We start from the raw sequence: 144,179 nt of genomic DNA on the forward strand, positions 1-144,179 counted from the left end.
ATTAACCACTACTGCAGCACAATGTTATTGGAACTGATACCTGACAGTCTGCTTCTCTGAAAGTTATAGTCTCAAACTGGAATGTTGACAGAAAGAGTTTATAACCATTGAGGCCAGCACAACCAAGCCATATTACTTCGATATGACAGCTTGGAGCTTGGAGAGCCAGATGGTATGGAGATGGCTTGGTTGTAGCCTGAGATTGCACCCCATGAAGCTGAATGCTCCCTAGCAGGTTAGCAATTAAATAGCAAGTGAGGCATAAGTAGAGCAGGACTAATTTGAATCCATTTAATTTCATTTGTTAAATATTATTTCCCTGCCAGCACTTAGCTTACAATGGTATCTGAGGGACTGCCTCATCCCATATATCCTTGCCCAGCAACTAGGGTTGGGATCTGCTAGCTGGCCCAATCTGCTCATATTCCATTGAGCCAGAATGCAGTTCCATCCCAACTTCTTTCCCCCCTGCAAACTTTGTTCCGGTTTGATATGAAGGAGCTCTAACAGGAACAAGGAACCAGAAGTATGTGTTGTGGAGATCTCCACATCTCTTTGGGGACTTCGATTTTGCTGGGGGAGGGGAAGGAGTCTTTGTATTTTTTTATTTTTTTGTGGAAGGGGAGGCCTGTTGCTCCCCTTGCCTCAACTTAGCAAGAGGAGTTCCTGTTATGGATGGTCCCATGTGGCCTGAACCACTTTGATGTGGAAATTAGATTGAATGGAGGGTAAAGCAGGGCTGCCGGTGAACATTGAAGGGAAAGTTAAAATAGAAGTTAAAATTTAGAGGCTGTGAACCTTGCATGGTGACCATGAAAGAACTGGCCTGACTGTTACTGGGGAGGGTCCTGCCCAAGCCTGTTGAAGTCAGAGACACAGACATGAAGGTGTGCTTTTCTTTAGTAAGTTTAAAGGAAAATGGCAGTTCAGAGCGCTTCATGAACAGTTTACAAATCACACAGGATTCAGCATGGCTACACCACATAACTAGGCATGACTACATAGAACTAAGATGTTGTAACAGCAATTAGACATGCCCCCTTGGAAATCTTAAGTAAGTGTGGGCAGGCTCATTCTACGTGTGGGAGAAAAGTGTCACGGATGGGACTGCGCATGCAAGCACTCCTCAGTGGGACAATGGGAACTCTTTGAGCCTACTGGCACAGTAGCCGATGTGTCTGAGGTGAGGGCAGTGGAGAAACTTCAGTGAGGTCTTCCTGCTGCCCGGCTGCGACAGCAGGGTGAGCGAGGAAGGGGGGTGAAGGTGAAGAGGCAGCCTCCTGATTGGGCAGTGCCTCATCAGTTGTAATTGGAGCTACAGGGGCAAAGCTGTCGCTGTCAGTGGCACTGAAGCCATCGGCCTTAACTCCCTCTGATTGTAAGCCACTGGGGTCCTCACCCGAGTCCCATTCCATCTCTTCCTCTTCTTCCGCATTGCTCCAAGACCATTCCATGGATCTCATGACAGAGAGGTTCTAAGCCCAGGCTCAGGAGAAGGAGACAGCTGTAGCATGGTTACTGCCTGAAGTGGCAGTGATGAGGGCCCCAGCAATGCTGCTGGGTTTTGTGGCTGAACACAAAAGAAAAAATGGAGGCCCTGCTATGTGGCGGCTGCTGCACAAGGGGAATGAGGGCTGATACCATGGCTGGTGGTGACATGAGAAAGAGGCTTGAGGTCTGTCCGTGGATACTTGGGATGTGCACAGATTCAGCGGAATCCTGAACTGAATTGGGCTGGTTTGGGGAGATCTGGTTTGGGTGAATCAAGTTGAGACAGCCCTGGATTGTCCTAGTCAGCTTGGGACACCTGAAGTGATCTGGGGCTGTCTGGGTGGAGTGTCGGAGGGGAAGGCTGCAGAGATCTGCTTGCTAGCATATTTCATACAGGGAATGTCCTGGGGAAGCAGACTCCAGCAGGATTGAATCCTCCACTCACCAGTAGTGGTGGAGGATTCAGTCCTGCTGACTGCAGGGTGCTCCTTTCTTCTCATCCATGTGGGAACGAATGATATTGCCAAGTGAAGCTATGAAGAAATCATGTCAGACTTTGAAGGTCTGGGAAAGAAACTCAAGGACTTTGGGGCCTAGATAATTTTCTCATCCATCCTTCCAGTAGTAATGGAAAGAAAAATACTCCAGGTGAATGAGTGGCTATGAAGGTGGTGCCAACGCAAGAGATTTGGAGTGGGAGCATGGGCTACACTTCCTGGAAGGATGGACTGCTGGCAAGTGATGGGTTGCACCTCACAAGGACTGGGAAGAATGTGTTCGGCCACAGCATGAAGAACTTCATCAGGAGGGCTTTAAACGGATTCCTACAGGGGAGAGAGATGTAAACTTGGATACGATTGCAAATGATCGATGACAGCTTATGCATAAGGACTGTCTGAGAGAATGATTCTACTGGGGCCCATTAATCATAAAAATGTAGAAGTGAAGCCATAAATCACATGGCCTTTGATGTCTGTATACCAATGCCCAGAATATGGGAAAGAAACAGGACAAACCTGAACTCTTAATACAGGAGAGTAAATACCATGTGATAGGTATAACTGAAACTTGGTGGGATGACTCCCATGACTGGAATACAGCAATTGAAGGGTATAACATGTTCAAAGAGAACAGAAGGAATAGAAAAGGAGGTGGAGTTACACTATATGTTAAAAAGATATATCCCTGTACAGAAATACAGGAAAATGAGCTTGGTAGCTCCACCGAGAGCATCTGGATTAAAATACATGGGGCAAGGAATAAAAGGAACATGGTTGTTGCAGTCTATTACCAACCACCCAGTCAAGGAGAAGACTAGGATGAAACCTTTGAAAACAAATGTAGTAGTAATGGGGGACTTCAATTACCCCAATATCCATTGGGAGACAATTTCTGACTTGTGTTGGAGATAACTTTCTCCAACAGAAAGTGGCACAAGGAACTAGAGGATCAGCTATCCTTGATGTCCTAGTGGATGTAATGGCAGTTACGGGAACTCTGGGGGAAAGTGAACACGTTATACGAGAGTAGCCATACACATAGTCTGGACTTCAAGAAAAGCAATTTTAATAAACTCAGAACAATGATAAGTAGTGTTGCTTGCTATGCAAACGTAATGAGAAAAGGAGTCCAAGATTGGTGGGATATTCAAAAAATAATTTTTTAACCTTTATTAAGGAAAAAATAAAGAAATATATTTTAGAAAAAAGGAAAAAAGAAAAAAGGTTTTTTTTTACAAAGATCCTTTTCTTACAGCTTATATATATGTGTAACCAAAAAGCATTACTACTAATATATATCTATATCAGAGCTTGGAAGTAACTAGTTGCAAAAAACAAATTATTTGTAATTTATTACTTTTTTGAGGAACGAATGGGCAATTTCTTTACATTTTGATTATAACAGAACAAGGAGTAATTGTATTACTTTTGAGGAGTAATTGTAATGTTTCCAGCATTACTTTTGGGCATTACTGGGGGGGGGAGCAGGGGAAGTCTTCTCCTCCTCTGATTTGTGGGTGAAAATAATGTGCCTCAAACTGGGCTTCTGCACAGTGTTGCTCTTTCCTTGTGCTCTGTGGGTGTTTATGAGGCACCGAGGGGGGAGGTGGAGAGTGAGACAGGGGTGGAGTGGAGAAAAGAATTGTTTAAAAAATGGACAGTGGTGAGAAGAGTGGAGTGGAGGGAGAAAGGCGCCGGAGGGCAAGGATGTGGATGGAGGAGAAGGAGGCAGTAGTGGAATAGAGATAAAGAACTGTGGAGGTGAGAGACGACGACATGTGTGTGTGTGTTAATACTCTGTTTGCACTTGGCACACGAAGCGGTGTCTGCTGCCCTCCCTGGCTACTTGCTGCATTTGCAGTGTTTTAATTTTTTTGCACCCTAGGGGAAAATGTTTCCTTGGGTGGGTGCGTCTTATTGGCAGGGCAGGGTCCAGGAGGTGGTTGAGTGAGAGAGATGATGCTTGCTGGCTAAGGGTATGTGTATGTGTGTGTGGGGGTTACACTTGGTTTGATGCTCAAAGATCTGAGTGGTGGCCTCCTCCTGCCTCCTCGCTTCCCCTACCAGCAGAAAGACCACCACGGCTATCTTATGGATTAGGGTTGCCAGGCTCAGGGCCTGAGACTGATCCTGTATCTTTGGGAGAAGAGAAAGTCAGCCAAGTGCAGGTGTTCTTGCAACACTGAAATCGGAAAAACCACAAGGTAGAATTCTCCCTTCCCCCTGCACAACTTTTAAAGATACAGAAGATCGCTTGGAGGCCGGGCCTGGCAACCAAGTGTTCATAGTCTGGCAGTGTTCATAGTCTGGGGGTGCTCTTGGATCCATCTTTGTTGTTAGAGGCCCAGGTGACCTCCGTGGCTAGGAGTGCCTTTTACCAGCTTCAGCTGATAAGACAGCTGCAGCCATTTTTGGACCAGGATAGCCTGACCACTGTTGTCCATGCACTGGTAACCTCCAGGTTGGATTACTGTAATGCACTCTATGTGGGACTGCCCTTGAGGTTGGTCCAGAAATTGCAGCTCATGCAAAATGTGGCAGCGAGACTACTCACTGGGGTAGGGTATCGCCAACATGTCACCCCACTGCTGAAAGAATTGCACTGGCTGTCCATTTGCTACAGGGCGAAGTTCAAGGTTCTAGTTTTGACGTACAAAGCCATATACAGCTCAGGACCAGGATACCTGAAAGACCTTCTTATTCCTTATATACCCAGTTGATCACTGTGCTCTGCAGGTGAGGGCCTCCTGCAGATACCATCTTATCAGGAGGTCGGTTCTGCACAATATAGGAAATGGACCTTTAGTGTGGCAGCACCTACCCTGTGGAATTTCCTCCCCTTAAATATTAGGCAGGCACCATCTCTGTTATCTTTTTGGTGCCTATTGAAGACTTTCCTCTTTCAACAAGCCTTTTAATTTGAGACCTATCCCAGTCTGCATCTGGGTTGGAATTGCTTTCTAATATGTTTTTTTTAAAAACCTTTCCCCCCCTAAACAATATGTTTTTTTAAACTTTTTATTTAAGACGTTTTTAAAGCTTTTTTTAAAAAAATGTTTTTTAAGTTTTGTTTTAATGTATTTTAAGGTCTGGTTTTATGATGTTTTAAAGTGTTTTTAGTGCTTTTGTTTGCCGTCCTCCTGGACGGAAGGGTTGGATATAAATCAAATAATAAATAAATAAATAAATTTCATTTAAGCTTTAATGTTTATGATAATAAATCTTGTATTGTATTCAGATTTGAAGAACGCCATTGGATTAAATCACCAAGCATACTTTGCATATGAGATATGAACTCATTATAGAAAGGTGATGTAAATGGTGACAACCCAGGTGAAAATGTATTTCTATATTTATATCAAACAGACAGTGTTGTATAAATTGATGGGATTTTCTCTATTTTTTCAAACCATTGTTGTTCTTTGTACCATAACATTTCTTCCACATATCTTAATTGTGTGAAACTTTCAAATTCTACAATAAAGTCATAATTCATCCATTCTTTGATTGAGGGCAGTTTGGCTGCATAGTACGGTAATAATTTATTATGTTAGGTAATCCTACCCTCCTTGTTCAGTTGGTTTATACAGGACATCAGCTGCTATTCTCGGGGGGGGGTGTTGTTCCACACAAAATCCATTATTATTTTACTCCATATTTTTAAAATGTTTATTGGTATTTGTAGTGGTATATTGATAAATAAAAACAGCAATTTTGGCAGTATACTCATCTTTGCAACTGCTATTCTTCCTGTCCAGGAAAGCAGCAGTTTAGACCAGGATCTTATTTCAGTCTCGACTTCTCAAAGGGGGTTATCAGAGTTTATTTTAACTAAATGTGATAAGTCTTGAGTAATTCTGATTCCTAGATATTTCACCAGTTTAACTAACCATGGTACATTCATTTGTAAAGCTGCATCTCTTTTTTCTTGTTCTTCTAGACCAAGTCCTATCCATTCAGATTTGTTTGTGTTGTCTTTATAACCTGAAATTTGTCCATATTCTCTTGGTATTATTTTTAAACTCTTACCGAATAGTGAAAGGTTTGTTAATGTTAAGGCTATTCATCTGCATATAGTAAGATTTTTATCTGATTTAATCCATATTTGATTCCCCAGATTCCTGAATTTTCTCTGATTGAGATGGCTAGCAGTTCTATAGTGACAAATTGGCTGATAAAATCGAACACCTGAGGAGCTCGATTCCGTGCGCCGTGGATACAGTGAGTGAGCTAGAGTTAACCAGTTGCAAACCGGGCAAATGGGATCGATTTCAGCCTCTTCCTGCTGAGGATGTGGACAAGGTGCTCTCATCTGTAAGGCCTACCACCTGTCTAAATGACCCTTGCCCATCGTGGCTCCTTATGCGCGGCTTTTGATACCGTTAACCACGGTATCCTTTTAGATCGCCTGGAGAGTTTGGGATTGGGAGGCACGGTTTTACGGTGGTTCCAATCCTTTCTCTCTGATAGGCGCCAACAGGTAGCATTGGGTGATGAGGTTTCAGACACTTGGCCTCTCAATTGTGGTGTGCCACAGGGTTCTATCCTCTCTCCCATGCTATTTAACATCTATGTAAAGCCGCTGGGAGAGATCATCAGGAGATTTGGGCTGCAGTGTCACCAATATGCGGATGACACTCAGCTCTATCTCTCATTTAAATCTTCACCGGAGAGGGCTGTGGAGACCATGTCCAAGTGCCTGGAATCCGTGAGTGGATGGATGGGCAGGAACAGGTTGAAGTTGAACCCTGATAAGACCGAGGTACTACTTGTGGGAGACAAGGGAGGGTTAGGAGAAGTTGACCTGGTGTTTGGTGGGGTGAAGTTGCCCCTACAGGACCAGGTCCGCAGCCTCGGGGTTGTTCTTGATTCCAAGCTGTCCATGGAGGCTCAGATTTCGGCTGTGAGCCGGGCAGCTTGGTATCAATTACACCTTATACATAGGCTGCAACCCTACCTCCCTGTTCAACAGCTCCCGCTCGTGGTGCATGCCCTGGTCACCTCTCGATTGGACTACTGTAATGCGCTCTACGTGGGGTTACCCTTGAAAACGACCCAGAAATTACAACTTATACAGAATGCAGCGGCGCGCTTGCTTACTAACAGCCGACGACGAGACCACATCACGCCAGTGTTATTTGATCTACACTGGCTGCCGGTTGTTTTCCGGGCCCGATTCAAGGTGTTGGTTTTAACCTTTAAAACCCTGTACAGTTTTGGCCCAGCTTACCTGAAAGAGCGCCTCCACCGCCACCAATTATGCCGCCCAACTAGATCAGCCACACAAGGCCTTCTCTCAATCCCGCCAACCAAAACAGCTAGGTTGGTGAGTACTAGGGAGAGAGCCTTTTCTGTGGTGGCCCCCACTCTCTGGAACTCCCTCCCATGTGATCTTCGACATGCCCCTTCCCTAGATGTATTCCGCAAGGCCCTAAAGACGTGGCTATTTCAACAAGCCTTCGAGGTCCTTGGGATGGGTAAATCGTCATGAGTCTGTCATCTATCGTATGTTGTTAATATAATTGCTTTTATATGTATTGATGACTGTCCAGTATTTCTATCTATTGTTATTAATGTGATTGCATCTGATATTATTGTATTTTATCTTTTTTAATGTACGTCACCTAGAGTGGCTAATTGCCAGATAGGCGACAAACAAATTAAATATTATTATTTTATTATTATTATAGCATGGGCAAATAATAAGGGGGACAATGGGCAACCTTGCCTTGTTCTTCATTGTAATTTAAATTGATTTGACAGTGTACCATTGACTGACACTTGTGCTGTGGGTCAATCATATATTAGTTTAATCCAGTTCCAAAAATTCTATCCTGTATTAAAATGTTCATGATTTCAAAATGTTCATGACTTCCACCCTACTGAAGGCTTTTTCAGAGTCTAAGAACAATAATGCTGCCTTTATATTTTCATCCTTCATTTAATCATTCATGATTAAATTGACCAGTCTTTATATTTTATATTTTCATCCTTCATTTAATCATTCATGACGTCTTATGATATTTATGGGATAATTTTTCTATTTTTGATAAAACCAGTTCGATCTATATGAATATAAGTTACCAAACTTTGTTTTAGTCTTTCTGCTATAACTTCTGTTCAGAGTTTTGAATCTTGATTTAATAGAGAAATTGGTCTACATGACTCTTTGATTGTCGGATCTTTATTTGGTTTGAGGATTACCACAGATTTTGCCATGTTCCAAAAATCTGGGAGTTTACCCAATCTTATAGATTCATTGATTGTTTGTAATAATGGAGCTATCAATACTTCCAGAAAAGTTTTATAATATTCAGCTGGGATCCCATCTGGTCCAAGTGCCTTACCATTTTTTATGCTTCTTAATTTTATCTCTTATCTCAGTTACTATAAAGGGTGCATCTAATTTCTCAAGCTCACTTCTGATAAATTTTGGTATTTTCAACTTCCTTGGAAAATCAATTGTTTTATCTGGATCTGGTGTATATGTTTTATATAGTTTTTCATAATACTTTTAAAATTGATTTGCTATAGCTTCTGCACTTATTGCTTCTACTCTACCATATTTTATTTTTGATATAACATTTTCTTTCTGTTCTTTTGCTATCATTCTAGCTAATAACTTTGATGGTTTATTATCAAATTCATTTTTTGCTTCAAATAAATTAGGGATTCTTGAAGGTTTGGTTTATTTATAGCTTCCAATTGATTTTTCACATTTGTTAATAAATCATGAATTTGTGGCACAAGGTTAGCTTTATCCTGTTTCTAACCTTCTAACCTTTCCAATTCTTTTTCAAATGCTCTCCTTTTATGTTTTGTGATTTCTTTCATAAATATACCTATGATATAGGCTTTACTGATATCTCAAATAATGGACCATTCTGCATCTGGAGCGATATTATAACACAAATACTCTTCTACGCTCTATCTTATTACCTGAAGTATTCCCTGATTTTTTAAAAAGAAAGTATTTAACCTCCATTATTTATGTCTATTTGAATTTTTATCTATCCATGTAGAGACTATTGGTGAATGATCTGTAAAGGTCATAAATCTAATTTGTGTTGAATTAATTTGTCTTAAAAGGAATGGCGAGATTAGAAAGAAGTCTCTAGGAGAGTAAGAGTTATGGACAGGAGAGAAGAGTGTGCAGTCTTTTCCTTTGGATTTTGAAATTTCCAGGGATCTGTTAAATGGAAATTATTAATGAGCTAAAAAAAAACTTTTAGGGAGATTTCTTGAGTTGCTATTACATTTTGTCCTATCTTGTTTATAACCTATTACTCCATTGAAGTCTCCTGCCATAACTATATTTCCATTACAGAAAGTTTCCATAGAGTTGGTTAGATCTTTAAAATATTTTCCTTGTGTGACACTTGGTGCATATATACTACTTAGCTTCTGCAAATGAAGCCCCTCTGAGCATTCCATCCTCAAAGCTCTATAACTGCCACCTTGGTAACAGCATTTATATGTTGGTAGCTGATGAAGGCGGAAGCTGAAATGTTTTGTTAATATAATAAAAACCTCTGTTTGGTTAATCACAATTACGTTTATATATATATTTTAGGTGATTAATGGAATCCTTCTAGGGATCCAAAGCAAGCTTGAGTGAAGTTCTGTTTGTTGCTTTCAAAACTGTCTTATCTGTATACCAAAGCAATTCGCATCCAACGAGGATCCAGTCTTCTTCATTCAAGTTCTCCATCATGCATAACCACCACCCAAGGTACGCAATGTTTTTACAAGAGAAGATTACAAAATGCCAACTTACTATAGAGCATCTTAAAGTATATAAGTCCTTAAACATTATCCCACGAGGCCTTGAGATCTATAAACCAATTTCTATTCCAGAAAGTATCCCTTTATGTCTAAATTGGCTCATAGAGAAACATCAGCTGAGCATATTCCTTATTTCTACGATTATTAAGCAGAATCTTCTGAAAATCAAGACCTTGAAACATGCACTACAACAGGAATTAATGTTTCAAAGAAACATTCTAACACCATGCGACTATGAACACCTCCTGTATCTGCTCCATAAAACAGAACAGACAACTTTTATCAATGTCCATGCCACCAAAAAGAAAAAACTCAAAAGGGATATTCTAAGATATCATCTTCCTCTTATTCCATCCAATTTAATTATTTATTTTATTTATTTATTTCTTAAACTTATATACCGCCCGACTAGCAATAGCTCTCTGGGTGGTTAACATAAAATACAATAAAATTACAGAATCTGATACAAGCATATAAAAACTACACAATCTAAAACCAAGTTACAAACATTTAACTAAGATTAAAATGCCTCAGAGAAGAGAAAGGTTTTAACTTGGTGCCGAAAAGATGATAGTGTCGGCGCCAAGTGTACCTCCTCGGGGAGACTGTTCCACAATTTGGGGGCTGCCACTGAGAAGGCCCTAGATCTTGTCGCCACCCTCCGGGCCTCCCTATGCTTCGGGACCCGGAGGAGGGCCTTCATAGTAGACCGTAGTGTACGAGCCGGTTCGTATCGGGAGAGGCGTTCCGACAGATATCATGGTCCCGCGCCGTATAAGGTTTTATAGGTTAACACCAACACTTTGAATCTGGCCTGGAAGCGTATTGGAAGCCAGTGCAGGCGAGCCAGCACAGGTGTTATATGCTCAGACCACTTAGTTCTTGTTAGCAGTCTGGCCGCCACATTTTGCACTAGCTGTAGCTTCCGAACAGTCTTCGAAGGTAGCCCTATGTAAAGCGCGTTGCAGTAGTCCAAACGCAAGGTTACCAGAGCATGTACTACTGATGTAAGGTCCTCCTTACTCAGGTAGGGACGTAGCTGGGCTACCAACCGAAGTTGGTAGAACGCATTCCGTGCCACCGAGGCTACATGAGCCTCAAGTGAGAGGGAAGAGTCTAAAATGACTCCCAGACTATGAACCTGCTCCTTTAGGGGGAGTGTAACCCCATCCAGGACAGGGTATATATCCACCATCTGATCGGAGAAACCATCCACCAACAGCATCTGAGTCTTATCAGGATTGAGTCTCAGCTTGTTAGTTCTCATCCAGTCCATTGTCGCGTCCAGGCAACGGTTCAGCACATCGACCGCCTCACCTGAAGAAGATGAAAAGGAGAAGTAGAGCTGCGTGTCATCAGCGTACTGATGACAACGCACTCCAAAACTCCTGATGACCGCACCCAACGGCTTCATATAGATGTTAAAGAGCATGGGAGACAAGACTGAACCCTGCGGGACCCCACATTGGAGAACCCACGGTGTCGAGCAATGTTCCCCAAGCACTATCTTTTGGAGACGGCCCGCCAAGTAGGAGCGGAACCACTGCAAAGCAGTGCCTCCAACTCCCAACTCCGCAAGCCTCTCCAGAAGGATACCATGGTCGATGGTATCAAAAGCCGCTGAGAGATCAAGGAGAATCAACAGAGTTACACTCCCTCTGTCTCTCTCCCGACATAGGTCATCAAACAGGGTGACCAAGGCTGTCTCAGTGCCAAAACCAGGCCTGAAGCCCGATTGAAATGGAACTAGATAATCGGTTCCATCCAAAAGCGTCTGGAGCTGGTCGGCAACCACTCGTTCCAAGATCTTGCCCAGGAATGGAACGTTCGCTACTGGTCTGTAGCTGCTGAAATCTTCTGGGTCCAAGGAAGGTTTTTTCAGGAGTGGTCTCACAGCTACCTCTTTCAGACAGCCGGGGACCACTCCCTCTCGCAAGGAGGCATTTATCACTTCCTTGGCCCAGCCAACTGTTCCCTCCTTGCTAGTTTTTATTAGCCAAGAGGGGCAAGGATCTAGTACCGAAGTGGTTGCACGTACCTGTCCAAGCTCCTTGTCCACGTCCTCGAACTGAACCGACTGAAACTCATCCAACAAAACATGACAAGACTGTGCTCCAGACACCTCGCTAGGGTTAACTGCTATAAAATGGGAGTCTAGGTCCCGGCAAATGCATAAGATCTTATGCTGGAAGTGCTCAGCGAACTCATTACAGTGGGCCACCGATGTATCTACCGTGTCCTGTAGGCCTAGATGGAGTAGCCCTCGGACGACTCTAAAAAGCTCTGCTGGGCGGGAGAGAGATGACTTAATAGTGGCAGCGAAATGTTGTTTTTTTGCCGCTGTCACCACTCCTACATACAGCTTAGTGGAAGCACGAACCAGCGCATAATTGCATTCATCGGGAGTTTGTCTCCATCTCCGCTCAAGCCGCCTCCTATCTTGTTTCATCGCTGTCAGCTCTGGAGTATACCAAGGAGCTGAATGAGCTCTACAGAGGAGAGGGCGCGCAGGAGTGATCGTGTCCACAGCCCGGGTAATCTCCGTATTCCACAGATTAGCCAGGGCTTCAACAGGAGTGCCAGTCCTATCAGCTGGAAAATCCCCCAGAGCCCTTTGAAAACCTTCAGGATTCATTAGTCTCCGGGGGCGGACCAATTTAATAGGTCCCCCACCCTTGCAGAGGGGAAAGGCCACTGAAAGTCTAAACTTCAGCAAACAGTGATCTGTCCATGACAAAGGGAGCGATGTAAAACTCCCCACATCCAGATTACTATCCGCATGTCCAGTAGCAAAGATAAGGTCGAGAGTATGCCCCAATGTATGTGTTGGGCCACTAACATATTGGGACTGCCCCATGGTTGTCATGGCGTCCATGAAGTCCTGAGCCGCCCCGGACAAAGTAGCCTCAGCGTGGATGTTGACATCCCCCAATACTAATAGTCTGGGGGATCTCAACAATACCTCCGAGACCACTTCCATCAGCTCAGTTAGGGAAGCCATTGGGCAGCAAGGTGGGCGGTACACCAAAAGGATTCCCAGCCTGTCCCTCTGGCCCAACACAAGGTGCAAACACTCCAGACCCGTAACTGCATGGACATGGTGCTTGGTGAGTGAGATGGAACTCTTATAGACCACAGCAACCCCCCCTCCCCGACCTTCAGATCTCCCATGATGCTGAACCAAATACCCCGGTGGGCAGAGCTGTGCTTAAGCCACCTATCACCAATCCAGGGTCTCATCCTTGTCACTCCAAATGCTGTATCACCTGTGTGTACCTCAGGAAGACAGCCACTTTTACAAGCACTAGGACAGGCAGGACATATTACATCAAACAGAACATCACCTGCAGGTCCTGCAATATAATTTACATCATCGAGTGCAAAAGACCAGGATGTCATATCCAATACGTAGGAAACACCACAACTGACCTACGCACGCGCTTCAGGAACCACAAGTCAGCAATTTTGACAAAAAAAGTAGAGCAACCAGTTGCAAAGCATTTTAACATCGAGGGTCACAGCCTGTTGGACTTTTCCATTACAGCGATAGAGATGCCAGCAGATCCAGCAGCATTGACCAAAAGGGAGAACTTTTGGATTTACTCCAAAAGCTAAATGAATTCTTTGCATCTGTCTTCACAGTGGAAGATATAGGGCAGATCCCTGAACCTGAACTAACATTTGCAGGAAGGGATTCTGAGGAACTGAGACAAATAGTGGTAACGAGAGAGGAAGTTCTAAGCTTAATGGACAATATAAAAACTGACAAATCACCGGGCCCGGATGGCATCCACCCGAGAGTTCTCAAAGAACTTAAATGTGAAATTGCTGATCTGCTAACTAAAATATGTAACTTGTCCCTCGGGTCCTCCTTCGTGCCTGAGGACTGGAAAGTGGCAAATGTAACGCCAATCTTCAAAAAGGGATCCAGAGGGGATCCGGGAAATTACAGGCCAGTTAGCTTAACTTCTGTCCCTGGAAAACTGGTAGAAAGTATTATTAAAGCTAGATTAACTAAGCACATAGAAGAACAAGCCTTGCTGAAGCAGAGCCAGCATGGCTTCTGCAAGGGAAAGTCCTGTCTCAGTAACCTATTAGAATTCTTTGAGAGTGTCAACAAGCATATAGATAGAGGTGATCCAGTGGACATAGTGTACTTAGACTTTCAAAAAGCATTTGACAAGGTACCTCACCAAAGACTTCTGAGGAAGCTTAGCAGTCATGGAATAAGAGGAGAGGTCCTCTTGTGGATAAGGAATTGGTTAAGAAGCAGAAAGCAGAGAGTAGGAATCAACGGACAGTTCTCCCAATGGAGGGCTGTAGAAAGTGGAGTCCCTCAAGGATCGGTATTGGGACCTGTACTTTTCAACTTGTTCATTAATGACCTAGAATTAGGAGTGAGCAGTGAAGTGGCCAAGTTTGCTGACGACACTAAATTGTTCAGGGTTGTTAAAACAAAAAGGGATTGTGAAGAGCTCCAAAAAGATCTCTCCAAACTGAGTGAATGGGCGGAAAAATGGCAAATGCAATTCCATATAAACAAGTGTAAAATTATGCATATTGGAGCAAAAAATCTGAATTTCACATATACGCTCATGGGGTCTGAACTGGCGGTGACCGACCAGGAGAGAGACCTCGGGGTTGTAGTGGACAGCACGATGAAAATGTTGACCCAGTGTGCGGCAGCTGTGAAAAAGGCAAATTCCATGCAAGCGATAATTAGGAAAGGCATTGAAAATAAAACAGCCAATATCATAATGCTGTTGTATAAATCTATGGTGCGGCCGCATTTGGAATACTGTGTACAGTTCTGGTCGCCTCATCTCAAAAAGGATATTATAGAGTTGGAAAAGGTTCAGAAGAGGGCAACCAGAATGATCAAGGGGATGGAGCGACTCCCTTACGAGGAAAGGTTGCAGCATTTGGGGCTTTTTAGTTTAGAGAAAAGGCGGGTCAGAGGAGGCATGATAGAAGTGTATAAAATTATGCATGGCATTGAGAAAGTGGATAGAGAAAAGTTCTTCTCCCTCTCTCATAATACTAGAACTTGTGGACATTCAAAGAAGCTGAATGTTGGAAGATTCAGGACATACAAAAGGAAGTACTTCTTTACTCAGCGCATAGTTAAACTATGGAATTTGCTCCCACAAGACGCAGTAGTGGCCGCCAGCTTGGACGGCTTTAAAAGAAGATTAGACAAATTCATGGAGGACAGGGCTATCAATGGCTACTAGCCGTGATGGCTGTGCTGTGCCACCCTAGTCAGAGGCAGCATGCTTCTGAAAACCAGTTGCCGGAAGCCTCAGGAGGGGAGAGTGTTCTTGCACTCAGGTCCTGCTTGCAGGCTTCCCCCAGGCACCTGGTTGGCCACTGTGAGAACAGGATGCTGGACTAGATGGGCCACTGGCCTGATCCAGCAGGCTCTTCTTATGTTCTTATGTTCTTATGTACTCTCTGGACACATTGGCACCACATGGCCTGAACCTGAAGGACAGTACCACCACTACTTAGCTTCTGCAAATGAAGCCCCTCTGAGCACTCCATCCTCAAAGCTCTATAACTGCCACCTTGGTAACAGCATTTGTATGTTGGCAGCTGATGAAGGTGGAAGTTGAAACATTTTGTTAATACAATAAAAACCTCTGTTTGGTTAATCACAATTACGTTTATGTGATATTTCTACCTTTTAACTTAGCTTTTATCATAACAGATGGTCTCTCATGATCTCTTATCTTGATGGCAATAATCCATTTCTTTACAAATATAGCCACTCTTTTCCCCCTCTCATTTGAGGAAGCAAAAACTTGACCTAGTTTAAGATTTCAAGTAACATTCAAGACTTCTTTTTATATGTGTTTCTTGAAAAAAATATAACCTCTGCTTTTTCTATCCTTAATTGTCTAGCATACCTTTCCTGCTTGTTTGGAGAATTGTCCTTTAACATTTAAAGATCTAATTTTTTTTTTCATGCTAGTTTTATTATGTGTTATGTATGTGTATAGGATTTACCTATAACAGCTATAATAATAAAAGAAATAATAATATTAAAAAGGGGGAAGAGACAAAAAGAGAGGCAAATAAACCAAAATTAAACAATAAGAATAAGAATGAATCTTTTTTTAAAAAAAAGTACAAAAAGAAAATAAAAAGGAAAGGGGAAGGAAAAATGATCAAGGGGGAAATTTTAAAAAAAGATAAAAATTAAAATGGGGGAAAGGGAAATATATTTTAAAAAGAAAAATGAATAAATGAAAGGAAAAAAGGAAGGGAAGTGAGGAAGAAAAGAGAATAAAGAAATCAGTAACTTTTACGACTGGATATCTAAACTCTTTCCAGATTGCTGTTGTTTGATTTGTATTCCAGATCCTGATGGTATCTCGTTGCTTTGCTTTGGAGTATCTTTATCTGTTTTATCTTCTTGCTCTAATTGCTGTTTTATTTTATTTCTTCAGTGGTTTTGATAATCATCCAATCATTTTGTATTTGGACCACCAATTTAAATGGAATCACCCACTTGTATTTCATTTTTGGGGGGGTCTCAGTATTGTTGTCAATAATTTAAGTTCTTTCCTTCTGTTTAGAATATCTGGGTGAATGTCAGCTAGTACTTCAATTTGGGTGTCATTAATTGTTAGCTTTTCTCCTGCCCAGTATCTACAAGTTATGGCTTTCTTGACTAATAAAGTCGAGACTAATAAATTTCACTAAATGGGTTGTTCCTTCTTTTTGTGTTGTTGTCTCTAGCTTTAGTTTTGCTTCCAATTCTAAAAGTGGCCTCAATTCCTACTGAACAAAATTTATCTAATTTGATATATCGTGAAAGTTGTTCTTCTAAGGAAGCAACTATGCTGCCTCTTTCCAGTCCTTTAGGCACACCTCTTAGTTTCAAATTTTTCTTCGGCAGTTCTTGGGACACTTCTTCCAACCTTGTTTTGTTTGATTATAATTCAATTTCTAGGTTCCCATTTTTGCTTTTATGTCTCTCAAAACTTTTGAATTCATCTGGTATAATCTCTATTTGTTCACTTTTAGTAGTGTTGGAGTCTATGTCTTTTTCCATATCACCCAGAGCTAATTCCATGTTACTTACTTTTTCCGTAACTTCCTTTAGTTGATTCTGGATATTCAAGTTTCTTTGTTTTAGTTTTTTATCTAAATCAATTATTAAGCTTTGCATTCCCCCTCCCCCCAGTCTTTAAAACTTGTCTCCATTTTTTTGTCTTTTTCTATTTGAGCTTGTGTTATATTTTTCTTTCTTTCAATAGGGATTGTTATAATTTCTCCCATGGAACAGGAAATTCTAAAGGCACAATTACGAACAATTCCCACAAGGGAAAAAAAGGGAACGACAGCAGAAGAAGCCAATGTGGCTTCACAAAAAGCTTAGAGATGACCTGAAAACCAAAGAAGGACACATACAGGAAGTGGAAGGAAGGCCAGGCCACAAAGAGTACAGACAGCTAGCATGGAATTGCAAGCATTGTATTAATAAGGCTAAAGCTGAGAATGAGCTGTGGCTGCTGAGGGATGCCAAAAGCAACAAAAAAAGCTTTCTTCAGGTACATGCATAGCAAAAGACTGAGAAAAGAAAAGGTGGTACAGCTACTCAATGAAGATGGCAAAATTATAACAGATGACAAAGAAAAGGCAGAACTGCTCAATTCCTACTTTGGCTGAGTTTTATCCCAAAAGAGGGTTGATAACCCCCGTAGTAAAAGTGAAGTTGAAGGGGCAGGATTTGGGCTTGCTGGGGCAGGACTGACAAATGGTCAAGGAATACCTAATATGGCACCTACCTGTGGAATTCCCTCCCCTTAAATATTAGGCAGGCGTCATCTCTGTTATCTTTTCGGTGCCTTTTGAAGACTTTCCTCTTTCAGCAAGCCTTTTAAGTTGAGACCTATCCCAGTCTGCATCTGTGTTGGAATTGCTTTCTAATACGTTTTTTTTAAAAAAATATGTTTTTTAACCCTTTTTAATAGATGTTTTAAAAGCTTTTTTTAAAAAAATTAAAGTTGTTTTGTTTTGGTGTATTTTAGGGTCTGTGAAGTACTAGTTCCCCTCTATTCTGCACTGGTTAGGCCTCATCTTCACTACTGCATCCAGTTCTGGACACCACACTTTAAGAAGGATGCAGACAAACTGGAACAGGTTTAGAGGAGGGCAACAAGGATGATCAGGGGACTGGAAACAAAACTCTGTGAGGAGACACTGAAAGACCTGGGCAAGTTTTGCCTTGAGAAGAAAAGACTGAGGGGCGATATGATAGCACTCTTCAAGTACTTGAAAGGCTGCCACACAGAGGAGGGCCAGGATTTCTTCTTGATCATCCCAGGATGAAGGACATGGAATAATGGGCTCAAGTTGCAGGAAGCCAGATTTTGACCGGACATCAGGAAAAACTTCCTGTTAGAGCCATATGACAATGGAATCAATTACCTAGAGAGGTAGTGGGCTCTCCAACACTGGAGGCATTCAAGAGGCAGCTGGGCAGCCATCTGTTGGGAATGCTTTGATTTGGATTCCTGCATTGAACAGGGGGTTGGACTTGATGGCCTTATAGGCCCCTTCCAACTCTACTATTCTATGATTCTATACCACTCTACACCAAACCAGTCTAAGACTCACAGTTATAAAGGTACAGGCATACACCGCTTAAAGTCACTTCACTTAAAGTCGCCTTGCTATAACGTACATGCTCCATACTCCCCCATACCCCACTTTAACGTACGTGCTTTGCAATAACGGACACTTAATGGCATGACGCCGCTGCCATCTAGTGGCAATTGCAGTGCAGGACATGCATAGATAATTGCTTCACTTTAAGTGCATTTTCACTTTGCATACACGCTCCAGTCCCATTGCGTATGTTAAAGCCGGGTATGCCTGTATTTCAGTAAATTAGAATAATTCAAGAATGAACTGTGGCTGATAGAAAGTGGTGTAGCTGTGCACATGGCTTCCAATGAAAACTTTTTTCAAAAATCTGAACCCAAATGAAAGTGGAAATGTGTTTTTAGCACAAGGAAACACTGTGGCCATTATGGAACATAGAAAAGGTGTTCTAAACTGCAATACAGAGCTTAGAAGTCACACAACAGAAAAAAGCAATGTTATGCATATTCCAGATTTGGATGGAAATGTATTGAATGTCTCAACACTAACCAAAAAGGGCTTTAATATAAACTTTTGTGATAACTTGTGCACAATATCCAAGGAGGAATGGCTATTTGCTAGAGCCTTTGAGAAGCAGGGAGTCTGTGAATTAGACTGTGCAAAGGAACAGGCAAACATGATAAAGTGCTGTCAAATACAGATTGTCTTGAATTATGGCACAGGTGATTTGGACATTGTAATATAAATGCCATAATTGATCCGGAAAGAAAGAATTTAACACAACAATACATGTGTGTAACAGTAGCAAGGACAGATGTTAACTGCTTACAGGAGAAGATCCATACACTGTAACTGCTGAAAGAATATGTTAAGACTGTGAGCAACAAGCTTGGCCAGAAACATCTAATTCTTCTATCATATGATGGGGATGGGTGAATGTCTCCCCACATCTAAATATATCCGAGAGAGCAAGGCATTCCACGCAGACATACAACACCATAGCACAGAGGCACACAATACCATATATACCTGAGCAGAATGGTGTTGCAGAGAGAAAGAATAGCTCACTAGTGGAGATGGTGAGGTGCATTTGCAGGAATACAGTCTATCTAAGCAGTACTGAGGAGAGGCTGTGATGACAGCTACATGCTTGCAGAACAGACTGTTGATCAAGGTGACAGGCGAGACTGCATTTGAACTATGGCAAGCATGAAAACCAAGCATACAGCATGTCAGAATGTTCAGATCCAAGGCATATCCTCACGTACCAAAGGAGAAGAGGTCAAAACTGGGCAACGCAGCTGAAGATGGAATAATGATTAGCTATGCTCCAGGAAGCAAAAGCTACAGAATATTAAACCCAAGAACAGGAAAAGACACAGTGAGCAGTGATGAAGGTGAGAGAACCAGGGAGAACTTCTATCACAGAATCATCATCACCATCATAATTTTATTTGTATGTTGCCTTTCCACAAAACATTTGCTCAGAGTAGCTTACAACAAAGTAAACCAACAAAATAATAAAACAGTAACATAGCAAACAAAAAACAACTTTTCATTACTATAAATATAATAACATTACATCTCCTGGCAGGTTTTACTTTGTTCCTAGAACCCCCCCCCCAATGTTACTCAGAGTCCTACACCTACAGCAGCTTTTTACAAGGCTTCCAAAGGCAGGAGGTGGTGGGGTAGCTGGAAACCCCCCTCTCACGATATAACTATAGCTGACCAATACAGGACAACTCTAGGAAAGTTGCTGTACCTGTGTCTACAACAAAGCCAGATATATTCACAACATTAGGGATGCTGTATAGAAATACCAGCTTGCCAAGTAGGTGGACTGCTGTAAAGAGAGTGGCTGGATATTTAAAGGAGATTGCACATCTGAAGCTGACATTGCAGGCCACCAATAGTCCCAAACTGTTGGCTTACACAGATGCAGATTGGGCCTGGGCCACAGCATATCAGAAATCCACCAACAGAAACTTGTTTTATGGAGAGGGAGCATTTAGCTGGGCAAGTAAAAAGCAGGATACAGTAGCAATCTCATATACTGAAGCAGAATATGTGTTAGCTGCCCAGGTATGCCCAAAACTGAAATGGCTATGTCCGTTATTGGAGGATCTAGGAATAGATGAACCAAAATCCATACAGATCCTAGAAGTCAACCAAAGTTGCATAAAGCTCTCAAGGACCAAAAGAATCAGTGCATACACTAAAGCCTATTAATGTGAAATGTCATCTATTGAGACGCATGCACAAAAAGGGTTTATTGAGATGGAGTATTGCCCAACAGGCAGCATATTCTCACTAAGCCACTTCTGTGACAGAAGTTGAATCTTGTGGACATGAACATGCATTGTTGAGAATGCATGCATGAACATGCATTGTTGGAAATAAAACACCAGTGCTTGTAACAAGTAAACTGAACCAATGTGGGGCAATAGACAAAAGGCAAATAGACAAAACCTATTCTTCCCTTGTTGATTCCTTCTTCCCGCTCATCAGGCGCTTGTGCCCTGAGTTTTATTACATGGATGGAATTCATCTTTCCACGAAGGGGAATGATGCCTGGCTAGGCAATCTCACCAAAGGACTATGGGCTTGGTTTCAGCAAGTGAATGGGGTTGGCGGGGGGTCGGGAAGCACAGCTCACCTCCCTTGTGGCGGAAATGGCATTGGGCAGGATCAATCATAAGGGGGACTCCCATAAGGAGTCCAGTGGGGGTACACGATGGTCACGCCCCTAGCTTAGGAGGGGTGCCACCTCATCCAGCTCACAATCCCTCCCACTGGTTGGTCAGCGGGTTCACACACTACTTGGGTCTAAAGCAGGCCAACTCCCAAGGGTAGTTCCCAACTGCTTGTTGGTTGATTCAGCATTCCTCCAGCATGGGCTGCTGGAAGGAAGTGGATCCTTGCCCTACTGCCATGCCAACCCCACTTTACTTGCTCTTATCAATAAAGTTGTGGCCTTACTTCACCCATAAACCTGTGTCTGGCTGTGTTATTCCTGTTGCTAAAGGGGGTGCAACATGTTCCTACCACACAATGTAAGCCTCATGGCTCTACAATGTCCACAAGTATGCCTGTAGTCAGAATGGTTTTCTTTCCCAGTAGTAATAACCTTTACTTACTTTATTATTTCAACAAGGAGTCTTACCAGACTATTCATGTTGGCACTCTGCTGCAATATATATTCAAAACTTCAATAGGTAATGCCCCCAGTTTATTAAAGAAGCAGAAAGTTTTGAATGAAAGAATAAAAACAGCCCAGGCAGGCATTAACGGCTGTGCACTCCACTGCAATATAAATAAAACAGAGTACTAGGAACACCAGTCACTAAAAACTCAGTTCTTAGAAAGTGTGTTTTATTTACAAAATTGAACACAGTTATATGTTTGAACCTTTTCCAGTGAAAGGTTGTAGTAGAAAGAATTAACCAAATGCAGCTGGAGGATGACATCAGGAAGGGACAAATTTATTGCTGAGTTAGTTGCAATAAAGCGCTTGGAAGAGTAAGCCCTATCTCAACTCTGAATAATATAAAACCCAACCTTGGATCCAATTGCTTTCCTAACCTTTTTGGCTTTGGAGGTTGCTCTCTGTGGATGTAGACTAGCAGAATGAGCAACAGTAGGATCTTGCCAAGTGCCCTGGCAAGGCTGTCATTTTGGATATGCATCCACCTCCTTAATCACATGAGCTCCAAGAGCAGAAATTCACTAAGGGGATCATCTTATAATAAAGCATTCAGTATTGCTGAGGAACTAGATTGAAGGCAGGGGAGGGAAGCATGTCATGTGCCCAATTCTCTAAGATGATTTCAGTCAGTCACAAGCCAAAGTCTGTGCTTCAGTGTGTTCTGCCATTGTTCACATCAACACAATGGCATCCCGTTGCTGGCACAAAAACTAAGGGAAAAAAGTTATCCCCAGCAGTTATCAATTAAAACCAATGTTTGCAGGTTTATCACTTGACAATTAAATGGAGGCCTTTTCATATTAGAACTCCTTACATGCTGCCAGGGCTAGATATATTAATACTAGTGGAATGTTTTGGCAGGGACTGAGAAGTACTAAGTCAAATCTGTTTGCTTTTCCTATTAAACATTACACATTTAGCCTCATGTGTTTTTAATTTGCTGTTAAAAAGTCAATACATGTGCAACAATAGTATTATGATTTATGGAACAGATAGAGATGCAAAACTTAATTCTGATTCTTGGTATAGAAGTCCAAAATAAAAGTCCATTAAAAATTTTGTTCATTGTCTTGCAGACTTCAATGAACCAACTCCAGTGACACAATGACAAATGAGACCAGACATGGATTCTCTTACTTTCTACCATGGGGCCCTGAAGTTTTGTGTTTCTATGCTTGGGATGCTTTCATTTCTGCCACTGGGAGTAAATATTTTTGGGAGGGATCATGGATGCTGCTGTTATTATAAATCTAGCTGCCCATCTGCAAGTTGTTGTTTCTGCATCTCAGCAAAACGCACCTAGCCCTTACAATGATAAACAAGCAGATCATTATAAAATGACACAGTTGTTGGATGGTATTCAATTAACTCATCCCATCAGTGGAAGAATTACTAGCATAATGGCACTTACCCCCCCCACCCCCCAAATCTGCTCTGGAGGGTTGAAGGAGCTCCTAGAACAGAATTAAGAGAGAGAAAGGGAGAAATTCCATTGTGGTAGCAGTAATCCTTGCACTGATAGGGCCCTGATGTTAGACACAACCCATTTCTCTCTTAAGTTCTTACCTTAAAAAATGAAATCATGCTGTAAATGCTGACCTGAACTTTACCACGTTGAAAAAAGAAGCCCAACATAATATGTGGCTTAATTGTTCTTGCTTTTTTCAAACTCTTGAACAATGGTCCTGTACTAAACTAATTGAATCTTGAATAATTCAGCATGAATAAGCCCATTCAATGTATGTAAAAATATAGAAGAGCCAAAGATGAATGACAATATTGTCATATTTCCCTGGTCGGAGTGCTTAAGACAGGGGTCACCAGGCTTTTGGACTAGGGGCACAATTTGAATTTTGAGAGACAGCTGAGAGTGCCAATAACAAAATGGCTGTCATGGGGGCATGGTATAGAGAGTACAGTAATTGCTGCTACTTTCTCTTCCCTTTCCCTGCCGTCCAAAACCTCATGTTTAGCATGGTAAAGTCAGCTATATCCTGCTGGTCCTGATGGTTGAGATACAGCTGTGAAAAGGTGTAATAAGCACCTTTTTCCCAATGCCAATCCTAATTCAAAGCCTAGGCTGCCACCCTATACCCACTTACCTGGGAGCAAGCCCCATTAAACACAAAGAGACTAACTTCTGATGTAGACATGTATATCACTGTACTGTAAGTTAGCTATGCGGTGAATTCTTAATGAGTACTACACAGTGGGAGACATGCCTAAGCCTTTTTGCAAACTTTTCTCATTTTGCATTTGCCATTTGCAGAGGGGATTCTTCAACATCTATGCAGATTTATTGTGCAGTAGTATTTGCAAAAAATAACTTCTTGGAAGTACCTGATCTCAGACAAAGTCGCCACAGGAAAAATGCATCCTGGTTGTTAGGTAAAAAGGACAAACTATGGAGATTCTATTACTAGAAAATAAGCTAGAAGCAGGAAAAGTGCACTGAAGGGGAAGAGAAAGCAGAAGCTCTTTAGGACTCCAGGGTACCTGGTATACAAAAAACCTGTGTATCAATTACGGCTCTAATTTCACTCATTGGCTAAGAACATTTACAGGTGGGAGCAGCCAGATTGGCTCATTTCACAGAAATTGTTTAGAATAGTACTTGCACATTTAGCCTGATAACTTTCTTTCTAGGAGGGCTAGAGACGTGCTTAATAATAATGATGATGATGATGATGATGATGATGATGATGATGAAATCTCAGAGTCTGGAGCCTCTACCTAGGGGTGCCAATGGGTGCTGGGTTGGTGACCCCCAGGTTAGGGCTTGAAAAAGTCCTTTGTGGGGGGCCATCTGAATTAGTCAGTAGTCACACAGTACTTGTTGCTCTTGTGTAGTGCTTTTAAAGTGCTCTAGTACAAGAGCTGAAATAGCAATGGGACCATATTCAGAAGATTTCAGTTGCCTGGATTAGTCTTGGAGAAATGTGTACAGGAAAACATTGCCTTCTGATCTGAAAAATTCTAACTTCATTCTGTAAGATTGGGACAAGTTGATAGATTTTTTGCAATAATTACTTTGGTCTTCAGCTGTTTTGGTTTTCCTTTAAAAATGCAAACAAAAAGGCTTCTGAAAGCATGTTTAGCACTGGTTCATTATACATTTACTCGTTTCATAAGCTGTCATTTAAAAGAGGGGAGAGTCTTCCTTTGTCAGAGACAGCTTGTCAGAGGTTGAGGAGATTACAAGAGGCGTTGACCTCTGAGATTGCTGGATCAGGTCATTCAGAGAAATGGGTGAGCTGCCATAAATGATAGGGGGAGTAACTGGGGATAGGATTAAACAACTGTGGACATTCAGAGAGCTGGGGGAACAGGAGGAACAAGTTTCATTGCTTCCTATTTCTTGTACTTCCCCATAATGTCCTTATCGCCACCCACAGAGATATACAAGCTTACCTTTCTTTGGGGGACTTATGCACTACACCATGTCCAAAGCTACTCATTGCATTGTTTTACTGTCTTCTACCAAATGTTTTATTTAGGAGTATTATTGCACTCATTCTCATGCTCTTAGATCAGATTTTCCCCTTAGTTCTGGGATATAAAGATTTCTATCCAACCCTGCAATCCCCTACATGCATACTCAGAAATGAGTCCCATTGAGTTCAATAGGAATCACTCCCAGGGAAGTGTGTATTGGATTGCAGCCTAAAACTCTGGAGAGCCACAATTAGTACACAGTTCTAATGATCTGACTAAAGCAATTTTTTTTGTTTCTAAAATGGATATTCTGTAAGAAATGTTTGCAAAACTTGCATATGCATCAAAATAACCAAACTAGAATTTATGTTTACGCATTATATTCTGTGGGTTTATTTTGCAAATTTTTAAAGCATCCTGCTAGATTATTTCTTGTTGGATCAGTTTTCCATTTTGAAATCCTGGCACTGTCTGTTAAATGGAATATTTGTTGGGTGCCATGTAGGGATGGGCGAGTATTTTTCCTGAAGTTGGAACTGAAACAAGAGTTCCCCACAATCTCTCCAGTCTGATAATGAATGTTAAGGAGCATCCATGGCTTTTTCCAACATGTTGTTGTTGTTTTTTAAACCAGCTTTGAATATAACTGACTGACCATCCTGTCTTCTTTGATTTACTTACTGAAACTGACAAGCTTTCCTTGCAGGGTGGGGGGAGGAGGATGATCAAATATAATTAGGAATGGCGGAGAAGGATGCTGTTTTGGCAGAGAACAATGAGAATGCAGAGGAGGAAAAGGAGAGCAATTCTGATGCTGTTTGGCAAAGGGGGAAATGAGAAAGTAGCCTGATCTTGAGTCGCAGCTCTTTCAACTTGTCTTGAGCCAAAGGGGGCAGGAAATGAGAAAGAGTTGTGCGTTGCTCTTGTAAAGGCTGAATCCTCAGTCATTTCTTTCCCCCTCATCTCTCTGGCTCCATGACGCGTGTGTGTGTTTGTAAAAAATAAGAGCTCAATCAAACTGTGATCATGGTAGCTGCTTTTCTTCCAGCACAGCAGGATTTTACACCCACAGAGAGAGGGGGGGAGGGAGGGAGACACAGAGAGAAAGGGGAAGAGAGGGGCCTGGGCTTTATGGCACTGGGTTGAGTGGGCAAGTAAAGGAAGGATGCATCAATCAGAAGAGAAGGAGGACAAATTGACTAGCCTGGTCTCTGCTTTGCTAACATGAAACTGACCAGGGAGGCAGGCAGGCACATGGGCAGGCAGGTGATCTTTTGTTTTCCCTGATGATACGTTTTGGATAGCAGGAGGAGGCAACGGCAGCAGTGGTGGTGGTGGCAAAAGGGTTGCACCAGAGAGAGCACCACTTTTTTTCCTTTGTCAGAAATAACGATCTATATCAGTATTTCTCAGTAGAAAAAAAAAGGCACAGAAAAGAAATTGAAACAGAAAGGAGGCACCTGTCAGTCCGACAGAATGTAGTCAGGCCAACTGCAACAATTGGATCCCAACCTTAGTGCCATGTGACCAAATTTCTCTGGCCATGCTAAGTAAAATTTGACTGATGGTAGACAAATCACTTGCTGCTTCAAGAAGAGAGACAAAGCTTTTGAAGGATCCATCTATAAATTTCTCTCATATACTAACATTTTTCCTTTTTAATAAATAGGGCCAATGAGTTCATCTGGAACACTGATTTTTTCAACCTAAGACTTTATAAAAAGAAATTTTAATTTGTGCCATGACCACCTATTTAAAAAAATAAGAGCTTCCTTCATGTAATAGAAAATTTCCTCTGCCCATTCCCCACAAGTTAGTGCTTGAAATTCCATCCATTTGACTCACCTAGTTTTGTCTGCCCCAAATTGTCCTTGGTGGATTTTTCAAGATCACTATCACCCTTATACGTAAGTCATCCTAGAGAAAAGAACCTTCAGTGATTATGACTGTGAATATGAGAGGTAGCTTGAAGAGGTAACTTAAGGAATGGGCAGAGGTCTATGTAGCAGGCAGTGAGCCTGGCCGTAAAGCTGCACCTAAGCTTTCCCTGAAAGAGATGCCATGTGAAAGGGGAGAGAGTTCCCCCCTCCTAGTATGAGCACACAGGAAATGTAGGATTCAGGAACAAGTGTTCAGGCAGATAAGATCAGTTAAACAAGGGTCCTTTGCTTATGAAACTATTTAAACATTCCATGAGAAAGAATAAAGTGTTTTTAGTGCTTTTGTTTGCCTCCCTGGGCTCCTGCTGGGAGGAAGGGCGGGATATAAATCAAATAATAAATAAATAAATAAAATGTGCTCATAGAAAGGTCAAATGATACTTTTCACCCAATCACAGGAGGGTGGAAATGGAGTTTCTAATGGATGGAAGTCCATTTTCAGTGATGTGGTGCACTATGCCACTTGCATCCATATTGCAGCAAAACATGCAATTTCTAGAAAAAACTTTGTTTTGGTCATGTGACCAAGCACATGACATTTGTTTTGATAGCTGGTGACATATATAGTAAAATAAACTACCAGTATTATAATGCCATTAAAGAAATCTAGGGTACAACAACATTTGAAATATTGTGTACAGTTGAGGCTGAAGAAACTCCTCTATGAGGAAGTGTACATTTGGGACTTTTCAGTTTTTTTAAAAGGCAAGTAAAGGGAGGATACGATAGAAGTGTCAGAGGTGGTGCACCTCTGAATACCAGTTGCTGAGAATCACTAGCAGAGAGAGTACTATTGTGCTTACAGACTTTCCGTAGGCATTTGGTTGGCCACTGCGAGATTAGGATGCTGGACTCTGATCTTCTTCTTAAGGAATGAAAAAACAAGATGCGGTTGTCTATCTTATTCCTCAACCGGTGGGTTGGAAGATGGCTGCCGGGGTAGGCAGCTTGGTGAAAGAGCTCTGACACGATAAGTATTTTTGTGCTGTTTGTTAGTGTTTTATCTAAAACAAACTAAGCTGTTTTCTGAGAAGAGAAACTTGAAAACTTGAAGACTTGAGAGCGGAACTGATACTCTCCCACTCTGCAGGTCAGTTGCCAGGCATAATTATAGCAAAAGAGAGCTTATCTTCTGGAAGAGCTGCCGATAGCACATTCCTTAGCTCGTTATACTCTTTATTCCGCCCCCTATTCCACCGGAGAAACAGTTGATAAAAGTATAACCTGGTGTTTATATGGTGTTGACAAGGAAAGGACGGAAAACCCTGGGCATTCCATTATGTCCTGAAAGCCTCCCCGTTAGGAAATCTAAGAGAAGGAAGAAAGATTTGTCATCCACTCCTTCTTCTCAGACGTCAACCGATATGGCAAATAAGGCTTGTAAAACTCAAACGAAAATCACCTCTTTCTTCCTTACTAAATCTCAACATCAGGGGGGGGTGTAAATTACCACAAGAATCCTCTATTCTGGATTGGTCTATAAACACCAAGAGCTTCTTCCAAGATACGAAGTCGGAGCATGTTGCTTTAAGCTTAGCTGAGGAAATAGAAATGGCCGAAAGACAACTGGCAATTGATGTAATGACTCCTCCAGACAAAAGAGGAAAGGAACCTTCAACAAATGACAAACTACAATCTGAAAAAAGCCCCCTAGCAGATAAGGGTGATACATTACTGACAAGCCTGGCAGAACAGCCTGATATGCTACCAGAGGCTGCTTTAAAGGGGCATTCAACAGTTAAAGAAGGAAATAACGCTTATAATTCGGAGCCGGATTTCTACCTTAGCCAAGATTCTTCCTTGAAAGGGTGGCTTTTCATATTTGTGACAGAATTAGAAAATGTCAAGACTTTTCTAAGCGAATGTAACAAATTATTAACGATTTTAGTGGAATTACAACAAAAAACACTATCTATCCCTACCTTGTTAAAGGAAAATAACCAATCCCCTAAAGACACTACATCTATCATCATACCGGAGATTTCTCCCAGAAAGGAACAAACAAAGACGAAAATGAATAATCCCAAGTGCAGATCTAGACGGAGCATTGCAAAAGTTAAAAAAAGCAAAAATATAAAATCTCAAAAGTGTCCTAAAGGAAATAAAATGAATTTCAAGAGACTTTTTGAACTCCTAGGCAAAAAACAACCTGATCATGGAAAGAAGAAAATCACTCCTCACAAAGAAAAACCTAATAAAAATAATAAAGCTAATCAACGTGATGATGAAACATCCAATAACTCATCCCTGATCCTTTTTTCTGCAAGTAACCATTCCGTCAACCTTAGGGAGATTGAGTATATTCCTCAACAAGACCCGTGGCATGATGCCCTCGAAAAAGAGAAAGAGCAAGTGGAAACAAAGCAGGATTATAAAACAAAGAAATCTCCTGCTCAGTGGAATTTGGTTCTAAACGTCTGTAAATTGGCATTTCTGAACTACCCCAAACCCAGAGGCCTTATTCCCCTTGACAAAAGGAAACGACATCTAAACAAAATACTACAAAATGCCCTATTAATGCCATTAAAACCCTACCAAATAAAACAGGTGGAGTACCTATATTACAATGGACATTTATTTATTTATTTATTTTATTCAGCTTATATCCCGCCCGACTAGCAAACAGCTCTCTGGGCGGCAAACATAGAAACATATACAATAATAAAATTACAAGATCAATATAACAAATATAAAAGTACATCATCTAAAATACCAATTACAACATTTACATAAATAACTTAGATTAAAATGCCTCAGAGAAGAGAAAGGTTTTAACCTGGCGCCGAAAAGATAATAGTGTCGGCGCCAGGCGTACCTCCTCGGGGAGACTATTCTACAATTCGGGGGCCACCACTGAGAAGGCCCTAGATCTTGTTACTACTCTCCGGGCCTCCCTATGGGTCGGGACCCGGAGGAGGGCCTTCGTAGTAGACCGTAGTGTACGAGCCGGTTCATAACGGGAGAGGCGTTCCTGCAGGTATCGTGGTCCCACGCCGTATAAGGCTTTATAGGTTAATACCAACACTTTGAATCTGGCCCGGTAGCATATTGGAAGCCAGTGCAGGCGAGCCACAACAGGTGTTATATGCTCAGACCACTTAGTTCTTGTTAGCAGTCTGGCCGCCGTATTTTGCACTAGCTGTAGCTTCCGAACCGTCTTCAGAGGTAGCCCTACGTACAGCGCATTGCAGTAGTCCAAACGTGAGGTTACCAGAGCATGAACCACTGATGTAAGGTCCTCCTTACTCAGATAGGGACGTAGCTGGGCTACCAACCGAAGTTGGTAAAACGCATTCCGTGCCACCAAGGCTACATGGGCCTCGAGTGATAGGGAAGAGTCTAAAACGACTCCCAAACTACGAACCTGATCCTTTAGGGGGAGTGTAACCCCGTCCAGGACAGGGTATGTATCCACCATCTGACCAGAGAAACCATCCACCAGCAGCATCTCAGTCTTATCCGGATTGAGTCTCAGTTTGTTAGTTCTCATCCAGTCCATTGTCGCGTCCAGGCAACGGTTCAGCACATCGACCGCCTCACCTGAAGAAGATGAAAAGGAGAAGTAGAGCTGCGTGTCATCAGCGTACTGATGACAACGCACTCCAAAACTCCGGATGACTGCACCCAACGGCTTCATATAGATATTAAAGAGCATGGGAGACAAGACCGAACCCTGCGGGACCCCATATTGGAGAACCCACGGTGTCGAGCAATGTTCCCCAAGTATTATCTTCTGGAGACGGCCTGCCAAGTAGGAGCAGAACCACTGCCAAGCAGTGCCTCCAACACCCAACTCCGCAAGTCTCTCCAGAAGGATACCATGGTCGATGGTATCAAAAGCCGCTGAGAGATCAAGGAGAATCAACAGAGTTACACTCCCTCTGTCTCTCTCCCGATATATCACACAGGGCGACCAAGGCCATCTCAGTGCCAAAACCCGGTCTGAAACCCGACTGAAATGGATCTAGATAATCGGTTTCATCCAATAGCGCCTGGAGCTGGTCAGCAACCACTAGTTCCAAGATCTTGCCCAAGAATGGAACATTTGCCACTGGTCTATAGTTGTTAAAGTCCTCTGGGTCCAAGGAAGATTTTTTCAGGAGTGGTCTCACCGCCACTTCTTTCAGACAGCCAGGGACCACTCCCTCTCGTAAAGAGGCATTTATCACTTCCTTGGCCCAGCCAGCTGTTCCATCCTTGATAGTTTTTATAAGCCAAGAGGGGCAAGGATCAAGTACCGAAGTGGTTGCACGTACCTGTCCAAGCACCTTGTCCACGTCCTCGAACTGAACCGACTGAAACTCATCCAACAAAACATGACTAGACTGTGTTCCAGACACCTCATTAGGACTAATTGTCATAAAATGGGAATCTAGGTCCCGACAAATGCATAAGATCTTATGCTGGAAGTGCTTAGCAAACTCATTATAGCGGGCTACTGATGTATCTACCATGTCCTGTGGGCCAGGGTGGAGTAGCCCTCGGACAACTCTAAAAAGCTCCGCTGGGCGGGAGAGAGATGACTTAATAGTGGCGGCGAAATGTTGTTTCTTCGCCGCCCTCACTGTACCTACATACCGCTTGGTAGAAGCACAAACCAGCACATAATTGCATTCATCGGGAGTTCGTCTCCAACTCCGCTCAAGCCGTCTCCTATCTTGCTTCATCGCTCTTAGCTCCGGAGTATACCAAGGAGCTGTATGAGCTCTACAAAGGAGAGGGCGTGCAGGAGCGATCGTGTCCACTGCCCAGGTCATCTCTGCATTCCACAGATTAGCCAGGGCTTCGACAGGAGCGCCAGTCCTATCAGCCGGAAAATCCCCCAGAGCCCTTTGAAAAGCATCAGGATTCATTAGTCTCCAGGGGTGGACCATTTTAATAGGTCCCCCACCCTTGCAGAGGGAAAAGGCCACTGAAAGTCTAAACTTCAGCAAGCAGTGATCTGACCATGACAAAGGGAGAGATGTAAGACTCCCCACATCCAGATTACTATCCCCATGTCCAGTAGTAAAAACAAAGTCGAGAGTATGCCCCGATGTATGTGTTGGGCCACTAACACGTTGAGACAGCCCCATGGTTGTCATGGCGTCCATGAAGTCCTGAGCCGCCCCAGACAAAGAAGCCTCGGCATGGATGTTGACATCCCCCAGTACTAATAGTCTGGGGGATCTCAACAATACCTCCGAGACCATTTCCGTCAGCTCAGTTAGGGAAGCCATTGGGCAGCAAGGTGGGCGGTACACCAAAAGAATTCCCAGTCTGTCCCTCTGGCCCAACACAAGGTGCAAACACTCCAGACCCGTAACTGCATGGACATGGTGCTTGGTGAGTGAGATGGAACTCTTATAGACCACAGCAAACCCACCTCCCCGACCCTCAGATCTCCCATGATGCTGAACCAAATACCCCGGTGGGCAGAGCTGGGACAGACTAACTCCACCCTGCTCGCTTACCCAGGTCTCGGTTATGCATGCCAGATCGGCTGCCTCATCCATAATCAAATCATGGATGAGGGAGGTTTTATTTTGTACCGATCTGGCATTAAGAAGCAGCAATAAGGCACATTAAGAAGCAGGACATAAGGCACGAGCCTTGATTTTATTCAACTCGCGTAACACGGCAGAGTATATTCGTTGTAACAAGACTGAATTGGCCAAACAGGGTATAACTGTCACTAGAACTTTCGAAAACCAGGCACCCCAACTGAAGACTATGAAAGTCACTCATTTCAAACAACAACGGCCTGAGAAATGGATTGACAGTCCATTGATCAATTTAGATTCATCAGAGTCATTTAAAACTGACCCCCGAAAGTTTTCATCTACACCCCCACTGCATACTTTTCAGCAGAAAAAAAAACCATATTGAAGCTCTTTCCTATTTTAATCCTAATCTAAGCATACACATGGAAACTGAGAAAATAGAAAAATCCTTAAAAAATGACATCTCAGTTCATAAAGAAAGCTTTGCCAAACAACTTCTAAGCAGTGAGCCACTATTTACGAATGGCCTTTTAGATGAAATAGAAGAGGAAAAATCGCTGTTACTCTCTTTTAGTCACTTACCTCACGCACAAAGAGCAGAGATTTTGAAGAGATTTGAAGTCCTTGCTGCTCGTCTGGCCATATTGCACCTGCAGGAGCCTGTGAAGACGCCTTCCAACACAATGGAACGTGAAAACGCCAAACCTGCTAATAAAATAATACAAAATCATGGGCGAGACCTTGAGATAACACGACCATCTTCACCAGTCTCACAACAAACATCCCTACAACAACGACAATCTACATCTTGGATTATGTTAAAAGAAAAAGGAAAAGTTTTAAACAAAGACACATTAGGTTTAGATTTAAAAATGGATATACCACCTGACAAAAAGCATAGCATCGCAATTGACCCAGATATAGTGGTAAATAATGCGAGAGACTCACAATTGCCCGAGTCGAATAACCATAATTTTAAATTTCTGCAAAAAAAGAGACCAGTGAATTCTTCCTATGGCGAACTCTACTATGACTTCTCTACACACAGAACATCTTCTTTTAATTGGCTGGCATCACGATACTTGGAACCTCATGAATTGGACCCAACTTTGAATAAACATTTATCGACTGACTCTTCACCAAAGTTAAGTCAAAACGTAATGCTGAAGAATTGTTGCGTGGTTTCTCCCTCTTTAATAGAGGGTATCCAAGAGTTAAATTGACAGAATGATACTCGACCTTACTATTTAAAGATACTTTCTTGGAACATCGCGGGGTGGAAATCAAAACTTAAAATTCCAGGATTTCAGGATTACCTAAACAAATTTGACGTAATTCTTCTACAGGAAACCTGGAGCGAAGAAATGATCCACATTAATGGTTTTTCCACTTTTGTCACCCCGGCTTTACCTAAGGTCAGAAAAGGGAGGGCTAGGCAAGGTCTGTGTACCATGGTTTCAACCAAATTGGAAGTAAAAATCACAGAAACTTAACAATTTAGGCATCATATAATCTGGATTTATGGTAGTTGTACTACACTTAGAATTTAAATTGTCAGTAGTGCCAATCTTAATGTTTAATGTTTATTTTTCCCCTTCTTTGAACAGAGAGGATAGTATTTTAAGTTGGCTAAATTTTGAGTCGATTTATGAATTTTCCACTCAAAGTTTCCCACAAGCGTATCCAATACTTGCGGGGGATTTTAACGTGAGAACAGCCTCCAACTCAATTAATACTTTGCAATTTGGCCCACTTACAAACGTTGACAGGAAATATATTATACATAATGTTAGGCATTCGAAAGACAAAATAATGAATCAAGCTGGAATTGTCCTTCTTCAATTCCTTGCAAATCATCAATTAAATATTATAAATGGCTCACATGGAGATGATTGGGGAGAATATACTTTCCACTCCTCCCTTGGATCAAGTGTAGTGGACTATATAATCATTCCCCATAATAAGGACTGTTATGAGCATAAATTTAAGGTTGCTGACCGAATGGATAGTGATCATTTACCCCTTGAATTTTATTTTGATATAGGAGGGAATGTCCATTTATCAATTCAACCAGAGTTATACGAAAATCCTTCAGCGCCGGCTTTATACAAAAGGGCTAATTGGTCTTCTCAGTTATTTCAAAAATTTCAACTCCTCCTAAAATCTCCACAGATTATCAACCTGACTTCTCTGCTCGATTCCTTAGGATTCTCCCCAGAAGGCTTAATTATTTATGAGCAATTAGTTAGTCTGATAATATTAGAGTTATACGCGCATAGCCCACCTAGACCTTCTTCTCATTGGACTCCAAAGAATAATTGGTTTGATAAGGAATGTATATCGCAAAAAAGCTTAGACTAGTCTACCGTAATTATAGATGGAATAATGAAAGAACCTTACCATCTCATTTTTATAAATTACGAAAAGAGTATAAGAAACTTATAAATAAAAAAAAGCAGGAAGAAATAAGAAAATCTTGGCAAATGCTCGAAGTAGCACTTGTTACTCGCAATTCTAAATTATTCTGGCAGATTGTTTCTGGCAATTTTTCCAACAAAGCTGCTAGTAATACCAACTCTATTACTGCAGAAATATGGGAATCACACTACAGCAAGCTGTTTAACACTTCTGAAATGAAAAATACTCCACCTATTTTAATAGACCCTAGTGAAACACCAGATTGGGTCTTAGTTGATTCTGAAACGATTGTAGAAATAGTTGCGAAACTAAAAAATGGTAAAGCTGCTGGGCCAGACAGGATTGCCCCGGATCTACTCAAAAGCGGCATCACCTGGTGGGCAAGAGTAGGCTTGCTACTCTTTTCACTATAATTAACAGAACCGGAAGAATTCCCACCTTTTGGCTAAAGGCCTACGTAATCCCAATATATAAGAAAGGACCTAGAGACGATCCAAACAACTATCGACCCATTAGCCTATTGTCTGTGGTGGGAAAGGTATATGCCACCTATCTGAGCACAATCTTGAAAACTTGGGACAAATCTAACAATATTATAAATCAAGCACAGATAGGTTTTATATCAGGTCAGTCTGCGGTGGATCATTGTCTATTGCTGTCTCAACTAGTTGCCAAGTACATCAAACCAAACCGAGGCAAATTGTATGTCGCGTTCATAGATCTAAAAGCAGCGTTCGACTCGATTTCTCGCGAACGTCTGTGGAAGAAATTAGAATCATATCATATTGAAAAGAGATTACTTCAATTGATAGTAAAATTATATCAAAATACCACAATTCAGATTCGATGCTCCCATTTGGGACATCTCACTAGTGAAATTCCATCTACTCAGGGAGTGCGACAATAGCCCCTATGCTGTTTAACCTATATTTGGCAGACCTTCCCAACATTCTGGAAGATATTCAATTCCACGCCCCCAAAATAGGCACAGTAAAGGCCCCAATTTTATTATATGCTGATGACACAGTGCTAATATCTCAAACTCGCCTAGGACTTAACAGATTACTTGAGAGATTTAAAAACTATTGTGATGAAAATTCTCTAGAAATAAATTATGCTAAGACCAAGGTTATGATATTTTCAAGAAGGAAACTTAGACATAAATGGAAGATGGGTCAAATAAAAATCGAACAGGTAATTTCATATAATTATTTGGGAATTTGGTTCCAGGAGTCGGGTCTTTGGAACACGCATATACTTAATTTAAAAGCCAAGGCAAATAAAAAAATAGGTGCTATAGTTCATTTCTATTTCACCAATGGAGGAAATTATATCCCGGCAGCTATAAGGCTTATTAAATTTAAAATTATTCCAATGCTAGCTTATGGGGCTCCTGTCTGGTTCCCATACTATAAAGGGAAACTGGATGGAATAATACATTCCGCTCTGAGATCTTTATTTGGAGTCCCTGGCTGTGTAGCAGGAGCGTCTTTATTGTTAGACGCCGGGCTGAACTCCTTGTCTTGTATATTATGGACTCATACTATCTATTTCTGGATCCGATGTTATAAAGTACTATCTCCTGATTCCTACCTGTCTTGCCTTTTAAAAGACCCTTTATCAAAAGAAACTTGGTCAGGGAAGGTAATGGAAAAGTTATCTCAGATGGGCCTCCACCCCTCCGAACTTTTGGCAATGGATTTCAATAAGGCCAGGGCGGCGGTTAAACTTAGACTTACCGATATTGATAACCAGACTCTACTCAGTTCGTCAAAAGGCCCTTGTTGTCCGAAGGCTATGGGTATTAATATTGTTCCTAATGCAGAAGGGATGAAATACCAATTTTGGTTAACGGTCCCTAAATATAGAAGGGCTTTCACGTTAGCCCGTTTCAACGTTTTACCATCTAATTACTTAACTGGTAGATTTAAAAAAATTCCAAGTATGAATAGGTATTGTTTTTGTAGTGACTCAGAAATTGAGTCAATTTATCATGTATTATTTTCCTGTAAATTTTATAACAAAATTAGAAAAGATCTTCTCTGTCCAATTCTGTCAAAATTTCCTGGATCAAATGACACTTTATTAATAATCCTTTTACAGGGTTATAATGAAAACATCACCCTAACTGTGGCCAAATTTATAAATCTGGCCATTCAGCAAAGAAAGAAATTAGGATGTTTTAATATTAAGAATCAAATTTGAACTTGGCCCTGTAACTCTATTTGATAAACAATTCAATTTTACCTAATTTATCTATGACGCATAGATATTCTGAAGTTGGGCCTATAGCGACATATAGATGAATCAGTTCTGATTGTATTCTTATACACTATATACAAGTTTAATATCTCTTGTTATATTGTATTTTTAGATTTTAATATTTTAGATTTTATTTTGTATTCATGTATATTTGTTATTCTTTGGATAATGGTCTGTTGACTTCTGAATAAACAATCAATCAATCAATTATTCCTCAACCCCCGCAGGCTATCCACTACCCTGTTCCCAATTGGCCTGGACACTGCTCTAAAGGGCAGCAAGCCATCTCCACTTTTCCAACTGCCATTTGAAGTGTGGCTGGTATAATTGGCAGGGGAGAAATCCCAATAATAATGGCGGGGAGGAGCCAGAGGAACATATTATACATGGGGTGGGAGTTAATAAGGGGGCTAAAAAGAGGTAGGTTGCCTGACTTTTGTATTGACTAACAGTATTAGCAGGATTCTGTGTAATGGGAGCATTTACTATGTTAGCTGGAGAAGTGATTTATCACAAATCATGTCTTTATGTCATGACCCAGGTTGGGAGGGGAGGCATTGATGAGGGCAACACCGACATTGAGGACTGGGGCGATGAGCTGGGGGAAGAGACTAGCAGCGAGGAGAATACACAGCGTGCCCAGACTCCTATCACCGACAGTTCAACTCCCCAAATCCTGCCCCCCTGCTGGTGCGCAACGTGAACTGTCAGAGACTGCCCTGTTAGAGACTGCCCCATGAGACATGCCCCCTGACCAGCACTGCCTTGTCAACCTGACGTTCCCCAGCTGAGCTCCCTGCAGCTTCCCATGCTCGAGCAGGCAGGCAGTCCCCACCAGTCGGAGGGGGAAGCTGAGATCCAACCCCCGTCGCCCCATGCTCAGAGGCATCAGAGGTGGGAAATTCAACAGATGGAGTTGAGGAGGAGCCTTCGTTTCCATGCAAAAGCCAAGCCTACTTAAGTTGACTCAGGGGAGGGGCAGTTGCTGAGAGCTGCGAAGACATGCTTAGTCAGTGTTAGTCAGGGCAAAAGTTCCTAGAGAGCTTAGAAAGGTTAATGAGCCACAAACCTTTTGATGTCTCTATAACTTTAATAAAAAGAGGGGGGAAATCACAGATGCACCTGAGACTGGGTCCTTTGAATTTGGGCAGGACACTTTGACCAACAAATATAATACCAAAACTTGGATTTGTTATGGTTTTCAATTTCTTTTGTATGCCACTTTATGAACCAATGCTGAAAAGCAATGCACAAGTTTGATAAAGAAATGATTAATGAACTAACTAAGCCAATGTCAGAAGCAGAATGTCAAGACCTGAGTCTATTCTTTCTCTTCTGTGCAGACTGCAATGAGCACTCATGGACCACATAGAACGAACAGGGCTCACACCTACCCAATGCCTTCATTTTTATGGTATGAGGTGAGGGTAGCACCATGGACATCCTTCCCCTGTTCTGTACTAAAAAAATATGGCTATATGCAAATCTTCCTTATCCCTTCTTCTGTGATTATTCGCAGCTGGTGTGCCGATCAGTAAATTCAGCTTCAACTCTTCTTTGCATATGAAACAACTATGAAGAAATCCTAAGAAGAGCATCACAGAATGAAACACAACACTTTAGTCTGTTGGGAGCCTACCATGTATGTAGCTGCCAAGTTTCACAGCTGACTCAGTTCAAATGAAATTGGATCTACCCTGATTTTTTCTTATCCCTCTTCCCCACAGCATATCTTTCCAAACCAGAAGCCTATATTATCTTTGTATATTAGGCTACTTTTTCTTGTTGAGATTAATTTTCAAATCTCTACCTCATGTGATCTATGCATCACATAGGAATTTGCCTGGAACATCAACTCCAGTCCTGAAAAGATTCACGAGCAGGGATTAAACTTTTTTGGACTGAAAGCTTCATTACCTCTTGACCAGCCTTCAGAGGGCTGCAAGCCAGAGGTGGGTATGCCTAAAATAAAGTGGGCGTGACCAAAGTGGCCTTGGCCAGGAACACTTTTGCACCAACACATGCAGACCATGCATGCACACACACTCCTGCAGCACACACTTAACACACAATCTGCTCTCCTCTTCTGCCTCCCACTCTTCACTTTCTCCCCATTCTCCTACAGTTCCTTGCTCCCCTTGCCTGCCACCCACTCCCGATCATTGCCTTATTAGTCCAGAGTCTGAGTCACAGAAGCATAAATTAGTAGAGTTGGAAGGGCCCTATAAGGCCATTGAGTCCAACCGTCTACTGTCAGTTTTCAGAAGACTTCCCCCTCCCTGTCTGGAACTCTCCAGCACACCCACTCCCACCCCTGCCAGTGAAAAGAAAACCAACAGAAACTCCCCCCCATCTTGCTGAGGCACAGAATAAGTAAGCTGAGGCAGGGGGTGAAGGCAGAGAATCACTGCCAGAGTAAAGGAGGGGACAGGACTGCTGGAGAAAGGAAGCAACAGCAGAAAAATCAAACTAGACTATGCAGAGGAGGATTGCGGCGGCAGGGGGGGAAGACTCATCAGCACAGCACTGTTGATGTTGGCTGGGAACTCCTGATGGCGGCCAGAATACAGGTAGACACAATTTAAAGCAGTGTATGGCCACACCATTCATTTGTTTCACACTCTCACATGTAGCAGCAAGATGGGAAAAACATCTGGAACAGATCGGGGCATTTTTAACAGTGCAGATCGATGGAACAGGTGGGGGACAATGATGGGCACTGAGCATGGCATGTTGGGAAAGGGTCAGATGGTGGGCCAGATTGGGACTGCAGCCTGGAGGTTCCCCACCACTGCTTAAAAGGAGCAATATTCCTTTAGAATATCCTTAAGATTGTCAAAGTACTTTTGTGGGGGAGGATTAAGTGGTACATCTCAGATGAGTGAGGTTCAAAGTGCCCTTTACCTGGTTGCCTGGTATACAAAACAGTATTGACCTCAGGGTGGCAAAATTGCAGAGGACAATGGAAGCCAGGATTCCAGGGCAGATGCAGTTAGTGAGTGTTAGGGGCCCTTGGAGAAAGTCAGGATGCCAAGTTAGATAAAAGTGGAAAAATACTAATTTTTTTGCCAGAGGCCTAAAACTGTGCCTAAGCTCTTACTTTGTCACAGCTAATATTAGCAGGGCCAACCCCAGGCATGCCGGGGGCCTTGGGCACCAGCCTGCCCTGGGCCCTGGCACCCGCACGCACTTCCCACCTACCTACCTACCTACCAGGTGGGTGGAGGAACAGGAGGTTGGGCGGGTGAGTAAGCAGGTAGGGGGTGGGGCAGTGGGTGAGCAAGTGGGGGGCAGGGGGAGCAAGTGGGGAGGAATGGGGGAGGGTGAGTGAGCGGGGGAGAGGGTGTGTAATGGAGCCAGTGGGGACAGAGGGCAAGTGAGTAAGGAAGCGAGTGGGCTGGCGAGGGGAAGGGGGGGCAAGCCAGCCAGCATGGGTGGGCCAGTGAGCGGGTGGGCAGCTACCTCCCTGTGATCCGTAGCAGAGAGCCTGCCATGGAAGGGGAGCACTACTCCCTCACCGTAACAAGGGGCCCTTCAGGGGGCCCTGTGGGTCGCAGGACCCTCGGCCAGGGCCCCACCTGGCTGCCCTTTGGATCCGGCCCTGACTATTAGCAGGGGACAGGTTTACAACAGTATCTTAACTGGGATCAGGGCTGATTTGTATAGGGAAGGCAGTGGAAGCAAATAGCCAGTGTAGGGGAACTCATTGGAAGGTAGGTGGAATAAAGCAATGTGCACGATGGGTGGCCAAGGCTGCAGAGCAGAGGAGTCACATTATGCATGATGGACAGGGATACACGTAGAAATGTTGTGGTCTTAGAAAGGTAATTGTGGTAGAAATTAGGCAATTACGGGTCCAAGCTTAGAGGCTCACACAATAGTCCAAAGAGTGAAAGAACTAAGTTTATTCAGCAATGCATTGCAGGACAGAAAAATAGGCAATTCTGTATCACAGCACAGTTTGCGGAGACAATTATACCTTTAACATGTCACACTGAACAATACTCTTGGCCTATCACATCCTTCCATCTCAATACTGCAGCATTTTTCACCCAATCAGTACTTCATCTCTATTTCCACTCCTCTACATTGCATTAACCAATCATAACTCTTCCACATTCCATTACAATGGAATCATAATGTGTTTACACCATCTACACATGACTATTACAGTCTGGTCAGAACTGGTCCAAGCCAGCTTCATAACTGCTAACTTCTACAGTCCATGACCCTGAGCTCATGACAGTCATCTGACAGACATAACAGGAGAAAAGAACACAGTGACCTTTTCTACCCCATTCCCTCCTTTTGTGGCTCTCTGGCCACACTCATATCAATTTGCATAATTTCCATAATTCCTGCTTCATGTTCTCTTTTCCTTTCTGAAAATTTCACAAACATTAACTCTACATCTCTTTCACTTAGAGCTGAGGAGGCTTTCTTCACACACCTCTTAACACAGCATAAAATCAGTTGCAAGGTTACATGTAGGAGTGCCAGTAAGCATAGCCCTATAATAAGATATTTCAGCAAACTCTTCCCCAGATCCCCCAACCATCCACCAGGATTGGGCAGCTATCCCCACCAATCAAAATCACTACTCCGGTCTACGTAGGCTACCTGGGATATTTTGTTAGCATGTTGCATTATGGAATCAGCCAGGGTCCCTTTCTCCCCTTCTGAGCTGTTTATGTATGTGCAACATTCGTTTCCAATAACTGTGTAAGCACCCCCCTCCTTCGCCAATATATAGTCCAATGCCATATGATTCTGGAGGACCATTTTCTGCATCTGGTTCTGAGTTGTAGATAGGGTCCTTAGCACCTCAGAAGTTTCCTGAAACTTCCTTGGTTTCATTTGCTAGGATTTTGACTACAGACTGGAGCCTCAGCACTCCAGACCCCAGGCAAGCAGTGCTGGCCATTGGCAGAAAAGAACAACCTACTAGGATACCTACAGTTAAAGGTACCCTATTTTCTACGTCCCACTGGGCCGAAAAATGGGCTGGTGAGGCTCTAATGTTCCTAATTCTTCCAGTTGGGAGCACTTGAGTAACTCTAATGGCTGGAATGAGCCAAGCAATATAACAGGAGCCTATCCAATTGGCAGGCAGAACTTTGTTGGCCCGATCCCCACAGATCCAATATTGTCCAACCAGAGCCTCCCATGACCCCTCATAAGGGACAATAGGAGTGTTCTCATCAGAAATAGGTATTATTTTCTGGAACTTTCGATAGTATGGGCCAAGCATCCCTTCCAACCAAGGGGCATTCTTGTTTTGGATATTGTCTACATGGTGAGGATTTTTTGTTCCATTTTGGAAACATGGTCCCCATGTTTTGAGTCCACTTGCAATCCCACAAATTCCCCTTATAACTTTTCCAAGGGAAGCAAGTAAGCACCCCTGGGATGGAAAAGTTCCTGGGGGTAAAAAAGTTGTGATCACTTATACAATAAATTAGAGTACTAGTATGTTTATTTTGCCAGTCCCCTCGGGCAGTATTTGCTAAATCCAACCACCGTACCATTGGCCCCTCTTGTTCAGTTTCCCAAGAAACAAAATTGTCCCAGTTTAGGCAGTACATGCCATACTCCATCCCTTTGGGTCATAGGAATGTCTTCCCAGGTGTCGTTTGGGCCTGAGTTAAAGATGAGGGCTGAATAAGTAAGACTGGCAAGGGTTAAAGGGATTAGTACCAGTGGAACTCCCCCATGGACAGGGAGTAAAGAACACAACCAGCAGTCATTTACACTATAGACAGTAGCAATTCGCTTTGTCAGCTGAACAGATTGCTGTTATGATAGTCAGGTAAGACACATCAGGAAAAAACCCTTTCCCCCCATCTTCCCAGTATTCTTTGGCTTGCATCTGCAGGCACTCTTCAAGATTTCGTGTTTAATCTTCTCTCCGAGCTATTAGAAAAATTACAACAGTAAAAGTAATGAGGAAGGATCCAATGATGATGTTATGGTAAAGATACGTCTCAGAAAGTTCTTTCCTTTCCCACTGAACCCTGTTGAAATTTACAGGACTGAAGCATAAACAGGAAAGGAAGATCAATATTGGGCATGAGTGCAGTTCTGACTAAGGTTTAAGATACTGTACCAGTAAATAAACAAAGACAACAATAGCCAACAAAACACATATCAACAGCAAGCATCCTAATCCTCTATAAAAAATACTTTCATCAGTGTGGGAGTCCCAATATTCAGAGTCCTGAATACCAAAAGGGTGACAAGAAGAAGGCATTTGCTGACCAATGCTAGGCTTGCAGTCAGACTTGTTCAGGCGTCATTGTGGCCTGCTCTCCTTTAGTCTGCTAACCCATGCCTCAGCACTTGGTGGGGACTGTTAAGACTCAAGAGGGTCTTTTTTGGGCCTTCAGGACCTGGATCTGGGTAGCCTGCCGGGCAGGAGTCTGGTCTTTCTCTATCCTGTGGTGCCTTTTTATACCCCAACCACTGTTACAGCATTAATTCTTTTCTTCAGATATTATTTGGCTTGCCTTCTCGGGCAACTCTTCTGGCTAGCGTTGTCTGACTTTCACCTATCTTCATTGGAGCACCCTGTCAGAACCTCAGCTCAGATCTCAGGATATTTGTCCTTTTCTGGGCCTGAGGTTATATCTTGGTAGTTCAGGAGTGCCTGGAGGGTATCAGGGAACCATGGTGGGGGAAAGACAGAATCTAGATCCTCTCTGGCCTGTGTGATCAAACTGCCATTACAAATTTATTCAGTACTGTACCCTTCGGCCCATAGCTCCTCTTCTATCTCTGCATCTGTAGCATTCCTGAGTCGTTCATCTTCTTCCACCTCCTCTCCATCTTGGGGGCCTTCTTCCATAGCAGCAAGCAGTGCCTTGTCCTTGCACTCAAACTCTGTGGCCCCTGGAGATAGGGTCTTCCTGCAATGTGACACATGGATCCAAGAGGACTTGTCTGCTACCTTCACTGCAGTATGGGTTGTAAGCAGAACTTGAAATGGGTCAGACTACCTTGGGGCCAAACAGTTCTTCCATTTAAATTCTTTCACCAAGACTCAGTCTCCGGGCTTCAGATCATGGCATGGCACATCTGTAGGGACTGGAAGGGAATCTTGTACCTGCAAAGATATAGACTTTGCAATTTGAGTAAGTTTCAAACAATATTGAACTAGCTCCTTGTGTAACTCAACCAGTTCATTTGGTTTAGGTTTTTGTGGAGGGGCTGTCCCAACTTTCATTGGCCTACCAAACACAATCTCATGTTGGGTCTGCCCATGCTTCCTGTTGGACATGTTCCTAATGTGCAAAAGAACCAGTGGCAAAGCATCAGGCCATTTGAGGCCTGTGTCAGCACAAACCCTTGCCAATTTCAGTTTAATATCTTGGTTTTCTCTCTCTACGTGAGCAGAAGTCTGTGGATGATAAGGCGTATGAAATTTCAAATCAATATTCAAGGCTTTGCAAAGTGACTTTGTAACCTTACTGGTAAAATGTGAGCCCTGATCAGAATGATAGTCATTTGCAAAGGTATGCCAAACCTTGGAATCACTTCTTGTACCAATTTCTTTACCACCGTCATGGCATCTGCATGTTTACTTGGAAATGCCTCCACCCATCCACTAAAAAAGGATACCATCACGATGATATATATTGAAAGCTTTTTGCTGGAGGTAATTCTGTATAGTCAATTTGAAATGTTTGAAAGGGGCCATAGCTCCATGGATGGGAGCTCTGGGCAGGCCGGATTGGTTTCCCAATTCCAAATTGTAAACAAGCCACACAGGTCTGGCATACCCATTGTGCTTCTATGTCAATAAAAGGAGCATACCAGGACTTCAAATTTTGAGTCTCCACTCCCCCTTACAATAAATGGTAGCATTTAATTTGCATAGCAGATCTCTCCCCAGCAGATTAACAGGACATGTATCACTTAGCAGAAAAGAATGTTCATCAACAAAAGGTCCCAGTTGGACTCTGACAGGTTCAGACACTTCATGAGGTATAACTCCCCCCCACACACACACCACTTAGCATTTTCCCCGACCACTGCACTGCAGGATTAAGGGAGGAGCGCATTATGGACACTGATGCTCCTGTGTCTATTAAAAAGTCAAAATTTTGTCCATTTCAAGTTACTGGGACAGAAGTTTCAACTTGGTCAGCTTTTATAGCTAGCGCTTTCAGAGATTGCTCATTGGGTGGGGTTTACTGGAATTGTCATTTGGGAAAGTCTGGTCTTTGGTTTACAGGCCTGTAGTTACGTTGGGGCCCTTGGGGATTCTGGGGATTCACATTTTGGGGGTGAAATGGACACTCAAATTTCTAGTGGCTCCTCTCCTGACAGTAATTGCAGATGTCATAAAAATTAGATCCTGGGTGCCTTTGAGACTGTTGTAGCCTCTGACATTGTTGGGGGTACCCCTGGGTATTCTGGTTATGAAATTGTGAGTGCTGAAGTTGCGCATTAAAATCTCTCTGATTCCTGTTTCTCTGGGGCTGCTTCTTACGCTGTAAGTCTTGGATTTGGAGGGCTAGCAAGTTAGTTTTTAAATCCTTCTTCCTTTCCTTCTCTATGGCTTGTTGCTCATATATTTGAGTGGACCTCGAAGAGAGAAGATGACGTCCCGATAGGAAGCTAAGTTTGGAGCTCCGCTTCCCACTTGTTCTTACAGCTCCTATTTTAAAACTTTTTAATGAACTTTCCTGCACTAGCTGAAGATTTATACTAACTATATTTCAGCTATATCTCTTCCATGACTTAAAAGACTGTTTCCTCTGTGTTTTTCTTTCTCACTGCTAATTATTATGAGCCTTGGCAGGACGCTGATGGTCTTTCTACCGGAGCGGAGTTTATTTATGTGCTAGTATGCTATTATCTTGGGAATTTGAACTTCAAGGCCGTGTGCCTATATCATCTGCTTGAAAAGAAATTCCATATCAGTAGAGGTGAGTTGTTAAAACCGGAACTTCTTGGGCTTATCTATGCATGAAAAACCCATAACTACAAACAACAATCTATGGAAACCAAGCCTGTATTAACTGCTTAAGGGGCCTTGAGGAAGTGACACTGTCCCTTTAAGCAAGATTTTAAGAAAGACTCTGGTGACCTAACAAATTAACACAGGCCCCTGGAATCTACCTTTTGAGAGTTTAAATCTTAGATTCTCTTGATCAAGACTATAATCTCCAATATAATCAAGACTATAATTCCCAATATTTACTCTAAGAATCTCTATTACTCTTACAAAAGATGGTGCAAACTCAGAAAATGTGTTCTAACCAGGAAATGGAAAAAGATGAAGTTCTGAGAGAGGACGAGAGAGGGGGCTCTCAAACTAAAATCACCCAATTTCTCACAAGAAAAAAACACGGGCAATTTGAGGGAAAAAAGGTCAAATGAGTGATTTCTATTGGAAACATCACATTCCAATCGAGATAAGGAGAACAACCCTGATTTAGATGACCAGTTAGATACTCAAAATCAGAATTCTTCACCTATAATGAATACCTCATATACCCAAAATGGAACAATCAGTCCGATAAAGATGTCCCATGTAAATAGCTCGATGCAAAAATCGACAAAAAATCATGATTTGATAGAATATTTTTCTTCTCCTGAGGTTATGAAAGAAAATATGACACCTCTATCTCCATCTGTTCCAATAACAGAGGACTTACGATTAAATTCGTCTGATATCCCTAACCCAGATGGTTCTGGCCTTTCCACTCTATATCTTCCAACATTGCCTATCTGTCTTAAAAAGGCCTCTGATTCAGTGGAATTAGAAAAGATTGGACAGAAGCTTTTATTGACAGGTCAACAGTGCCTGCAACTGAAGATGGAAACTGCAGCCAAAGAGACTGAGAATATCAAAAACCATTTAGATGAGATAAGAAATTCATTAAAATCTCTCACGAAAGAACTCACTAAACTAAACCAATTCACAGACTCTTTCAGTTTACAGAGTAAGTCAACCAAGAGCAAAACCAAAAGGAAACCTCAAACCTCACGAAAAAAGAAAAAACCTAAAAACATCAAAAAATATAATCCTCCAAGAGACAGAAAGATGAACTTCCAGAATCTCTTCAAGCTACTTGAGCCACAACATCGGGAAAAGACTTCATTAAGGAAACTGCCTGCTTCAACACAAGAGAGAACCACTCTTCCTCCTACTGGGGAAATTCTTAGGCCCCATTGCGAAACAGCACAAGACAATATGTCCTATTCCTTGAATAAGGAGCCAATAAATAAGTCAAACCAGAAATTGGAAAATTGGAAAGATCGGGTTTACAAAAAAGTCTCTCAGCAAGGAAAAGCTGATGGAAATTGGATTTTAAAATATGTCCAAAACAAGCTAGTTTTACTAAATTTCCCCTGTCATAGGATCAGAGAAGGGATAACTACCAAGAAACAAAGAGTTTGCAATGTTTTCCAAAAAATCGGATTAATAGATATCTGGCCAGAAGACATTTTAAATGTAGAATTCCTATATAACTTGTCATTGTACTCCTCTGTTTTACTCACTTTTAAATCCTCAAATCTGTCGACAAAAATACTTGCTAACAGATCGCTCTTTTTTAGCTATGGAATTCAGGTGCGTAGATATTTCAGGGATATTGCCAATCCGATACCTCTAATAACAAAAAGAGCTCCTCCAATATTTTTCCCATTTACTTTGGAGGAAAAGAACGCCCCTTCAGAAGACCATAAAAATAACACTCTCTCCAACAGTGAAATATATGTGGCGCCAACGGATCGGACCCCCAATACAATATTACCACAATTAAGAACTTCCCTGGTAACAACTGAAGAAAAAACACAGATGAACATCATAGAATTCAAATCCTCAACACTGCAAGAAGATGTAAGATAAAATCTAATGAATTCTTTCAACACCGATCTCATTACTATAGATGCGGTCAGCTCCTCTTCCATATTGACTCCGAACTCTCCGCTGATCCCTTCTTACGTTCTGGTAGATGATAAGGAATACTTGGATTCATCATTTGTCTTTCATTGTGAAGGCGAGGGAGAACTAATAAATAGTTTTTCCACGTTCACTGATCAAGAACAGAGCGAAGTCATAAACAAATTACAAATACTTTTAAACAATCTAAGGGCTAGAAGAACTGGATCCAGATATCTAGAGGACGCTGAACTGGGTTCTCCACCTGATGAGCATCTATCTCCTGTAAAGAACACTTCGGTTGAATTACCAAAAGGTTATTCAAATGTTTGTAGACCCAACCTTTTATGTGAAGCAATAATCCATGAGGAGCTGACACCAACTTGACAAACCTGTCCTTCACTTTGCTTAAAAACAACCCTAAAATATAGGATAAACCAGAATTTAAAACCTATAAACCCCGTCATAAAGGACTGTGTCAACAAATGTGGCGAACTAAACTTAAATTCTAAGCAGGTTAAATTTCTTTCGTGGAATATTGCTGGTTGGGCCTCAAAATTAAATCATTCAGATTGTATGGAATTTTTGAGAACATATGATGTGATAAGTTTGCAAGAAACATGGTCTGTAAAAAATATCTCTTTTCAGGGTTTCCAATCCTTAGAATTACCTGCTAAACCTACTGGAAAAAGAGGTAGACCAAAGGCTGGTTTAATTACCCTGATTTCTGTCACTTTGGGCGCAATAATTAAGAAACTTATCCCCTGTGACAATATAGCCATCGCTACCTTGCTTGATTTGAATTTTTTACCCATACTTATTGTAAATGTTTATATCCCTCCCACCCAGTTAAAAAATGACCTTACATTAATCTGGCAGAAACTAGAAAACTTTATAATAACCTTGGAATCCCAATACCCAAAGGCCCAGTTTATAATTGCAGGAGACTTTAATGCCAGAATAGGCCCCGACAATGATACTCTGACTACATCTTCCCTATGGGGCGAAATGCTTACGGAAAACTTAGTCCCTAGATATGTTAGAAAATCAAAGGATCATAAGATAAACTTTGCTGGAATTTGTCTAATACAATTAGTGGTGCGATTAAATCTGATAATTGTTAATGGACATGAAGAAGTTGATAGCTTGGCAGAGTTTACATTTATCTCTGGACACAGAAGTAGTGTGGTAGATTATTTATTGATCTCCCCTTCCCTTCTTACTAGTATTCAAAATTTTTCAGTAGCCGACTCATCGGAAAGTGACCATCTACCTCTAATGTTTAATCTGTCTATGCCAGGGTCATACAGTGCTATCACAGAATCTATAAATGGCATTCCTCCATCTGATGTTTGCCATAAGAGAGTCCGCTGGAATGATCGCACCCTCCATCAGGTAGATAAATTTTAACATCCCAAATGGCTCTTATTCGCAGATCCCGTATAATAGAGTCACAAGACAACTTAAAGGCTATACATGAATACTCCCTCCTAACCTCAGATCTAATTAAGAGTTTGAAATTATCCCATCGCACTGGTAGTCAAACAAGTAGGAAATATCCAACTTGGTTTGACAAAGAATGCAAGGAATCTAAACAGGAGGTAAGAAGGATCTATACCAATTATAGAAAATCAGGAATAAATATCCTCCCTCCTGAATATTTTTTGGCAAAAAAATCTTACAAAAATCTAATAGCCCAGAAAAAGAATCTAGTAATTCAAGAAAATTGGAAGATCCTGATAAATGCTTCCTTAAATAATGATTCCAAACAACTAAAATAGTAAATAGTGAAGTGGAACTAGTGACACCAAGATTTTTGCGAACTATATTTGGCCTCCCAAATTGTGTTTCTTCAGAGGATCTTCTTCTTGAGGCAGGAATTGCCTCAACTGAATGTACAGCCTGGCTGATAGCCTTTAGATTCTGGGTCAAGATGGTCTATTCAGGACCCTCTCTTGGATATCTCCACCAAATTTGGAAAGACCCTTTTGTGAATGGGCAGAAAAATGGCAAATGCAATTCAATATAAACAAGTGTAAAATTATGCATATTGGAGCAAAAAATCTTAATTTCACATATACGCTCATGGGGTCTGAACTGGCAGTGACCGACCAGGAGAGAGACCTTGGGGTTGTAGTGGACAGCACGATGAAAATGTCGACCCAGTGTGCGGCAGCTGTGAAAAAGGCAAATTCCATGCTAGCGATAATTAGGAAAGGTATTGAAAATAAAACAGCCGATATCATCATGCCGTTGTATAAATCTATGGTGCGGCCGCATTTGGAATACTGTGTACAGTTCTGGTCGCCTCATCTCAAAAAGGATATTATAGAGTTGGAAAAGGTTCAGAAGAGGGCAACCAGAATGATCAAGGGGATGGAGCGACTCCCTTACGAGGAAAGGTTGCAGCATTTGGGGCTTTTTAGTTTAGAGAAAAGGCGGGTCAGAGGAGACATGATAGAAGTGGATAAACTTATGCATGGCATTGAGAAAGTGGATAGAGAAAAGTTCTTCTCCCTCTCTCATAATACTAGAACTCATGGACATTCAAAGAAGCTGAATGTTGGAAGATTCAGGACAGACAAAAGGAAGTACTTCTTTACTCAGCGCATAGTTAAACTATGGAATTTGTTCCCACAAGATGCAGTAATGGCCACCAGCTTGGACGGCTTTAAAAGAAGATTAGACAAATTCATGGAGGACAGGGCTATCAATGGCTACTAGCCGTGATGGCTGTGCTCTGCCACCCTAGTCAGAGGTAGCATGCTTCTGAAAACCAGTTGCCGGAAGCCTCAGGAGGGGAGAGTGTTCTTGCACTCGGGTCCTGCTTGCGGGCTTCCCCCAGGCACCTGGTTGGCCACTGTGAGAACAGGATGCTGGACTAGATGGGCCACTGGCCTGATCCAGCAGGCTCTTCTTATGTTCTTATGTTCTTATGTGAATCTTTGGTCCTGGTCCAAGACCTTTAACGAAAAACTAAACCTTCTAGGGCTGTCCCTGGACCTTTTGGCATCCTGGGACTTACCGAAAGCCAATCATACCATAAGTCAACGAATAAAGGATTTGGACCGTCAGCATCTACTTTCAAAGGCACACACATCCTGCTCGCCTTCGCATTTTGGTTTAAAATTTCATTTTCCATCCCCAGCACAATACCTAGAAGAGTTAACTCACACAAGTTACAGATTTTTATTTTCTAGAGTAAGATTTAATTGCCTACCTTCTTCCCTCTTATCAGGTCGCTTCCATGGTATCCCTCTCCAAAACCGTCTATGTATTTGTAAGTTAAATGAAGTCGAAACTATTGGACATGTCCTTTTTGTATGCGAGTTTTATCATGACGCAAGGGCAAAAATTATCCACCCACTAATTTCAACCTTTACTGACAAACCCACAGGGTGGCTAACACAATATCTTCTAGCAGATAAAGAAAAGGTCATTACTGAGCAAGTTGCATAATTCTTTTATATAGCCCAGTCTATCCGAAAAACCAAAACAGGTTCCTGCCTTGGATTTTAGAAAACAAACTGTACTAAACTTTGTAAATTGTGTATCATTTTAATTATGTCAAGTTTTACACCTCGGATCTATGATTGTATAATAAAGAACTAAACTAAAAAAACTATATTTGAGTGGCATTTCCTAGTATTTTGTCTATTGTATTAGCTTTCCAGCTCAGAACCACTGACTCTGATCTTTCCCAGATTTTAGGCTGGAGGTTTTTAATATAAGTACGAACCACAAGAAGGTGAAAGGCTGCATCATTTGGGTTAATGCCAGCATGGCGTTCCATGACACCAAGTAGGTGGCTATGATACTCTGCTGGGTGCTCATCTGGCTTCTGTTTACAAAGCTCTATTTTTGACCAATCTAGTTGAGGTGGTGCCACTTCTGTGATCGCATCAAGTAAGGTTTGTTTCATTTCATTTAAGGCTACTTGCTGCTCTGCAGTGGCATGGCCCGGGTCTTCTCAGGGCCATGCCCTCTTTCCCTCTCCAGGAACTCTGGTCTGATTAAGAAGTGTAGTTTTCTGGTTGAGTGTTAATAGGACTGATAGAAGCATTTCTACATCTCCCCAGCTAGGCTTATATACCAAGAAAAGTTGGCTTAATTTGGTCCTGAATTCTTGGGGTAACTCCAGGAGTTTTGGAACAGTAGTGTACCAATTCATTACATCCCCAGGCATTCAGAGAACATGGACTACAGTCACCTCTCCACCCTGAACTGTTGGTGGGTATTCTTGAAGTGGGAAAGCTCCTTCTGGGGTCATAAACAACACAGGGAAGTTAACTTTGTTAAAACCAACATGCATTAATTTGCTCTCAGAATTTTTTAGAGTCACTTCATCCGTTCATCTGTAGTCATCTGTAGCTACTTGCAGCTCTGCCATAGTAAAATCCTTTAAATCCAGTTTGGGGGGTACGATCCTCACTTAAGGGAGGAGTAGGGAAGTTTGATGGGGTGTTTGCAGAACGGGCCGGCATAACTAAAGTCTCTGGTTGCACTGGAGCCTCCACCATCTGGGTGGGAACTTGGTCTTGTGGAATATTTCTCAGGGCGGGTCATTGACCGTAATAAAATTATCGTATCGTATTTCTTGTTGGTCAGTGACGCAGGCTGTGAGACTCACAGACAAGGTTTTTAGCAGAGAGAGAGAAACCTGAAGCAGAAGGGTTAAGCTGTGAGAACAGAGTGCCAGACTATCAAGGTCAGTGGCTGGCTGGGAGTGTGATAAGGTGGGAAACTTGCAGGAACTCAGTGTGGGGGAAGAAATGTCAATGGAGAGAGCTGTGTCTAATGTCTTTGCCTAGTAAAGATTCTTACAAGAAACTTGCCTGGCCTGTGTTATTCCTGTTCTATACGGCGCTTGAATTCAAACCACGTTTGATCTATATACACGCAATCGCCAACAGGGGTTATGGGCCCAGCTTATCAGGCGTGGTAGCGGGTTCAAGAGCCGGTGAAGTGGCGTTGTTGCAGAGAGAAACAAAGTGCAAGTGAGAGGCAAGTAAGAGTGGGCAACATGGCTGTAAATCTGTCTTCCGCGATGCCGATGGAGAGGCTGAGTGCTGTAAACTACTCCAGCTGGAAGTGGAGAATGAGAGCAGTTCTGATTAAAGAGGATTTGAATGATGTCATAGAAAACCCCCCTCCGGCAGCTCCTTCAGCAGCGTGGCTGAAGAAAGACGAGAAAGCGAAGGCTTTTATTACTCTGGGGCTATCAGATTCACAACTATTGCTGGTGAGTAATGAGCCGACAGCTAATCAGATGTGGGAAAAGCTAAAAGCCGCTCATGTACAGCAAACTGCGGGGAGCAGGCTGTGTTTAGCATGGAAGCTTTATCAGATGCGTTTTACAGATGATGTGACTATGGAAGAGCATTTGGCTGAATTTCGTAGATTAAATGCTGAGCTGCAAGATCGAGGCGTGCATCATAATGACTTACAGATGGTTTATCTCCTGTTATCTTCATTGGATCAAAAATGGGATGTTCTGGTCTCTAGTCTTGAAACCCAACCTGATGGGAATCTGACTTTGGACTTTGTGGAACAGAAACTTCGACAAGAGTGGAATAGGAGACAAGAGAATAAGTTAAATGAGACTGTGTCTGTACAACACCAAAATCAAAGAAGCAGGCAAGAGACTAAAATATGTTATTTTTGTGGATCACGTGGGCATATACAGAGACATTGTTTAAAGAAGAGGAATTACAGAGACTTTGAAAGTCAGAGAGCAAGCGTGAACTTTGTTACTAAGGACAATAAACTCATTAACTCTAAATGGCTTCTTGACAGTGGAGCGTCTAATTGCCTAATCACAGACTCTAGTTTATTTTACACTTCAAAGCCGACACAGGAGAAGATTTATTTAGCTGACGGATCGACTCAGAATGCGACTGCGAGAGGAACGCTCTGGCTGGGTAATATGAGAACTGTTTTAACAGATGTATTATTGATTTCTGGTTTAAAATATACCATTCTATCAGTGAGAAAATTGGCTCAAATAGGTTGTAAAGTTACATTTGAAGGGGATAGATGTTTTGTGAGAAAAGATGGTGAAATATGCATGCAAGGGAAATTACAGAACAAAATGTTTATGGTTGAGTGCAAGCTTGATAAACACATGTGTGCTTGGATAGCAGTTAATAAAGAGAAACATGATAATTGTTTCCATGAATGGCATAGAAAACTGGCACACGCACATTTCGAAAAGATAATAAACACCCCAAAGCATAGTCAAGATTTGAAGTTAACACATTGTGAGCATGTGGATGAGTGTGAGGTATGCTATAAAACAAAAATGACAGTAACTCCAGTAAATAAGAGCTGTGAAAGCACGACCACTGAACCTTATCAGCTCATACATGTGGATTTGGCTGGACCTTTTCAGTGCTCAAAAGGTGGAGCAAGGTTTTATTTAGTGATTGTGGATGATTTCTCCAGATTTACACATGTGTTCTTATTGAAAAAGAAAAGTGATGCAGAAGAGAAATTAAAGGCATTCATACAGAGAACAGAAACACAACATGGGGTTGTTATCAAAAATATCAGATCAGATAGAGGTGGTGAATTTACCAGTAATTCATTTCAAACATATTTGGAAAATAAGGGAATAATACAAAGTCTCACTGCTCCCTTCAGCCCATCCTCCAACGGAACGGCAGAGAGGAGGAACCGGTCATTGCAGGATTCATTGAGAGCAATGCTAGCAGATGCTGATATGAATAACACTTATTGGGGTGAATGTATTCTGTACACTGTTTATATTCAGAACCGTCTAATGCACAGAACAATAGGCATGTCTCCCTATGAGAAACTGACTGGAAGAAAACCCAGGGTGAAACACATAGAACGTTTTGGGGCAAAATGCTGGGTACATGTTGCAAAACAGTCAAAAGCGCAGGCAGGACGCATTTTGGGATTTCAGAATTCATATTATAGAGTTTGGTTGCCTGAGAAACAACAAGTAGTGTTAAGCAGAAGCATAAAGGTGATAGATAAACCTTGGAGAGACAGTCAAACAGTGATCCTAGATAGTGCAAACAAGCAGGAAGCTGCAGATGTTCCTTTCGGGCAGCAAAGTCCATTAAAAACTGCATTAACAGATTTAATACACGGTGGCAAACGTACTGTTAAAAGGCTGAGAAGTGAAGACATGGCAACACACGATACAGAAATGGCAAGTACCAGTGGTGCAGGTCCAAGTAAAATAGAGAGTGAAGAAGAAATGGAAATAGATAATGTCAGGAAATCAGAGAGAAAAACGAAAGGTCAACCACCTCAGAGATTTGCATTTAATGTTACACAACAGAATAATGAAACAGATGAAATTCCAGTAGAATGGGAAAAAGAAGGACCAATAGATAAAGAAACAATGGATCTAGTGTGGAAGTTTTGTGTTGAGGAATGAAATAAATGTATCATCAAATAAAAGTGAACAAACATGAATCTGTGAAACTTGTGTAAATAAAGAATAAAGAAACTGAACTGAACTGAAAATGTAAATGTAAGCTGTAAGAAAACAAACCATGTACTGAAATGTATTTGTAATGAAAAGTTAATGTTGTAGAAAATGTAATAATTGTAACATGAAGTTTTGTAGTCTGTAAGTCTCAGGTGGGGGCTGTTGGTCAGTGACGCAGGCTGTGAGACTCACAGACAAGGTTTTTAGCAGAGAGAGAGAAACCTGAAGCAGAAGGGTTAAGCTGTGAGAACAGAGTGCCGGACTATCAAGGTCAGTGGCTGGCTGGGAGTGTGATAAGGTGGGAAACTTGCAGGAACTCAGTGTGGGGGAAGAAATGTCAATGGAGAGAGCTGTGTCTAATGTCTTTGCCTAGTAAAGACCCTTACAAGAAACTTGCCTGGCCTGTGTTATTCCTGTTCTATACGGCGCTCGAATTCAAACCACGTTTGATCTATATACACGCAATCGCCAACATTTCTCAGGGCTTGTGGTGGTGGTTGGGGTACCCATTAATCTAGTAAGTCGTTCCTTCTACTCATAAACAGGAGGAGCGTTGGGCGTCAATGATGGATATAAAGATGTTCGGTTTGTTTTATAATTTGGATCATTTTTAGGGTCTAATTTCTCTTTTTGGGTGGCCAATTGGTCTTCCAATTTTTTATGTGTATCTCTCAGGCTAGCCACAATAGATTTTTGCTGGCGTTTATTTGCCTCCTCATCCCAGAGAAACCAATAGTCCATTTGTCTGGGCTTATTGTCCTCTAGGAAGTGATGCAAAGAAGTCAGTTTGTCAATGTAGAAAGTCCCTTCATCTGGAAATTGTAAATCTGGATTGGCAAATGTGAAGCCATTCCATCTATGGGCCAGGTCTAACAATTTCTGGCCCACTTTGGGTCCCAATCGTGTGCCATTGTTTTGCACATATATCCCAGTGGTGATTTTGGATCTGGACAAGAGAACTTGCCACCCATTGTTAACCCAATCATCTCTATTTCAACTCTTCTGCATTGCATTAACCAACTATAACTTGTTTACGCCATCCACAAATGACCACTACAGTCCGGTCAGAACTGGTCCAAGCTAGCTTCGTAACTGCTGACTTCTACCTCAAAAGTAAGTCAGTTCTCCACATTTTCACATGTGTTTGCAAGGAAGATGGAGACGGTGCTCGAGGGCTCTCTGAGCAAATACACCAACCTCATCCAAGGCTGGCAAAGCAGGTACTTCATACTACATGAAGAGGAAAATGAAAGGTCTCTTGTCTCTAAGTTACAAATTGGAGGATGGTGTTTTTGGGAGTCATGAAGATCAGGTCTTGAAAAAGCTGAAGAAGAGCCAGTTTGTGTCCTTTATCTCCGGAGCAGAGTATATCTAGTATAAAAAACCTGGGTGAATGCAGTTCTCTTATTGTGACACATTTAAATGTTTTTTCTTTTCTTTTAATGATGTTATTTGTTATTTAATTTTGAAAATTGCATTATTGTATTGATGTATTATGATGTGTTGTTATATTCGTGTTTTTGTAAGCTGCCTTGAGGGCCCTTTGGCCATAAGGTGGGGTATAAATTAAATAAATAAATAAATAAATAAATAATACAGTCCATGACCCTGAGCTCATGATAGTCATCTGACAGACATAACAGGAGAAAAAGGCACAGGCACAGGAAGAGAGGGTGAGATAGTTAGGAAGACAACGTCAGGCATCACTGAAAGATAGGCGAGGTCAGAAAACAATTCCCTTCTTGACCAGAGAAAACACAATGGCACCATATCAGAAATAAGAGTCAAAACAGGAAATGACTCCTTACCAGCCTAGGCAAACTGCCGTTGAGTGACAATCTTCCATGGTTTTTACACCTAGGACTGATGTCCCTTCGGTGAGGGCCAACACCCACAGTCAGTCGCATACCCTGTGTCCAGGCCTTTGGAGGCCCCAAAAGACTCAATGCAACAATTCTCAGTCAGGAAAAATACCATACTCTAGGACTCTTGGTAAAAATAACATAGAGAGCACTTATCACTAGTCTGACTTCTTGGGCTGGGCAGGAGAGACTACGGGAACCGCAGGAAGATTTTCAAAAATAGGATCTCTTACCTCTTTCTGGTGCCATCCAGGGCCCCCGGCCTTCCCAGTTCAATTACCGATCAGCCAGCCAGAGTTCCATGCGTCCCACTTCTCACACTAAAATTGTGGTAGAAATTTAGCCAATTATGTGTCCAAGCATGGAGGCTCACACAATAGTCCAAAGAATAAAAGAACTACGTTTATTCAGCAATGCATTGCAGGACAGAAAAACAGGAAATTCTGTATCACAGTAAAGTTTGCAGAGACAATTATACCCTTAACATGTCACACTGCACAATACTCTTGGCCTATCACATCCTTCCATCTCAATACTGCAGCATTTTTCACCCAATCAGTACTTCATCTCTATTTCCACTCTTCTACATTGCATTAACCAATCATAACTTTTTTACACCATCTACAAATGACCATTACAGTCTGATCAGAACTGTTCCAAGCTAGCTTCATAACTGCTGACTACTACAATCCATGACCCTGAGCTCATGATAGTCATCTGATAGACATAACAGGAAAAAAACGGCATCGTGACCTTTTCCACCTCATAATCTGATAGCCAAAATCATAATAGCCTAATCATAATAGTGTGGCATCACCTACCATGTGGAATTCCCTCCCCTTACATATTAGACAAGCGCCATCTCTGTTATCTTTTCGGCGCCTATTGAAGACCTTCTTCTTTCAACAAGCCTTTTAAATTGAGACCTTATCCCAGTCTGTGTCTGTGTTGGAATTGCTTTTTAATATTTAAACTTTTTAAAAAAATGTTTTTAACCTTTTTTTTGGAAAAAAAGATGTTTTGAAATATTTTTTTGAAAATTTGTTTTTAAAGATGTTTTGTTTTATTGTATTTTAAACTCTGTTTTTATGATGTTTTAAACTGTTTTTAATACTTTCGTTTGCTGCCCTGGGCTCCTGCTGGGAGGAAGGGTGGGATATAAATAAAATAATAAATAAATAATCAGGAAAGGCTAACCTATTTGGCTGAAGGACTCCATTGATGGTCAGCCACCTGGCCAAGAGCTACATGCCAACAATGGCTGTGGTCAGCATACAGTAGCGCCCCGCTTGTACGGCGGGTTAGGGACCAGGCCCCCACTGTAAAGCGGAAATCGCCATAAAGCGGAACCCATTGAGTATAATGGGGCACTTCGCACAAAAATGTCGCAAAATGCCGCAAAAGCGCAAAATCGGCTTTAAAATGGGGAATTTCCCCTAACTGAAAGCCGCCGCATCAGCGGGACGCCGCAAAACGGAATGCCGGTAAGTGGGGCCCTACTGTATATGCACTCACACAGTACCCACACAGACTGCATACAGTGACCAAACATGCAGAAGCACACATATAACCAGCATTTCTAGCAGCCCGTCCACTCCACTGCTGGGTGGTGGTGGTGAAGGTGGAAATGCTTCTGTGCCAAGTAAATTTGCTCCTACAAGAGAGAATGACAGCTACCAACTTGGATGGTTTTAAAAGATTAGACAAATTCAAGGAGGATAAGGCTATCAATGGCTACTAGCCATAGTCAGAGGCAGTATGCTTCTGAATACCAGTTGCCAGAAGCTATGGGAGGGGACAGTGTTCTCAGGTCCTGCATGTGGGCTTCCCATGTGGGCCCAGTTAGCCACTGTGAGAAGAGGATGCTGGACTAGATGGGCCACTGACCTGATCCAGCAGGCTCTTCTTATGTTCTTAAAATGTACTCTTTTCACTCACCCCACCCTCCAGTGCTAGGGTAGGACTGGGGGGAAATGCTGCCTATTAATCTAAACAAGCTGGCAGAAAGCTTATTTCCAGTTTCAGCACTCTGGTGCTTAGCACTAACATGAGAGATAAAAGATGTCTCTGGATGCTCTTTAGAGAGAATCCCTAGATCCCCTTGGAGTCTCCAAATCAGGAGATAAAGCACTCTGTTGACTCTTTAGACATCACTCTGTAAGGAATAGATAGAGAGCTTCATCTCTCCTTATTGTTAGTAGAGACACTTGAATGAGACAGACAGAAGCCACAGAAAAAATCCTGGTAAAACCTTACTGAACAAAACAGTATACAATCTGAGCAGAAAGAAAAGAGGGATTTTGTCTTTTGGAAAGGCCTTGTTTAAAAAAAAGGGTGAGATTCAAGTAAACTTCCCCAAGAAAACTCTCTCACAGCTAGATAGCCTATGAAAACATATACTACTTCAGTAAAGATCATGCCATCTTCCCTGGTTGCTGTGCAACAACCTCCCCCCCAATTGACTTACACTGAGAGCAGAATTAACCCTTACATTACACAATGAAAGATCTCTGCTGTTGCACTTCCAACACATCAAATCATGGGATAAAGCTGCAGAGACTGGTAGGCCACTTTTTGTGGTCATGGGTTAACCACCCCCGCCTAAATAAAAGCAATCTAATGTGTTCAGTCTTACTTATTTAAAATGGTATTGTAACATTAGGGCTACAAAATGTAATAAATTGATTGATTAAAGCCTTTTATTGAATAAAAAGGTGCCATAATTCATCAGGCAACAGTTCTTAAATGCAATTATGATTTTAAAATTAATAAAAACTGCAGGTGGCAAGTGCTACCCTAAGATGCATTTCCCATTGTCTCTCATTCCCCATTAAAGTGTGTACATTACTTAAAAACAAAGTGTAGTGCATCAAAAGTTGTCTTTACTGATATGCAAATCTGTGCATGTTTAGCTAACATGTTAATTGATTAAAATACATGTTTATTTAATTGAGTTGCAGTCCTAAAGAAAATATAATTAAAGAAATATGTCTCACATGGCTTATCAGTTATTCCAATGCATTCTAAATAACTAGCCAGAATAAATGGAAGTAACAGCAGGGTTACTCCTTACTGAGTGACTGGATAAAGTACTGTCTACACACATTCCATTTCCATAACACGAAGAACTGACGAAAACCCAGGAAAAGTGTGTCAAATATTTCTCCACTATCCCTCCCTGCCTGCCTGCCAATGGCACATCATAAGGCTTTCCAACCCTTTCAGAGGGAAATTTGAACAAAAATGGACTGCAAAATCATTACTGTCATAATAATTTCTCAAGACTCCATTGTGCTGAAACTGGCATCTATAAGTCTCTAATGGCACTTAAATTGTATGTTCAGTGGCAATTACTGTACATGCAGTGAAACTGGTTGGGAAACCAATCAGCCTCTAGTGACAACCTACATAATTTAGGACCAGTTTTTGACACCTATTTCTTAGTGTGCCTAGTTTAACATGGACTGTGGAGTTATATATGACATATGGCGAACTCCTACATTCTTTCTTCCCAATCATTTATGGATGGTGTTGTCTGTCATGGTTTAACTGCATAACCCTTGCAGCACCATTTCTTTATGCCCTGTTTTAACCAAGTAATTAATATAATTTAACAAGAAAAAATAGAATATTGGGGAACTGCTTATCCATAAATGAAAGACGTTCAATGTCTGTTTGACTGTTGTGAAAAGACATAAGCAAAAAGCTATTTGCATGCTTTCTAGAAATGGCAAAGTACATTCCAATGGGAATATTCAAAAGTGTGTAGTTTAAAGGAGAAAACCATATAACTTGCAGTGCTACTAGCTCTTCTTCAGAGCAGAGAAATGGAAAGAAAAGGGGAACCTGAGCATGTGAACATGGAAGAACAATAGATCAGATGAAAGGTAAATTCTCAGAGCACATCTTTTCAATTTCCCCATTGTACCAACTTAAGTTGGACCACAATTTCCATTTCGTTTCATGGCAGTTTGACACTGCTTATATAATACCTGCCCAAAGATCTAGTGGTTTTCAGTATAAAATCCAATAAAGACTGATTTTGGAGATCAAAATACTGTAGTGTTTTCAAGAATGATAAATTGGTATTCATATTTTATCCAGGAGGAAAAGCCCAAATCAGTGTATTTTAGAATTAGGTTTTGAATATTAAGTAAGCTTCAGCTTTTATAATGTGAGGTATGTAAGCTGTGGAATACAGCAGACTGATGAAGTTAATGGCTTACGTCCAACACAAGTGGCTTATCTCTGGCACAGAGGCTCCTGATCTAGCCAGAGGATGAGAATCAAAGGCTATAACTTAAATTGAAAAGGATAAAATCGCAGTTCCTGTTTTGATACTAATGAATCAGCCATAAGACTCCCATTTTGACAATCAGCAGTTTTCTGTATTTCAGTATAAGCTAATTTCTGGTTTTCCCTTTTATCTTCTTTGCCAATGGCTAAGATGGACTGGAGCATCAAAGTGAAGCAAACTGAATAAACTTCAGAGGTTAATTAAGAAGCAGAAGTAGTGCAGGTACAATGTAGGTTCCAATAAAAAGTATTTTTACCTGTACATCATATTTTCATGAGGAACTTCAAGAATTCCCCATAACAAACATGTTTTAATCTGAAGTGGACCTGTGTCCCTCATCATATCCACTTTACTAGCCATGGTCTTTCAGAGGGTGGTTGCTTCTTGAACATCTGGTGTGCTACTTGCATATATTTGGTTCTGACTGTATGATTTAACTGAAAACCACATGTAAACCTAGCCTAATCTGTGCAATAGACCTGCTAGTAATTGTTAAAATGTTGGTTGGTCTGCAAAATACACACTGGCTAAACTCTGCTGAACTTACATCTGTTCTCTGAGCTTCCTCTGGAATGTTTTCAGAAGCCCTGTCTGTATTCCAAGGTCTGGCACTATTCATTTTATAGACTTTCCAGATGCTATAGTTATCTGTTCAGACTGAGCAGCAATCACTAAACCAGCCAGATGTCATTATTCCAGAGAATGCTTCAGCTGTGACAGAATTGCTAGCCCTAAAACCAGACTGCTTGTAAGCTGCGTTTTTCTCCACCAACTGAAAATATTATGGGTGCCCATGGAGGATCAGATGATCCCCCCACCTATTGAAAAAAATACATGGGAGGGGGCTGTGAGTCTGTACAGGGCACCCCCACTGCTGTGTGCAGCAGCAGTCCCTCCAGCACATTTGGCTAGCGTGTAGAACTGGTAGAGCTCTGCATGGAGCTCTACACAAGGGTGGAGCCTGTCCCAATCAGAGCCCACCCCTCATGTGGAGATCTACACCTGGACCACTTTCTAATGCCAGCTAGTTGAGGAGATGGTGTGGTCATTGAGTGCACTAGCAGTGTGGGTGGCAGTGCTAGTCCACATTACTCCCCTTGTACATTATTTCAATAGATGGAGATGACATCTGAATGAATTTTCATACCATTTTTGAGTGCCCATCCAATTGTTCACCTTTCCTTAATAGAAAAACGCAGTGATTTGGGAGGAAGTGACATCATCAATCTGAATGGTGGCTTAATCAACTCTCTCTGCACCTAGCCATTGCAAATACAGCCTGCCCAGCCACTCAAATGGAAAGACCCAACTCAAACCAAGTATGCAAGTAGATGGTATGTTCCCATGCATGCAACAGGTGCAGAACCTCAAGCTTTATTTTAAAGGATTCTCAGTCAGAGAACTTGAAAGCTCCAAGGGTGATATAGATCAAATATGGCTGTGAAAACAGCCAAAACAACAAAATGGGGATGTGGAGTCAGGCAAGTGTTTTTAGCACTTTGTTTGCCACCCTGGGCTCCTGCTGCGAGGAAGGGCGGAATACAAATTAAACAACAACAATTACAATAATGATTCAAACCTCTTTGTTGATATGCTGACACGGTTCAGACAATTGAAGCAACATTTGAAAGTGAAACACCTTAGAAAATTAAATTTGTAACATAACTACAAAAACAAGGGGAAAAGCTAGCTGGATAACAGTACTACAAATGTGGAAAATACAGGCCTTAATGAGGGCCAATAGAGGTATTAAACTTAAAATGGAAAACCACGGACACTACCATAGTCTCTGTGTCCATCACTTTATGCAGCAGAGTTCATTGGAGATATAAAAGAATATGAAAGAGAGTGGTGTTTATTTTAAACAAAATAAACTCATTTTATTAAGAAAGTACACATGGACAGGAAAGCCTAATCATCTACACTAACTGAATTCAAAAGGTAGGGAAAGAGAATTGTGGGAAGAAAAAGGAGGATCTGGAAATGATGATAGCCCTGAGAATATCAGTCTAACCTATCAGGGGCATGCTTACTTGAAGAAAGTGACTAGGAGAGAATTCAAGCAAGGGCCCTTTCAACTGACTAACTATATCTATTGCCCCTAATGGTCAATAGATTCAGAGCACACAGCAAGATAATGCGTTGATTGAAGTGAAACTTTCAACAGTTGGGCTACAGCACTGTGGGCCCAGGTCAGGCTGGTGCCCATGGGCCTTGTCATGCCTTGTGCCAGCCCTGATAACAACAACTGAGATATTTTGCTGCCAGTATTAAGGCATCACTCTCTCACCCAGCGGAGCTTTTTAAAACTGTACGAGGGCTTTTACATCTTGGCCCTCGGGATACTATAGATTCATCTGTAGCCCGCTGTGATGAGTTCGCTGGACACTTCCAAGACAATATCGCTAGCATTCGTCGGGACTTAGACTCCAATATTATAGCAGTTGGATTCAATGAAGCATCCAGACCACGGTCTTGTCTTCATTTATTGGATGAGTTTCAGTTGGTGCAGCTTGAGGATGTTGACAAGATCCTTGGACTGGTGCGGGCGACCATGTCTGTGCTGGATCCTTGCCCCTCTTGGCTGGTGAAAGCTGGTAGGACCGGAACCGCCGACTGGGCCAAGGAGTTAATCAATGCCTCTTTGCAAGAGGGAGTGGTCCCTGACTGCCTAAAAGCGGCGGTAGTGAGACCACTCCTAAAGAAACCCTCCTTGGACCCAGATAACTTGAACAACTATAGACCTGTGGCGAATGTTCCGTTCCTGGGCAAGGTTCTGGAGCGGGTGGTGGCTGTCCAGCTCCAGGGGCTCTTGGATGACACTGATTATCTTGATCCGTTTCAATCCGGTTTTAGGCCTGGGTTTGGTACCAAAACAGCCTTGGTCGCCCTGTATGATGACCTTTGTCGGGAGAGGGACAGGGGGAGTGTGACCCTGTTGATTCTCCTTGATCTCTCAGCTGCTTTTGATACCATCGACCATGGTATCCTTCTGGGGAGACTCACGGAGTTGGGAGTTGGGGGTACTGCTTGGCAGTGGCTCCGCTCCTACTTGGTGGGTCGTCAACAGAAGGTAGTGCTTGGGGAACACTGTTTGACACCCTGGACTCTCCATTGTGGAGTCCCACAGGGATCGGTACTGTCCCCCATGCTTTTCAACATCTACATGAAGCTGCTGGGTACGGTCATCAGGTGTTTTGGAGTGCGTTGTCACCAGTACGCTGATGACACGCAACTCTAAACCGTTGCCTGGCCACGATAATGGATTGGATGGGAGCTAACAGACTGAAGCTTAATACAGACAAGACCGAGACACTGTTAGTGAGTGCCTTCTCTGCCCAGATGGTGGATGTTCACCCTGTTCTGGATGGGGTTACACTCCCCTTGAAAGAACAGGTTTGTAGCTTGGGAGTTCTTTTCGACTCTTCCTTGTCTCTTGAGGCTCAGGTAGCCTCAGTGGCAAGGAATGCTTTTTACCATCTCCGATTGGTAGCCCAGCTACGTCCCTATCTGGACAGTGACGACCTCGCCTCAGTCGTTCATGCTCTGGTAACTTCTAGATTGGACTACTGCAATGCACTCTACGTTGGGCTGCCCTTGAAGACAGTTCGGAAACTACAGTTAGTCCAGAATGCAGCGGCCAGATTGTTGACGCGGACAAGAAGGTCCGCTCATATCTGTCAGAAGGCAGAGCTGGGGTCCCAATCCCAGGGAGCTGGATCCCGGAGAATTGGGAGAAGAGTATTTGGATGGATGGCAGAGGGAAGGGGGAGGAACTTCCCCCCTTTGGAGCGAAGACGAAACAGAGGAACTGCCAGTGATAAGGTCGCTTAGCAACGGGGAGCCTGAGCCCTCCCTGGACATTCTCACGCCTCCCCCTCTTTCAGGCTCAGAGCAAGAGGGGGAAGAGGGAGGGCTGCTCACAGCCGAAAAGCGGGGAGGCAGTTTACCATCAGCTCCTCCCCTATCCCCCATCCTGGAATTGGAAACTTCAGAAGAGGAGGGGGTGATGCTTCCCCCCTCACCGCGCACACGCAGACAGCTGAAAAGACAGGAGAGAAGGGGGGGAAGGCGGGCAGTACCTGAGGGGCAGTTAAGGAGGAGCGAAAGATTGCGCGCCCGTTTGGCCCCTTCTTAAAGAACAGGCAGGAAGAAGTCCCTTGCTCTGTCAACTTTCTCCCAATGCCGCAGGACCTGTATCCCTGGATTGATTCATGAGAAAATGCAGTCTTTGTTTGGACATTACCCTAATAAAACACGAATTAACTACAATCGTTGGTCTGGTTCCTGAGTCACATCCTGGGCCTGACAATATCACACCTGTTCTGGCTCGTCTGCACTGGCTTCCTATTTGTTTCCGGGCTAAATTCAAAGTGCTGGTTTTGACCTATAAAGCCTTACACGGCATGGGACCGCAATACCTGGTGGAGCGCCTCTCCCAATATGAAACTACTCGTACACTGCGCTCAACATCTAAGGCCCTCCTCCGAGTACCATCCCATCGAGAAGCTCAGAGGGTGGTGACTAGAAATAGGGCCTTTTCGGTTGTGGCTCCCGAACTGTGGAATAGTTTTCCCGATGAGGTGCGCCTGGCGCCGACGCTGCTATCTTTTCGGCGCCAGGTGAAAACCTTTTTATATTCCCAGGCATTTTAATGCGTATTATATGTATTTGATGTATTTTGCTACTGTTTGATTATTTTGTTTACCTTTGTTGGTTTGATTTTATTGTATTATTGTATTTATATATTTTGATTGCTTTATTGTATGTACACCACCCAGAGAGCCCTTGGGCTTAGGGTGGTATATAAATTAAATTAATTAATTAAATAAATAAAATAAATTAATATCTGGCTCCCAAGTGGAGAAGAAAGAAACTGAAATAGCAAATCATGCATTTCCATCCATATCCATGGTCAATTCTTGGTCTTGAAACATCACTGTATGCTTTGAAGATTATACTATCAAAGAAGACAGATATACAATGCTTGCTGACAGAGATTAAGAATATAACCTATGAAGAAAAGCACATATTGATGCTCCAGGATCTCTGTATTGCAATGTTGAACAGATGTGCAAATCTCTGACTTCTGAACTTCCAACACCCCTTCTCATTGTCTGCACTAAAACTCATAACTCCCATCACTTCATGAAGATTCTGAAAATGCTCTCTGGGCAGTGGCTTGGTAAAAACATCTGCGGCCATTTCTTCTGTCAGGCAGCACTTCAGCTCAAAGAGCCCTTTCTGTTGCGCATCTCTCACTCAATGTACTTGGTACCAATGTGCTTTGTTTGCAGTGTCTGACAGGGACAGCAAAATGCAGCTCTTGATGTCTTCAGGTATTCTAGTTGTCTGACTTGCTCCCTCATTCACACTAAATGGGGTTTCTCCCCGCTTTCTAGAGGTTCATCTACTCAGCTGCTAATGTTGGGCTGCTTTCCTTCCACACTAAACAGATACCAACTGGTGGTTAGGTAACATAGATCGACTAAGTTACTGCTAATTTTTATGAGCTGGTTTCTTCATGGGCTGTTTCCAGACTGGACCTTTTATATTGTCAGGGTGGAAGGGAGAATAGTCAGGGCTGGGCTGGACCTCTTTAACTTATTTGTATTTATTTAAAGTATCTGAAAATTTGGTGGGCTTATGCAAGATAATTAACTCCCATTAGGGATAAGAGTAAGAACTTCATAATTGTTTTAATTAAAACAAAAAGCTTAGCAGTACTTTGAAGAGGACCAGATATTTATTTTCTTTCTGAGCCCTTTCTCTCTGTGTCTTTCATGATGGGGACTGGGGGAGAAGAGAGCAGGAGAGTAGTTGATAACACAGACATCCTGGCATTTGCAATCCAACTAGCAAGGCATGTATGGGGTTGTTGCATTTGCAGTTATACTTTGTGTGGACAGGTGGGACCTGTGTAGATGTGGTTGATCAAAAGGAGAAGGAATTTTGAGTTAAGTAAATCCCTGCTTTATAAAACCAAGAAACTTAAAGATATTTTGTGTGAATGTCTGAGTCCCCACACCAGTGGAATACTGGAGGAACTTGTAGAACTTCCTGCTACAGTATTTGGAACTGATCATATTGTGTGAAAGACTCCTTTTTCTAACATTTTGGCTTCATGTTTTTCCCCACTTGCCATTTCTTTTTCTCTGAGTGCTAGGAGCTTACAGTTTACAGGACCAGGCTCTAACTACCAAGTCCATCTAGAGCTTAGAAATATAGAAATCCATATTCCTTGTGGATTTTTAATTGGATTGTAGTAGTAAACTTGAATAATAAGACCCACACTTTTGTGGTCAAACTCTTACTTCATCACCAGACTTTGCATTTCATGTTATTTCATATTCAGGGCATTATAAAAAATGTAAACGATTAATATGAATAATTGTTTTGTGCAGGACATTTTTCACATTTACATTTATTTTGATGTGAATAAGCATATAATAAGTTATAATGAGCATAGAGTGGTTATAAGTACAAATTTGGATCCAAAATACTAGCTTGTATTCAGAGAATGACATGAAACTACATTGATGTATGTATGTGTGATGCTACAGAAATGTGCATTCCAACCTGGCTTCAGTTGTCCATGTTCTGGTAACCACCATGTTAGATTACTGCAATGAGCTCTACGTGGGGCTGCCTTTGAAGACAGTTTGGAAACTGCAGCTTGTGCAAAATGCAGCAGCCAGGTTGGTAACAGAGACCAGATGGTTCGAACAAATAAAACAGATTCTGGCCCGCTTGCATTGGCTGCCTGTATGTTTCTGAGCCCAATTCAAGGTGCTGGTTTTAACATATAAAGCCTTACACAGCTTGGGACCACAATACCTGATGGAACGCCTCTCCCAAATGAACCCACCTGTACACTATGCTCAACTTCAAAGGTTCTCCTCCAGGTGCCTACTCTGAGGGAAGCTGGGAGGCTGGCAACAAGGGAGAGGGCCTTCTCAGTGGTGGCCCTCAAATTATGGAATGATCTCCATGACGAGGTGCGCCTGGCACAAACACTGTTATCTTTTCGGCACCAGGTCAAGACTTTCCTCTTCTCCCAGGCATTTTTAACAGTATTTCAATAGCATGTGTTTTAACTTGCCTATCGGTTTTTATGGGTTTTAATTTGGTATGTTTTGAATTTGTATACTTGTTTTTAATGTATTTAATTACTGTAAACTGCCCAGAAAGCTTTGGCTATGAGGTGGTATATAAATGCAATAAATAAATAAATAAACAATATGTTTCCTAGCACACATTCTGCTTAGGGTTGCCAGGTCAGAAGCATCCCAAACCCTGAGATTTTAGGGGCGGGTCCAAGTGATGTCACGGGGCGGGCCCAAGTGATGTCATTAAGCATGATACATTAAGCATCAATCACAGTTGCTTGAAGCGTACAATTAAAAAAATCTGACTGGAAATTAAGCTAGACATCTTAGCTAAAAGATGGAGCCTGGGTAGGGAACATTTAATCTAGCCTACTTGCTTTTAGCAAGAAGGGTTTAAGTGCCTTCGGGCCAGGCCAGTCACCAGAAGGTCACTGTATGAAGAAACGAGCCTAGTGTTGTGGAGATGTTGAATGGGAGCATTCAGGAGTAAAGATGGATGCCCCTGAAGGCTGCAATTCTAAACACACATACTAAGGGACTAAGCCCCCATAGAACTCAACAGGACTTACTTCTGAGTAGATATAGTTAGGATTGTGCTGTTGGTAAAGCTTGACTAGGGATCCTCTGCAAAGACATCCATTTCCAAGCAGAGTTGGCAATCACCTGCCTGGAATGCCCTGCCCTTATCTTTTAATGTGGCTGCTTCAAACTTCTTTACAGATTGCCTTGTCTAAATAAGCAAGGGTCATGCTTTGAAAAGTCATCACTTTGAATTTTAATAATATTCTTACTTTGTCCTCCCCCACACTTTTAGAGAAAACAAACATGGAACTTCTGATGTTAGACTTCATATTGTTGTGCTTTGTTTCCAAAGGACATATCAGACCATTTTCTGCACTAAATATTAATGTATATCCTGACTATATATGGGCAAACTACTAGTTAGTCATTCTCACATTACTTTTTCAAATATGGAAATCAATATTTGTGCTGGAAATGTGTCAGTGTAGTGGATAGAGTGCTGGATTTGGACAAGTGATCTGTGCTGAAATCCCCTTTCAGCCATAGATTGCCTTTCAGCCATAAATAATTCAGTCTAAGCTATTTCACAGGGATGTGAAAATAAAAGAGAGAATTATGTATGCCTCCTTGAGTTCCCTGGGGAAAGAGTGAAGTAAAAATATGACAATAATAAATGAAACATACACATACCTGCCCTTCTGCCCCACACATGTCAGAAGTTAAAGAAGCAAATAAATAATCATAAATCAATTTGAATATTGTGACTTTTTTTGCCTTTTCTGAGGTTAGTATTGATTTCACTGTCAGAGCAATGTGCACAAGATGGACCATGAATGCATAATACATTTGAACAAATACAGTGCTTGAGTATTTGTTAAAGTATATCATTCTCCTACAGTCCATCTTATGCTAGAGTCCATACAATTATTTCATTGTTTGATACTATCTTTTGAAAATCCAGAAGGGAACATCCTTGTGAGACAGAAAAAAGAAATTTTCAGTCTCACTAGCAACACTGTGATGGGGGCAGGGAATGAAGCAGAACAATTAAGGCACAGATCTGCACCCCAAACCAGCTCCTTATCCCCAAGGACTGACTGACCTTTCAATGAAAGGCTATGTTAAATACACAGGTTCCTCCTCCCCCCCCGCCCCAATAATTTGAAGACATTAATTTAAAAGAAAAGAATGTAAATGACAGGGACAGAATTCCATTAGGTCTCTAAGGAAATAAAATGCTAATTGATCTCATTTGTGAAATAGAAGTAATCTATTTTTAGAGCATTTACAGAAAAGAAAAGAAAAGCCTTGTTCCGAGTTGTCATAATAACCACAGCCTGGCTAAATTACAAAATTTGAGATTATTTAAATGAAAGCCTTGACATTAAAACATGTGCATTTCTAAGTAAGACCCATAATCAAATCCCCCTTTCCCAGTTGGAATACCATCCTGGCTGGGGCTCTGGTGGAGATACCAGCTGCCTCTTGGACACATAAACACTCCTCACTTTTGTATCCCAATGCAATGCCAATGCTTGTGTGAAAACGTTTAACAGAACTATATGTTTACAATAGTGTTACTCTGTGATGAAGTACCAAATATTTAGATTGGAGGTCGCCAATGCCACACCCACAGATGGCAATATACTCCATAACTCCTATGGCACCCAAGAACGGTCTGTCAGTAATTAGTCCCTTAAAAATCCAGCATGCATGAGACAGTGTTTGCTTTTTCTGTTCCATCCTTGTTTGCACTTGTTCAGCCTCTCCTGCATTGAACATGCTCTCTTAAACATTCGTGCATTTCACTGGATGCCAGGATTGGACATCTAGCCTCTCTTCTGTTGTCAACACAGAAGTGCAATGAGCAAGCGTGACAGTGACTGATGTAGGTGCCTCTCCCCCCTTGATGCAGTGCCATGCTCACATCATTTTCTGTCTCTTTTGCTGCTCTTTTAGATGTGGCAGCCCTTTTATGTTATACCATGCCCCATGGTAGCCATTTGTGTTATGACTCATCCTACATCAGCCATTTTGTGACTGATACCCCTGACACACTCCCAAAATTCCAAATGTGCTCACTGGCTTAGAGGCTTGGCAACCCATTGGTTAGATCATTGCTCAAGGGACTACAAATATTATATATACTGTATATCCTGCTCTTCCTCCTAGTAGGAGCCCAGGACAGCATTTACATTTGGAACTGCTGCATGTAGTCTTCACTTCCCCCAGAATTAAGAGATTCCAGGGGCAGAACTATGGGTTCAGGTTCATTTGAAGTATGAAATGTGAGGCCCTGGAGTAGGGTTGGAGGAGAAATTTGATTCAGCTTACATTTAAAGTTGGGTCATCAAATGTGCATTTTCCAAAACAATATAAGAACCAAAACACAGCTATCCTTCAAAATTTACTTATCCAATTTTTGCAACATAGTTCTCCAATCAAACAATATTTACAAAAATGCATGTGTCTGTGTGTGTGTGTACACACACATATTTGTCTATGTATGGGAAATGTGCATAAAATGAATACATTAGTGGAAACAACATCCAAAAATGCATCAGGAAAAATTGCTAAATGCTTGCAAACAGTCTACATTAGTCCAAACTGCAAATAAAACTGTATTTATTAGGAAAAATTCACACTACAATGCTGAAGAATTTTCATGAGGCATTTTTTTTAAAAAAAATGCAAATTGTTACAGAAAATGTGGAGAACTGAATTTAAGATGGGGAAAATGAGAAACCAAGAGAACTGAACTGACGGGTCCTCCCATCCCTACCCTGGGATGTCTTTGTGATACTTGCTTTATTTAAAAATACACAGGCAGAGGCATTGGAGGCAAACTGGCACTCCTACAAGGCGGCAAATTCCAGCTACATCTTTCAGTACTCTTTCTCTCTATTTTTCTGGCTGTCTGTTTCAAAACTGCTAGCCACTCCTTCCTCCTGCCCTTTCCCCCCTCTCTCTCTTTTGCACACACTCACACTCCTGTCAGCTTTCAGGAGACCATCTCGTACCTTTAACTCTCACTGACCAAATACCAACTGACCAGCCTATGCTATAAACTTAAAAATGGATAGTTAGCCTCAAATCTTGTTTCTGAGACCAGTTGGAAGCTTGTCCAAAAGATGGATTATTACCATATGTACTGTTTCATCTTCTATTTTCTGAAGCTGAAATAGAAGTAACAGTTTGATTCCCTATTCACCTGTTTCCCAATGGACTAAAGAAGGTCCCACGCTGGCCTGAGTTGTTATGTTCTTCAGTTGAATGTTCTTATGGAAGGTCTTTTTTAAAACTGTATTTGCAGAACACCAGAAACATAGTGCTTGCTGGGGCAAGATTTAGTTTTGGAGATGAATTCTTTTTGCTGTTAAAATCTGGATTATGTCCTTTTATTTTTATTGTTGGAACTTATTATCAATGGTCAGTTTAGTTTTATTGTATATTTGTTACGATGAGATGTTTTCATTGCTTCATTGTTTATATGATTATTTACATTTTGTTTTCTCTTGCAACTATTGGTGAATTATGTTTTGATGTTTTGAGCTGCCTTAAGCATGGTTTACTATGGAAAGGCAGCATACAAATAAATGCTGATGGTGATGATGATAAGCATCACAAACCCATGTAGATCACAATATCAGCTTTTACCCATTACGAAATGTGTCTTTCAGTATTGCTTATGGAAGTTTAATTGATCAGTCAGTTGGTAACTGGGAGGTCTCTGCTTTACCTTGCAGTACTTAAGGTTGCATCTTACCTACAACTAAACTACATTAAACACTATGGGGAAATACTTCTGAGTAAATTTAAATAATTTAAAACATTTATATGCAAACATGCTTAAAATTGCACATTTACTGCGCAATACTGTGTATTAACAAATGATTCTGCCTGCTAGGGCACGAATACAGTGTGGGATTGTTTTCTTGATTGTCCTCCTCCCTGGACATTCTGCTTCTGTTGCACTTGGTGGATGTATAGTTTGCATCCACGATAATAGCAGCAGCAGTAGCACTGACAATAGTGGTGGTGTTCAGTTTATTGTTAAACCAGAAGGCATAACCATTTGATTCCAAAACCTCAGAAAGTATTCCCAGATAGCTGATCTGATCTGATGAAGGGCTGCAGTCTGTTGCAGGATTCTTTCCTAGTTAGCAGTTCTAATCTTTTTGTGATACCTCTTCAGACATTGTGCAGAACATCTGTAATCTTAGGGAAATGCTCTAAATGTGACTTCATAGTTTCTTGATATACACGAGAGTTGGAATGAGCTCATTGGCAAAGTATAGCCAATCCCAGACACTGCAGCTCTAAGTAGTACTTCTAGGCCACCAAATACCTCTATGGTGAGAAAGTAATCAAGCATCCAGCACTTTGGAACAGTGCCGTACCCTTTCCTGGAAGAAATTTCCAGACATATTTCATAGGAAATGAGTAGTATTTCTTTGTGAATTGCTAATGAAAAGAGGAGGAACAACTTTCCTCTTCATTACACAAAAATTCAAACTGCGAAGTGGCAGCTGTTTGGTGAGCACAACTAGCACAGCTTTCTTTCAGTCAGATTATAGTAGATGCAGCTAGAGGGTTGCTAATGTGATTTATTTCTCCATGGGATTTGACAAGAGCTATGTGCAGCTGATTGCAACAGATTATGCTCCACACATAGAAGAAGTGGGACAGCAGTGGCAACTTTGAAGCGTAGATCATAGCTTGTGCACAGAGCTTATACTTAATGTGTGTAAGCTCTGTGTGTACACACATGATGTGTGTAAGTTCTGCACACATGATAGGTTCTGTAGAAGTCTTCCTTTCTGCTTCCTTATGTGGAGTCTACCCTGCACAGTCTACCCCACATGTGTGGAGTCTGTAGGACTGTACTCTAGGACTGTGAACTGCTAAGAAGCTGAATGGATAAAATAAGTTTTCTGTGACACGACTTACACCTTTCCTTACAAACCTATCCCAGAAGATAATTGTGAGCGATCATATTTGCATTTCCTTCACATGTAACAACTTTACACTGATTAAAAAGAGAGCTGGGAAGACAATGGCCACATTCACACCATACATTTATTCCACTATTACTCTACTTTAAACAGTCATGGTTTCTCCCAAAGAATCCTGGGAAGTGTAGTTTGTGAAAGGTGCTGAGAGCTGTTAGGAGACCCCAATCCCCCTCACACAGCTACAGTTCGCTTTGTGGCTTAACAGTCAATCCCTCTTCCCAGAAAACTCTGGAGAGTGTAGCTCTGTGAGGGGAATAGGGATTTCCTAACTTTCAGTACTCTTCACAAACTACACAAATGTATGGTGTGAATATAACCAATATACAGAGCTTGGGAAAGTTACTTTTATAAACTACAACTTCCATCAGCCCCAGCCAGCATGGCCACTGGATTGGGCTGATGGGAGTTGTAGTTCAAAAAAAGTAACTTTTCCAAGCTCTGCCAATATAACATGGATAACTATGTGATGTGAAAAGAGGAATCATATGTTCCTCCACTGTGTGGAGTACTGGTCTGGTGATGGAATAATGCCAAAATACTGACATCACTGGCATTTTTCATGAATTTTTATAAAGTATGACTATTCTAAGATCATTACTACAATATGCTGCCAAAAACAGTTTTGATAAAAAATACTGAGTTCTCTACCCCCTTCCTTGCATTATGGTGAAATCATTAGAAAGTTTACTTTGTGACTGATTGTGCCTTACCTTAATGGGTTCAGTGATGGCAAACTGTTCAGCAAGCACATGCTTTTGATTTCAGAAGGATATTTGGTTTCCTTTCTTCCATGTCCTATCTTTACACAGTTTCTGTGGCTCAAAGAGTGAAGATAGCTTTGTAAGAATATAATTTTATTACCAGGGTAGTCAAGGTTGCAGAAACATGTTGGATGTTGGATCGGGCACAAGCAGATGCCCAGAATGCAGAACAGAATAGTGACAGGCTAGATCCCAGTTGAATCACTCAGCCAGACAAGACATAAGTTTTAAGAGTCACTTTACTGACAATAGAGGTATAGAATACATTACAAGCTCTCTCTCTCTACCAAACTCCTTGACCCCCACACTCTGCCAGTTTCAGTTTCCAGCTATATACTGATAAGGCAGCTGGTTGTCCTGGCAACGTGTCCTTGAGGAGTGCACGTCCACTCCAGCTTTGTGAGCTACTTGGCCTTGTAACTCTGCCATGGAAAAATACTCTTAGGAACTTTTTACTTGCCAACACCCCCCACCTATTTTTCCATAAGCAGCACCTTTTACATTTGTTCACATTTTTGCTTCCATTTGTCATTACATTTACATTTACATTTCTTGTATTCACTTAAATCACATTTCTCCACATGATACATTTTTCAGTTTACATGTTCAGTTCAGTGTACATCTACATTTCTTTGTTCCTTTATTTTACAGAGGTTTTACAAACATCATCAGTTTATCTCTTTGGGTTTTACACACTCCAAGTATAATGTGTCAGCATCCATTACCCTGTGTGTTTGTGCTTCAATCCCCTTTACTGTGGCATTCCTAAATCTGTCAGGCAGCACACCCAAATTTGCCCTTTCAGAACGTCTCAACATTCGCTTGTCACTTTTACCAAGGTATTCAGTGTCTTTTTCTTTTTCCCCTGTTTCTCTGTCATGTACTGTGGGTGCATTTGTATTAGACTTGGCTTCAGTGTTTCTTGTTGACACAATTGCTTTGGTTAGCTGACACACATTACAGGCTACATATTTACCACAATTTCTCAATGTCACATCTTTACTATTTTCAGTTGCTTTCACCACATTTTGATATCCTATATGTCCCAATTTTCTGTGCCATAAATGTACACAATTATTGTGGGGTTTCTCATTGGCACACATAAGCACATGATTTGTTTGTTTCAAGTGTAGGTAGAACAATGAGTTCTTTACTATCCCTTTCATGAATATTTTGTTCCCTTTCATGACTTGACATGAGCCCCTTTGAAACAACACATTGAACCCCATTCCATTAAGTTTTGACACAGCCATAATGTTGCATTCAATGTCAGGAATAAACAGCACATCTGTCATAATGGTATTGAAACCTGCTAATTTCACTGTACCCCTACCTTTGATCAGTTTCTTAGATCCATCAGCCATTATCACATAATCCTCTAGGTCACGAAATGTATGAAACATTTATTTATCTTTGATTATGCTATTTGTAGCCCCACTGTCAAGAGTCCATGCATCATTACATTTATTTCCCTGCTTATTGTTAATACATTGCTTATTCTTACTAGCATAGATCACCTGTACACATGGTTTTCTTCCTCTTTCTCTTCTTCTTGCTTCACAATTCTTTTGAAGATGTTGCCTGGAACCACAAAAATAACATGCCTTTTGTCCATACAGTCTCTCCTCCGCTGCTTTGTTGTTCTGCTTTTCCACGTTGTGTTTAGACTCAGTCCTTTCCTGCTTTGCCATTTCTTGCCTTCTTTGAAATTCTTGTAAAAGTTTTCCTTCAATATAGTCCATGGTCAGGTTTGCGTCATTCATCGCTTCCATCGAACTCACCAGAGCATCATAACTTGAATCCAGACTTGATAACACAATATAAACTTTTTGCATTTGAGAATGTTCAACGTCACGTTCTGTCAACTCAGCAAATATTCTATTCATCTCCAATAAGTGCTCTGACATGGTTGTATTGTCAGATAAGCGCATCTGATATAATCTTCTGGCAAGATATATTTTAGAACTGGCAGTCTTTTTCACATGAATATTTCTTAAAGTTTCCCAGGTTTCTTTAGCTGTTGTTGCTTCACGCACGTGCAGTAATTGAGAATCATCAATAGAAAGAACAATTAATGCCTTTGCCCTCTCATCCAGCCTTCTCCAGTCTGCTGGAATTGGCACCACGGCGGGTGGGTCCTCTGCGATAGCTTTCCAAACTCCTTCTTTCACTAGAAAAGCCTGCATTCTCTGTTTCCAACTGCCATAATTTTTCCCTGTCAGCCTTTCCAAGGGAATCCAGGCCGATAACGTAACAGACATACTTTCACTTTTCACAGTTCACCGCCTTTGTAATTAGAGCTTCTCACCTCCGTCCTTCAGTCAGTTATTCCCACGGCTCTCTCACAGCTTTCAGCTCAGCTTTCCGTTTCGCCGTCTCTTCACACGCTTGTCCTCTTTACTCCTCTTTTGGCTTTTCTTCGGACATCCGTCTGTGCATCGAAACCATCCTCTGCTACCACTTGTTGGATGTTGGATCGGGCACAAGCAGATGCCCAGAATGCAGAACAGAATAGTGACAGGCTAGATCCCAGTTGAATCACTCAGCCAGACAAGACATAAGTTTTAAGAGTCACTTTACTGACAATAGAGGTATAGAATACATTACAAGCTCTCTCTCTCTACCAAACTCCTTGACCCCCACACTCTGCCAGTTTCAGTTTCCAGCTATATACTGATAAGGCAGCTGGTTGTCCTGGCAACGTGTCCTTGAGGAGTGCACGTCCACTCCAGCCTTGTGAGCTACTTGGCCTTGTAACTCTGCCATGGAAAAATACTCTTAGGAACTTTTTACTTGCCAACAAAACAACGTCTGATTATTCTCTTACTGATGTCCCTCGGATATATTAATATGAATGTAATTCATTTTACAACTATTTCTGTTCCATCAGATTTTGCTTCAACTTATTTACACACCTATCGCTAGCTGCTAGCAAACAGGAGCCAACTGGGATTCTGCTTGGACAGGTATTTGATTTCAGTTATATGTGCAGTCCTTAAGAATAAAAACAAAATTATCCATTCAGTAATCTAAATAAACTTTGTATTTCATTTTTTTTTAGGGTGGGTCTGTTTTCAGTAGTAATTTCCCTCTCATTAATACTATTGATTTCTTATCAGCAGGGGAAAATGCTAAATGGCTATGTACTAGTATTTTTTAATAAGGTCAAAACTAGGGAAGGGATGCATTGGCCAGTGCCAGTTCAAAAGCAATTCATCAACCTAACAGACTGGTATTGATTCAAGTTCATTCTTTGTCCACTAGCTGCTGCTTTTACCGATCCATTTTCCCCCCTTGGGAAAAAAGATACTAATAGTGATATTTTGAAAGGAAATGTCAATAAATTTAAGGAACTTTCAATAAAAATATTGATATTAATAGAAATACTTTAGCCACATATTTTTTTTAAAAAAGTTTCCAAAAATAGCAGCAGAAAATCACTACATAAAAATCTGACCCACAACTAAAGCAAATAAGCAAATTAGTGGAAAAGTCAATGCCAAATCCGAATTGGGCAGAATTCTAGCACCCACCTAGCCAAACCCTAGAGGATAGCTGGCGAAAAGTAGACTTTCCTTATCTGGACACAATTACTATGTCAGGCAGATTTTCTGAAACAGTGCTGTTATACCATACAGAAACCAACCCTAATGTTACCTTATGCATTGATGCGCTCACATGGCTCTCAATAAACAGCCAAGAAGACCTCCATAGAAATCTTCCTTCAAATCAGAGATAGAGTGTCAATCTTCTGATCAATCTGTTTGACACGGGATAACTTTTTTGGTCTTGGCTTCTACCAATATTTATACAGTTCTGGTGGTCTTTACAAGCTCCTAAAATCTGCAGAAATCTTCTCCCTAGGCTGTTCGAAAGAAGATTTGAGTTTACAACTTACATGAATCAGTGAAAAGTAGGCACGGATGCCGTTCAGTCCAATCTGTCTAATACAAAAACAATTACTTATTTAAAACAGGGATGCTGAACTGTGCCCTTCAGATGGTCCTATTCATGCACCTTTAACAGCAGCCTAACTCCAGAAATTAAACAGGTAAAGCTATTTATGGAATGGCTATATCTTTTTAAAAAATGGATTTTAATGCAAATTTACTAAATAAAAAGAAACAAAGGAAGAAAAGAAAAAGAAAAAGTGAGTGTGAGAGAGTAAACTACAAGAAAAGCAACTGTCAGCGAGTCCAACTGTGATCAAGAGGATTTATTCCTCAGAGTATTGAATTGCACCATACATCGGCTTATTTTCTGCATATTTGGCTCACAGGAGCAGAATTATTTTTAAAAGTTGACAGTCCTGTTGCCATGTCGTCTAGGAAGATGCCCAAGGCTGTGCATTTGCAGGGGTAAATTTGGATAAGTTGGGTTATCACCTTTTGGGTTCACTGGTCACCATCTTTTCTTTTCACAGGGCTCTTCCAAGCCATATATTTTTACTTCAGTACCTAGTCCCGAGTACATGCCTGTAACCAATACTGCAGACTGTAAGAGAAGTAATCAACATTGTAGGCATGTATTTTATACCTGTACAAAATTATCTACTAAGGAGTGGCCCTGAAATTTCTGATAATTTACCCCTATACAGAAGCATCTTGGAACTGCCAAGGGTTCTACTTCCTTTCTTCCCTGAATTTGGGGGACTCTGTAGCTAGTTCCATAGGACTGCTTCCTTTTAAATGCTTTGCAGGGATGATCAGTGTACAGGATCCAGCATGGAGTTCAATGGCTTACCTGAAGACAACTGGAAAAAAGTGTTCAAAATATTAATCTGAAAGGCACCTGGTCAGCTGGAATCTCTGGCTCCCCAAACGTATCCATCAATTCAATAAAAGTAGGGCAACATATCTTCTCAACTGCACTATATTTCACCAGCTTCCATTGCTCTTACTGCTCAAATTATAACTTTTAACATTTCAATATATTATTCTTGTTGTTCTTTTCTTTTAATATTAAAGAGGTAATTCAGGGCAAAATTCCATGATTCCAACTTGGGCAAAATCCTAATGCATGGAAGTTCTATACTACAACAGATCTTTCTTTAGAATTAGGTAGCAGGTCTAAAGAGGCATTGGGATAGGACGGCCACTCCACCCCAACTGACTTGTTATCAATAGCTGCAACAGCACCAGAGCCATTGCAGCCCTCCTCGGGATGAGGGAAGAAGTCTCTAGAAATGGCCAGCTATGCGGCAGCTCCTTCCAGGCTGCCATGTCAAAAACACAAACAGCATCTGGGAGAGGGAAGAGGCACTGGGATGCGGCTGGCCATCTGTTATGGATATGAGCAGAGTTAACTCAGCGACATGAACTGCGTGTGCCAGTGTGTGTATTTACCTAAGAAGCAGGCTTTTACCCTGCATTTAAATTACTGAGACTTAAGACTTAGTAAAATAAGAAAAAAATCCTTTATTTATAGAAATACATAATAGATAGGAAAGGCATAGAATCATAGAGTTGGAAGGGGCCTTGTAGGCCATCGAGTCCAACTCCCTGCTCACAGCAGGAAATCCACAGCTAGAGCATCTCCCGCAGATAGCTGTCCAGCCTCTGCTTGAAGACATCCAGCGAAGGGGATCCCACCACCTCCCTAGGCAGTCGGTTCCATTGCCGAACTGCCCTTACTGTCAAGAAGTTCCTTCTAATGTCCAATCTGAATCTACGCTCCTGCAACTTAAAACCATTAGACCTAGTCCTACCCTCTGGGGCAGCAGAGAACAAATCTGTACCCTCCTCTATGCGACAGCCCTTCAGGTACTTAAAGAGTGCAATCATGTCACCCCTCAGCCTTCTCTTCACCAGACTGAACATGCCAAGTTCCTTCAACCTTTCCTCATAAGACTTGTTCTCCATACCGGCTATCATCCTTGTCGACCTCTTCTGAACCCGCTCCAACTTGTCTATATCTTTCTTAAAATGAGGCGCCCAGAACTGAACGCAGTATTCCAGATGAGGCCTGACTAATGCAGAATATAGTGGGACTATGCCCAGACTTGGGTACTGCCCCCATGGTTCAGGAGAGAGAACAAATGCGGAGGTATCTCCTCTCTCCTTGGACTTTCGAAGAAAAAAACAAACAAAGGAAGGAGGAGCAGATAAGCTTCCCTGAGCATATCAGCCTAGAAAGGAAGGAAGTTATGTAGAGATGAGCACAGGTAAAGGTAGGCAAGCCTAGCCAGCTGGAAGACCCTAACTCTATCTTCTATCTGGAATGCAAACAAAAGAACCCAGAAAGGAGTTCCTCTTGCTCCGCTTCCAACACATTCCACCTCATCTGCCTTGTTCCCAACAGTTGCGGCAGTGCCAGAGCACTGCCAGTCCTCCTCAGAAAGAGGTGAGAACAATGGCAGAAGAACTTCCCCCTCTGGTGGTAACTTCTGGGCTGCCATGTCAAAAAATCCGTTGCAACCAGAGGCTACACCAAAGGAACTGAGCTAAGGGCAATGCTCAAAGGATACGGCCTTCAGGTGAGGCTGTCCAATGAGGCAGGATAGGGGCCAGAAACTGTTGTCATTTGGAAAGATAAGTTTATTTTATCATTATTATTCTCCTGCCACTATTTTTGGTTTTTGGTTGTCTTGGGATCCCCCCCTTCTCCTAGTGGGTAATTATAATGGAGGGGGGAAGAGTGTGTTAGTTAGGGTCACAGAGGAAACAGTGGGAAGAATTATTCCTAAGTGCCACTGGAATACCTATTGACCACTGAAATTAACAGAAGGTATACATGATTGTTTCCTAGTGAATGAGAATATTTAATGTCTTAATGAATTGAATGAACATCAATGAATTAAGCTATACATAATTGTTTTCCAATTTGAATTTGATTTAATTCCATATTTAACTGACCTGGAAAGTAAATTTGCTATTACATTAATATCTAATTACATTTAATTTATAAAGTAATTAATGTATAAGCAGATCAAGAATAAGGAGATCTAGCTAAGTTTCAAGGGAAACAACTGGAATGGACTTGGCTGTTTAATAACTTCCCAAAATTTTTGATAAGTTCTGGTCTTAAAGATAATTTTTTAAGGATAATGTATCAGTGGTACTTAACCCCAAACAAAGTATAACCAGAATATATAAAATAAACATACTTTGTTGGAGACATGGATCTCTAACAGAAGATTATCTGCATATTGTTTGGCAGTGTGAAAAGTTATTAAAATTCTGGGAGGGAGTACTTAAACTGATGTAAGAAAACCCTGGCTATTATATGCTACGTTGCCTGAAAATGGTTCTTTCTGCTTTTTAAAATCTGAGGTGACCAGAAGATCTCAAAGTGATTGCAATTCTGTTAGCAGGAACCTGCATCACTAAGTACTGGAAAACTGAAGCAGCCCCTCATTTAAAGGACAAACCTTGAATTATTTCCAGAATCACAGTCAAATTAGACTTATCCAAGTGATTATGTGGGTAAGAAGACATACCAGTGGTGGTATTAGTATTATTGCCTGCTTTTCACCAGTAGGTGCCAGTGCGGGTTACAGAAATGTAAAATACAGTATTAAAAACAATTGAAGCACATTGGTAGCAACTGAAATGTCACAAAGTTGGACTCAAGACATATCCAGAGCTTCCCTCCATTCCCCCAATGTGCAAGATGCCTAAAAGTAGAGGAAGTAGTTTGGTATCCATGAAGTGAAGAAGTAGAAAGGTTACAGGGCATTTTTGATCAGTCATTATCTTAGACAAAATCCAGGCGAAAAACAAAATTTGGAGACATATTGGGAGAAACAGGATAGCAGAAGTAGGGTTAAATACCATACAAATAGTGAGCTTCACAAATTGGCATACATCTGCCAACACCTGAAAACTTCTATAAGTTTTAATGCAGAAACATATAGAATGGTATCTCAAATATATCAGAGTTTCTCAATCACAGTGGATATTAATGAGCAGGAAAAAGAGATGACACAAAAATATTCAATGTACCATCCACCACTGTACATAATTTGTCAGTAGCTATTTGGTGTACTCAAATAGAAGATACAATTAATGAAAAATATTTTTGTCTATGAGCTCTATGCAAAACCATAGCATTGATTAAGGACAGAACCAGACATGTTGGCACAGTGTATAGATAGAACAGGAATCCATGTACACGAGTGCCTATAGAAGAAGATTGCAATAACATTATAACTTTATAATTATTCACTAATAGGCAAAAAACCTTGCGGTTTAGGAACGTACCTATAGTCCACAGGTATTTCTAACAAACTTTAAAAAGCAGGGAAATTGGGCAGCTATAGTGAATGCACCAGGGGAGCAGGAGACCTGACCTCCTCTCTGAGATATTGGACTGCTCTACAAATTTGTCAAAATGCAAAGACAATTTGGGTTGGTCTTTCACAGTCCAATCTACTTCCTGTGTAGCTTGGAAGAATTTGGTAACGTGCCTCTGAGCATATGGTGAGCATAGGCAAGCCTATCCAGGCATGTAGAAGCTATTATGCTTTTTTATGTTTTTAACTCATTGTTTTAACTCATTTTATTATTTTGAATGTTTTTAAATACCTGTCTTTAACTTTTTGCCAATAATGTTATTGTTTTAATCTCTTCTGTAAACCGCTTTGAGATTTTTTACAATAAAGTAGTATATAAATGTTGTAAATAAAATAAATAAATAAATTTCAGAGTCACTGTGGCCCTTGGGTCTCTTTCCACCAGGAGCAAAGGAATCTGCCTTTTACCAACTCAGGCCATTTGGTACCATCTAGCTCAGTACTGATGAAATGGACTAGCATTGGCTCTCTGGGATTCCGGGCAATAGTCTTTTCCAGAAATTGAATTTTGGACCTTTGCATGCAAACCATATGCCCTACCACTGAGTTACAACCCTTTCCCTGATGTAAAAAAGTATCTTTTAAAATTGTTCTTTTCACTACTTAGGGCAGATCTACACCATTCATTTATAGCATATTCAACATACATTTGATGCACATGGATCAAACCACAGAATAATGGGAACTGTAGTTTGTTAAGGGTGGTGGGAACTATAATTGTTAGGGGAAACTACATTTCCCAGGGTCCTTTGGGGGACGTCATGTGCTATAAATGCAAGTTGGATGTGCTTTAAATGTGTTGTGTGGATCCACTTAATAAACTTTGCCTGCATGTACATCGTTTTAATTATTTTCTAAAAAATGGAAATGAGCTATAAAGTTTACTTGGTGACCATGGGCTACTCGCCATCTCTCAGCCTAATCTGCCCCTCAGGGTGAAAACAGTAGAGGCTAACCATGACCACCCAAGAAGAAGAGCACATTTAAAATGTAGAGGAAGTAATAATGTACAACCATAGTGTGAAATCAGATACTTATTGGGACATAGTATGAAGAAATATTTATATAAGCATGGCTGTCAAATATGTCTATTACACATCCTGTAAATATTTTTATAGTGCAATCCTATGTTTGTTTACTCAAAAGCAAGTTTCAATGCATTCACTGGGGCTTACTCAAATAGGGAAGTGTGCACAGAACTGCAACCTCAAGTGATGAGGAACTTCACTCAGCCAACCCAAAATTCAGAATCATGCCACTTTAAGCTGTTTTACAACAGTCTATACTTAGTTTTATGGTTATTGGATTTTAAAGGGATTTATTTCTTGTTGTGAGCTGCCTTGGTTTCCGCAGGACCCTGAAGACTTGGCTTTTTAGGCGGGCGTTTGAGATGGGCTAGTTTTTTACTGTTTTAAAATTTTAATTGTTTTATATACTGTTTTATCTTGTACATCACCCAGAGTGGCTGGACAACCAGCCAGATGGGCGACTAACAAATTTAATAATAAACAAACAAACAAACAAACAAATAAATAAATAAATAACCAACCCTACCTCACAGGGTTGTTGGGAAAACTCCATACACACACACCCATTGGAGATGTAAAAATACATACACCCCATATAATAGTTTATTGTCAAAGCCAGTTGGTCATTGCAGAATACTTTTTGCTTTAAAAATAGGATTGGAAGGGGAGAGAAAGCTTTGCAACACAAACACATTCTTTTGCTGTTCACTCAAAAGTCCCATTAATTTACAGCACAATCCTAACCCTGTCTACTCAACAGTAAGTCCTATTGAATTCAATGGGGTTTACTCTGCGTATGTGGGATTAGCATTGCAGCTTTACTCCCAGAAAAGTGAGAATTGGATTAAAGTTTCATATTGGGAATGTTTTCAAAACACTGCCCTCTTCAACAGCTCAGGAAAATTTAAACTTGTTTGACTTCTGCACACAAGAGAGAAAAATACTTTGGTATTGCTGAAAGCTATATACTCAATTTATGAGATTTTCAGATAAGCAGGAAAAACAACAACAGTTTTCTGGCCTTGCAATGGGGTCTAGCTACTGCCTGGAGGCCAACAAATCCCTTGTCACACCAAAATCTGACCCTTTTATTCCTGAAATGTTCTTTCCACTGGGATGCTGCTACCGCTATGGGAAAGAGTTCAAGAAACGTGAAATCCCTAGTAAATCCTGCAGCCACCCAATCGTTAGGCCAACTCTTGGTGCACCAATGGCCTTTGAAGTATACCCCAAAACCCAAGCTCCCTGATGCATCAGATTGAACCTACAGGTCTGTGCCCACCTCCAGGCTGTCCTGCCAAAATGTCCTGCCAAAATGACACCCCATTTAATTCCTTGAGGAAGCGGACCCAAACCTGCAGGTCTTGTATTATGGATTTTGTGTGGCGTGCATAGTGATGCAGTGAGGGGACCCCGGCCTTGCTCAGAATGCCTGCCCTGGCCTAACTTCACTGCAGGCAAAGTTTAAATACCCTAGCAGCACCTATAAATCACTGAGCTTGCACTTAGGTTTTGCCAGCATCTCGTGTAAGAGGCTTTGCAGTTTTCTCTGTGGCGAGACTAGAGGTGGCTGCAAAGGAGTCCAGCTGAATGCCCAAGTATGTGAGTATGGAGGTGGGCCCTTCTGTTTTATCAGGAGCCAGAGGAACCCCAATGTGACCGGCCAGCCTCTGGAACATACCCAGTAGTTCGAAGCACTCCTCAGTATCAGAGGAGCCTGCGAATAGAAAATCATCCAGGTAGTGGGTCACCTGGCAGCTCCCTGATTCCTGGCAAACAACCCATTTCAGGAAAGTGCTAAAGGATTCAAATGCTGCAAAGGTGATGGAGCAACCCATGGGCATAGCCTTGTCGACATACCAGCATTCACCAAACTTGAACCCAAGGAGGCTAATATCCTGGGGGTGTACCGGAAGGAGACAGAATGCCAATTGTATATCACACTTGGCCCTGAGTGCCCCAGGTCCACATTCCCTCACTATATGCACTGCCTGGTCAAAGGATGCATAACTCGGGTGGAATTGACTCATTGACTGAGGCACCCCTAGGCAAAGACAGATTGTGGATGAGTCTGAATTCCCCTAGTGTCTTCTTGGGCACCACTCCCAGTGGGGAGACTTGGAGGTCCTCTAGAGCGAGTGAAGTGAAGGGGCCTGCAAATCTGCCTGCTGCACATTGCTTTGTGATTTCGGTGGCTGTAATTTCTGGGAACTCAAGGACAGATTTTTGATTGGGAACCATTGTAGGACATCAGCAACCAGAGGATGGAATGTGTAAAACCCTCCCAGATGTAACGTGCCACCTCACAATCTAGGTAATCATTGAGGTAGGGATGGAGAGCCCATGGGCAAACCAGGGTAGTGGCCAAAGCCAAGGGGCCACCCCTGGTTTCAGGTATCCATTACTTGGAAGGGGGGGCTGCAGGGGTGGAGGTGTCCCTCTTGTTCCCACAAGTGGGTTGGCAAAAGCTACGAAAAGGGCCCTGCCCTGCCCTAGGGCTGGGGCATGATATCCTGGCATGTGGCCCTGAGCAGGATTCTCAGTCATGAGCGTACCTGCATCTGGACCTGTTGCATCTGCCCTGGTTGAATTCCCAACATATTTTCTTGGACCATTCCCTTCGGGGAAGTGGGGGACCTTTCCTAGCTTCACTTGTGACAGGTCTCCCCCCGCTCACTTCCTCAATCCATAGCTTGTCACAAATCAAGTCCCATCACATGCTCTTACTGCTGCCTACTTTGCAATGGATTTTCGTATTGTAGGTGATTGCTGCATGATCACCAGCCTTAGCCCTGGCAGTGTAAACAGAAATGGGGTTGGATAGGTACCAACCTCGCTCAGGGTAGGCTGCCTGTACAACCCCCATGAAAATCAAGTATTCCTGAGCCCAGTTGTCGAAAGTCCTCTCGACATGTCTCCTACATGCCCTTTTGTGCTTTGAGTCAGACTGGTCTTCGCCCTCAGATTTGAGGAGGAAGAAAACATCCACATAGTGGCCATCCAGGATCTTTTCCTGATTCTGCAGGACAAATGTTTGCCTGGGGGGTTGTCCCCCTCCTTAACTGGTGGGCAATGCATCCCTTGGGTTGGGGTGTCCACATTACACCCCCAGACTTCCCCTGGGGAGGCCGTTGTCCTGGTCAGTTCCTTATGTCTGTGCCACGTCCACCCTGGGAGCCCTGGGATGGAACCTCTGGATCTCTAGTATATATTCTATTTATTTGTTATTATTTGATTTATATCCCGGCCTTCCTCCCAGCAGGAAACCAGGGTGACAAACAAAAGCACTAAAAACACGTTAAAACATCATAAAAACAGACTTTAAAATACATTAAAACAAAACAACTTTAAAAACATTTTTTAAAAAACGCTTTGAAGACATCTTTAAAAAAAGGTTAAAAACATTTTAAAAAAGGTTTAAAAATATATTAAAAAGCAATTCCAACACAGAAGCAGACTGGGATAAGGTCTCAACTTAAAAGGCTTGTTGAAAGAGGAAGCTCTCCAATAAGCACCGAAAAGATAACAGAGATGGCACCTGTCTAATAATTAAGAGTAGGGAATTCCACAGGGTAGGTGCTGCCACACTAAAGGTCAGTTTGCTATGTTGTGCAGAACGGACCTCCTGATAAGTTGGTATCTGCAGGAGTCCCTCAACTGCAGAGCGCAGTGATCGACTGAGTATATAAGGGGTAAGAAGGTCTTTCAGGTATCCTGGTCCCAAGCCAGTAGCAAATGGACAGCCAGTGCAATTCTTTCAGCAGTGGGGTGACATGTTGGCGATACCTTGCCCCAGTGAGCAGTCTCACCACCGCATTTTGCACCAGCTGCAGCTTCCGGACCAACCTCAAGGGCAGCCCCACATACAGCGCATTACAGTAACCCAGCCTGGAGGTTATCAGTGTGTGGACAACAGTAGTCAGGCTATCCCGGCCCAGAAATGGCCACAGCTGTCTTACCAGCCGAAGCTGGTAAAAGGCACTCCTAGCCACGGAGGTCACCTGGGTCTTTAGCGACAAAGATGGATCTAAGGGCACCTCCAGACTATGGACATGCTCTTTCAGAGGGAGTACAACCCCATCCAAAGCAGGCAACTGACCAATTATCTGAACTCGGGAACCACCAACCCACAGCACCTCTGTCTTGCTAGGATTCAGACGCAGTTTATTGGTCCTCATCCAGCCCACCACCGACTCTAGGCATCGGTCCAGGGCTTGCACGGCCTCTCCCGATTCAGATGTTAATGGAGAAATAGAGCTGGGTATCATCAACATACTGCTGACACCTCGCCCCAAAGTTTCTGATGACCGCTCGCAAGGGCTTCATATAGATATTAAACAGCATTGGGGACAAGATGGTACCCTGCGGCACCCCACAGCACAACTGCCAGGGGCCGAAAGACAATCACCCAATGCTATTCTCTGAGAACAACCTTGGAGACAGGATTGAAACCACTGTAAAACAGTTCCTCCAATATCCATCTCACCAAGTCGGCCCAGAAGGATACCATGGTCAATGGTATCAAAAGCCGCTGAGAGATCAAGTAAGAGTAACAGGGTCACACTCCCCCTGTCCTTCTCCCAATAAAGGTCATCCATTAGGGTGACCAAGGCCAATTTAGTCCCATAACCAGGCCTGAACCCAGACTGGGATGGGTCAAGATAATCTGTTTCATCCAAGAGTACTTGCAATTGCTGCGCCACAACCCTCTCAATCACCTTCCCTAAGAAGGAGGTATTTGCAACCGGTCAGTAATTGTTGTAGACCAATGAGTCCAAGGTGTGCTTTCTCAGGAGCGGTTAGATCACCACCTCTGTCACAATGGCTGGAACCACTCCCTCCCACAATGATGCATTAACCACACTCTGGATTCACTCAGTCAAACCCCCTCAGCAAGCTTTAATAAGCCAAGAAAGGCAAGGGCTAAGAGGACATGTTGCTGGCTGCATCATCACAAGCACCTTGTTTCACGTCATCAGGCTGCATCAACTGAAACCATTCCAAGAAGTTGCAGGAGACATTGCACTGGACACCTCACTGGGGACTACAGTAGATGTGGATGGGGCATCAAGACTGCTACAGAGGTGAGCAACTTTACCCTCAAAGTGCCTTGCAAACAATTCACAGTGGGCCTCCAAAGGGTCTAAAGCTCCTTTTCCTGGAGTTGATGTCAACAGACCTCTGACAATACGGAAAAGCTCAACTGGACGGGTACTTGAGGATGTGATGGAGGCAGAGAAATGGGCCTTATTCACCACCCTCACCGTCACACAGTAGGCATGGTTATGATGTTTTACTCGTGCCCGATCAGCCTCACAAGTTTTCCCTCGTGTAGTGCATCTTCATCTGAGGAACAAGACTCACCTGATGATGCCTCAGTGTCGGAGTCTGACCCATCCCTGCGGTCTCTCCTACAGCAATGGTTCCTGGATCAGGATGGAGACCTGTACTGTCCTGGCTCCTTTGGAGTTGGACTCAGTGTTTCTGGGGTGTTGGGTGGGTGGCTACCATCTGCTGTCCCACCTCCAGCACCCCTGCGGATTCCCCACCCCCCATGGAGGGTGGCTGATGCTGACGGCTCTGCGCCTGTAACTGCATCTCCACCTGATTCATCTCCTGTATAGTCTGCCAGAGGGCTGCGCTGCCTGGCATGTCATTTGGCATGGCAGGTGCCTGAGAGGCAGCAGTAGCTTGCCTACCTCTCCTGCCCTCGACACCCTTTTTACAAGGAGAAGGTTTGTGGTCTGCACTGGCACATTTTTTGGGGGACATGGCAGATGAAAGAAAACTGCAGGACTAACATGTTAATTCAGGTCATGAACTGAGAACCCTGGCCCTCACAGGCAGTACGTGGCTTTAGTAATGACATTAGCCCCTAATGTCATGATACTGTGATGGAAGCCTCCCCCCCTGCCGGTTATACGAAATAGTATTAATAACAACATTAAAAGCCTGCCATGCTCCACACAAGTGTTGGGATAATAGATTAATAGTCATAGCACTCTAGAATAATAGACTTGGAAGGGGCCTACAAGGCCAACAAGGCCAGCCCCCTGGTCAGTGGAGGAATCCGCATAATAATCCATGTAACAGTATAACAATCTACTACTATTACTACTCTTTATCTGTCTTGCTCAAAGTTAACCCAGGATGGAGAAACCCTGCTAGGTCTAGCCTGTGCAGGCTGGTGGTCAGTGTGCAGCCTAGGAAGGAGAGGACCTGACCACTTAAAGTGGCTTCATTTATTAAAATGTGCCACTGTCTACTCATATGGTCACGGCAGAAGCCTTCCCCTCTCCGCCTGGAGTGCATCTGGAGCCTTCCATATGGAAATGGATGCTCCAGGTAAAGCTGCAATAGGAGGTGAGGATGGCCACCTGAAAGGAGGAGGGGAATTGGCTGCTTGTGGGGGATTGCTGCTTCCCCCCCCAGTGCCCCACAGAACGTGTCCATCTGGGGGTGCGTGATGCTGTCCCCATTCCCAGGGTTTGGGGTGAAGTTCCATCAACAATCCCTACCTTACCAGCAGATGGGGGGGGGATTAACAAGCTGCCCTGACTCCATAGAGAGCACCAGCTTCTGGAGGGAGAAAGCTGCGGAGCGGCCACCAGAGAGCTCTTTATCATACCAATTTTGCTACCCACCTGGCTCTCCGATGGTCTGGTCCAGCAATGTTCTTCCTCCAAAGCCAGAAAGAGGCTGGCTCTTAGCAGGCTAGGGACTTTAAAGGCCTAGGCTTGGTTCTGCCCCTTGGCTGCTCTCACAAGACTACCCAGGATTGCAGGCAATCCTGCAAGAGCTGGGCACAGATGGGAGGATACTATCTCCTCCCTCCTTGCACTGTCTGGAGAGCACTCCACCCCACAATTGGCACCCTCAGCCAAGGCTTGAGACTTGGCTTCCTGGTGCCTGTGACCTGGGCTCTCATACTTCCTCCTGGCTGTATCCTGATGAGCAGAGCCTGTGACTGGCAGGTGCAGGCAAACAGAGATGATATCTAAAGGTAGCTAGCCTGGAGGTAGGCAGTTCAAGGTGGAACTCAGCATGGTAAGAGCAAAGAAGGAAGGACTGCAGTTCTAGAGAATATTTTACAGAAAACAGTATGGTAAGAGATTGTATAGTTTCAGGGAAAGTGGATGGTGTTTTAACCTACTTCCCATCCACCCCCCTATTGGTGACAATGCTGATTCTTGGTAATATTTTCATGTAATACCTTTTCCTAAAACTCCTTGTTTTTGTCTTGGTAAACTTTATATTGTGTTTCATAAATGAGCTAGGGTCTCTCAGTTTATTTGCAAAAGCCCCACACATGGAAGCTATAATCTTTGCTACCTTGAGAGGGTTCAGGGAGATGCAATGAAAGTGTTTAGGCTGTTTAGCCTTATAGACAAATCCCCCTGTATCTGGTGGCAAGGAAAGTGTGGGCTGACAAAGGGTTTCACTCTGTTGTAGCCAGATCTCCCTTCCCAAGCTAGGCAGCAAGGGCATGGAGACTTGTCAGGACATCCTTGTTGCTACTATCCAGCCTTGTACTCCAGACCCTGCTCTCAGACTCTTGATTTCCAACCCCATTCCAGCTCTGAGACTATTGGTTAATCTGTCCTGAGCTTTCCTGAATAAATATTTCCGTTACTTGAAAGAAAAACCTTTAGGTGTTTTGGGACAGAAGCCAGGACACTGAGGGTCCTCTGGGCCCATGTGATAGTGGTGGCACCATTCTGGCACAGACAGCTCTGGTTCTCAAACCTGATAGAAGTAAGCATCAGCCTGCTTTTGCACCTCCATGATCTCATGGATCTCCTATTGCAAGGGCTAATTGTCCATCCGAATCTGGTGTTGCTCCACTTCCACACCTGGAGCTTGAATGGAGATAGCTAAAAGAGGTGGGGTTTTCCACAGGGGTGTTGATACCATCTTAGCCTCCAGATGAAACTCCACCAATAGAATCTTCAAGATATCTTGGAGGGTGTTCTAGAGATGGTGTCACTGTAAGCATGTTTTGCAGGGATGTCAGCAGTGTTGGATTTGCTCCAGGAGGGGCTAGATCAAGGTCTTGCTCCCATCGCATTGAAAAGCAGTGGTGTTGGGTAGCATGCTTCCTCTAGGGGATTTGAACCATATCTGAACAACCCAGAGTCAAATGCTTCTTCCACTCTTGCTCCCCCAGTGGTCCACATGTTCCCAACTTGAGGCCTTTTTCTGGTACTTCGGGCTCTCTCCTACCTTCCCTTTGAACTGATTCACTCCATTCCCCTCAGGGAACTCACCCATAAGACTGTCTTCCTGGTAACAGTCACTTCAGCTAGGAGGGTAGAGGAACTAGGAACCCTGTCACGAACTATGCATTTTCTACCAAAGCAAGATGGTCCTACATCCAGACTCCTTCTTCTTTCCTCAAATAAACATGTCCATCATCATTCTCTGAAGCTTCTGCCCCAAACCAGTACATGGCAAGGAGAAGAAATGGCACCATTTGAACGTGCAGAGAGCCTTCAGGGTATATCTGGAAACCCTGTTTTTGTTCTTCAACAGGGTGCTCAAAGCCATAGCGTTTCCAGGTCTACCATTAACTGGTGGGTGAGGGATTGCATTTTGGGGGCTTATCAAGCCAGATTCAGAATTCCACCATCATGGTCCATTCAGTCCAGGGAGCAGCCACCACCACAGCCCTTTACAACTCTGGTCTGCTGCAGGAAATCTGTGGAGCAGCCAATTTGGCCCACATTTTCATTAAGCACTACAAAGTGGACATATTTGCACATTTGGGTTGCCAGGCTCAGGGCCTGAGAATGATTCTGTATCTTTAAGAGAAAAGAAAATTCACCCAAGTGCCGGTTTTCTTGCAACACTGTAATGGGAAAAACCACAAGGTGGAATTCTCCCTTCCCCCTGCACAACTTTCAAAGATACAGAAGACCTCTTGGTTGCCAGGCCTGGCCTGGCAACCCTATTGCACATGCAGAGGCAGCCTTTAACCAGTGGATGCTCTTAAAGGTACTGGTTGAGGTTCTCATCCTCCCCAGGGATGGGAGGGAGGTGTTGGCTGCTGCTGTACCTCCCTTGCTTATATGCTCCACTCCTCCCCTGGCCTAGAATGGAACATTGGCCTTACTATGAAGTGTCCTTGGTTGCCAGGCCTGGCAACCAAGAGGTCTTCTGTATCTTTGAAAGTTGTGCAGGGGGAAGGGAGAATTCCACCTTGTGGTTTTTCCCATCACAGTGTTGCAAGAAAACCGGCACTTGGGTGAATTTTCTCTTCTCTTAAAGCATATAGCCCCACTCTCATAGTTGAACATGGGCAGTTGGAAGGGCGGGCTTCTCTTGAACATGGTTGCATTTTCATGGTTCCTCTGTTGGTCAGAAAGGACCCCTTGGACAACCTGCTTTCCAGTTTTCTTTAACATTTCTCTGAGATTTTCTTTCCTATAAGAAACGTTGCTGCAGTTGCCATTTTGTTGGCAGCCAGCAGCTGATTTGGCTTTGCTACTAACTGGCATTCTCAAGGATAGTTGCCTCCCTTTCCAGGGGGTTAATGTTTTTTCAAATGAATTAACTCCAGGATGGAGTTAACCTTTGCCTATATGCTCCATTTTCCACTGACTAGGACACTTCATAGTCAGGCCAGCTTTCTATTCTCACACAAATACTCAGTAGCAGCAGCAGCAGCTTTTAAATGGGCTTGGGATCCATCTTTTAATTTGTTCTCCAAAGAAGAGACGCTCAAAGGTGGTATCTGTTCTAATACTTGACATTGTGAATCTGCCTATATCATTCTTTCCACCTTTGGTTAGTTGTTTTCCCTTTTCCTCCACATTGTTTTGTTTTGAACAGAAAAGAGGAAATTCATGAGAATTGCCTGTGACTCTTACGTTGCAAATTAGTAACTGCATCTTTATCCATTGACTTTTTTTATTTGATCCATGCTTCCCAGGTCGTCTTCGACATTCTGATGTTCTTGTTTATTCTTGTTTTCTTTGCCCTTCAGTACAAGACCATTCTTGACACAAAAATCCATATTTCCTGTTATCATGTATGACTGGTGGTGGTGGTAGGGAGCACAGGAGAAAATGGCAAAATTATGATATGCAGCTACAACTACTGAACTGTGTTCAGAGCATGGCTGGAAAATCTTCCTTTTCGACAGATTTAAAGTGACTAGCAGTTCTACTTGCCAGGTACACTCTTGACAAAAAACCCACAAAAACACCAGACTTCATCCAAAAAAAGAGCTAATGGCTTAAACATTTGACATGTTAGCACTTTTTCTCCCCATCTCTCATGAGTACATGATCTTTAAACAAAGTCTTAAAAGCCATATTGCAATAAAAACACTGAGCCACAGATGCCTAGAACAGAGACCAAATTCCATATATTTATCATTCATTTACAGCAGGGGTCACCAACCTTTTGAGGACCATGGACACATTTAGATTTTTGAGCTAGTGCCAGGGGCACCACCCTCTCTGGTCACTTCTCTCCCCCTTTACCTGGATCAGCCTTTCCCAATGGAAAGAAAGTGCCAGCATACAAATTTCACTTTTCCAAGGGATTTGGATAAAAAATGGACCCAGTGGAATTAATCTCAACCTTGAAAACCACATAGACCAGAAAGAAGAAGTGGGGAAAGTGTAACTCTTTCAATTTGCTCCTTCAGCTTTATGTACCTTTCAAGGCAGAAAGGATAACAATTCTCCTCATCAAGGGGACAATGAGTGGGAAGCTTAGAGGCTTCATGAGTACCAGGAGAAGACCTCAAGGATACCATTGTTTCCACAGGTGCCATGTTAGTGACCCCTGATTTACAGTAAAATCTCTCTTCCACTTCAGAGAAATGAAGTTCCATTGATATAGTGTTACATGAAAGATGCTGGGTGCGTGTAGATAATTAAATGTTCTAAGATGGGGATGATGCTGACACTGTCAGCAAAACCTCTTGAAATTGCTGGAGCACCCCCTCATTCCTGTCACCTCTGCAGAATGTATAAAGAAACAGGTGGGTTGGTGGGAAAATGCCCTTGTCCTTTTTTTTCAGCAGACACATATAACCTAGAGCAGGGTTGGATAACCCACAGCTGCATATGGACACCCAAGAGGTTTGTGTGGCCCCCAGGATCCTTTCTAATTTGACATTTAATTTTTTAAAATGACTGCTCCTATGAGTCTGTGCTATGATCCCATGATGCCAAAAGGCTTTTTGTGTTCCCCCAAGCTGCCCCCAATTGTTCCCATAGGTCCCCTCCTGTGACTGTCTGGTGTCAAAAGTTTTTTGTACCATCACCCCACACACACTTTCACATGTAGCCCCCAGAGGGTTGGCCATTGGTCAGTGCAGCCCTCACCCTGAAAAGGGTTAGCCACCCCTGACTGTTTCAGTTAGGATATAAAAATGATAACACTCAGAAACCATTTAACTCTTCCTTGATATTTTGGAACAGGTTTGAAAGTTTCCGTATTTCTCTCTCTCTCTCTCTCTCTCACGCACGCACGCACGCACACGAGAGAGACTCCAACATGAAGAGTTTGAACAGGAATTAATTTGCAGATTTGAGCTCAGTGAGGTCTGGGCATGGTTTCCTCTCTGTAGAAAGTAATTCTCTCTGTTTAGGCATTTATGTATACTACTGATCTTGGTTTGTCAATTCATCACTATTTGGGAGTGGGTTATACCCACTGTGACTGCATCTTTTTGCAATATCTTTTTGACTAGATATTATTTTCATTTGTGGACTTTGGGGCTCATTTTGTAAAAACATTCCTGTTCTCTCTGTACTCATTACATATCTTACATGTAATAAAAGTATCACCCATCTCAGACACTACAATCAGCAGGTGAAGCCTTGTTGCTGTTGCCACCACCAAGGACTGCCCAATTGGTGTTGACCTGTGAAAAGGCCTTTTCAGTGGTGGCTCCCTAGAATGGCCTCCCCAGTGAGGTGTGTCTACCTTCAACATTAATGACTTTTGGCAGGAATTTGAAAACATTCCTGTTTATCCAGGCATTTAATGGTTGGAGGAGAGTGATCCTGGCAATCCATATCATTGAATGGAAGAATGTTTTTATCTGCAACTGTTTTTACAATGTTTTAAATTGTTTTTAGAATGCTGTTTTATTGTTAAATTGTTTTGTTTGCCATCCTGGGATCCTTCAGGAGGAAGGGCAGGATATAAATTTAATTAATAATTAATAATAATAGTAGATTCCATTCACATTTAATGGTGAACCTACCTAATTTGAACTTTCTGAAACAAAGAACCAAAATGCATCCTTTGAACTTCGCACTGCTCTGGATTTTCAATGCAGTTCTCCAGCTGAGTAATTTTTACAACAATGCACATACCAGGGTAAAGCATGCATAAAAATGCATGCATTGATGAAAATTACATACAAATGTCCTACAACTTAGCAATGGCTCTTCTGATGCATTTTATATGCATTGATCTAATGAATATGAGTTTTTTATAAGCAGAAAGAGATGCAGAAAAAGCTTTTGGAGTCTTTGATTGTGCCTTGTTTCCAAACTTGTGATCTTTTGGACCTCTGTCTTCGTCTCTATTCAACATATTGTTATATAACTGGGGGACTGGCATGTCTGTGGATCTCCTCCAAGCCTGTAATCCTGCATCTGGAAGTTGAGATCTGCAGTGGAAGAAACCTGCTGTACTTGTCAGGCTAGTTCCTTTTATAAGTTAATAATTTTGGCCAAGTCAGTCTAGGAGTTAATGGGCCTGCTGAGTGGCCAATTTATATGCCAAAGGATGTGGTCCAGAGCAATCCTGTTGCTAGAGGAACTCTGGCAGAAGGGCAATTCCCCCACATCCTGGGGCAAAGAGGTGGTCTGCAGTAGCGTAGTGGGAAATTTAGAAGTACCTTCATAAATAGCCACATCATGCCCCTCATACTCCTCACAGCCATGTCCCCTTCCAAGATTATTTTCTTTATTGAATTTATATCATGCCCTTACTCCTGAAGAAGCCCAGGGTAGCAATACAATAAAGTTGTATTTTATTCAATAAAAATAAGCTTTCAGTCTCTGCAATTGATAAGTGAGTTGTTTGGACACCAGGAATCCCGGTGGTCCTAAAGAGCTGCTGTTTCTCCCTTCCCTGCACTTAGCTAGTGGCTTCTGTCTCCTTGTAATATCCAAGTGAGATCAGGTACAACTTATTATTTTCTGCAGATTCTACTGCACAGTAAGCGTAGGTGGATGTTAAAAATGCCATGGTATACATGTCTACTCAGAGAAGCAAGTCACTTTGTTTTTAATGGGGCTTACTCACAGGTAAATGAATACAGGATTATAGTCTAGGTTTTCTTGTGAGGAAAGGGGAGAGAAGGGCTCATGGTGAAAGGGCTCTTTGTACACAGCATCCTGGAAGTAAGCGCATTTGAATACAATTGGGACTTATGCATGCATCTAAATACAATAATCATGCCAGATTGGTTAAAGCCAATTTGTATACTAAGGGGGGTTGAAGGTAGAGACAAAGACATGTCCCTTCCTTTATAAAGATGCATCATTTTGGTTAAGGGAAGCAAAGTTTGAGGCCTATGATAAGGCTGCAATCCAATGCATGTCTACTCAGAAGTAAGCTCCATTGGGTTCAGTGGGGCTTACTCCTAGGTAAGTAGGTATTGGATTGCAGCCTAAGTCCCCTTTTGCAGCCATTTTACACCTCCTTCCTGATCTCCAGTTTTCAGCCGGAGTCTCCGGCTTTGGGGGTGTTTTCTGGCTCCCGTGCCAGACCACACCCCCTGTCCCTGGATCTCTGGTTTTTGGTGTGGTGTGGCATGGCCACCCAGCAGGGCTGCCACAGGGCAGGAGACCCCAAGCCCACCGCCATTCCCATGCTCTACTTACATTTCTCTTTGCTGTTTTTTGCAGCACACACAGGTTTGCCATCAATCAAGATGGCGGCTGAGGTTTCCCTAAGGGGCTGAAGCCTCTGCCATCATCTTGGTTGATGGCATGCATGTGTGCTACACGCTCGTATTGCTGCCATCAACCAAGATGGCGGCAGAGGCTTCAGCCCCTTAGGGAAACCTTGGCCGCCATCTTAATTGATGGCAAACCTGTGCGCACTGCAAAAAACAGCAGAGAGAAAGGTAGGTGAAGCGGGAGAATGGTGGGCGGCTGTGAAGCTTCTGCCCTGCTATCCTGCCACGGATTGCGGAAGGGGAGCGCATGGGCCCCACAGCTGGTCAGCCACTGTGAGAAGAGGATGTGCTGGAATGGATGAGCCCACGTTGGCCTGATCCAGCACTGCAGGGCTCTTCTTAGGTTCTTAACCCACCATCCTCCATGAGGACTAGGAAGCCACCCTTGATCCCTAGTGCTGCTCCCTCCCCAGGACTGATAGGGAGCTGCCTGGATTAACCACCCTCTAATAGTCTCCCACCCTCTAATAGTCTCCCACCCCCCGTCCCAAAAAACAAAACTGAACCAAACTCTCCTCGCATACTTGGGTCAATGCAGGTGGGCACCCCCTCATGCCACACCTTCTTGCAGGTTGACTTCAGTTTGGGCTCCTGCCAAAAGAGCCCCCCTTCCCCCAGTTTCCCTTCTCCCTCAAACATGCCTTGAGCCACCCCTGGCATCCTCTCCCCCCTCTGGAACTCCCCACACTCCTTGGGGAAGGACTGTGGCTTAGTGGGCAGAGCATCTGCTTTGCATGTAGAAGGTCCCAAGTTAATCTTCAGGTGGGGCTTGGGAAGACTCCCTGCCTGAAAGGCAGTACAGAGATAGATGTACCCAATGGTTTGACTTGGTGGCAGGCAGCTCCCTATGGCCCCCTAGGGTTGCCAGGTTCTTGGCCTGAGACTGATCCTGTATCTTTAGGAGCAGAGAAGGTCAGCCAAGTGCAGGTGTTCTTGCAACCCTGTAATGGGAAAACCCATAAGGTAGAATTCTCCCTTCCCCCTGCACACCTTTTAATGATACAGAAGACCTCTTGGTTGCCAGGCCTGGCCTCCAAGAGGTCTTCTGTATCTTTAAAAGTTGGGGAGGGGGGAGGGAGAATTCCACCTTGTGGTTTTTCCTATTACAGAGTTGCAAGAACACCTGCACTTGGCTGACCTTCTCTTCTCCTAAAGATACAGGATCAGTCTCAGGCCATGGACCTGGCAACCCTAGCCCCCCCTTCATTGACTGCACCTCATACAGTGAGGCTCAGGTACATGGCCCCTCCTTTTGCTTTAAGATGCCGCTGGTGATGTGCACACACCATGCACTAATCAATGCATGGCATATCTATAATTATTACAGGTTTGTACACTCTGTGGAACAACTGCCCTGGTGTGCTTTCCGGTGCTACACTAGAACAGATGTGTTCCATACTTGGGTTTAGGCCTCTAGTGCTTGGAGCACTCCAGGACAACACATTTTGAAATAAGAAGCATGTGTGGGAGAGTGAATAAACCTAGAAAATGTAAAAAGTGGAGGGATTTTTAAATGAGACTAACTAGTGCTTCCAGCATAAGGAAAATATATTTCAGAAGTTCTGTAATTAATCTATAATATATCATTTATAAAATGTAAAATTTTATAGGAGAGCTTTAGATTTTAACATCACAGGATTTAGAAAAATGTTATTGGCTTAAGCAGAGGGTAATGGGAATGTACAACGTGGTGTGTATAGTGGAAGAACTATTTCTCCTAAGGATTATCACAGTTACCTAAAATAATTCCTGCAGTACTTTGATCTTCATCAAATCTGAACTTCTAGGTATTTGTGCAAAAGATTGGATTTATTATCTGGATAGACCATATTTCATGCTCCTGTATTCCTCTAAGATGCAATGAGTGATTTAAATAATTCATTAATTTATATTATTTGGTGGAGCTAGTGTTAATGTTCATTTATTATTATTATTATTATTATTATTATTATTATTATTATTATTATTATTATTATTATTATTATATCCCGCCCTTCCTCCCAGCAGGAGCCTAGGGCGGCAAGTAAACAGGACAGATCTGTCCTTGAGAGAACCTCTCTCTCTCTTTCTTTCTCTCTCTCTCTCCACACACCCCTCCCAATATCCCTAGGTGTCCATCTCTTGAAGTTTGCAAAGAATTTACTGGGTTCTTGCACAGAAGTTGAGAGAAGGTGTTTTGGACACGAAAGGCATTTTTTTTTGTTTGAATGGTATGCTCCAAGCAACTGTGGTTGTTACTTAATGTATGCTTTATGACATCACTAGGGCCCGCCCCGTGACATCACTAGGGCCCGCCCCGTGACATCACTAGGGCCCGCCCCGTGACATCACTAGGGCCCGCCCCGTGACATCACTAGGGCCCGCCCCGTGACATCACTAGGGCCCGCCCCGTGACATCACTAGGGCCCGCCCCGTGACATCACTAGGGCCCGCCCCGTGACATCTCTGGTTTTGGGATGCTTCCGACCTGGCAACCCTACTCCTTATATATCTTCACAAGCTTGTGAGATAGGTTGGGCCCAAGGGCATCAAAGGAGCTTCATGGCTGAGTGGGAATTTCAAATCCTTTTTGCTCAAAAATGAAAAGAAAAAAATCTGTAGTTATTATGAAGTATTAATAAATAAGCACAACAAATGAATCAGGGCTTGATTTTTAACTATTTAAATCTTGAATTTATCCCAGCATGAGCATCTGAACAGAACTGCTATACATCTTAAATCACTTTCAACCCTCCCATCTGCCAGCCTAAGATCAGCAGGTGAAAGACCTACAGTAACATAACTGCACCTCCCCAACAGAAACATCCAGGCTCACACCCAGCTATGTGGATCTGCATGTGCGTGCACACACACATCCCCCTCTCCCAACTTAATTTTTTCTCTGTTTCCCTCCCTAACTCCTGACTTTGGGCTGGATCAAAACCACACATCCCTCCCCCTCTTTTTGGCTTCTTTTAAACAAACCAAGAGTGAGAAAGTTAGCAGTACACTTCCTCTTTCTCTGCTACAAAAGAGTAAAGTACCAACCTGAGGTTTCTAGTTACTGCTTTGGAGTGGAGCTCCCCCACTCCACACAAAAAGTTCAGTCGCATGGGATTTCATTTGCACTGTCGGAGTTTTCTGATGATCTCCCTACAGTTGTTCTTGAGATTCACACTTACCTGGCAGTAAGCCCCACTGAACTCAGTGGTTCTTACTTACTTACTTGCTAAGCATGCATAGGAATGGGCTGTAAGACTGCCATCCAAGGCACATTTACACACTCTACTTGAACATCCCACCTTCAAAAAACTCCTCCCTGGAGCAAAGAAAAGGAGGCACTTGCTGGCAGACAACAGCATCTTCAGTACGCAGGACCCATCCACTGCTCCATGCTTCCCTTCACAACTTTTTTTTAAAAGCGAGCCCCAATCACTCCCCCAAAGCTTGCAGTGGTCAAAAGAAAGTAAGTACCTGGGCTTCGCTGTCCACCCTCCTCTCTATGTGAACGTCTATCTCTCAGGTCTTCGTGACTCTCTCTTCTCCACATAGGGATGGAAAGATCTGCTCATTTCAGTTCTCTCCGTTTCTCATGTTTCCAATGTTAAATTCAGTCCTGTGCATTCTGCACCAATCTGTGATTTTTTTAAAAAAATCCTCATGAAAGTTTCCACTATTTTAGTGCTAATTTCTCCAAATAAACACATTTTTGTTGGCAGTTTTGACAAAGGTACACATTTTTGCAAGCCATTTCTCATCATTTCATGCCTTTTTGCATGTTATTTTCACTCATATATTCATTTTTATGTACACTTTCCCCTAATATATGCATTTTTGTAAATTTATTTATTTATTTTATTTTATTACATTTCTAGACCGCCCTATAGCAATAAGCTCCCAGGGCGGTGAACAGCATAATAAAACAGATTAAAATACAAGCGGATGTAAATACAATACAGTACACAATAAAACATAATTAAAATTCCAAATTTAAATTCAATTTTAAAAATTGTTTAGTTAGCAAACTGCATCCCAAAATTCTAAAGATGAGGATTTCAAAGGATGGCTGCGTTTTGGTTCTCATATTGTTGTTGAAAGTGTATATTTGATAAATTCTGCTTGAAATGCGAACTGAATCAAAATTCTCACCCATCCCTACCCCACAACAACAAATGGTAGGAGCCAAGCCATGGTGAGCTCAGCACTTGGAAATTGTGCAACTTGATTGGCTGTAGAGACAGAGGGACTCTGTGAGGGGGCCAGGAGGGGGGTGCCTGCAAAAAAAGGAAAGGGACTACATCCCTGGTGGTCTGTGTGTGAGAGTTAGTTTGTGAAGCTGTAAGCTGGAAATACACAGAGAACCTTGCCCTGCTTGGTGTGCTGAACTCCAAGCAATGGCTTGGAAATCTCCACTAGAAGCCTAATGGAAGTGCAAGTTCTGTGGGAGTGTTAATGATGAGAATCCCTCCATCTTACACTCAGGTTATATATGTGGGTAAATAAACCACATATCATAAAGACATCACAGTCTTCGCTGAACTTCATTCCAAGAAATCAAACCCCTGAGAAACCCCTAGAAGTCTCAGAAGCTGACAATATTTTCATCATTCTTTACTCTGGGAGGCTATCACATTCAAAGAATAAGAATTTGGGACCGCATTCCAACTTTGTCAAATGCAGGAGCATGTCTGCCCTCCCATCAGATTTGGAGAAATGGTATTGTTGGGGTTTTCTTCACCTTTCAGTTCCTTCCTATGATGGTACATTGTAATATATTTAATTTATATTATATCCATCTTCAATTAATGCTTGAAAGGAAAAGCTTGGCATATCTGTAATTAACATAAGGGCATGGGGAAATTTTGAAATGCCAGAATATTTGATTTTAGTTCAAACACCCCATCCTCCCACGCTATATTGCTTTTGTTCCTCTCTCCCCAAGTCAATTAAAATTCATATCTGTGAATGCTGGAAACTTCCATTAGTTGCAGTGAAAAGATTTTGGATTTTGCCCCTCCAAATGTAAGGAAGGACAAGAACATCTTTCAGTGAGGACAGCAGGGTTTCTGTTATCACGTAAAATGCCAAACAAGTTATAGAAAGGTGAAAATGATACTCACCTAACTTTTTGCGCTAGTGCAAGAATTAGTCCAAGAGGATTTCCCACTCTGCCCCATGCCCTTCTCCAAATCTGCTCTGGAGGGTTGGGGAAAACCCTAAGACAATTTTGGGGATGTGCAGGAGGAGGAAAGGGGGAGATCATTCCATTATGTACTGATGGAACTATAATCTTACCAACATTGAATACAACTCATTATGCTGTTTCAGCCTTTCTTTATATAATGGCGTGCAGATATATGCACACACGTTAGTAAACAAATCAGACTTTTGGCTTCCTTTTTAAAGAGATGGACATTGTAAATTGATTTTTAGACATAATCAGTGTGATTTGCAACCCCTCAAACCCCTTGTAGCCAGGGAGTCCATATTTATCATTTATTCCTTGAAGCTCTATTTGCAACAGCTGGAGAATATTACCAAACAGCTAAAACAGCTGCAGAAATAACCCTTTCAGTTACTTTTCTGAGGACCAAGTAAGTCAATTACAGACTGAATGTCCAGAATCCTGCAATGCAGCAGAACTGAGCCAAGCTAAGAAAAAGGAAAGGGTGGAAATAAATGGACTTTTAATCTGCCACATCCCATAAAAAAATATCTGATAAAATTTTCTGATTTCTTCCCCACTCATAAAACATGATTAGTTCCTCTGTTGATTTGTTATTTTAATTATAGCTTAAAATATACTTTATATAGCAATTTTCATGTACTTTACAGGCTATACAATATCTCATCACTTCTACCTTTGCTTCTCTTTGTGTAATATAACAAGGACCACCAGCTGCAAACTTCCAAATCCATCCCATTGAAGGTTGCTGCCTACTCCCCCTCTTACCAGCAGAGACAGTAGAATGTAAAGACTGGTATTTGCGGCAACAGGTCTTGTCACCAAGCTGTTGGGTAGCGGAGGATTAGATCTTGGCCAGGAGGAAGGGCGGGATATATATAAACAAACAAACAAAGAATGTATTTATTTAGCAAGCCTGTGCTGGTGTTGCACCGAGTATCCAGGTGGGCAAAGCTGGGTCAGATCAACTCCTTCCAGATCACCCACCCAGGTCTTGGTAATGCATACCAAATTGGCACCTTCATCCATGATCAAATCATGGATGAGTGTGGTCTTATTGTGTACCGCTCTGGAGTTAAACAACACACACAGGCCATTAGGACAGCAGATAAGTAATGAGGAACCAATCCACGAGAGGAGTGGGAGGGAAGAACAAGGCGTAGATAGCCTTGCCTTTATTTTCTATGGTAATTCGCCCCTTCCCCATGGCTATACTTCCCTCTATCCATGATCAGTGAAATTGGGGTGGCATCACCCATGTCCCTCCTTACTAAGAGTCCTCCTAAACACCTGATATGGACCTAACAAGAGCCCACCAACAAAACCTACTTGAGCCAATTATCCCAGTAGGCCTCTGTGAGAATTGGGAATAGTCAGACCCACTCAATATTTTTCACACAGGGCACATCTGCCCCCCCCCGCTCTGCCTCACACCCAGGAAGGGCCAGCCTTCTGCCAATTACAGAATCTCACTCTGAAGGCATATGGTGACTTGTTTCTATCATTCAGTTCACTGTACAGGCTCTCACTCTGTGCAGGAGCTACATGTACCACACGCCCTCCACCACCAATCTTCTCTAGAAGTTTAACAGAAAAATAATAAAACAAATTTTTAAAAAAGGTAATAGAAGGGGGTAGTGCCCTCACCCTTGGGACTCCTTAAGGGACTCCCCAATGGGCAATCCCCTTTGGTGTTGCCCCTTCAGTGGTGACCCCACCACCGCCGAAGGGCAACTGTGCTTTTATGCCTCCTGACCAAGCCAGCAGCTGATGCAAGAGGCTGCAAGATTAACCGCAGTGTCTCTCTGGAACCAGGGTCAGGCAGGGGTCCCCAGTCCTTGCAGCACTTACCAGCGACTTCAGCTGCCCCAAAAGACAGGACCCCAAAGCGACAAGCAGCAAGCACCCAGATGCTCAGATACTTACTCCCAGGGCAGGTCTTCTCCAGTTCCCTAGTGAGGCAGCTGCAGCTGTAGCTGTTAAAATTGCTTTTTAAGATGTTTTTAAATCTTTCTTAACGTTTTAACCTTTTTTTAAAGATGTCTTCAAAGCTTTTTTTAAAATGTTTTTAAAGTTGTTTTGTTTAATGTATTTTGAAGTCTGTTTTTATGATGTTTTAATGTGTTTTAGTGCTTTTGTTTGCTGCTCTGGGCTCCTGCTGGGAGGAAGGGTGGGATCTAAATCATATAATTAATTAATTAATTAATTGATGTGTTTACCTAGTATTGCCAGAGTGGGAGTCTGTTGATCTAGTGGGAGTCAACACCCCTAGGTGAGCGATAGAGGTGGGTGAAAGTTACACAATCTGCCTGAGATTTTTCTCTCTCTTCTTTCCTTCCCTCTTCTTTTTTCTCTGTGAGCTGATTGGATGGATTATTTATGTTGAATGCTGTGACACATTGTAGGTTACTGTGAGTCGTGGTTTAGGGGGACTGTGGTATGTGCTTGCTCTCTGGCCAATCAGCTCTACACCACTCAGCCAATTTGAATCCAAATTCAAAAGCTATGACAAAGAGGTCCATCCCCTTGGTCTGTCTGCTTGTCACCTTCTTAGATGGCTTGTATTCCATCTGTTGTGAAGAGGCCTATCTAATATAGCCACTGCAGCAAATTATGGAGGAGTCATGGACAAATCTAGGCTGTTTTAAGAACAGCCCACTTAGTAGTCTTAGTTTATATCAAAATCATACATCAGTTCTGAGCATGCTCAGATACATATAGATATATCAGCGAGGAGAGTTGTGGTACACCACCCTAAAAGTATGTTTGGTTTCTTCATAGGCCAGACTGGGCCCTATTTATTGTAGGAGATTGGAAAGGGAGAGGAGATTCTTGGTAGCAACTGCCTCTAAAAAGTTTGGCTGGGGGCATCATAAGGGGGATGAGGGAAATCTTGTTTCTTTATGGGCCAAGCTGGGCCTTTTTATTTCCAGGGTGGGAGGGAGAGCGACTCATGGTCATAAATTGCCCAAAGAATGGACTGGGCTGGACTGGACCTTTTAAAATTATTTTTATTTATTTAAAGTATCTGAAATTTTGATATGATCTTATGCAAGATAATTAATCTAATTATTTATTTACAGGGAAAAAGAGCAAGAACTTATTATAATTATTTTAATTAAAACAAAATGCTTAGGGGTACTTTGAAGAGGACCAGATGTTTATTTTCTTTCTGAGCCCAGGACTGTGTCTTTCATGATGGGGACTGAGAGAGAAGAGAGTAGTTGATCACAGACATCCTAGCATTGATAATCCAGCTAGCATGGCATGTGTGGGGTTGTTATACACTTCTACCCCCAATTTCACTTTAAGTCAGGAATTGGAACCTGTGTAAATGTGGTTGATCAAAAGGAAAGGAATTTTGAGTTAAGCAAATCCCTGCTTTTATAAAAACCAAGATACTTAAATATATTTTGTGTGAATGTCTGCACCAGTCCCTGCACCAGTGGAATCCTGGAGGAACGTCTGGAACTACCAGCTACAGTATTTAGAACTGTTCATATGGTGTGAAAGGCTCTTTTTTCTAACATTTTGACTTCTTGTTTTTCCCCACCTGCCATATCTTTTTGTCTGAGCAACAGGAGTTCACAATTTACAGGACTGGTTTTATTTTATTTTTTTAAAGAAACTGGCGATCCATAATAACTATGATCCATGATACTAAAATACACTGCTCCAGGTTAGGGAGGTTATTTCTGTGTATCAGGGAATAAGCAGAGAACCCCTAGAACCAAAAGCCTGGTGTGCCATATGGGACAAAAGGCCCCTCCACTTGATGTCAGCCAACATACAGTAAAATTATCTTAAAATCATATATCTCTGGTATCACACATATGGCCCACATCCAGGGAAGGGGACTAGCAGACTGTTGGAGAGAATGTGGCTTTAGGGGCTCCAATTTCTGCCTGTGGTGTCAATATTTTTATTCAATAATAAATGTCCTCTGATTGACATGTTTTAGGATGATGATATTGCTGAGATGAGCCTCATTATCTGCTACCTCATGGTTAAAGACCCTAGCCTGTGCTTGTTACCCATATTTTCTTGGGATACTGTGGAAGCACTTTCTAAGGCAGCCTTTCCCAACCAGTGTGCCTCCAGATGTTGTTGGACTACAATTCCCATCTTTCCTGACCATTGGCAATGCTGGCTGAGGCTAATGGGAGTTGTGGTCCAACAGCATCTGGAGGCACACTGGTTGGGAAAGGCTGTTCTAAGGACTTGATACATTTTATGCTTGTGGCTGCATATTGGATTACTGCACAGCACTGGAAAAAATGCTTCAGGACTGAAAATCCAGAACTGGTACACCAAACAATGGAACTTGGCAAGAATGGAGAAACTAACATGCCATCTTAAGACTCTAAGAAACCCAAAAGCAGAAGACTCATTTCCAACAACTTCTAGTGACTTTATTTCATTTGTTAATCGGGAAGAGTGTGAGACATGTCCCAGTCAGGTATGCACAGATATTGGACACATAAAAAGGTTCATTCAAATTTGTACAGTAAGGCCCTGCTTATACGGCGGGTTAGGGACCAGGCCCCCGCCATAAAGCAGAAATCGCTGTAAAGCGGGACCCATAGACTATAATGGGGCTGTCGCGCGAAAATGTCATAAAATGTCATAAAATCGCTAAATCGGCTTTAAAAGGGGGAATTTCCCGTCACCGCATTAGCTGAATGCCGGAATGCAAAGTGCCGGTAAGCGGGGCCCTACTGTAACAGCATTCCAGAGTTAAGAGATTCTATAAAGAATAGTCTACAATGGTCTAAATGTCAGAAAGCACAAAACTATAATCAGTAATAGAAAACGTTCTCCTCACCTATACCTGGGACTGGAAGTTGTCATGGATTGTAGTTTTTGTATTTGATATTTAACCTTTTAACCTATGTTGTAAACTGCTTAGATTTTGTCCAAATACATTGTTATATATGGCTATACTGTTTAGATGTGTTCAAGGTATATATGTTATTTTGAAATATTAGTTGTTTATTAAAATAAAAGTTTAAAATAAAAAAGCTGACAATGAATGCATTGTCAGCAAGGGATCACAACAACAATCCAAATTGCAAAAATCCAAATAAATAAATAAACAAACAATTAATAGTTTGGGAATCTAACTAACTTCCTAGGCAGCCTCCAAACTACATTGTAATTCCACTGTGTACCCTAGACTACTAATTAAATCATTCTCTGATACAGATGCATAGAGTAACTATCAACAATGCATTTATGAAATACAAGCAAATTTGAACAAAGTGGCATCGAAATACTAAGCCTGCTAGTGTGAAAATGGCATCCTCTTCCAGACAGAAAACAGACTCATGACTTTTTAAAAGACTGACAGCCTTTCCATGCTTTCTTGCACTTTATTTGCTGAGAAACAGATGGAGAAATACATTACTCAAACTGATGTTCCAGAAATCATAGACAAACTCCAGATGTATTCCATCTCCACCCTCTTGTCTTTTTGATTTCTAACACTGGATATCACTGATAAACACATCAAAAGCATGACTAGTTGGCAGTGGTAATTTAGCTATATTTTGAAGCTAGTCAAGATACGGCATTTCCACAGCTCCATGTTTCATTCTTCTCTATTTGTGGTTATGCACATATCTAAATTTTGTGAAAATTTGAATTTTTTTTTTTAATAATTTTTATTCAAATTTTTCAAAAGACAAACAAAACAAAGTCAAAAAACATAACAATACAAAAAATAAAATAAAAATAAAATAGTTGACTTCCGATTTGTCGCAGATCAGCTATAAGTATATAATATACATCAAACCTGTCCCTTAATATATACATACATGATCACTTTTCTCCATAGGCTATCTTAGTTAATCGTCAAATCCCAATATCATCATTTTATTTTGATCTTTCAACAAAAAGTCTAAGAGAGGCTTCCATTCCTTAAGAAATGTGTCTGTTGATTTTTCTCTAAGTAGACATGTCAATTTATCCATCTCTACTAAGTCCATTAATTTCAATAGCCATTCTTCCGTTGTTGGTGTTGATTCCATTTTCCACTTTTGTGCATATAATAATCTTGCTGCCGTAATCATATATAATATTATTCTTCCATATTTCTTTTCTATTTGTTTATCCATAAAACCCAATAAAAAAAATTCTGGTTTTAACTGAATATTTATCTTTAGAATTTTTTTTTTTTAGAATTTTTTATTTTTATTTTTTTGTTGTATTGTTATGTTTTTTTACTGTTTTGTTTGTCTTTTGAAAAATTTGAATAAAATTATTTAAAAAAAAGAAAATTTGAATTTTTCAGTTTTGATTTTGGAACTGAAATTTGACATCAGTAATTTTATTCTGAGAGGCATTTGCACCATGAATGTTGCTTTAATTTTTCTGTTTTCTGATGTTTTAAATTTTGCATATTGCATGTTTTCTTCTTTCTTCCTGTAAGCTGCTTTGAGACACTTATTATTTATTGATTTAAATTTATGTCCCACCCTTCCTCCCAGTAGGAGCCCAGGGCGGCAAACAAAAACACTAAAAATATTCTAAAACATATTTAAAACAAAACATATTTAAAAACATTTTTTTAAAGAAGGGTATAAAGTTTTTAAATAAATAAATAAAATTAACTATTAGGTTTGTTTGATTGACAGTCTTTCATACCATTCATTCTTTATGGATGGTATTGTTTGCCAGTTGTGTACTTGTAAGCAGAGCTTGGAAGTAACTTGTTATTTTTAACGAGTTACTTGTAATTCGTTACAATTTTAAATAACGAGTGGGTAATTCCATTACATTTGGCAAGTAACGGAACAACTAGTAATTTCCCTACTTTTCAGCTGCAACTTTAACGTTTCCACGTTAGGTTGGACGTTACTTGGGGGCGGGAACAAGGGGAAGTCAGCTCCTGGCTGTGATTGGTTAACACAAGACATGTGCCTCACACTGATTGGACCTCTGCGCAGACTCTCTCTTCCCTCGTGATCTGTGTTAGGAGGCACGAGGGAAGAGGTGAATAGGCAGGGCCTGCTAGCGTCTGAGAGGAAAAAATGGATGCCGGAGGAAAAAGCCAGGGCAAGGACAACGGAGGAGAAGGCAGCAGCAGCTATTATGTATCCTTTCTACCCAAAATGAGGTATGGACAATCCTCAAACTTACCTCCCCTACACTGACAAGTTTCAAATCAGGCCATTGAACCATATTCTAACTATAAGCTATATATCTTATTCCATGCCCAGTTTCTCATTATAACGGCAGAGTGCAATTCAGTCACATGACCCTTAACATGTTAACATGTTACTGTGGCCCTAAAATAATATGATCATTAATAGACCCAGATCAACTTTTCTGTTCTTTAAATTTAGGTAGAATGAATGGTGTTTGTATGCAGAAATAAACATTGATGCTTATAATTACATGGCTAACAAAGTGTAGATAGTTCTTCAAAACAATGAGTATTGGAAGAAATTAATCTATTCTGACACGCCAGTGGCTTTTGAACTGGTTTAGCAAAAGTGTTGTTTTGAAAGAAGCAATCAAAAGTGGAAAAGCTGGGAGTACAATGTATGTAATGGAACACTCTGCATGGAACAAGCTGTAGCAATCTCTGGAGCTGGTGAGTAGATATTGTTATTGTGAGAGAATAAGAATGAGTAGAGTTATTTGTGAGAGAGTAAGTAAGAATGGGGTTGCATATTTGGTTTGACTTGTTTAAACAGTATCAAAGAATCGTCTCTTCAGGCTCTGCATGCTTGTCTGTGGTTTGCACTGAGTAAATACCTCTGCTCCTATAGGATGCTGGATGAAGGTTTTGCCTTACAGATGAGACTCAACTATAGCTTCTTGATCCCTTCAAATTGTATAATCTGGCATGGCAAAGTATAAATATTGCCTTGAACAGGAAATTAGAATCATTTTTATTGAGGGAACTGTCCTCAATTATGGTTGCCAGGTTCAGGGCCTGAGACTGATCCTGTATCTTTAGGAGAAGAGAAAGTCAACCAAGTGCAGGTGTTCTTGCAACACTATAATGGGAAAAACCACAAGGTGGAATTCTCCCTTCCCCCTGCACAACTTTTAAAGATACAGAAGACCTCTTGGTTGCCAGGCCCGGCCTCCAAGAGGTCTTCTGTATCTAAAAGTTGTGCAGGGGGAAGGGAGAATTCCTCCTTGTGATTTTTCCCATTACAATGTTGCAAGAACACCTGCACTTGGCTGACTTTCTCTTCTCCTAAAGATACAGGATCAGTCTCAGGCCCTGAGCCTGGCAACCCTAGTCCTCATTCAAGCTCATAGAATGCTAGGATGGAATGTTCTCATGGTTTGGGGCGTGCAAATTTAGACCTAAAATAAATCAGTAGGGTAATTTGTCAGTAGAGGGTACCTATATGTCTAATGAGAGCAGCAGGAGGGCCAGCTCCAGATCTTAAGTATGAACAACAGAGAGTAGGAATTTTGAGTTGGAGAAAAGGAACTGGGATTGCACCAGTATCTTGGAAGCTGACCAGCTGGCCAGGCTGATTATTTCATCATGCTTGGAATTGGATTAATATACAAGCAACTACCACAGAGTGAGATGACTGGCCTAAAACACATGAGCAATTACAAACTGAATGCAGTACTTTATGTAACTACTGCTAATGATAGTACTCTGCAGTACTAGAGGAGTGGCAACTTCCTTCCAGGGATGGTGATGCTGGTTACCTTCTTTGGTTAGTCCTCCCCTGAAGGCTAATGGAATCTGATTCCTGCTGCTCCTCTAGGAGTTGATGTCCTTGTTGGCCTATGGGCTACAGAGGTGACTGACAGTGGATTTTATTGCCTGTTGGCACCGCTCCCACAATGCAGACCTCTCTCAGTCAAATGGTTTTTAAGGAAACAGAGGGGCAGTGATGTAAGGAGGGAGATAGCCAGCATGCAGGTAGAAGAAAACTTGAAATCCAGGAAGATAGGTAAGAGCTACAGTGAGCCTACACTGTGGCAGTGATAGCAAAGAAGAAATACATCTCCAATACCTTGCCATCTACAAGATGCTACCTAATTTCTTTTTAAGTGGTTCATGGCCTGTAACAACAAGTCCAACAGTGATTCAAAGGAACTAGTGCTGTGCTGAAAATTTTGTTCAGATGTGTTGCTCATTCACTTGGGAGAGAGTAAAGAGAGGCAAAAAAAATCTCCAAATTTTGGGGCAAGGGACAGGAAATTTTGAAAAAAAATATTTGGGGTGCAGGGCTTTGGTGCTTACTACCATTATGAGGAGGGCTCATCGTTTCTAACAGTCCTTGGACTACTCCCCAGTGCACCTCTCCCCTATGCTCCCAGTTGCCTAGAAATGGCAGGGGAGGACATGACATCACAATGTTCTCTCATGAGCCTTCCTATCAGTCTGTGGAGTACTTGAAAATGATGCAATTTTAAAAGATTTGTTTCATTTAAAAAATCCCACCCCATTGCATCTCTCTCAGGCGTTCTGCAGACAGTATTGAGAATGATTTTGAAGTCTCATGACAAGATTACTAATAAAACTCCAGAGAGTTTTGCAAAATAAAAAAGGAATCCTTTAAACTTGCTTTTTTAAAAAGTGTCATTTTCAGGCACTCTTCATGTCAGCTTATATGTGGTACATGGGTTGTTAATAAAGAACACAAAACACTTTTCAGCCACCATGCAACAGTTATTAGATAAATAACAAAGCCCACATTCTCATGCTGCAAACAAAGACAGGAAAAAAACCTTCCTCTTTCATTGGTGTGTGTGTGTGTGTGTGAAGGGGGTTAGAGGAGACATATTCCAAACTTGGTGTTACATTAAAGTCCTTTACTTGTAATAGCCAAAAACCATTGCAATTGGAATATACAGATAAAATAGAAACCAGATAAACAGCTTGACCAAATTACCTGACTGAAATACTAGCATTTACATGAGGTGCCAGCCAATAAAATTAATGTATACAGAATCCATCAGCGTAAAACTAACAAAACTATCATCATCATCAAAAATATTTTTATTGCACTAACCATTGGCCTTGACAATGTTAAAATATACTCCATTGTATACAATATGATAAAAGTAGATAATAAAATAAATTTAAAATATAAATATATAAAACTTTTGATACAATACAGCAAAATCCAATTTAAGCTGAAATTTAACTGGGAACACTCTTAAAACTCTTGAACATGATCTGTTACTTTTCACTAGTTCTTTCTGCTTAGAGTTTCCTTTTGGCTAAAGTACTATATATAGTGCTATTCTATATGATATATAGGTAAGCATCTTCTAAGAGAAAGCAGATAATTTCATGATCAGAGTAGATTTTTAAGCTAGACAAAATATTTTTCAGGATTTTTTTTCCCCTTGGCCCATCATTTAAAGGGTATTTCAATACATAGTGGATTATGTTTTCTACCTGTTTTAAATTACAGATGCAGATCTGTTGAGAAACTGGAATCTTTCTGTATCTGCCCTCCAGCATAGCTAAAGGCATAATCTGTAAAGTAGTTCTAAAAAAGCCCTGTGGAGGGGAAACACTGTTAGATCTTCTAGGTATCTAGCTCTTTGGTGGTCCTTCTTAAAAAGATTATGCCATTGGGAAAATTTAGATCTTTGTAACAACCTCATGTCCTTCCAGCTTGCTCTTCATATATTCTTGTCCCTTAGTTCTTTTTTTGTCCAAATGGGCCCAAAATGATTCTGACAGATTATACTACTGTAATAAATTTTGGATAGTATCATTTTGATTTCCCATATTCCTTGAGAAGATATATGCTTATTTTATCAGCCGGCCTACTGATAACACATACATATGTTTATATTTCAATAGTGCCACCTATGTCCCCGCTACAGTGGAGGGCCAACCCACTTCTGCTTGAAAGACAAATAAAGCTGTCAACTGAGCAAACAGCTATATCAGATTAAAACTCAAGGTGCCATAATAGATCTTGTTCTAATGCACCTGCTAAACGTTTTGCAGACTTTGCTGTCACCGTCTGTTCCTGGTCTGCAAGAAGAAAAGCCACATAAAAATCAGTTTTGTGCCCTGGAAAAGATAATAGTAATGGGGTAATCAGCTCCCTTCTCTGATCTCTATAGAAAGAGCAAAATAGCAGTACATGGGCCACTGTTTCAACACTGCCATCTCCGCATAGGCATACGCAATTCTGCAATGTGATTCTTTCAAAAAGCCTGTCTAATATGACGGATGGTGGTATATTCAATCCTCCTCTAGTAAAAGCTGTTCAGTGTTTAAGGATTATTAGGGTTTGCAAATAAGGTGCTGGGGTATTAAGAGAATGAAGTGGGAAGCTGTCGTACCATGCAAAATGTTCTTATAGCAGCCAAATTATTCTGCTTTTCAAAGTCATAGAGGCGCTATCTGATTAAATCTCTTGCTTTACTAAACCCTAAGATTAGTGGCTGTTGTGGGGATAAACCAAAAGAGCAGAGCCTTAAGGTAATGGCCTTCACTCAGCTGCTCTCGTGAGAGTCATGCTGAACAAGATGGAGAAAACCAGTGGAAGTTAATTTTAACTGCAACCAATAATTGAATGTCCTCACCGAAGCCTGTAAAACAATAGATGGAAGCCGAGCTTCCATTGGTAATAAGGCATTAGGAACACAGCATGGGGCACATTTGGTGAAGATGCCACTGAAAAAGACACTCAGAGGCAGGGGCTGGAAGGAAGACCATTTCCTAACATGCAGTTCTGAAGGGGGCTGGCTGGCAAGTTGGCTCTTCTGACCTCCTTGACTATATCCTGCCTCTTGTCTCATGATATGGCTATGGGTAGATGTGACAAGGAAGGAATGATATGTGGCAACATTGATGGCTTCATACCTTCTTTGTTTCCACAAGTCTCTGCCTACAACACTGGCTTCTGCAGAGGGAGCAGGACTCTATCACAGATGTGCAGGGGATCCAGATGGGTCTGGAGAGGTTGATGAACTCTTGGTAATTCAGCAGAAGTTAAATGAAGCCTCTGGACATTCAGAGGCATATGAAGAGCCTGAATCACCAGCTAACCCACATCCAGTGGATCCGGACTAAGGTGGCCATCCTGCCAAATTATAGAATGCTGCTTTGTCCCTAAAATGGGTGGTGCTACTCCCTGGAGGGGGATGCGCTAAGCACATGCAGGAGAGGAGCATTACATGTATAGCCCTGATATGTGTAGGCTCGTTTGGGTGATTGGGAAACCTGCTTTTTGCAGAGTTCTCAGCTGCATGAACTTTCCAAGCACTTGACTGTATAATCTAGTGAATGCTGCAGACCTGCTTCCCACTGCACGTGCTAACTCTGCACACTTTTTAAATATAGCAGAATAGAGGTATGGAATCATCACGTTGTCCTTGTTTCTCTGACCCTATGCTTGGGGAGTCAAGAGGGAGATTTATGGATATTTCTTCCACTCCTCCTTTTTTGCCAAATATTTATTAAACTGGCAGGAGATGGAGATGGCCCTTGAGGCTCTGGAGGAGCTGTGTTTTATCTGAGGTTGTTGGTTTGCTGTCATCCCTTCTTTGTCTTTAGATAGTTGCACTTCAATTCTCCTGCCTTAGAAACAGAACTCCCATTGAATATATTTTTCTTTCTCTCCAGGATTTGTTCAAGTGAAAATCTGAGTTGATAAATTTGACTAGCATACACTTGGGTGGGTTTAAACACACCTGAAACCACCACCATAAAGCCGCAATTAGTGAAATTTTGCAGCAGTTAAATGTACAGTCAAGACATCTGAATCCAGAAAGTGGTGCAGTTAATGCAAATTATTTGTCAATCACTAGTTCAAATTAGCATGTTATTTAGAACTGGAGTGCTGATGAACTTTCATATCTCAGCATAAAATCTTGGACATTAAGAATGGAGGAGCAATTAGGAATCCATTCCTAAGAGATCTCCTTGTTCACCCTTACTGGTGTTGCTTAGTGGTAACTGTTATTAGGGCTGTGCAAGCCCTCCTCCCTTGGTTCAGAGCCTAATTTGGCAATTTGGATCAGGGCCCAGTTCAGGTTGGATTGATTCAAATCCAGTCCAACCAGATTTGGACCCTGAACCCAAATCTAGATTCAGTAATCTGAACCTTCAGTCCTCCCATTGATGCATTGGGAAACACAAATGGCCACAACATTTTTTGGTTTTTCATATATGTGCATGAAAATTTTTTTTTTTTCAATAATTTTTATTCAGATTTTCATAAAACATACAAGACAAAATCATAAAACATTCAAAGACAAAAAACAAAATCAAAAATAGTTAAACAAAAAGAAAAAAAGAAAAAAAAACAAAAATAAAAAATAAAGAGTAAAATATTGACTTCCCATTTGTCAAAGATCAAATCAGTTATAAGTCTATAATATATAACAATCCTGTCTCTTAAGTCATATTATAAAATCACTTTCCTCCAGTAGTTATCTTACTTAATCATCAAATCTCATAAACATTACTTTATTCTTTCCACAAAAAGTCAAAGAGAGGTTTCAATTCTTTAAGAAATATATCTATCAATTTTTTTTTCCAGATAAGCATATCGATTAATCCATCTCATTACTAATTATGATAATCTTATTGTCATAACCATAGTCAAAATAAACATTTCAATTAATCCATCACATCAGAATCTGTTAGGTTCAATAATTTCAGTAGCCATTGTTCTATTATCTCTATTAGTTCCATTTTCCATCTTCCATCTTCAGTAGTCTTGTTAAGTCCAGTAATTTCAATATCCAATCTTCCATTATCAGTATTCCATAATAATCTTGCTGTCAAAGCCATAGTCATATAGTAAGAGTCTGATGGGAATTACCTCTATCCCAAATATTTTCTTGCCATCCATTCTGAATAGGTTGCTGAAATACTGCTGTAAAATCATATCTCTGTTCTTTTTTTCAAAATACACTGGGTCATCTCTTAAAAGTTTTTCCATTGTCACATGGCTGCAGTTAATTCCATAGATTTTCTCTATATTGGGCTCCATCACATCATTCCAGTCCAGAAGATTATCCATGCCATTGATAACTTTATCTCTAGAATCTTCATTCATTTCTTCAGAGATAACATTGAGTTCCAAACAATAGATTTTATTTCTAAAGTCCATAAACTCCAAATCTTGTTCCTGTTCCACGTTGGTTCCAATCTCCGGGATCTCCTCTCTCACAGGGACCCCTATTCCAGTCTCCAGGGTCTCCTCTCTCACAGGGACCCCTGTTCCAATCTCCGGGGTCTCCTCTCTCACAGGGACCCCTTCCAGGGTCACCTCTCTCACAGGGACCCTTATATCTTTAATCTCCTGCTTCATTTTACTCAATTCAATTTTCATTATCTCAATCTCATCCATTATTTTATGAAACATAGTTATTTCCAGATTTTCAGCCACTTTCTTAATTGCCATTTTAAAAGAAAAATATAGGAAAACCACTTCTTATTTCAGCAACAATTGGGTTAATTCTCCAAACTTGGTGACATCACAGTATAAACAGAGCAGACAGCCTTATCTCTCCAATAGTTAAGTAAACAAAATGCAGTTCCCAGGATCGAAACAATTAATGGCAATCGTCAAGAAACAGATTCGTCAAAATAAAATAGACCAAAAAGAGAGTAGTCTCAAAACAGTATAATATTTTTCAAAATAAAAATCTGGAATAGAAATCCCTCTTCTGTGTATATCTTTAGAATGCAAATCCAGGACAGCTTTTTGCAACAAAAACAGAGATAAGCTATTAATTAGTGCGTAGCAGAGAGAAGTTATGGCTCCCCAGTGAGATGTCAAAAACTGATCAATCTGGCAAATCTCTTTTAAACAGCAACAATTTAAGTCAAGTAAAAGAAAAATATAGAAAGAAGGGTGCTTGCCTGTTAGTGCGTTCTCTCTTAGAAGATAAGATGAACGTTCGCTTTAACAGATAGAGCTTGCTGTTGAAAATCCGTCCCATAAATCGTCGGCTGGACCTCGTCCCATAAATTAATGAGATCTGGTCGTCCCAACAAAAATAGGCTTTGAGGTTAATCTCTTCGTTTCTCCCTACCCGGGAGAAGTTTAATCAGTCAAAAAAAAAAGAAAAAACTGACTGATATATCTGAATAAGCTTCTTTTGAGGCAGGAGCCCGTCTCAAAAGCAGGCACAGGCTAAGTCACCCTTCCCGGAAGTCATATGTGCATGAAAATTGAAGAGATGGTAGCCCCTCAAAACGGGATTAATCTTGCCAAATTTCAGACAGGTAGATCCTGTGGTTTTTGTGTTATCCATCCTAAAGTTTGCTTTTAAAAAACACTTAAAGGGTAAAAAATAAAACAGACATAACTTGCTTTTTTTTCTTGGTAGAAAAAAACAGCTTGACCAAATTACCTCTTGGTAGCCACCGACGCTACCTAAGCCTCAAGTGACAGAGATGGTTCTAAGAGAACCCCCAAGCTACGAACTTGCTCCTTCAGGGGGAATGCAACTCCATCCAGGACAGGTTGGACATCCACCATCTGGTCAGAAGAACTGCTCACTAGCAGCATCTCAGTCTTGTCTGGATTGAGCCTCAGTTTATTAGCCCTCATCTAGTCCATTGTTGCAGCCAGGCACTGGTTCAGCACATTGACAACCTCACCTGAAGAAGATGAAAAGGAGAAATAGAGCTGCATGCCATCAGCATACTGATGGCAACACACTCCAAAGCTCCGGATGACCGCACCCAACAGTTTCATGTAGATGTTGAACAGCATTGGGGACAGAACTGACCCCTGTGGAACCCCATACTGGAGAGTCTAGGGTGCCGAGCAATGTCTCCCAAGCACCACCTTCTGGAGCTGACCGGTAAAGTAGGAGGGGAACCAACGCCATGCAGTCCCTCCCACTCCCAACTCAGCCACTCTTCCCAGAAGGATACCATGGTTGATGGTATTGAAAGGCCTCTGCCATAGCCTACATATGTTCCCACAGCTAATTAACCATTCCAGTTAGTAGGGCCCAGCCTTGGCCTTGAAGAGCTGCGCTCTCTCCAGATAATGCAGGTGTCTCCAGCATAAGATCATTTCTATCCAGCAATAAGATCTTACCCACAATTCTACAGTATAGAGCCATTTTCTTAGGCCAAAAAACCTGTTTTCATAGCAGTCACAGTTACCATGTTCCAAAGTACAAGCAGGTATGGAGGCATTTGAACCCATTTCCTACATGAGTCCAATCTTCTTATAGGTATTTATTTATTTTATTACATTTTTAGACCGCCCTATAGCAATAAGCTCCCAGGGCGGTGTACAGCATGATAAAACAGGTTAAAATACAAAAACACAATAAAACATAATTAAAAATTTTCAATTTTAAATTCAAATTTTAAAATTTTTAAAATGCCTGGGCAAAGAGGTAGGTCTTTACCTGGCGCCGAAAAGATAGCAAAGAAGGCGCCAGGCGTATCTCATCAGGGAGGGCGTTCCATAGTTCGGGGGCCACCACTGAGAAGGCCCTAGCTCTAGTTATCGTTCTCCGTGCCTCCCTATGCGTTGGGACACGGAGAAGGGCCTTCGACGTCGAGCGCAGCGACCGGGTAGGTACATAGCGGGAGAGGCGTTCCGCCAGGTATTGTGGTCCGATGCCGTTAAGGGCTTTATAGGTAAGAACCAACACTTTGAATCTGGCCTGGAAACATATTGGTAGCCAGTGCAGCTGGGCCAGGGCAGGTGTTATATGATCAAATTTTTTTGTCCCAGTAAGAACTCTGGCCGCAGCATTCTGCACCAGCTGAAGTTTCCGAACCGTCTTCAGAGGTAACCCTACATAGAGTGCATTACAGTAGTCCAATCTAGAGGTTACCAGAGCATGGGTAACTGTGGCAAGGTTCTCCCTCTCCAGATAGGGTCGTAGTTGGGCTACCAGCCGAAGCTGGTAGAACGCATTCCGTGCCACCGAGGCTACTTGAGCCTCTAGTGACAGGAGCGGATCTAATAAGACCCCCAAACTACGGACCTGCTCCTTTAGGGGGAGTGTAACCCCATCTAGGGCAGGTCGGACATCAACCATCTGGGCAGAGAGCCCCCCCACCAACAGCATCTCAGTCTTGTCAGGATTGAGTCTCAGTTTATTAGCTCTCATCCAGTCCATTATCGCGGCCAGGCAGTGGTTTAGTACATTAACAGCCTCACCTGAATAAGATGAAAAGGAGAAGTAGAGCTGCGTATCATCAGCATATTGCTGGAAACGCACTCCAAATCTCCTAATGACCTCGCCCAGCGGCTTCATATAGATATTAAAGAGCATGGGGGACAGAACTGAACCCTGTGGGACCCCATATTGGAGTATCCAGGGACTCGAGTAATGCTCCCCAAGCACCAGCTTCTGGAGACGATTCTTGAGGTAGGAGCACAGCCACTGCCAAGCAGTGCCTCCAACTCCTAAGTCCGCAAGACGTCCCAGAAGGATACCATGGTCGATGGTATCAAAAGCCGCTGAGAGATCAAGGAGAACCAGCAGAGTTACACTCCCTCTGTCTTTCTCCCGACAAAGGTCATCATACAGGGCAACCAAGGCTGTTTCTGTACCAAACCCCGGCCGAAAGCCCAATTGACATGGATCCAGATAATCAGTTTCATCCAAGAGAGCCTGGAGCTGGTGAGCGACCACACGCTCTAAAACCTTGCCCAGGAACGGAACATTTGCTACCGGTCTATAGTTGTCAAGATTTTCAGGGTCCAAGGAGGTTTTCTTTAGGAGCGGTCTCACCACCGCCTGTTTCAGGCAGGGTGGTACCACTCCCTCTCGTAAAGAGGCATTGATCACCTCCTTGGCCCATCCGGCTGTTCCGTTCCTGCTAGCTTTTATTAGCCATGAGGGGCAAGGATCCAGAGCAGAAGTGGTCGCCCGCACCTGTCCAAGCACCTTGTCCATGTCCTCGAGCTGAACCAACTGAAATTCATCCAATAAAACAGGACAGGACTGTGCTCCGGACACCTCATTAGGCTCAACTGCTACAATATTGGAGTCAAGGTCCCGGCGGATGTTTGCGATCTTATCTTGGAAGTGTCTCGCAAACTCATTACAGCGGGCTATTGATGGTATTATTGCGTTCTGAGGACCAGAGTGTAAAAGTCCCCGAACAACCTTATAAAGTTCCGCTGGGCGGTTAGAAGATGACTGAATGGAGGCAGCAAAGTACTGCTTCTTCGCTGCCCTCACCGCCTTCACATAGAGCTTGGTAGAGATCTTCACAAGTGCAAGACCACAGCCGTCGGGAGTTCGTCTCCATTTGCACTCAAGCCGTCTCCTTTCTTGCTTCATCACTCTTAGCTCCGGGGTAAACCATGGAGCCAATTGAGCTCTGCAGAGGAGAGGGCGCACCGGGGCGATTGTGTCAACTGCCCGGGTCATTTCCGTACTCCACAGATTGACCAGGGTTTCGACAGGAGCGTCAGTTTTATCAGCCGGAAAACTCCCCAGAGCCTTCTGAAAACCTTCAGGATTCATTAGTCTCCGGGGGCGGACCATCTTAATAGGTCCTCCACCCTTGCAGAGGGGAGAAAACATTGTGAGCCTACACCTCAATAGGCGATGATCTGTCCATGACAGAGGAATAGATGTAAAATCCCTCACTCCCAGATCACCATCCCCTGCTCCAGTAGCAAAAATTAAGTCTACAGTGTGCCCCGAAATATGCGTAGGGCCAGTAACAAATTGAGACAGCCCCATGGCTGTCATGGAGGCCATGAAGTCCTGAGCCGCCCCAGACAAAGCGGTCTCGGCATGAATGTTGAGATCCCCCAATACCATAAATTTGGGGGATCGCAACACCAAACCCGAGACCACCTCCGTCAGCTCAGTTAGGGAGGCTGTTGGGCAGCAGGGTGGACGGTACACCAACAGTATTCCCAGTCTGTCTCGCTGGCCCAACATAATATGGAGACACTCCAGACCATTAGCTACCTGGATAGGGTGCCTAATGAGAGGGATGGAACTTCTATAGACCAGTATAGGTAGTGGTATTTGAGTGGATTTATTGGAACAATGGGGGTTACATGCACCCTGATTAAAACAGAAGTTATTTTCACTGCTATAGAAGTGTTTGAGTCTAATCTGCTTTACTGGAATTCCACAGACACTGTCCAAAATAGCATTCAAGAAACTGCAGTGAAGAATGAAACCTTGAGACACAGGATGATGTAAGAGTTGATATAACAGCCTTGGGAGAATTCAGCTGGACAGTGCAACCATTATTTGCGGTTTTCTGGTGAAACTGCTGTTCATACTTGCTTTAAGCCAGATCTGAGTTTAAGAGTTTGTCCTGGAATTTTCAACTTATTTGTAGCAGTTACAGTTGGAAGATGATAAAAATAACCCCAAACAGTGGTGGTGGTGGTGGTGGTAGTAGTAGTAGTTCTGTTGTTATGTGCCTTCAAGTCGATTACAATTTATGATGACCCTATGAATCAGTGACCTCCAAGAGCATCGGTTACAAACCACTCTGTTCAGATCTTGTAAGTTCAGGTCTGTGGCTTCCTTTATGGAATCAATCCATATCTTGTTTGTTGTAGCTCTTTTTCTACCCCCGTTTTCCCAGCATTATTGTCTTTTCTAGTGAATCATGTCTTCTCGTTATGTGTCCGAAGTATGATAACCTCAATTTCATCATTTTAGCTTCCAGTGATAGTTCTGGTTTAATTTGTTCTAACACCCAATTATTTGTCTTTTTTGCAGTCCATGGTATGCACAAAGCTCTCCTCCAACATCACATTTCAAATGACTTGATTTTTCTCTTATCTGCTTTATTCACTGTCCATCTCACAAGGCCTGGGAGATCATCAGTTGAAAGTCATTGAAACAGATGTTGAAGTCAAGCCTTTCCTCTCTTGCATTCCCAAGGTAGAAGTACTTGCCTTCTCCACACAAAATATCAAAGAAGATGATATCCTCATCATGGCAACTGATGGCCTTTGGGATGTTATGTCCAATGATGATGTGGCCCATATTGTCAGGAATTTTGTCCAGGACAACACATCTGACCCATACAGGTTTACAGAACTGGCCAAATGCCTGGTGCAGAAAGCAAGGGGGAAGAAGGATGGATACTACTAGACTAGGACAGTAATGCTCCTGCTTCTTATGATGATATTTCTGTGTTTGCAATTTCCTTGCACAACAAGGATGACTCCTGAATGTCCTGTTATTACTAAGCAAGTGTTAACAGTCATTTAGATATTATTGCTGTTAGTGGGACCATTTCTTGACCTACATGCTGCCACTAATATGGAATGATGTGAGGTTACCCATTTTATTCTTAAATGGTGCTTTAATAGTATCTGGTATATTTTTACAAGCTATTTAGCGTGGAAATTTAGTTTTTAGTTACTGTAAACCACCCAGAGAGCTTCGGCTATGGGGCGGTATACAAATACAATAAATAAACAATAAATAAAATAAATAGAGATTGGGAATACCATGGTCTGAATGATCCTGACTTTAGTGTTCAGTGATACATCTTTGCATTTGAGGACCTTTTCTAGTTCTCTTATAGCTGCCTTCCCAAGTCCTAGCCTTCTTTTGATACATCGACTATTGTCTCCATTTTGGTTAATGACTATGCCAGGGTATTAATAATCCTTGACAAGTTCAATGTCCTCATTATCAACATTGAAGATACATAAATCTTCTGTTGTCAATACTTTAGTCTTCTTGATGTTCAGCTGAGGTCCTGCTTTTGTGCTTTCCTCTAACTTTTATCAGCATTCATTTCAGATCATTACTGGTTTCTGCTAGTAGTAATGGTATCATCTGCACATCTTAAATTATTGATATTTCTCCCTCCCATTTACACACCTCGTTCATCTTGGTCCAATCCCGCTTTCCATATGACAATCAGATGCTGTGGCACCCCCATTTTTTAAAAGCATTCCATAGTTTTTCGTGATCTACACAATCAAAGGCTTTGCTGTAATCTATAAAGCACGGGGTGATTTCCTTCTGAAATTCCTTGGTCCATTCCATTATCCAACGTATGCTTGCGATATGATCTCTGGTGCCTCTTCCCTTTCTGAATCCAGCTTGGACATCTGGCATTTCTCGCTCCATATATTGTAAGAACCTTTGTGGTAGAATCTTAAGCATTACTTTACTTGCCTGAGATATTAAGGCAATAGTTCAATAATTACTGCATTCCCTGGGATCCCCTTTCTTTGGAATTGGGATGTATACTGAACACTTCCTGTCTGTGGCCCATTGTTTTCTTTTCCATATTTGGTGACAAATTTTTGTCAAAATTCAGATTCAGTCTCAGTAGCTTGTAGCAACTCTATTGGCATGCCATCTGTTTCTGGTGATTAGTTTCTTCCAAGTATTTTAAGAGCAGCTTTCACCTCACATTCTAAAATTTCTGGTTCTTTGGAAAACTGGAAAATAAATCACTTTCGCCAGCTATAACCGATCCCAGCAATCCATCAAGTGTAGTCCACCATTTCTTATACCAATCCTACCATTGTAGTGTATTGGGTCAGTGTTTTATGACTGTGATTGTTTGAATATGTCTTTATTGTTCTGCCGGTAATTCTTCAGGGCTGAAAACACATTCAGTCATGCCCCCTGTGGGTTTTTCTTCCTGTTCTTTCTTCTTGTTCTGGAATATTCAGAAAAGAAAAAACTGGCAGCAGAAAACTCTGACTCCTGTGTCTTTTTGGGTAAAGGGCAGCAGGAGGACTTAACAACCAAAATATCCCTCAGTCCATTCACAATACATGCAGATAGTTTAAGAAGTAAAAAATAAAGAGAATCATACTGTCCACTGTTGCTCTCTCTACAGATGCTACATTTTTAAAACAAACCAACAAACCCCAAGCTGCTCAAACTAGCAACCACTCCATTCTCCTGCCTGGCTACATAGAGCTGTTTAGAGGTATGGCCTTGAAGGAAAGCTCTGAGCATGCTCAGAACAGCTCCATGGTCTGCAAGAAAGTTTAGATACTGACAACAGGAGGAATAATAACAACAGGAGGGAAGGGGAAACTGAGCAGTTAGGGCACTGGTAACATTAAAAAATACTATCACATGTTTTTTCTTTCTGGAGACAGATGGGCCATAGAAGACTGGAGAGAAAGAATTGAGTAGGGGGCCAGTGGAAGTGGCTTGGGCATAAAGGGGATATTTGCAGTGTTGGGGAGGAGCAAGAGGGGGCATATGGATAAATGAGGGGGATATGGGACAGAGGGAGGGAGTGCAAAGGTGTGCAAGGGGGGCTACAGAAGAGAAGGAGGTTCAGAAAGGAAGATGGGAAGGTGAAATGGGGGTTGCCTAAGGTGATAGTGGAACGTCTAAGGCAGCCTTTCCCAACCAGTGTGCCTCCAGATGTTGTTGGACCACAACTCCCATCAGCCTCAGCCAGCATTGCCAATGGTCAGGAAAGATGGGAGTTGTGGTCCAACAACATCTGGAGGCACACTGGTTGGGAAAGGCTGGTCTAAGAGGTTACACATTTCAATTGAAGAAGTGCTAATTAACTTTTTGAAATGTGTAGAGGGGCGCTTGGTCAGGAAAATACCATAAACCAGCTGGATGTCCAAATGGCCAAACTCAACATGATTTTAAATATGATGGGAAAGGACTGTAGCTCAATGGTAGAGCATCCACCTTGCATGCAGAAAGTCCCAGGTTCAATCCTGTGTCTCCAGGTAGGGCTGGAAAATGTCCCTGTCTGAAATGGTGGAAAGCTGCTACCAGTCACATATGTTCCTATGTTGTTTTTTGCCTCTAACGTGTATGGCTTAATAATGAACATGCATTCCTCAGTTACCCCAGCCCCCTTAGGAAGATTGGGACTGTGCCAGGCTCAGACCTTAAACCTTCCCACTGCCACTGCTACCATTCCCCTCTCCCAGATTTTGCATTTGCATTGGGAGGAAAGCTACATGGTAATTTCCAAAGTGATTACAAAATGTTTGGTATAAAGTATAAACACATTAAATAACTGTATAACTCTTTCACAATGTTGAGCTATAAATGCATATTTTGGTCATTCACGCATTATCATTGTTTACTTCAGAGGTCTCTCAGGGTCGCAGGGTGCCTTCCAAAGACTTGATGTTCTAAATTGTTTATGAGGGAAATATGAAAAGTAACAACAGGAAAACCATATCCAATTTCCGCACGTCAATTTGTATAGAAGTCAATCTCCTCATAATCCCCCTTCCCCTCCCTACAGATGATTGGTCTTGATTGGAGAAATTGATAATATAACTATGAAGGACTCTTCAGCTCTTTCCATGTGCTCAGTTACCTGATCTTCTCCAAGGATTACTCACAGGATGTTGTTTTCCTCAAGTATTTCTGCCAACTGCTTCTAGCCAGGACAACAATCTGTGTATATTCAAGCAATCCATTCCACAGCACAAGGGCTTTTATTCACTCACCATTTTGTATTTTGCAACCTATTTTATTTCAAAAGCAACAGACCGAAGATCACAAGGGTTTCACAAGAGTAAATGTAAAAAAGGGACGGGGGAAGTATAAATGGAAATACTGTTTTTTGGGGTGTGTGTGTTTTAAGTTTTTTTAATTTATGACATGCTTCTCTGCTGCAACCTCTCAAGGAACGTGTACGAGGAACTAGAAGCAGCTGAAATTTCACAGAAGACATTTTTTCTGAGACAAATTTCTGAGATTTTTCTTTCTCCCCAGGAAAGGAGGCAGAATTTTCTAATATTCTTCAGCAATTTATTTGTGTTGGCTGCTATTTTCCCTTCACAATGCTAGATCTAGGGCACTGTGGAGGATGCAAAATGGTTATCAGGCTACCAACATAGTAGCCAGTGCTGTTGTGCCCCTCACTGTGGCATGAATGGAAGAAGCTGTACTTCTGGAAAATGGCAGCCACCACAAATAAATTGGTCACTTCAAATGATGAGCCCCATCTCTGAGAAACTCACACTGGAGAAATTCAATGAAATGGTTCCCCAATCATTCTGCTCACACAAAATGGAAAATTTTGAGGTAATTTCCATGCAGCTGTGGTTCTAACAAGATTTCATTCCATCTTGCAAAATATTTTTTGCAAACTTCATCCCCTGATCTTTTTAACACAAATGAAAAATGTGAAGAGTTAAATGAAAAAAAATTATGTACAGCGTGTACTGCAGAAACTTGGGTATTCTTTGGTAAGAAAAAAAATTGCTACTTCCACTGCCTTTCCCCCCTGAATTAAGCAGTTTACTCATACACAAAAACCCTGTTCCATTCCCTTTCGTTCTATTTAAATTGTATTACTATAATAAAACATATAGGAATACATATCAGTATAGTACAGATTAATGTGAAGTAGAGAATACATTATCAAATTATAAAAAGTCAATTAAAATTTCTTCAAAACAAAACAAGAAAATATTGAATATTTGGCTGCTTTGCATTATTCCTGCAATGATCAATAAAACATGACCAATTTTCTCTGAATGTATCTCTTCTTTGTCTTCTTACAGTCCGCAACAGGTGGGGAGCCTTTTTCAGCCTGAGGGCCAAGTTCCGTTGTGGGCAAACATCTGAACAGTGCATGACAGTGGGGGCAGGGCGAGAGGCAAAAATGGGTGTGGCCAAGAAAGTGTTTTTTATTCTCTGGCCACGATTATAATATAAAATACTATTTCTTTATGTGGTTGACATAACCATCTAAAGAAATAAAAAAGGGGTTGTAATGAGATTACATACCCTAAAATTCTTTCCAGTCTCCTGTTTATCATTTTCCAATATTTCTTTGCTGTCTTTCAGAGTCTCCAATTGCTGGTGCAACCTTTTCCAAACAACTGTTAGGAGCCTCAGGGAGAGGCTAGTGATGGTTGAGCATGGGTTTTGAGGATTGGGCTCTTGGTCACATGATTGAGCTGAACAGGGTTTAGAACAATTGTAAGTCTCTCACTGCCCCATCCTTCCCCTGATACTTTTCCAGAACGCCCCCTTTTCTGGGACAGCATAAGTTATGCCAGGCTGATCGGCTGGTCGGCAGAGTTCCAGCTGAGCTGGGGTGAGGAAGTTATACGGGCATAATCCTGAATGAGCCTCAGCTCAGCTGAGAAACTTCAAAATCTACCTAATACAAAGCAGATATTGGGCCTGGATTGCTCTGTTAGAGTGTTTGTTCCAGTTTTTTTTTTAATTCCCAACATGAGATGTAAAGATCTGTTTAGTTGTTGTTCTCTCAGTTTCTCATTTTTCCAATCTTAAATTCAGTTCTCCACATTTCTGCAGTAGTCTGTGATTTTTTAAAAATCCTCCTGAGCATTCTCCAGTATTTTAGTGTGAATTTCTCCTAATAAACAAGTTTTTGTAGGCAGTTTTGGCTAATATACAGTTTTGCAAACATTATCTCCTCATGTAATGCCATTTTTGTATATAATTTTCATTTGTACATTCATTCTTATGCATACTTTCCCCTAAAAAAAAAGGGAAATGGTCTGCCTTCAAGTCAATCCCGACTTATGGTGACCTATGAATAGGGTTTTCATGGTAAGCAGTATTCAGAAGGGGGTTACCATTGCCTCCCTCTGAGGCTAGTCCTCCCCAGCTGGCTAGGGCCTGCTCAGCTTGCCACAGCTGCACAAGCCAGCCCTTCCTTGTCTGCAACTGCCAGCTGGGGGGCAACTGGGCTCCTTGGGACTATGCAGCTTGCCCACAGCTACACAGGTGGCAGGGCACGTGACCCCTGAGCCACTCACTGTGGGGGTGGTCTTGAGCTGGCCCTTGACAACCAGGAGACATGAGCGGGGATTTGAACTCACAGACTCTGGACTCCGGACTCCCAGCCAGCTCTCCTCCCCACTGTGCTATACCAGCTGTCAACATATGCAGTTTTGTAAACAATTTTTGGTTGGCGAATTGCATTGCAAAATTCAAATAAGTGCAAGTTTCAAAGGATGGCTGCGTTTTGCTTTTCATGTTGTTTTGGAAAGTATGAATTTGATAGATTCAGCCTGAAATGCAAACTGAATCAATTTCTCACCCATCCTTATTCCAAACAGGAAGCTGTTGCCACTTTTTAAGCTGCTCTATTGATACTTTAATTGGAAGGCATTTAAATTTAGAAGTTTAGTTTTTAAAACAATACCAGTGGGTCGTACCCAGTGTTGCATTCGAGTGAACACACTGAAATTAATGGACATGACTAACTTAGGTAAATTTCAGTGGGTCTGAATAAAACTTGGTTGGATACAACCCATTTTAATTGCTGCAATTCTTCCTGAATATGATTGGCATTGAAAAATGATTTTTCTAATTACTTGATCAAAAGTGAAATTCTTTAAGCTCATAATTATTTATGTATAGATCAGTTACTGTATTTGACAGCCTAATTCCTTAATCTTGCATTGGCTGCCTGTATGTTTCCGAGCTCAATTCAAGGTGCTGGTTTTAACCTATAAAGCCTTACATGGCTTAGGACCACAATATCTGATGGAATGCCTCTCCCAACACGAACCCACCCGTACACTACGCTCAACATCAAAGGCCCTCCTCTGGGTGCCTACTCCAAGGGAAGCTGGGAGGCTGGCAACAAGGGAGAGGGCCTTCTCAGTGGTGGCCCCCAAATTATGGAATGATCTCTCTGATGAGGTGCACCTGGTCAAGTGCCAGGTCAAGACTTTCCTCTTCTCCCAGGCATTTTAGCATGTGTTTTTAAACTGCTTTTTAAAAATGTGTTTTTAAATTTGTATATTTGTTTTTAATGTTTTTAATTGTTGTAAACCACCCAGAGAGCTTCAGCTATGGGGCAGTATACAAATGCAATAAATAAATAAATCTTACTGGTTTATCAATTTTCATAGAATCACGCTAACATTAGTCCGCCTATCTTCCCAAGTAATTTGCAGAATTTTCCGGAGGCAGCATTAGTGGAATCTTTCAAGAAGTTGGGAGTGGCGTTTATAGATGGTCCATGTTTCACAGGCGTACAGTAAGGTTGGTAGTACAATGGATTTGTAAATAAGCATTTTGGTCTCCCTGCGAATATCCCGATCCTCGAACACTCTACGCTTCATTCGGGAGAATGCAGCACTCGCAGAGCTCAGACGATGCTGGATTTCAGTGTCGATGTCAGCTTTTACAGAGAGATGGCTGCCAAGATAAGAAAAAGTGATCGACATTCTCCACTGTCGCACTATTAAGCTGGATTGATGGTGCTACAGAGGGATTGGTTCGCACTTGCTGATTAAGCACTTTGGTTTTTTTGATGTTAAGCAAGAGGCCAAGCTTTTCGTATGCTTCTGCAAAGACATTTAGGATAGTTTGAAGATCTTCCTCTGAATGTGTGGAGACTACATTATCATCGGCATGTTGAAGTTCTATGACAGAGGTTGTAATTACCTTACTTTTTGCTTTCAGCCTACTGAGATTAAAAAGCTTTCCATCTGTTCAACATGTGATTTCCATGCCAGTGGGAAGTTTCCCCTCAACAAGGTGTAGAATCATGGTGATGAAAGTAGCAAATAAGGTTGGAGCAATGACACATCCCTGTTTGATGCCTGATCCCACTTTGAATGGATCACTTTGAGAGCCATTGTTATTCAAAATTGTTGCCGTCATGTTGTCATGGAGGAGTCACAAAATATTCACAAATTTATCAGGGCATACTATTTTCAGAAGGATGGTCCAGAGAGCAGTTCGATTTACAGTATCAAAGGCCTTAGTCAGATCAATAAACGCCATATACAGAGGTCGGTTTTGCTCCCTGCATTTTTCTTGAAGCTGTCGTGCTGTGAAGATCACGTCCACTGTCCCCCTGGAAGGGTGGAAACCATTTTGAGATTCAGGGAGGATGTCTTCTGAGATAGGTAGGAGGCGATCTGTGAGGATCCTTGCAAGGATTTTACCTGCAGTAGCTAGAAGAGTGATGCCTCGGTAGTTCCCACAATCTGTTCTATCACCTTTCTTGAAAAGAGTGATAATTATGGCATCCCTAAAGTCTTCCGGGATCTCCTCACTCATCCAGATTGTTTCGATGAGCTTATGAAGTTGTTGTGTAAATTCAGGCAGCTACTTTACTCCCAACTTAAGCATGGAAAATGGAATATCGGTGGACAGCAAAAGAGGTTTAAAGATGTTCTCAAAGCTAATCTAAAAAAATGTAACATAAGCATCGAGAACTGGGAAGCCTTGGCCCATGAGCGTCCCAATTGGAGGTCAGCCATTATCAAAGGTGCTATGCACTTTGAAGAAGCACGAGTACAGGGCGAAAGGGACAAACGAGCTAAGCGGAAGGCACATCAAGCAAATCCTCATCGTGACCATCTTCCATCTGGAAACCTATGTCCTCACTGTGGGAGGCTGTGTGGATCCAGAATTGGCCTCCACAGTCACTTACGGACCCACTGTTAAAGACCTTACCCTGGAAGACAATCTTACTCGGCCAAGAGCGATCGCCAATGATGAATGATAAGGCCACTGAGTCCAATGCAGGAATCCAAATTAAAGCATACCCGACAGGTGGCTGTCCAGCTGCCTCTTGAATGCCTCCAGTATTGGAGAGCTCACCACCTCCCTAGGTAACTGGTTCCATTGTCACACCACTCTAACAGGAAGTTTTTCCTGATGTTCAGTTGAAATCTGGCTTCCTGTAACTTCAGCCGATTATTCCATGTCCTGCAGTCTGAGATGATCGAGAAGAGATCCTGGCCCTCTGCTGTGTGGCAACCTTTCAAGTACTTGAACAATGCTATCATATCTCCCCTCAGTCTTCTCTTCTCAAGGCTAAACATGCCCAATTCTTTCAGTCTGTCCTCATAGGGCTTTGTTTCCATTTTATTCTTTATTTGTTTAAGCTATTTATAATGTCTGTTTTTCCTTTACATGCGGCTAGTGTTCCAAATTCTGTAATTAAGATGTTATACAAGGATGTAAGGGGTCTGCGACCATCAAAACTATATGGTATCCAAATGCTTGGAGGGGTTTGTATTTAAGTGTTGCAATACTGAAAAGCACTTCATAAAGTGGAATATTTGAAGGAAATAGTTGTACCCACTAGAAAAGATGTAGGATGTGAAATCAGATTGGTTTAACAAGAAAACTGTTTCTGTCCACATTGTGCTTGTGCAAACAATTTACAAAAGATGTATCAATCCAGGAGTTTTAGGGACCAGTGCATCATCTTGAGTATTTGCCGGGCTAAGCCATGGATCCCAGAGCATCACTGGTGCAAAGGATACTTGCTGATGGCAGTTGAGGACTGGAAATGCCTTCTGAATGAAGAATTGCAATCCCTCTTGGATCCTCTTTCAGGAGGCTCAGTGTTGTCTTATATGTTAACAATACTTTGCCCAATACTAGTTATTTATTAGTTAAATGTATATCCTGCCTTTCCATCAAACTGTGTTTATAGCAGTTCAAAGCAATAATATGGATACAATACAATACAATACAATTGTGCATCTTAAGACTCCAGCTGGGGGAAATACCATAATTCAATGTTCGCACACATTAAAAAAAAACTCCATACACATAAAACAAAACTGAGTTCATTAGGGAGCACAGCTTGCTCTTTGTTGTGCTTGCAGGAAGCTTTTACACAAAGTAATATTAAAATGTGATCCCTTACCTGCAGTCTGAAGTGGAACATTCCATTCTACCCATTTAGGGACTATGTCAGCATATGTCCCATTCATTCTGCTGCGTGCATAGGCTAAGCCTCTGTAAAATTGCTGAACAGGGATTTTCATTTGCCAAACAGAGCTGGGAGGCTTTGTTTTGCCAAATGGAAAATCCACACAAAGACTAGAGGTTCTATATTTAGAAAAGAACTTCAAACTCAAGAGCGTATTCAATCTGGCAAAATCTGACCGGCTCTTGCATTTCATCTTTCATTTTCTTAATACTCTTGGAAGTAAACATAGAGTTACTTTCAAACACGATTGTTTCATTGTTGTTCAAAGCTGAAATTTTCATTTAAAACCTTACAATTAAAAATAATTCAGCTACAAATTAGATGTCACAAAACTCAAACTGCAAAGTCTAAGTAAGTTTCACATGGTTTTCTGATTGAATTATAGGGAGGGGTGGCAGAGGGATCTAAGACTTTCCTTTTGTGGCAGTCCCATACATACAGTTTTCAGATGTCTGTGGGGCAGTGTGATTTGACTAGATCTGGAGAGTGTCAGATAGGGTTTCATTTACCCTACCCCACCCCACCCCACCCCACCCATCACACCCATAAAGAAGACTTGTGAGACATAACTTGGACAAATGTTATTTTATTTATTTATGTATATAAATATTTGTATACCACTATTTTGTTGAAAAACATCCAAGCGGTTTACAACATGTTTAAAACAACAACCAAAGAATTTAAAAAATACAATAAAAACAAAAGCCAATTGATGCAAAAAATGTTCTTAATTGCCTGCACTAGCCTGGTGAAACAGAAAGGGTTTCAGCAGATGTTTAGAATTTAAAGCAGAAGGCACCTGCTGAATCTCTGTTGGCAGACCATTCCAGAGAACTGGGCCGATGACACCGAAGGCTCAATTTCATGTCGATGTTAAATAAGCCTCACCAACTTGGTGGACAACCAGAGCTGCTCCTGCAGAAGATCTTAGTGACTGAGCTGGGATATAAGGGTTCAGGTGGTTCCTGACACCCTGGACCTAAGTTGTTCAAGGCTTTGTAAATTAATGCAAGGAGCTTGAACCTGACTTGGTAGTAGATGGGCAGACAGTGCAGATGTTTTAAAAATGATGTCACATGTTGTCGGCCATATGCTCCCATCAGTATTCTGGCCGCTGCATTTTGCTCCAGCTGGAGCTTCTGAACTAGGGCAAAGGACAGCCCCACATAGAGTGCATTGTAACCAGCCTCGAGGTTACCAACACATGGACTACAGAGGTCAGGCTATCTCTGTCCAGAAAAGGCCATTGCTGACGAACCAGACAAAGCTGGTAAAAGGCACTCCTGGCCACAACTTGGACCCCTAGTGACAAAGATGAATCCAGGAGTACCCCAAGTCTACAGACCTGGTCGTTCAGAGGGAGCACGGCCCCATCCAGACCAGGCAACCCGCTTATCTCCCGGACATGGGAACCAAACACAGTTTATTGGCCCTCATCCAGTCCACTATAGCATTTAGACACCAATCCAAAGTGTTCACAGCCTCTCCTGAGTCAGATGTTATGGAGAAATAGAGCTGCGTGTCATCAGCACATTGCTGACACCTTGCTCCAAAACACCTAATGACTGCTCCCAACAGCTTCATATAGATGTTGAATAGCACTGGGGAGAGAATACAGTACACTGCAGAATCCCAAAACACAAGTGCCAGGGGGCCGAGGAACATTCACCCAGTGTTGCTTTCTAGACATGACCCTGAGGGTAAGAGTGGAACCACCATAATACAGTGTCTCCAATACCCATCCTGCTGAGTCAGTCCAGGAGGATACTATAGTAAATGGTATCAAATGCTGCTGAGAGATCAAGCAGAAGTAACAGGGTCACGCTCTCCCTGTCTCTCTCATGATAAAGGTCATCCATCAGGGAAATCAAGGCTGATTCTGTTCTGAAACCAGGTCTGAATCCAGATTGTGATGGATCTAGATAATCAGTCTCATCCAGGAATACCCGCAATTGCTCTACCTTCTCCACCACCTTTGCCAAGAAAAGGGTGTTCACAACTGGTCTATAGTTGATACACTCCATTGGGTCCAGTGTAGGCTTTTAAAGAAGTGGATGCACCACCTCCTCTTTAAGGGCAGTGGGCATCACACCGTCACGCAAAGATGCATTTACTACATCTGTGACCCATTCAGTCACCCCTCTCCGGCTTGCTTTAATAAGTCAGGATGGACAAGGATCTAATGAGCAGGTGGTCGGACAATGTAACACAATTTTTAGAGAACCTGCAAACCCAATCAACCTAATTAATCTGTGCAGGCAGGTGAGGATTTAACTCTTTCAGTTAGGGCATAGTCCTTCCAGTCCCCTCTGTATGTCAGCTAGTCACAGGCTGTGGCTCCCCAGCCAAGGAAGGGGAAGAAATTCCTCCCTTCTTGCTTGGGAATGTGCCCAACCAGCACATCTGGATGCGTTACAAAAACTGTCAAAGAACGCTGACATAGTCATCAAGGAAGCTGACAAGGGGGGGTGCAATTGTAATCCAAAACTGTAAGGATTATGAGGCTGAGGCCCTTCGCCAACTACAAGATCAGATCTCATATGCGCCAATTGCATCTGACCCTAACAAAGAGATCAGTGCACACATCAAAGACATTCTGGAGGAGGGTCTTGTCATGGGGTGGATCAGCACTGCTGAGTCTGAATTCTTAGCCAAGAAAAATCCAAGGACATCCCTATTTTATGTGTTGCCAAAGATCCATAAAGGCGTCAATCTTCCCCCTGGTCGTCCCATAGTTTCAGGTAACGATTCTATACTGGAACCACTGTCCCAGTTTGTTGATTATTTTTTAAAACCCTTCATCCCGGCCATGAGATCCCATGTGCGGGATTCCACACATTTTCTACAAAAAATGGCCCTATCAAGATCCAACCAGAAGACATCCTCAGTATGGATGTCAAATCTTTATACACAAGTATTCCACAAGCTCAGGCACTGAACATTATTTTCGACGTCCTACAGAAACGTGAAGTACGGAATCCACCAACTCATTTTTTGATCGCACTGGCTGATATAGCTCTACGAAAAAATTATTTTGCATTCAACAAAAAGTTCTTTTGGCAGACCAAGGGGGTGGCCATGGGATGCCCCATGGCTCCAGAGGTTGCCAATTTATATATGCAACAATTCGAACAACAATTTATTTTTGCCAACTACCCACATGGTAGAAACATAATTTCATGGTTACGATACATAGACATATTTTTGATTTGGTGAGGCACACATGATGGGTTGGAAGATTTTTTTCAATGGATTGATGTCCAAGATCTCAATCTCAGTTTTGAGACAACTTGCAGTACAGAGCAGATTAAAGTTTTGGACACTACAGTTAAGAAATCTTCAAAGAGTCTAATCACTTCTATTTATCATAAACCCACTGACAGGAACACTTTTCTCAAGTACGATAGTTATCACCCTGCACATCTGAAAAATAATCTACCATATAGCCAATTTTTAAGAGTAAAGCGTAACTGCTCAAGAAATCAGGATTACCTCCAGGAATCCCAGTCTCTAGCACAACGCTTCTATGACAGAGGGTACCCTACAAAGGTGGTCAGAACAGCCATGAACAGAGCCAATGCCTGCAGACGTGACATTTTGTTATGCCCTCAAAAAAGAACAGTGCAGAGCCACACAGCATGTATCCTTCCGTTCAATCCAATTACTAAGAGACTCCAAACATACATTCGCTCCAATTGGCATTTGGTCCAGGATCTGCCAGACCTGACAACACGACCTATGGTAGCATTCAAAAGAACAGGCCAGGAAGAAGCACAATAGACCAAGTCTATACTTTATACCACCTAATTAGCAAGTCAGCATTGGCCCCACCGAATTCCCTATATATGGCCTTTGTGGATTTTTCAATGGCATTTGACTCAATAGACAGAAACCTCCTTTGGACCAAGTTAGGTCAAACTAATTTGGACAAGAGGCTTCTATGGCTTATTAGGTCATTGCATCAGGACAATTTCCTCCAAGTACGTTTAGGACTGAATGGAGCGCTGTCACACCAGATTCCTGTGGCCAGGGGAGTAAAACAGGGCTGTATATTGGCCCCTTTCTTATTTAATTTTTACCTGAATGGGTTAGTTCCTGCTCTATCTTCCCCAGCATATTTCCCTCCTGCCATTGGTACCAGGAAAATTTCTATCCTGTTATATGCTGACGACCTCGTATTATTGTCTATAACAGAAATAGGCATGAAAAGATCATTAATGAGGTTGGCTGAGTATTGCAAGGAACATTCCCTTGTGATAAATCATTCTAAAACTAAAGTTATGATATGTGGGAAGAATAGGAGGTCTACCCCCAGATGGCTAATAAATGATCAGCGACTAGAGCAAGTCCACTCTTTTAAACACCTCGGCCTTCACCTCAGCTATAACACCTCCTGGAAGAAGCACCTTGATGAAACCAAACTCCTGAGTGCCAGAACCTGCGCCCAAATCCGCAGATTCTTTTACTCTCGTGGGGGACAGTTAGTTAAACCCATGCTGAAAATTTACGAGGGCAAGGTTCTTCCGAAGATCCTATATGGAGCAGAGCTATTGGGTCAGGCGGTTAAGCCGAAGCTTGAGGTAATCCAAAATTCCTTAATGAGGCAGCTAACTGGTCTCCCTCCTGGAGTGCCCTCGGCCCACCTGAGAGCCGAGTTAGGCCTCCCTTCCTTGGCAGCCAAAGTCAACCTGGCCACTTTGAGATTCTGGCGTAAAACTCTACAAATGGACGATACTTCCATAGCCAGGCTCTGTTGGCAGGATCAGTCCAGTGTAGAGAGACTAGCCCAACGCTGCCCAGCTTTATTGGCTACATACGAACTCACTTGGGACGACCTTTTAACCCTCCCCCCTACTGCACTTCGGAATCGAGTCTTTGATTTTGATGCGAATCAAGACAGAGCCACAACTGCCGTCTCCCCTTTTTCCCCATGGTTTCCACACCTTAAGCCTAACCATGCTGTTTCCCACTATTTCGAGACAATTACGCGAGCTCCACTCCAGAAAGCCTTCACGGAACTTCGGTTCCAAACAATGCCGTCAGCCTACCTGGGAGATATAGGAAAATACCCCACTCACAGCGGCTTTGTATTTTAGGCTGTGGGGTGGTCGAGGACATAATGCATTATTTATTATCCTGTCCATTATATGACGACCCAAGAAGGAAATTTTTAGCGCAAATCATAAACTCAAATGGGGGAAGGTCCCCCATGAACCTGGTGCATATCCTCTTGGGAGACACGGATAGATACATCACTTCGGCCGTAGCCAACTTTGCCTACACGGCTAGGAAACGAAAAGCCGCATATGTTAAGTCCATCTCGAGTTAACTTTGGAAAGAGTTAGGGGCCTTATATCATGTTATCCTGTGTATTTTTTTAATAATCTGTGTTTTATGTATTTTATGGTTTTATCTTACTTGCATGCCATTGCAATGGCCTAAGGCTGTAATGCAATAAACTATTGATGATGATGAACAAGAAATCTCAAGGACTGGTTGATCCATACAGAATATTCAAGGAGCGATGTTAACATGTGTCAACCAACTATTTTTCATACATCTCATCCAACAGGACACCATCCATGTGGCCACTGCTCATATTGTAAATTTACACAAAAGAAAAAATTATTCACCAATCCCAGTACTGGAAAGCACATTTACATCCAAGATTTCCTAACCTGCAGCTCTGCAGGAGTCATCTACCTCATCTCCTACCCCTGCAACTGGATCTATGTAGGGAAGACATCGAGACCACTCAAACTTAGAATTGGGGAACATCTGTGCAATCTAAGACATCAAAGAATGGGTTCTCCGTTGGTCAAACACTTTGTTGAGAAACATCATAAGGCAAACGATATAACATTTTGGGCCATTGAGAGAGTTGTGGGTAACAACAGACTACTCAGCAGGAGGGAGGCATGTTGGATCATTTCTTTGAAAAGTTTGGTACCTCTAGGGTTAAATGAGGAGTTGGATTTCTCTGAGTTTTAAATAACATCATAACCAAGGGCATTCTTGAAATTTTGCTGATTTTCTGTAACTTATGTATCTGTCAGTCAGTGACTGTGTCAGCTGGATCAGTACTAGTGACAAGCATAGCCGTTGCACAGCCGAGCTGATTTACACACATCTTATATATACTATCAGCATTTGAGTTCAGTTTGTATGCAGTGTGGGCCTGTTTTAGAGAATGTGCATTGCCTGACAAAGGAAAGATAAACAGATCCTCACAGGTCAGTACAGGGCTATTCCCTTCTGTTCTCCCGGGGGAGGGTCGGAAGTGTTATGTTTAAGATGTTTTGCCACGACCAGTGTAAGATTCTGTCTCTTCTGAGACACATTATAGCTCTCTAAGTTGTCAGTATCATGTCAAAGTTCTAGGATAGCACATGACAACTTTTTTAAACAAGTTTTTTTAAAAAAATGTCTTTTAAACATTTGTTAAATGAGTCATATGAAGTGTGGTCTCTAAAATATTTTCAAGATACAGTGATTTGAGTTTGTTTTAATGTTTGTAGCTCCTGACGAAGGACCAGTTCCGAAACGCGTTGAGCTTTTAATAAACTTCTTCCAGCACCAGAGCTTGCCTCTCTATTCTGCCCTTTGTTTGGTGCTGTTCCCTTTTGTTTCTGCCTTCTTAGCAGAAAGGCCAGTATGTCCTCTTCTCTCCAATTCCTTTTGTCCTCACCTACATTACTACGACTTTCTGTCTTGGACAGATGTACAGATGGCACTGCACCACAATCTGTTTCCCCAGCTGGCTGTCCACACAGACAGCAGCAGTCCTCCAAGGGAATCCCTCTGAACCATCCTAATGTAATTGCAGAGGGAAAGCTATTCATTCTTGCCAAGGTAATTACTCTTACTCGATATGTAAGCTTTGTCATATACAGTGGGAGAGAGCTCCTAACATCCAATCTTGAGTAGAAGGGGGATGTTCTTTGCATATTAATCTCTGCCAACAATTCATGGAAATCTAAATCCAATATGCATTGCCTCATCAAATCCATGCTTTTTTCTCATTGCATTAACAGAAATTCACATGAAAATCCTATTGCAACCATCACCTTATGGCCAGATTTTGCCCAGCCACTATCTGGAATACTAATCTCTGCTAATTTGGGAAGTTTCTATCCTCTCCATAGGATAATTTGATCCAATAAACTGTCATCTTGCTATTTGTTAAAGAAGTCAGCTTTGGCAAATAAACTTCAGCTCGTAACAGGAAAAATGGTGTACCATTTGGCACCTGAAACATTGTTCTCAGCGACTGATTCTGAAAAGATTCAAGCCATGTTACCCCAGAGTTGTGCTCCATAGAGCAGCTATGGAGGTTGGGCACTGCCCTTTCAACTTCCATCTGGAAAAATGTAAGTGCGGGCTGGATGAATTGATCTCCTTTGACAAAATAAAATTTGACAATTCCTTTAATTAATTTTTTGTAAACCATGTCAAGATGTTTGTTTTTTTCACAATCAATTGGTATATAAATTTTGTTAAATAGATAAATAAAAATAGTTTTGGCAGTATTTGCCCTAGCTGACACTGCATGGGCTTTCATGGATCTTTAACCAGTGAAAGGGAGCTCTATATATTTAAATTGTTTAACTTGAGCAATTTGATTTCCATTCATAGTCCACCTATGTTGTCTCTGATCTTTCCCAACAACCATAAAGTGTGTTTTACCATAATTGATAGTTAATAATTTGGATTTAAAGTAATAACAAAAGTAACATTCTCCTTAAATCCACTTGCAAGGAGGATACAAAGACTGTAACATCAGCATACTGGACTATAAGCAGTAATGAATAAAACAGAGGTAATATTGTTCATATATAAATCAAACAATAGGGGAGCCAACAAGCAACCTGCCATTCCCCCTTAATGGCTGAAATACTATTTGATAATTCTCCAGAATATCCTACCAAACTTTATTGAGGTTTGAGTTTGTATGAAGCCTTAGAATTAAATAAAGCAATCTGCCATCAATAGGTGTTCAGGACAGTTTGTCCCACAAATGCTTCCTACTAACCAGATCAGAAGCAGCCTTCAGAACAACAAATGCAAAATACAGAGAACGTTTCTTTACTCTGACATACTTGTGGATCAACTGAGAAATCACAAAACAGTGATCAACTGTTGAATTTTTCTCTTTGCTCCTGGGTCAATAAGTGTGTTTCTTTGATCCAACCCTGACAATAGGTACTGCGTACAGAGTTTATTTATTATTATTTATTACATTTATGCCTCGCCTTTCTTTTCATGATTGAAACTCAAGGTGGCTTACATATGGTTCCCTGGTGGTCTCCAATCCAGGCACTGACAAGACCTGACCCTGCTTAGCTTCAGCAGGGAGCTGGCCTTATGTGCCTTCCGACCATAGCCTGGGACTCACTACCAACAATAGGGAAATTGGTCCACAGTTAGCTGGGTCAGTTTTGTCACCTTTCTTAAATATTGGAATCACAATTCCTTTATCCCACCCCTGTTGGCCTGTTTCCTTTATTGCTATAAACAAAGGGGTTGGTAATTTGGACAGGACTTCAAAAACTCTGGAGGGATAAAATCATTCTTCAAACAAGATTTTCAGCCACTCCACATCTTCAATAGAAACAGGTGCCCACTTTGAAAATGATCTATCGGGGCTGTCATTGGGTTCATAACTGTTTCTGGTTCACTTGCATTAAATATTGTACTAAAATTAGCTTCCCAGTTTCTGCTTAGGATTCAGTTCTCTCATTTAGGCCTGGATTGATTACTTCCCCTTGGAATTAATCTCCAAAATATTTGGATATCTTCCTCCAATGTGCATGAATAGCATCTGCCCAAAATTGCATATAGGCTGATTTTTCTTTTGTTACTACTTCGCAGGCTTTGGCCTGCCTGTGGGGTGGGGGAGGACTTGGAAAGTCCAATGACAGCCCTGGTCCCCCTTCCTCCCTCATCATTCTGTGGGTTATTCCTGCACTTCACACAGTATTGATGCATCATTACTCAGGAGTAGAGCATATGCTTTGAGAAAGTCCATGTTGCAGCCTTGGTGTTTCATGGCTGGGTTTAGAGGGATTCTTTGTTAAATATATCAGCTATCAATTCCCAGCACTTCTGGGTAGGACTGGGAGAGTCCCTTGGTTAGAGTTCCAGTGAGCCATGCCAGACATAGGAGGGTGGCACAGAGCTGGCTGCACCAATGGCCTGACTCAGCTTAAGACAGCTCCCTATCTAACTTGTCACCCATTATTCTGTGCTTCCAGGCAACATAGTGCTGCATATTAAAATTGGTTTTGCCTTCTTGAACCTGGTACTAACTGTAACTTCAAAGAAGGGGGTAGGTAGAAGGAGGACTCAGCCCATGGTGATGGTCTCAACATCTCACACAGGTAGGGAAAGGTTGGAGGAGGCTCTGCAAAATATATTGCAGGTCCTTACCCAACTTAACAAGAAGGTGGACCAGCTGTGTGCTGGGAGCTCCCAGCCACCTGCTGCAGAGGCACTGATCAGAAAGGGGATGATGAAATTGGTTTCAGGAAAACCATTTGATGTCTCCAGCTCAGCGACCTCTGAGAGGCCACTGACCAGTGGTGAGGATTAGGTGACCAGGTCAACTACCCACACCAGATGCCACCATAGAAGGAGTCATAAGGGAAGAGATAAGTCAGACACCGATGGATCATCAGGTGAGTCATCTTCCACTGATGATGGGTTCTCAGCCAGCAGGTCTTCTTACTGAAGGGCCTTTGCCTTAGTACCAGGCCTGCCTGAATGTGCATGGAGAAGGATATGTGAGAATGCCACCCCAGGGGAAGTATGGGGTAACAGGATGGAGGCTGTTGAGCTAGCAGCTTGTGGGTCAACATTTGCTGATGGAGAGGATGCCCCAGGCACTAGGGTTGCCAGGTTCAGGGCCTGAGACTGATCCTGTATCTTTAGGAGAAGAGAAAGTCAGCCAAGTGCAGGTGTTCTTGCAACACTGTAACGGGAAAAACCACAAGGTGGAATTCTCCCTTCCCCCTGCACAACTTTTAAAGATACAGAAAACCTCTTGGAGGCTGGGCCTGGCAACCAAGAGGTCTTCTGTATCTTTAAATACCCTGCATGTACACTTTTATGTCTACCAAGATCCTGCTATGATCTTCTGTTGTAGTGCAATTCTATGCATGTTTACTCTGACCCTCCGTGGTGCAGAGAGGTAAGTGGGGGTAATGCAGCCGAAGCTCTGCTCACGGCTGGAGTTCGATTCCAACGGAAGAAGGAAGTGGAATCTCCAGTAAAAGGGGTCGAGGTCCACTCAGCCTTCCATCCATCCGTGGTCGGTAAAATGAGTACCCGGCATAGGCTGGGGGGTAAAGAAAGGCCGGGGAAGGAACTTTCAATCCCACCCCATATATACGGTCTGCCCAGTAAATGTCGCAAGACACTCTAAGAGTCGGAAATGACTCGCACTATAAGTGCGGGGGCACCTTTACCTTTACTCAAAAGCAAGTTCCAATCCTGTACAGAAAAAGTACTCTTAATGCTGCTGAAAGCTATGAAAAATGGAAATGGACTGCCTTCAAGTTGATCCCGACTTATAGCGACCCTGTGATTCAGGTTTTCACAGTAAACAGTATTCAGACTTTGCTTGCTTCATCTGCCGACTCTAAATGTGTTCAGAATGCCTTCCTCTAGATGCATGGACAGATGCAATAAAGAATTAGAGTGTTCTATTCAGCTCAATCAATGGAAATTTCCTGGGCAGAGCAATCCAACTCATGGAAAGCTGGCAGAAGAGGGGCCAGCGGAGAAGGAGCAGTCGGGAAGGTCCGCAGCATCCATTGAGCATTTAAAAGCCATTGGATCGGCTGAACATAGGCTCAGCCAGGAGCTATGCACAGGGACTGGAAAGTAAAATCTGCCTCTCATGAATACCCCTACCAGGGAATAAGCACTCTCTGTTGACTTCCATTTAAATTATTTTCTTAGACCAACCTTTTTCCTGGTGTAACATTGGCCTGGATGGGACCTTCAGGAGCACTCCAAACATGTTGGATGTCACCTACGTCCCCCCTCAGCCCTTCCCCAACACTCCCCCCAAGAATGTCCCTTTTTTGGGCCTTCCACTGGCTTCTGCTGACACCCCTTCT

This window comes from Rhineura floridana, chromosome 1 (assembly GCF_030035675.1).
Source record: "Rhineura floridana isolate rRhiFlo1 chromosome 1, rRhiFlo1.hap2, whole genome shotgun sequence".
Taxonomy (NCBI): Eukaryota; Metazoa; Chordata; class Lepidosauria; order Squamata; family Rhineuridae; genus Rhineura; species Rhineura floridana.